Raw genomic sequence first — 144,179 nt, 5'->3', positions numbered from 1 at the left:
TCTCCTTCAGATAACAAGTAGTTTGCTGAGAAATGTAACATATCCTGTTCACTTAAGCCAGTCAGGGCTGCAGGTAAATTGCTTTTCAAAGGCAAATGCATGTGGGGGTCAGCAGAGTAGGCTTGGTTTATAGAATTATTCCCTTAACTTCATGTTCCCACCACTCCTGTTGGACTGTCCCTATTAGCAATATAATGACTTCTATTTTAAGAAACAGCAGCAGGAGTCTAGGCCTTTCTTAGAAAATGATATTATGTAATTTTTTTTTTACACCCTCCAGTACCACTCAGTTGCTGGGGATATAGAAGTGAATAAGGAATTCAGACAGACTTAGTCCTTTGCTTCTAGGTGGCAGACTGATATTAAACAATTATATATAGTTATTCTATAATAATCAGTATTATACAATGGTATGAATGTATTTTAAGAGAGACATACAGGGTATCAAAAAGCAGGGGACAGGGACTGGGAATGTAATTCAGTGGTAAAATACATGCTTAGTATGTGTAAGGCTCTGGGTTCAATCTCTAGTACACATACAAAGTAAGCCAGTCACATAGGAGTACATATTATAAAATTCATTTTATATAAAGTTGCAGTGCAAGCAATATTAACCCATGAACATTACCTTTGGAAAAGGATCATTATTTTATTTCTTGCTTAGGGGTATGGTAAGGGTGTTAGCTTAAAAAATCATGAAACTACTTAAGATTTTTGTACTTTCTATATGTTTATATGTTATAGTTCAAAATGTTTACTTCAGACCATCTAAATCTCTTGCTCTTTTTCCTTAGAGCACATTTGTGGTTACAACCTGAATAGCAACCTACTAAAATTAATAGTAGAAAATTCTAGAGTTAAATTTGTTTTATTAAAAAGTATTTTTAAAATGTATCTTTTATGTGATTTAGTTTTACATGATTACTTTGATTCTAAATTCCCAAATGGAGGATATTGAGATATAATAGAGGAAAAATGACTTGGAGTATTAATTAAGGTAGGCAAAGTTATGATGTAGTAACAAAGTTTTCTCCTCCCCTCCACACATACTTCAGCCCTGCTCCCAAATTTCAGTGGATTAAAATAATAAAAATTTATTTCTAACACTTATCACAGTCTAATTAGGTATTTGACAGGTGGCCTTCCACATTCAAGGATCTAGCCTCCTTCTATCTAATGACTCAGATTTCCTCTAGCACCTCCAGTACCTCCTGGATCCTACAAAAAAGAATGGAGAAAGCATACTTGGCCCCAAGATGACATATACCTTTTAGTCATGTAATAAGAATTAGTAACCTGGTCCAGTAAAACACAATGGGGCTGGGAAATGTAGTAAGTTATACTGAAGAAGAGCAAACATGTTTTGTGAGCTGCCAGATATCTGACACATATGGAACTAGAGTCAGATCATTGAGGTGTTTAGCAAGGAAATAGAAATTTGAACACAAAGAGTTACCCAGTGGCATCTTAATCAGGAATCCTATTGCTTTAAAAAGTACGAGGAAGAAATGTCCTTTCATGATTTGAGAGGAGATTTTTTTTGAGAGGGAGATATCATTAAAAGAAAAAAAATGATCTGGGTGCTGTGGCATGTGCATGTATTCCCAATAACTTGGGAAACTGAGGCAGGAGAGTCATAAGTTCAAGTCCAGACTCAGCAATTTAGTGTGCCTCAGCAGGGAGATCCTATCTGAACGTCAAAAATAAAAAGGGCTCAGGATGTAAGTCAGTGGCAAAGCTCCCCTGGATTCAAACCCAGAAAAAGAGAGAGAGAGAGAGAGAGAGAGAGAGAGAGAGAGAGAGAGAGAGCGCAAAGGAGGGAGGGAAGAAAGGAAGGAAGGATTTAGTTTCACATGATTACTTCAATTCTAAATTCCCAAATGGAAGATATTGAGATATAATAGAGGAAAGGATGAAAAGAGGAAAGACAGAAAGAAAGAGAGAGAAAGAAAAAGGAAAAAAAGAGCCTAGTGACTCTGGAAGGTTGAGGCTTGAGGACAATCAATTCCAGGTCAGCCTGGACAGCTAAGCAAGATCTAGTCTTGGGGGGAAAAAAGAAAAGGACTGGGGTGTGGCTCAGTGGTAAAACACCCCTGGTGCAAAAAGAGAGAAGGCCTCATCCCACCAGAGCACGCACGCGCAGTGAGATGAAAACTCTATGAATGGAGGAAGAGATATATCAAGATTAAATATTTGAAGCAGACTATGGAAAGTTGGCAAATTCAGGAGATATTGTATAGGTGAGTCAAAACAGGGAGATGAAGCAGGTAGGACTGTGGAATATTTAGCATTCTTTTGCCCTTAAGAATAAAGTAAGTCAAGAACATTGCACATATTTCACCAAAAAGAATTAAATTCTCACAGAAAATGCTGAAACTTATAGCCACCTCTCAATGTCCTTGGCGATGGGACCTGTACTTAATAGCAATGATATAATAGAGAAAAACATGTAGGAAACATTAATTATACTCTAAAGTAAGGCACCTCCTGCAATTGTTCAAAATGGCTCCTGTGCCTCTCAGTCTCTCTTTGGGAGAGACTGGGAAGAAAAAGGTAAGTGGGGTTTGTGCCAAAGAATGAGGTTAGGAGTTGAAGAATGTGAATTATTTTAAGATGTTTACTTTCAATCCTTTCATTTCAGAGAGCCTCTGGGAATGAAGCATATATGTTATTTCTTATGTTGACCTTGGTCAAAGTTACTGCAGATGATAACTTGTATTTACATTGTCCCACTGCCTAATCAACTGACAGCTGCCTGGGGAAGGGATGTTCTACTTGGAGTGGCAGATGTTCACTCTTTGGGTGCCCTGTGTGAAAGGACATGAGGCAGTTGTAGAATCTGCTGCTTAGGCTGTTCTTCCCACCTTTACTGTCGCCTAAGAGTTTAGATGTTAGTATTAGTAAGGAAAAGGCTAGCCTGCTAAATCAAAGACATCTAACATTCATCCAGTTTTTTTAAAAAAAAGGTAAAGTTTTATTCCTCTTTCATGTAGTAGCCTGTTATGAATATTACAGGTTGGCAGGCAGCTTTCTAAGTGTGTTCATTTAGGGACCATTTTCTGTTCCTCATGTGGCACTGTCATCCCTGGGGCATTCTTGTCATCTGCTTAGTTAAACTGGATCATTGTGGGCTTAGTTGATGGGAAAGAAAATGCATCTTAATGTTTTAGTCAGAAGTGACACACTCTACTTTCATCATATTTTATTGCCAGAAAGCCCAGCCATGTGGCTACACTTAACTGCAAGGGAAGTTATAAACACTGTCCCTTGCAAGATAAGCCCAGTTATAACTTTGTTTGTATGGAAAATGGGAAGATGTATTTGGGTGAATGTCTGGTAGTACCCATCCAAATAATACAAGGAGTAAAACAGAATTATTAAAATTGTTTTACATGAATTGGCTGGGGGTATAGTTCAGTAGTTAGAGCACTTGCCTGGCTTAGCAAGGCCCTGGGTTCCATCCTTAGCACTGACAAATAGAATAAAATAAAATAAAAGTAATATATAGGTGAACATTATTGTTATTAGAATTGTATATACCATTTGTTATAAAATATTTTTAAATTCTGAAAATTATAATTTTTGAAACTACTAATGTATATTAAAGATTCAGAGAATTTTCACTCCCAATTCTGACTTAAATAGTCAAGATTTCTAAATCCATATCTTCTTTTGGGAGAAGGGGATACTGGAGATTGAACACAGGGGCCCTCAATCACTGAGCCATATTCCCAGTCCTGTTTTGTATTTTATTTAGAGACGGGATCTCACTGAATTTCTTAGCACTTCACCTGTTACTGACACTGGCTTCCTACTTGCAATTCCCCTGCCTCAGCCTCCCAAGCCACTGGGTTTACAGGCGTATGCCACCGTGCCTGGCTCTAAATCCATATCTTTAAGATTTTTCTGTCCCTTCCTTTCTTAAGTCATTAGTGATAAATGAGCAAATACTTTCAATGTTGAGAGAGACCTGCTGCAGTTACAATAAAGGCAGGTGGCATGTGGCAACCAACATTTCCCTAGAAAGTTACCCAGTTTCTGGCTGGAGGACTCAGGTGAAGGATACTGGGGCAACCAGGGCTGCAGAAGACAAAGGGGGAGTCACCACTATGAGGCTGCAGCTTCACAGATAAATTGCTACATCTTGCATTCAGTTAACTGTTTCTAAGGGCATTTCACCCTGGATTCAGAATTACCACCTTATAGTTCTTTCCTTTAGTGGTTTAAAAATATTAGCCCACTTATTTCTGGCTTTCATATTTTTCATGAGAAATGCTGTTATTTAAATTGCTTTTCAACTACAGATTATGTGTCATTTTTCTCTGGATGCTCAACGTTTTTTGTTTTTTGTTTTGCTTTGTTTCAGAAGTTTGATGATGATGTGTTTTGGTGTGAATTTCTTTGGATTTATCTGTCTGGGGTTTGCTTGGTTTCTTGAATATATAACTTATGTCTTTTCTAAATATGAGAAATTTCCATCCATTATCTTTGATTACTTTTTCAACTCTGTCCCTTTTTACTTCTTGTAGTATTCTGATTATCAACCTGATTCTTTGGCTGGAGAAAGCAGGCTTTTGTTGGTATTTTGTTTTGTATGTGCCCTTGGTGTTTCTGGTTTGCTGGCTTCATCAGCTCCATGTTTGGGATAAATGAGACAAAAAGAAAACCAGAAATTCATCACTATGTGATTCCTCATGCCCCAAAGTTCCTAAGTGGTCTGCCTTCTTCTCTCTACTTTTCAGAATCTCCTTATGTTTATTCCAAACATAATGTCCAGGGTCTTAGTTATACTAAGTGGAAGAAATAAAGAATAGTATAGCCATCTTGCCAGAAATGGACATCTCCAAAATGGAAATTTTACAAATGAAAACTATAAGCCCCAGAGACAGAAGATGGTGGAATATAAGAAACTGCATTCCAAGCTGTACTGTGGCATGGGCCAAAGCAGAGGGTATACAGATTCTCAGTGAGGTGTGTGAAAGAGGGATTTCACTAAAAATTAATGTTGGACACTCAAAGCAGCTTAGGGGACTCAGAAATTTAAGTATAATAAACAAGAAAGAATACATTGGAGCTGGCCCACTGACCCAGCCCACTGACCCCACTGCAGGTGCAGATTCACCACAGGGGAGGGGGAACATAGTCTTGGTATGGAAAAACCTGAAGTAAAAAAAAAAATGCTGCCTAATCTTAACTGATACAGAGACTGCACCGATGGAGGTGCTTGAAAAGCATGCTTTTGACCCAGGAGATCAGAAAAGCAAAGCAAAAAAAGACATACAGCCACAGTATCCCAGCAGGTACCTATTAACACAGTGTGGACTGTACGCAGGGAGATTCCAGTCAGAAGGGCAGGGGAGACTGACTGGCTTCTCCCTTGTGTCTGGTGGTTCAAATGACCAGCTAAAATGCACCAGGAGTCTGAGCAGTTGGGGGTGAATATACTCCATGACTAAGCCGGGGAAGACGCTTGGGCAGCAGTGACTGAAGGATCAATCCCCCTTCCCCATTATTGGATTTCTTGGGAGGTTCCTGAGAACCAAACCTGCATCAGAGATCTGCTACTATCTAGCCATATGGGCAGATCAATCTAGTCTCTCCAAAGAAGGCATCATCAAACAAAGCCTCTGGGGTCCAATTCCATGTGAGCTCTATCTGCTGAAACTCCCCTCACAGAATGCTGCAGAAGTGATGTCCTGGGCAATTGTCCACAGAAAAACATTAATCATTCCTTTGGATGCACCAAACTGGTCTGAATGGACAAATCACCAACTTACAATACAGTTTAACCCATCCCATCTCATACTGCTGAGAAGGAAAGCTAAGTCTTATATTAAATTGCAGCTCAGAGAGCAACAAGAAAATAGGAAGGGGTTAACAACCTCCACTGTTTACTCTCTGTATCACTATACTCAAGAAGAACTGGAAAGAAAAGATTATTGGACATAGACAGAGACCACCCAGCTAGTCAACTATTTTGACAATCTCAGTAGAAGTTTCCTTCATTCTTCATCCTTTTTTATTATTTTATTATTATTTTGTGTGTGTGTGTGTGTGTGTGTGTGAATGCTTATTAGGGACATTTATACATACATATATACATACACTTATGTTTTTTCTCTCATTTTTAGCATTCTTTAAATGTAATTATCTTTTTTTTTACTTTGTTTTATTTTTTTATTTATTTTTTATTTTTTTATTGTTGGTTGTTCAAAACATTACATAGTTCTTGATATATCATATTTCACACTTTGATTCAAGTGGGTTATGAACTCCCATTTTTACCCCATATACAGATTGCAGAATCACATCAGTTACACATCCATTGATTTACATATTGCCATACTAGTGTCTGTTGTGTTCTGCTGCCTTTCCCATCCTCTACTATCCCCCCTCCCCTCCCCTCCCCTCCCCTCTTCTCTCTCTACCCCCTCTACTGTCATTCATTTATCCCCCTTGTATTATTTTTCCCTTTCCCCTCACTTCCTCTTGTATGTACGTTTGTATAACCCTGAGGGTCTCCTTCCATTTCCATGCAATTTCCCTTCTCTCTCCCTTTCCCTCCCACCTCTCATCCCTGTTTAATGTTAATCTTCTTCTCATGCTCTTCGACCCTACTCTGTTCTTAGTTACTCTCCTTATATCAAAGAAGACAGTTGGCATTTGTTTTTTAGGGATTGGCTAGCTTCACTTAGCAAAATCTGCTCTAATGCCATCCATTTCCCTGCAAATTCTATGATTTTGTCATTTTTTAATGCAGAGTAATACTCCATTGTGTATAAATGCCACTTTTTTTTTATTCATTCATCTATTGAAGGGCATCTAGGTTGGTTCCACAGTCTTGCTATTGTGAATTGTGCTGCTATGAACATCGATGTAGCAGTGTCCCTGTAGCATGCTCTTTTTAGGTCTTTAGGGAATAGACCAAGAAGGGGAATAGCTGGGTCAAATGGTGGCTCCATTCCCAGCTTTCCAAGAAATCTCCATACTGCTTTCCAAATTGGCTGCACCAATTTGCAGTCCCACCAGCAATGTACAAGTGTACCCTTTTCCCCACATCCTCGCCAGCACTTGTTGTTGTTTGACTTCATAATGGCTGCCAATCTTACTGGAGTGAGATGGTATCTTAGGGTGGTTTTGATTTGCATTTCTCTGACTGCTAGAGATGGGGAGCATTTTTTCATGTACTTGTTGATTGATTGTATGTCCTCCTCTGAGAAGTGTCTGTTCAGGTCCTTGGCCCATTTGTTGATTGGGTTGTTCGTTATCTTATTGTCTAATTTTTTGAGTTCTTTGTATACTCTGGATATTAGGGCTCTATCTGAAGTGTGAGGAGTAAAGATTTGTTCCCAGGATGTAGGCTCCCTATTTACCTCTCTTATTGTTTCTTTTGCTGAGAAAAAACTTTTTAGTTTGAGTAAGTCCCATTTGTTGATTCTAGTTATTAACTTTTGTGCTATGGGTGTCCTATTAAGGAATTTGGAGCCCAACCCCACAGTATGTAGATCGTAGCCAACTTTTTCTTCTATCAGACGGCGTGTCTCTGACTTGATATCAAGCTCCTTGATCCATTTTGAATTAACTTTTGTGCATGGTGAGAGAAAGGGATTCAGTTTCATTTTGTTGCATATGGATTTCCAGTTTTCCCAGCACCATTTGTTGAAGATGCTATCCTTCCTCCATTGCATGCTTTTAGCCCCTTTATCAAATATAAGATAGTTGTAATTTTGTGGATTGGTTTCTGTGTCCTCTATTCTGTACCATTGGTCCACCTGCCTGTTTTGGTACCAGTACCATGCTGTTTTTGTTACTATTGCTCTGTAGTATAGTTTGAAGTCTGGTATCGCTATACCGCCTGATTCACACTTCCTGCTTAGCATTGTTTTTGCTATTCTGGGTCTTTTATTTTTCCATATGAATTTCATGATTGCTTTCTCTATTTCTACAAGAAATGCCGTTGGGATTTTGATTGGCATTGCATTAAACCTATAGAGAACTTTTGGTAATATCGCCATTTTGATGATGTTAGTTCTGCCTATCGATGAACAGGGTATATTTTTCCATCTTCTAAGATCTTCTTCTATTTCTCTCTTTAGGGTTCTGTAGTTTTCATTGTATAAGTCTTTCACCTCTTTTGTTAGGTTGATTCCCAAGTATTTTATTTTTTTTGAAGATATTGTGAATGGAGTGGTTGTCCTCATTTCCATTTCAGAGGATTTGTCGCTGATATACAGGAATGCCTTTGATTTATGCGTGTTGATTTTATATCCTGCCACTTTGCTGAATTCATTTATTAGCTCTAATAGTTTCTTTGTAGACCCTTTTGGGTCTGCTAGGTATAGAATCATGTCACCTGCAAATAGTGATAATTTAAGTTCTTCTTTTCCTATTTTTATGCCTTTAATTTCTTTCGTCTGTCTAATTGCTCTGGCCAGTGTTTCGAGAACTATGTTGAACAGAAGTGGTGAGAGAGGGCATCCCTGTCTTGTTCCAGATTTTAGAGGGAATGCCTTCAATTTTTCTCCATTCAGAATGATGCTAGCCTGAGGCTTAGCATAGATTGCTTTTACAATATTGAGGTATGTTCCTGTTATCCCTAGTTTTTCTAGAGTTTTGAACATAAAGGGATGCTGTACTTTGTCGAATGCTTTTTCCGCATCTATCGAGATGATCATATGGTTCTTATTTTTAAGTCTATTGATGTGGTGAATAACATTTATTGATTTCCGTATATTGAACCAGCCTTGCATCCCAGGGATGAATCCTACTTGATCATGGTGCACAATTTTTTTGATATGTTTTTGTATCCGAGTCACCAGAATTTTATTGAGGATTTTTGCATCTAGGTTCATTAGAGATATTGGTCTGTAGTTTTCTTTCTTTGAAGTGTCTTTGTCTGGTTTAGGTATCAGGGTGATGTTGGCCTCGTAGAATGAATTTGGAAGTTCTCCCTCTTTTTCTATTTCCCAAAGTAGCTTGAAAAGTATTGGTATTAGTTCCTCTTTAAAGGTTTTGTAAAACTCTGCTGTATACCCATCCGGTCCTGGGCTTTTCTTAGTTGGTAGTCTTTTGATGGTTTCTTCTATTTCCTCAATTGATATTGGTCTGTTTAGGTTGTCTATATCCTCCTGACTCAATCTGGGCAGATCATATGACTTAAGAAATTTATCTATGCCTTCACTATCTTCTAATTTATTGGAGTATAAGGATTCAAAATAATTTTTGATTATCTTCTGTATTTCTGAAGTGTGTAATTATCTTTTCATAGCATTGGTTTTTGAAGATTTGGGTTTTTTAGGTTGTATATTTTTGTTTGGTTTATATTATTTTCACTTAACTATGTCTCGTGTTTCTCTTTCTCTTCTATCTTCTGCTAGTGGTCAAATTTTATTGTTCTATCACCCTCTTTCCCAATACCTTGCTTCTTCTAATTTTTCCCCCTCCTTTCATATGAATGTCACCTGCTACATCTCTTCTGCATCGTCTCTGTTCATTTTTTTGAAATGGTAAAGTCTTTTCCAACTTCTTAATACATTTCCTCTTTCCCCTAAATAACTGTATTTTTAACATATTTCAGAACTAATTAGTTTACATAGCTCCTACCCCACCATTAATGATAATATGATAATTACTGTTGTGGATGATATTGTTGACACTTGCTGTCTGCTTTAAAGCCAGATCTAGTTGATGATTATTGTTTTTCTGTTGACAATTGCTGAACCCACTGTTCCTTTATTGGTGACAATTAATGTTGATGTCATCATAGTAGGAACTAGGTTTACTTTAACATTCTTAATTGTTCATTGTTTGCAACTGTTGTAACTATTGTTTTGCCTTATTCTGTGAAGTGCTGACAACCTACAGGGACACAACAGTTCACAAATTTGAGACTCTGCTTCTGAACTTAACATTCCCTGACATTATTTCAACTCAAAAAGTGAGGAGACAAAAGCCTCAAACCAACAACAAGAACCAAAGGAGGAACAATCAGAGCCCTTGGTCCCACCATTTGCATCTACATATACATCAAAAACAGAGAGAAGTCAGTCCCACAATTTAGTGAGATAATCACACACAAAAGGACACACATAAAAAAAGATATAGGGGGATCCACCTCCTACACAAGCCCAAGACCTCTGAAAATATGAGAAAACAGGCAATCTCCCCTCCCCCAAATCCACAATTTCCCAACAAAGGATCCCACTGATAGGCAAGGTGGATGAAAACCCAGAGAAAGTTTATTAAAAACTGATTTTTACAATGTTCAATGAACTAAAAGAAGATCTAAGGAAGGAATTAAGAGAGCAATTATAGGAGATAAAAGACCACTTTAATAAAGAAATACAAATAGTAAAAAGAAACCAAGCAGAACTTCTATAAATGAAAGACATAATCACTCAAATTTAAAACTCACTTGAAGTCATCACTAACATATTAGATTGTATAGAAAATAAAACCGCAGCCCTTGAAGACAGAACTTCAAGCAAGGAAGACAGGATATGTGATCTTAAGAACATAGAAGGCAACAAAGGAAAAATAATTATAGAGTATTACCGGAATATACAAGACCACTTTAAAAGACCAAACACAAGAATTATTGGGATAGAAGAGAATGTGGAGACACAAACTAAAGGCATAAAGAGCATTTTCAATGATATATTTATAGAAAACTTTTCCCATATTAGAAACAAGATAAACATCCACATATAGGAGGTTTACAGGACCCCAAACAGACCTAGGCAAATAAGAAGCTCACCTAGACATATAATGAAAATGCCCAACATAGAAAATAAGGAAAAAATATTAAAAGCTTCAAGAGAGAAACATCAGGTCACATTTAGAGGCAAACCAATAAGGCTCAATTCTGATTTCTCAGTTCAGATCTTAAAATCAAGAAGAGCCTGGAATGAGATACACCAAGCCATTAAAAAATACAACTTCCAACCAAATTTATGCCCAGTAAAGTTCAGTATCAAATTTGAGGGGGAAATAAAAATTTTCCATAACAAGAATAAACTAAAAAAATTCATGAGCACCAAGCCAGCACTACAAATAATATTCAAAAATAAAATGCACACAGAGAAACTAAAAAACAATTACCCAAACTCCCAAACAAAGGAAGTTCAATAGAATAATTCATTAAGTGAGAATCAAGATAGGTTACACATAGCAAAAAACCAAATTGGCAGGAAATCACAAATATATGTTTATAACAGACTCATCTTATAGGCAAAGACACCGATAGGCTGAAGGTAAAAGGATGCAAAAAAATATTTGATAAATACAGTCCAAGAAAACAAGCTAGAGTAGGTATTCTCATATCCGACAAAGCAGATTTTAAGCTGAAATTAATCAGAAGAGATGAAGAAAATCACTACATTCTAGTAAAAGGGAATAATCCAACATGAATATGAAGATATAATAATAGTAAACATTTATGCACCAAATGTCAACACACCCAATTTTGTGGAAAAAATACTCCATGACATTAAATCCCACATAGACCCCAACACAATAATATTGGGTGATTTCAATACAACCTTATCACTAATAGTCAAGTCATAAAAACATAAAATCAATAAAGATATCTCCAACCTAAATAACAGTATAAATCAAATGGGCCTAATGGACATCTTCAGAATATTCCACCCAGAAACAGATGAATTTATCTTCTTTTTAGCTGTGCACAGAACTTTTTTCCAAAAAAGAAACACACAAAAAAAACAATGTAATCCCAAGTATCCTATCAGATCAATAGAATGAAGCTAGAAATCAACAGCAAGAAAAAGAATAGAAACCATTCAAAAGAATAGAAACACAAGGAAATTGAACAATACTTTTTTAAATGAAGAACAGACCAAAGAATAAATGAGAACAGAAATCAAGAGATTCTTAGAAACAAACGAGAATGGTAAACAACATAGCAAAATCTCTGTGACAGTATGAGAGCAGTTCTAAGAGGTAAATTTATAGCAGTGTGTGCCCCTACATTAAATAATTAGAGAGATCCCAAGCAAATACACTTATGCTGCATCTCAAGGCCTACGAAAAAGAAAAACAAACTAACTCCCAAACTAGTAGAAAACAGGAAATAATTAACATCAGAGTAAAAATCAATAAAGTTGAGGCTAAGAAAATAATACACAGGATTAATGTAATAAAGAGTTGGTTCTTTGAAAAGATAAATAAGATTGATAAACCCTTAGCCAAACTAACCAAAAGAAAGAGCTAGAAGAAGCAAATACACAAGATCAGAGATGAAAAAGGAGATATCACCATGGATACTTCTGAAATCCAGAGGATTATCAGAACCTATTTTTAAAATCTACACTCCAATAAACTGAAAAATCTGGAAGACATTGACAAACTAAGAATCACATATGACCTGCCCAAATCGAATCAGGAAAATATAGAAAACCTAAAAAGACCAATATTAAGTAATGAAATTGAAACAGCGATTAAAAGCCTTCCAAAAAAGAAAAGCCCAAGACCTGATGGAGTCTCAGCTGAGTTCTATCAGACTTTTACTAGAAGAATTAACACCAGTCTTTCTCAAATTATTCTATGAAATTGAAAGAGAGGAAGCATCCTCAAATACATTTTATGAAGCCAGTATAACTCTGATACCAAAACCAGACAAAGATGCTGTTTTAGTCAGCTTTTTTTGCTGCTGTGACTGAAAGATCCAACCAGAGCAATTGTAAAGGAAGTTTCAGAGATCTCAGTCTACAAACTGCCATCTCCATTCCTCATGGCTTCAGATGAGGCAGAACAACCTGGCAAAAGAGTATGGCGGAGGGAAGCGGCTCACATAATGATCAGAAAGCAGAGAGAGAGACTCCATTTGCTAGATACAAATATATACCCCAAAGCCCCACCCCCAATGCCACACCTTCTCCAGCCACACCCTACCTACTTTCTGTTTCCAGTCAATTGATCCCATCAGGTGATTAATTTGCTGATTGGGCTAGGCTCTAGTAACCCGGGTAATCAGTTCTTCTCTTAACCTTAATCATTTCTTCTCTTAACCTTCTTGCATTGTCTTACACAATTGTCACATTGTCTTACACAATTTTGAGGGACACCTTATATCCAAACCATAACAGATGCATCAAGGAAAGAACACTGAAAACCAATTTCCCTGATGAACATAGATGAAAACATCCTTAATTAAATATTAGCAAACTGTATTAAAAACATATCAAAAAGATAATACATCATGATAAAGTGGATTTATTCCAGGGATGCAAGATTGGTTCAACATATGCAAATCAATGAATGCAATTCTTCACTTAAATAGAATTAAGGACAAAAACCACATGATCATCTCAATAGATGTAGAAGAGGCCTTTGATAAAATCCAATACCAATTGATGTTAAAAACACTGGATTGAAGGAATTTTCCTCAACATTGTAAAGGCCATCATGACAAACCTAAAGCCAACATCATAGTAAATGGAGAAAAATTAAAAACATTTTCTCTGAAATTAGAACAAAACCAGACTGTCTACTCTCACCACTTCTATTCAATATAGTCATCAAAACATTATCCAGAGCAATCAGGGAAGAAAAGGAAATTAAAGGGATACAAGTACGTAAAGAAGTCAAACTATATTTGCTGACAATATGATCCTATATCTAAAATACCCAAAAAACTCCACCAAAAGACCTCTAGAGCTTATAAATGAATTTAGCAAAGTAGCAGGTTATAATATCAACACCCATAAATCAATAGCTTTTCTATATTCCAACAGTAATCCAGCCAGGGAAGAAGTCAGTAAAACTGTCTTATTCACAATAACCTAAAACAACAACAACAACCACAACAACAACATCAAATACTTGGGAATCAATCTAACAAAAGAGATGAAAGACCTCTACAATTAAAACTATAGAACACTTGAGAAAGAGATTGAAGAAGACCTTAGAAGATGGAAAGATATCCTATAATCTTGGATAGGCAGAATCAATATTATCAAAATGGCCATACTACAACCAAAAACAATATGCAGATTCAATGCAATCCCCATCAAAATACCAATGACATTCTTCACAGAATTAGAAAATGCAATTCTTAAATTAATTTGGAAGAATAAGAGAAACCAAAAGACAAAGCAAGACTAAGCAAAAAAGCAAAGCAAGAGGTACCATAATACCTGTTCTAAAATTATAGTATAGAGCTTCAGTAACAAAACAGCATGGTATTGGCATCAAAATAGACACAGAAATCAAAGGTACAGAATAGAAGACACAGAAACAATCCACATCGCTATAGCAATCTAATATTTGACAATGGTGCCAATAAAATATTTTGGAGAGAAGACAGTCTTTTAAACAAATGGTGCTGGTAAAACTGGATAGATGAATGTATAAAAATGAAATTAGACCCCTCTCTCTCACCCTGAATAAAAATTAAATTTTAAATGAATCAAAGATTTAGGAATTAGACTAGAGACCTTGCAACTGCTAGAAGAAAACATAAGTTCAACACTCTATCTGGCTCTGACTTCCTTAACAAGACTCCCAAAGCACAAGAAATAAAACCAAGAATCAATAAATAAGTGGGATGCCTTCAAAATAAAAAGCTTCTATACAGCAAAGGAAATAATTGTGAAGAGAAAGCCTATAGAATGGGAGAAGATCTTGGCCATTTACTCCTCCGATGGGGAATTAATATTCATAATATACAAAAAACTTAACATCAAAACACACACACACATACACACACACACACACACACACGAATAACCCAATTAAAAAAAATGGGGAAAAATGACTAAACAGAAACTTCTCCAAAGAAGAAACACAAATGGCTAACAAATATACGAAAAAAAATGTTCAACATTTCTAGCAATCATGGAAATGGAAATCAAAACAACACTAAGGTTTCATCTCACTCCAGCCAGAATGGCAATGATCAAGAATACAAACATCAATAAATGTTGTCAAGGTTGTAGGAGAAAAAGGTACACTTGTACATTGCTGGTGAAACTGTAGACTAGTACAATCACTCTGGAAATAAGTATGAAAATTACTCAAAAACTAGACATGAAACCACCATACAAGCCAGCTCTATTTCATTCCTTGGTTTTTCCCCAAAAGATATAATATCAGCATACTATAGAGAAATGCCATATCAACCTTTATAGCAGCAAAATTCAAAATAGCTAAATCATGGAATCAACCCAGATGTCCATCAATAGAAGAATGGATTAAGAATTGTGAAATCACACACACACACACACACACACACACACAGAGAGAGAGAGAGAGAGAGAGAGAGAGAGAGAGAGTGTTATACTAGTCCAGCCATAGAAAAGAATGAAATTAAGGCATTTGCTGGTAAATGGATGGAAATGGACAACATCATGCTAAGTGAAATTAGCCAAACTCAGAAACTCAGAAGTCGAATGTTTTCTCTCACATGAGGAAGCTGGAGTAAAATAAAGGAAAGGGGTAGGAGAGGATAGGATAATATAAAGAGCCAATAAAAGATAAATTAATAGATGAGCAAAATAAAGCCCAGTAGAATAGAGGAAGGAGAATGGAAGAGGGGAATGAGGGGGGAAGGGGAAAAGAGAGGGTCATGAAATGAAATCATTTTCCATGCCTGTATGAGTTTGTTGGAACGAACCCAGTTACTATTGTAACTATAAAGCTCTAATAAAAAAATAAAATTATAATCCCTGAAATATAATTTCTATGAATATATCAAAGTGGAGATGACAAATCAGTCAGTAAACTAGAAGATAGCTAAATAGAAATGATTAACACTAAAGAAGCAGTGTGGAAAAAAAGATTGAAAAAATAATTAACTGAATCTCAGAAACTCGTGGGACAAAAATGTAATGTCTAACATGAATTTATTAGAGCTGAAACAGAAAAGAAAAAAAGGGGGGCAGCAAAATATATTTGAAGAAATGACACAAAACTCCCCAAATTTGAAGTAAGACATAAATTTTTAGAATCAAGAAGTTTGATGGACTCCAAATGACAAATCTGGAGAAACAGAGCCTAAGCACATCACAGTCAAACTACTGGAAACTAAAGAGAAAACCTTACATCAGAGTATAATGACACAAGTGACATAGTTCAGATGATTACAGACTTTGATAGAATCAGAAACCATGGTGGCCATAATACAATGGAGTAATATACTAAAAAAAAAAAATTCAACCCAAAATTCTTGATCCAGGGGAAAAAAAATTTTTTTTTTGAGAAATAAAGCCAGATTAAAGACATTCCACATTAAAAAGAAAAGAAAAGAAAAAAGAAAGCCTAAGAGGATTTATCCCCATGGCCCTATGGTACAAGAAATGCTAAAAGAATTTCTTCAAATTGAAAGGAAATTATACTAGATGGAAGCCTGGCTCTTCAGAAGAAGAAAGAGGATGAAAAAGGCTAAATATATGGGTTAAGGTAGAAAACTAATTTTTCTCATAATTTCTTTAAAATATATACAAATTTAAGAAGCAAAAACGAGAACATTTTCTTAATGGGTTTAAAACATATGTGTAATACAGGGTGCACACATGCCTGTAATCCCAGCAACGAGGAAAGCTGAGGCACGAGAATGGCAAATTCAAAGCCTGCCTAGGCACTTTAGTGATACTCTGTCTCACACACAATAAACAATTAAAAAGACTGGGGATGTAGCTCAGTGGCAGAGCGCCCCTGAGTTCTATCCCCAGTACTACAAAGCAAAGCAAAAGTATGTAGAAGTCATACTTAGAACAGCCATAACATAAAGCATAGTGAAAATGGGGGTAAATAGACCTAAATTGCTTGGAGATACTGTATTAACATTTGTGAAAAATTTAAGCACGTATATATGTGATACCTAAAGCAATTACTAAAATTTAGGAAGAGGTATGGTTGAAAAGCTACCATAAATTAAAATGAAAATCTAAAAACTATTTAAATTATTTGAAAAAACCTAGGAAAGGAAGAACAGAGAAAGAGAAAAACTGAGATGACTAATGGAAAAATTAATAAAGTGGTAGCCATGAATCCAACCATATCAATAACTACAGTAAGTGTAAATAGACCACAGATTCCAATGGGAAAAAAATAATGATAATCAGAACAAGCTAAATAGCAGAATTAACCATCAACTGATTATAAGAAATGTTCTTTAAATATGAAGCTGTACTTTAAATATAAAGCTAAGGTTACATACACACAAACACTAATGGAATCAGTGTCAAAAAATTGAATCTCAAATATATGTCAATTTATTTTCAATGAAATTGCAATAGCAGTTCAATGGGGAAAGGAAAATCCACAAACACTGATGGACAAACTGGATATCCATATGGAAACAACAGCAGCAAAAGAACATCTAAACTTTTGCTTCACATAATACATAAAATTAAATAAAATGCATGAGGGACCTAAAAATAAGCCTAAAGCTCTAAAACTACTAGAAAATAAAATAGAAAAAAAAAACTTTTGCCAATTTGAGGTAGGCAGAGATTTGTCAGAACACAAAACGTATTAGAAAAAAATAAGAGAAAAACTTTTGTGAATTGGACTTCATCAAAATGAAATATTTGCTTTTTGGAAGACACTATTGAAGAAAGTGAAAGGCAAGGCACGGAGTAGGAGAAAATATTTTCTATCATATATCTGATATATGACTGAGTGGTATTCAGAATAAATACTCAACAATGAGAAGACAACTCAATAACAGCTCACAAAAGTTATCTTAAGTAAATGATAAGATGCTTAATTTATCATCAGAGAAATGCAAATAAAACCATGACAAGATACCACAATAACTATTATAAATGGTGCAGTGAAAAAGACTGGCAATAGCAAGTGTTGGCATGGTGGAAAATTAACTGGGACTTTTAAACATTGGAGACAGGAATGGAGAATGGTACAGCCATTTTGGAAAATACAGAATTTTCTTTAAAATGCAGTCATTCACAATCATATAGTCTATTCATCCTATTCCAAGGTACAAACACAAGAAAAATATATATACAATTGTCATAACTCTTTGAATTGTATATTTTAAATATATGTAGTTTGTTATCATAAGTTTACTTATCAATACAATTTATGAGAAAAAATAGAAAGGCCTTTTTCATATACATCTTCTTAGTTGAAATTCATTTTTCACTGAGTAGTAACTTTAATCCAGAGGTTCTGGTTCTGCCTTCTGAAATCATGCCTACAAAAGCACAAAGAAAAATATTTATTCCATTACAAGAGTCCCTCAAATATCGGAAAAGAGCCAGTTATTTACTGAGTCTTTTCTTGTCCAAATTATATACTGTTCCTCTCTAGTCTCCTAGCCTATTTCATTAGGGGATATTCTTAAGTCCTAGGTTCCTTAACCTTCCTATTTTCTCATCTTTGAACATGCTTTAGTTTGTCATCATTCCTTGTAAAATGAATCATCCAAAACTGAATGCAATGCTCTAATGTTATTTGCTAAGTCTTATTCAGTGGAAATAGTGTTGTTTGTAGAAAGAGCAGGGGACCAGTCAGGTGCAGTGACACGTGCATATAATTTAAGCAGATAGGCTGAGGCAGGATGATCACAGTTCAAGGCAAGTAAGGGAGACCCTGTCTCAAAAACGAAAAAGGAAAAGGACTGTGAATTAGCTCAGTTGTAAAATTCCCTGGGTTCATTCCCCAGTGCCAAACAAACAGACAGACAGACCAGGTATAGTGCAATTTGAGTTCTCTGTCTCTGCCTTTGACTAATTTTTTTTTTTAAACAAAGCAATCATTCCAGATTTCTCAGAATTATAAGAGTTGAAATTATTTGTTTGAACTAAGATTATTTTATTCATTTTTCCCATCCAGAAATGAAAGTATAGATAAGAAACATCTGAGAAACTTTCTCAATTAGGAAACAAAATCAACTGAGATATGTTTACAAGTGACTGAGGCTTAAAAATTCTTTTTGTGACTTGAAAAGAATTATTTAGCTTTGTATTAGATTTGCTCGGAGTGATATACATTTTTCCATTTGCATGTGGATCAATACCACTAACTTCTGCTGTTAGAGATTTTTCCAGTTATGAGAGTGCTTAAGACTATAAGAACAGACACTGCATGCTTGGTCTTGGCTAAAAGGCTGAGAAATGGTCCAATCATGTGCTTTAGACCATGCAGATTTGTGACTTGCTATGCAGCATCTGTGAGTTGGAAAAATTCAAAACATATGGGAGCTCAGATGTTAGGTTGGGAGAGATAAAATATTTAAAAATTTCAGAGCTATTTAGAGTATGCTATGCTATATATATTTTTATGTGATTTGTGTATATGAATATATTGGGAAGGATGCCACTTGGAAGTTAAGTCAAAAGGAAAAAATATATTTTATACTTTAGTTCTACTCCAGATAACAATAGGTGTTCCAAATAAAGTGTGAATTTGTTCAGAGCCAGAGATTTTAAAAATAACCTTTTTCTAATTGCAACATTTAAACAACAACAAAAATCAATGTCCACATCTGTTCAACGGAAATGTTATAATTTGTAGAAGGAGCTGGGGATCAAGTCTAGGGAAGTTTAGACACAAAGTCATTATATTAGATATCAAATATTTATGTCTAGGATATTTCCCAATTTGGGGAATATTTCAGTTAAATCTTAAAAATGGTATTTTTACATTGGGAAAAATGTTTAAACTCACTTTTCCTATAGGCTATAAGCCAAAACTTCCCCCAAATAGCTTGTGATACAAAGCATTCTGCTGGAAAAAGAGGTTTCCTATTAGTTACTTGCTCATTCCTATATGTGTTGAATCAACAGAAAGTGTCGACACAGGTTGTGGAAATTTTCAGGACTTCTTTTTAGAGATACTGCTGTAATTTTTTTCCAGGACAGCATGTTTTAAATGTACTGTTAAGTAAGAAACATAAAAAATACCTAAATAAAGTTCCTACTTTTTAATGACACCTTATAATTTGATACTTATTCATGAGTATCTGAAATTTTTCTAATAATACATATTAAATTATTTCATTAATGTATTAATAACTCTCTTACTTGTTTTCTGGACTTACAGGGATTTTATTTCAGATCAAGTCTCCTTGTATTTTTTTAAATTCTAAGCCTTCACTTTTTGGGATGTGTTCCTAGCCCGAACACTTTCACCTGGACTTACTTTAGCCCACACTGTTCTAGGTACTAATGGAAGGACAATATTCCTTCTGCTTGAATATATAATCCATTCTCTACCAGTTGTCTACTGCATTCTTCCCTCATAACACACATATAATATATATATATAACATATATATAATATATATAATCTCTCATTCATTCACTCAGGCATTCACACCCATACACCATTCATATGAATTCTCAGGCATGTGAATTTTCCCACATCCAGTAAATGAGCAAATGCTTACAAACGGTTGAATGACATCTCAATTTTTTGTGACAGTGGTGTTTCCTAGGCTGCTAATCTGATATACACAACATAAGATAACAATATAAAGAACTCTTTCCCCACCAAAGACAAATTATTACTCTGAGACCATTTTGTTGGAATCCTAGTTTCTCTGACACACCCCATTGACAAGAGGACAGACCCTCTTGTCTCCTAGCTGACAACTGGGGGAATGGACTTGATGAACTGTCACCTTTAGTAATATGCCCTATTAACCACTGAAAATAGCATATGCCTTTTATAAGCCAGGTTCACCTTCCAAAGATGATTTCATATCCTATTTGTTGTCTACAATTCTAGAGCTGTATGTTAGCTTTTCATAGTTGTGACCTACATACCTGATAAGAAAAACTCAGAAGAGGGCAGATTTATTGTGGTTCATGGTCTCAGAGGATTCAGTCCATGGTTGGCCACCTTCATTTCTCTGGGCCTGAAGTACAGAATACTATGGTAGAAGGGTGTGGCAAAGAATATCTGCTTAGCTCATCTCATGGCAACCAGGAAATAAGGAGAGGGGCTAGGGACAAGATTAACCCTTCCAGGGCACACCCCTAGTGACTTACTTCCTTCAAGTAGGCTCTACATCCTAGTATCCAGTTGTCAATGGATTGATTAATCAACAGATGAGGTCATGATTCAGTCATTGCCCCGAAACCCACCTCTGAATCTATTTGCATTGGGAAGATGCTTTCATACATGAGCTTTTGGGAGACGTTCCAGATCCATACTATAAGAAGCTATCCTTTAACCTTGGTGACACTTCATCTGCCTGTTTGAGCTATGTGCTTTCTAAGGGTAGTGGATCTCTCCTAAGCAAGATGCTTGACTTTGGAAGCCTTAAGGGTAGGCCCAGGGAATGTCTGTGAGCATGGCTTAAATGCTTCTGCTCCACTGCTTCACATTCAACTCTTTGCTTCCTGGATGTCAGTGCCTCTTCCTTAGGTTGCCTACAACTTTTAGGTGCCTAACTTAAGCACTGAGATGTTTTTATTCCTTCTAAAATTTCCCTCAAGAAAGATATCTCCTGTTCTTAGGACTGGCAGGAGCCATGAACAGCCATAATTTTTAAAGTAAATATTCAAATTTTGCCCCCTTCCTTCTCTGGTGATAATCAATAGTGGAGGCTGTTGTGAGAAATCCGATGTGTCTGTTTTCTTTGGCTTTAGACTCAGGGCAGATATGGACACAACACTCTCAACATTGTTTCAAGGATCATCCAAAATGTTAAAATATATGCTATTATATGTACTGTGCTTTCTCAATGCTTTGACAAAATTAAACATAAGATAACCCATGGTTAAAAGCATTGTAAGTCAACATAGATCACAAATGAATAATGATCTGCCAGTTGCAATAATATCTCTCACTACCCTCTCCCCCTTCCTGGAAAGGATTCTAGGCAAATGTATTATTCCTGCTTCTTCGTGACATTTCTCATTTTTTATTCTGTTCACATCTTAATCTGTCCAATATCATAACTGGTTATTTATAACACAACAAGATCTCTTAATATAATCTCTAGAAACTATCTTATTTCTAAACAATATGTGGACAATATTAAATAACCCTTGATCATATTATTTCAAGATCCTGCCAATTATTTTTTTGCCTTAAGATAAAGACAGAACAAAAATGCCAGTTTAAAAAATCTGATTCCTGACATTTAAATATCTTTAAAATGTCTTTTAGTGGCTTTTGAAAGTTGTTTCAAGTAATCTTTTTACAGATATAATGTGTTCCATGTTTCATTTTGACAATCTTATATAAGATCAGAAGATTCTGAATGTCAGAATCTTTTAAGAGTCAGCTGAGGTCTATTCCATTCAGGTTCTAACCATCTGAAGGAATGTGTTAATTCTTTTTTTTTTCTTTTTTTTTTAATTTTTTATTGTTGGTTGTTCAAAACATTACAAATTTCTTGACATATCATATTCCACACTTTGATTCAAGTGGGTTATGAACGCCCACCTTCACCCCATACACAGATTGCAGAATCACATCAGTTACACATCCATTGATTTACATATTGCCATACTAGTGTCTGTTGTGCTCCGCTGCCTTTCCCATCCTCCACCATCCCCCCTCCCCTCCTCTCCCCTCGTGTTAATTCTTATTTATCTTAGGACTTTAAAATGGTAATGAAAGAATTTATTAAGAATGGCTAAACCTAGTGTATTCTGCAATGAGAAGTGTGTACATACTACACAGACTTCAATACAACTAACCATAGAAGACATTCACTGGTTACCACTCTCCACTTACCCCTCCTGAAGAAACTGGTATTATTTTTAACTAGAAAATGATTTTATTTCCCAAGTTTGACTTTTATCTCCTGGGATATATGTTTCTTACTTCAGGATTTTGTGTTACCACATTTTGGACTCTATTTATATAATCAAGTACAAATAACAATGATTGAATACTACCTGAATCTTTATCAACTGACTTATAATACATTTTTTGCTGTCTGGGAACCCTGTCTGGAAGTCCTATTAGAACGAACATGCTTGGCTTTGAAGAAGAGAGATATTTTAAATTCATTTTGCAGGAGTAATAAATTTGTTTTATCTGAAAAACATTTCTCTAAAGTAATTGTTTCACCTTTTGGTGATGCTCATAACTCAAAAGTTAAGAAATGTCAAATTTTCTTTTTTAATACTTTTATTAGTGCATTATGGTTGTACATAATAGTTGGGTTCATTGTGACATACTCATGCATGTACAAAGTTTAATTTGGTCCATTTTAGTCCTCATGACTCTTTTTTCCATTCCTCCCCTTATACCCTTTCCTCTTTTCTAGTAGTCTTCCTTATATTTATTTATTTTTAATTGGTGCTTTATAGATATACATAAAGGTGAAATTCACTGCAGTATATTTATACATGCATATAGTGTAATTTTGACAAATTAATTCCACATATCTTCTCCCTTCCCTATCTTTATAGCTCCCCGGCAGTCTCCTTTTTCTATTCCACTGGTCTTCCCTCTATTCAATGAGATCCGATTACTCTACCATCTTAATTTCCCTCTTACTTTGCTATAGCTTCCACATATTAGACAAAATATTTGACCCTTGATTTTCAGAGTATGGTTTATTTCACTTAGCATGATTCTCTCCATTTCCATCCATTTACCAGCAAATGCCATAATTTCATTTTCCTTATGGCTGAGTAAAACTCCTTTGTGTACATAACCCCATTTTCTTAATCCATTTACCAATTGAAGGCAATCTGGGATGGTTCTATAACTTGGCCATTTTAAATTGTGCTGCTGTAAAAATTGATGTGTCTGTATCACTATAGTATGCTGATTTTAGTTCTATTGGATAGATATTGAGGAGTTGAATATCTGGGTCATATGGTGGTGCCATTCCTAGTTTTTTTTTTTTAAACAATTTTCTTAATTTTTTAATAATTTTGTTTTATTTATTTTTATTACTTTTATGTGGTACTGAGGATCAAGCCCTGTGCCTCATCCTTGCTAAGCAAATGCTCTACCACTGAGTTACAACCCCAGCCCCCATTCCTAGTTTTTTTTTTTTTTTTTTAGGAATCTCCATACTGTTTTCCAGAGTGGTTGTACTAATTTGCAGTCCCACCTGCAATGTATGCATGTACCATTTCCCCCAAATCTTTTTGTTCTTGATAATTGCCTTTCTGACTGGAGTAAGATGAAATTTCTTTTTTTTTTTTTTTGAATTTTTTAATATTTATTTTTTTTTAGTTTTCGGTGGACACAACATCTTTGTTTGTATGTGGTGCTGAGGATCGAACCCGGGCAGCACGCATGCCAGGCGAGCGCGCTACTGCTTGAGCCACATCCCCAGCCCCAAGATGAAATTTCACTGTAGTTTTTATTTGTATTTCTGTGATTGCTAGAGATGTTGAATGTTTTTTCATGTTTACTGGCCATCTATATTTCTTCTTTAGAGAAATGTGTATTTAGTTCTTTAACTCTTTTATTGATTGGGTTATTTGGTTTATGGCATTAAGCTTTTTGAGTTCTTTCTATATTCTGGATATTGATCCCCTGTGAGAGCAATAGCTGGCAAAGATTTTCTCCTGTTCTATAGGCTCTCTCTTCACACTCTCTTTTCCTTTGCTGTGCTGAAGCTTTTCAATTGATGCTGTCCCACTTGTTGATTTTTGGTTTTATTTCTTGAGCTTTAGGAGTCTTTTTAAGGAAGTCACATCTGTGCCATGTATTGACCCTATGTTTTCATCGAAACATTCAAAGTTTCTAGTCTAATTCCTAAGTCTTTGATTGACTTTGATTTGACTTTTGTGCAAGGTGAGAAATAGGGAGCTAGTTTCATTCTTCTACATATTGGATATCCAGTTTTCTTTCCTTGATGTGTCTTTGTTAAAAAGGCTGTCTTTTCTCCAACATATATTTTTATCACCTTTGTCAAGTATCAGATAATTGAAATTATATGTATTCGTCTCTGTGTCTTCTGTTCCACTGGTCTTCATGTCTTTTTGATGCCAATACCATGCTGTTTTTGTTACTATGGCTTTAATATAATTGGAGGTCAGGTATTTTAAAAAAATATTTATTTTTTAGTTTTAGGTGGACACAATATCCTCATTCCGTCCTTACGTGGTGCCAAGAATCGAACCCAGTGCCTCACGCATGCTAGGCAAGTGCACCACCATTTGAGCCACATCTCCAGCCCCAGGAGATCAGGTATTTTAATGTCTGCATCATTGCCTTTCTTGCTCAAGGTTACTTTGGCTATTGGGGGTCTTTCATTCTTCTGAATGAATTTTATGATTTTTTTTCTGGTTCTGTGAAGAATATTATTGGTATTTTGATAGGGATTGCACTGAATCTGTATAATGCTTCTTTTAGTATGGCCATTATCATAATATTAATTCTGCCATCCAAGAACATGAGAGGTCTTTCCATCTTCTAAGATCTTCAGTTTCTCTCTTCAGTGTTCTATAGTTTTCATTGTAAAGGTATTTCACTTCCTTGGTTAGATTAATTCACACATATTTTAATTTTCTGATGTTATTGTGAATGGGATAGTTTTCCTGATCCTTTTTCAGCAGAATCACTATTGGAGTGAAGGAAAGTTATTGCTTAATGAATGTTGATCTTGTATCTGCTGCTTTGCTGAATTTATAAGCTCTAGAAAGTGTTCTTGTGAAGTCTTTTGGGTCTCCTAGATATAGAATCATGTCATCAACAAAAAGAGATTAATTTGACTTCTTCTTTTCCTATTTGTATGACTTTAACTTTCTTCTCTTGCCAGATTGCTCTGGCTAGAATTTCAAGAAGTATATTGAATAGGAGTGGTGAGAATGGACAGCCTTGTCTTGTTCCTGATTTTAGAGGAAATGCTTTCAGTTTTTCTCCATCCAGTAAGATGTTGGCTTTGGGTTTGTCATGTATAACCTTTATAATATTGAGGAAAGTTTCTTCTAGCCTTAGTTTCTCCAGTGTTTTTAAACATGAATGGGTGCTGGATTTTGTCAAAGATCTTTTCTGTAACTATTGAGATGATCATATGATTTTTTCCTTAATTACATTTATGTAGGATGAATTATTTTATTGATTTGCATATGTTTAATTAACCTTGTATCCCTGGGATGATACTCACTTGATCATGATGTATCATCTTCTTAATGTGTTTGTAAATGCTATTTGCTAGTATTTTATTAAGGATTTTTGCATTTATGCTCATCAGGGATATTGGTCTATAGTATTCTTTCCTGGATGTGTCTTTGTCTGTTTTGGTATCACAGTTACACTGGCTTCATAGAAGGTATTTGAAAGTGTTCCCTCCCTTTCAGTTTCATGGAATAATATGAGGAAGACTGGTACTAGTTCTTCTTTAAAGGTCTGGTAGAACTCAGCTGAGAATCCATCCAGTCATTTTTTTTTTTTGGGGGGGGGGCATTTAATTGATGTTTCAATTTCATTGCTTGATATTAGTCAGTTTAGATTTTCTCTATCTTCCTGGTTCCATCTGGCCAGATCATAGGTGTATAGAAATTTGTCAATAGCTTCTAGATTTATAAATTTTCAAAATAGTTTCTAATGATCCTCTGGATTTCAGAAGTGTCTATGGGGTTATCTCCTTTTTCATCTCTAATATTGTAAATTTGGGTCTTCTTTCTCTTTCAAATTATTTGGCTAATGGTTTATCAATCTTGTTTATCTTTTCAAAGAACCAGCTCTTTGTTGCTTCAATCCTGTATATTGTTTTTCTTTTTTATCCTCAGAGCCATTTTTTTTAAAATTTTTGTTCTCATCTTAATTATTTCCTGTCTTCTGCTGACTTGGGCATTAGTTTGTCGTTTATTTTCTAAAGCCTTGTTATGTAGTATTAGATTATTTACTTGGGATCTCTTTATTTTTTTAATGTAGAGATTCAGTGCTATAAACTTTCCTCTTATAATATCTCATTACAGGCCATCCTTAATTTTAAGATTTGATTTGATAAGTTAGAAGTAAGCCTTATTGGTTTGCCTGTAAATGCAATCTGACATTTTTTATCACAACTTTTAATGTTCTTTCCTTATATTCTGTATTAGGCATTTTGATTATAATGTGTCTTGAAGAAAATCCTTTTTGATCTTGTCTTTTTGGGGTTCTTTTTACACAGGAGGAGAAAATATTTTTCCTGAAGAAAAAAATTAAAATGAGATTTCCTGAAATATAGGTATGAGGTCTTGTGCAACACCATTAAACATTCTCTTTAATAGCTGAAAGTTAAGAAGTTGTTTTATAATCAATGCATGTCTGTTATTTATTTATTTATTTATTTTTTGGTTACATAGCTGCTTATTGAATTTTTCCCTAAAGACCAATTATCCCTGGATTTGTGCTTCATTCCGTCATCCTTTTGCTATTTGGGCATCTACTAAATGCATAGATAGAATTGGACTCTTCCACACAGAATTGTGTATAACTCTCCCTAAACTTCTTTTTCCTTCCAAGAATTCCATCCTCAAAAGAACTACCATTATTTCCTTTATTCTTTAATTTTCTCAGGTATTAGTGGTACAGTTTTCAGTTTCTTCTCAAATAATTGCCTAACCTTTTCTTATCCAAGTCTGATAATATATAAAGCAACACATTTTGGCTCTCACCTGCAAAAATAGTTCTACGTCTTCAACATTTCATAGTTCCTGCTTCTCTAGAGTTACCAGCTTTAATGCTTCCATATCAACTCCTCCTAAAAGTTGGAGTTTAAAAGAAGATTACAGAGAAACATTTGGTGATGTTGGACATACGTTCTAGAAATCATGGCATCAATTGCATTAGCCAAAAACTGTCTTTCTTGGTGTCATTAACACCTATTATTTGTCTTTTAAACTCCTCTAGTCTAGCAATTAAAGAAATGCAAATTAAATTTACACTGAGATTTTATCTCACTCCAGTCAGAATGGCAATTATCAAGAATACAAGTGAGAATCTTTTCTCCAATGTATGTTTTTGGTACCTTTGTCTAGTATGAGATAACTGTATTTATGTAGGTTTGTCTCTGTGTCTTCTATTCTGTATCATTGATCTATATGCCCATTTAGGGGCCAATACTATACCATTTTTGTTACTATAGCTTTGTAGTATAGTTTAAGGTCTGGTATTTTGATGCCTCCTGCTTCACTCTTTTTGCTAAGGATTGCTTTGATTATTCTGGTAAATGGACTAAGGAACTGAACAGACACTTCTCAGTAGAAGATATGTAATTGATCGACAAATACATAAAAAAAGTGTTCAACATCTCTAGTAATTAGAGATATTCAAGTTAAAACTACTCTAAGATTTCATCTCACACCAGTCAGAATGGCTGTTATCAAGAATACAACCAACATGGGGCTGGAGATGTGACTCAAGTGGTAGCGCGCTCACCTGGCATGCGTGCGGCCTGGGTTTGATCCTCAGCACCACATACAAACAAAGATGTTGTGTCCGCTGAAAACTAAAAAATAAATATTAAAAAAAGTTCTCTCTCTCTCTCTCTTTAAAAAAAAAGAATACAACCAACAATAAGTGTTGGCAAGAATGTAGGGGAAAAGGCACACTCATACATTGCTGGTGTGACTGCAAATTTTTGGTGCAACCAATCTGGAAAGCAGTATGAAGATTCCTTGGAACACTTGGAATGGAACCACCATTTGACCCAGCTATCCCACTCCTCAGTCCATACCCAAAGGACTTAAAAACAGCATATTATAGTAATGCAGCCACATCAATGTTTATAGCAGCTCAATTCACAATAGCTAAACTGTGGAAGCAAACTAGATGCCCTTCAGAAGATGAATGGATATCAAGAAACTGTGGTATATATACACAATGAAATATTACTCAGCATTAAAAGAGAATAAAATTATGGCATTTGCAGGTAAATAGATGGAGCTGGAGAATATAATGCTAAGTGAAATTAGCCAATCCCCAAAAACCAAAGACTGAATGTTCTCTCTGATAAGTGGCTGCTGATCCATAAGGTGGGGTGGGGGGGGCGGTATATGGGAAAAATGGAGGAACTGTGATTGGGCAAAGGGGAGGGAAGGGAATGGAGGGGGCATGGGGGCAGGAAAGATGATGAAATGAGATGGAGCTCATTACGCTAGGTAAATGCGTGACTGCACACATGGTGTGATGCTACATCATGTACAACCAGAGAAATGAAAAGTTGTGCTGCAATTATGCATAATTAATCAAAATGCATTCTGCTGTTATATATACCTAATTAGAATAAATTAATTAATTAAAAAAGAATACAAGTGACAATAAATGTTGGCATGCATGTGGGGAAAAGATATAATCATAAATTGCTGGTGGGAATGACAATTGGTGCAACCACTGTGGAAGCAGTATGGAGAATCCTTAGAAAACTTGTAATGGAACTACCATTTTACCCAGTTATCCCACTCCTCAGCATATACCCAAAAGATTTAAAATCAGCACACTACAGTGATACAGCCACATCAATGTTTATAGCAGCTCAATTCACAATAGCTAAGCTATGGAACCAAACTAGGTGCCCTTCAACAGATGAATGGATAAACAAAATGTGGTACACATACACAATGGAATACTAAGCCATAAAGAATGAAATAGTGTCACTTGCTGGTAAATGGATGGAACTGGAGACTGTCATTTTAAATGAAATAAGCCAATTCCAAAAAAACAAAGGCCTAATGTTCTCTCTGATATGAGGATGCAGACTCAAAATGTGGGGAGGAAGGAGGATTGGAGTGGAGGTTCACCAGATTGGACGGTGGGGAGGTGGGAGTAAGGGAGTGTGGATGAGAATGGCAAAGACAGAATGAATCAGACATAACTTTCCTATGTTCATATACATATACACAACCAGTGTAACTCCACATCATGTACAACCACAAAAATGGGAAGTTATACTCCATGTATGTATGTCAAAAATACATCGTACTGTCTTATAGAACTAAAAAGAACAAATACAAAATTTAAAAAATAAACTAATCTTTCTGGAAATTATATATTGCCCTCCATTTTTATTTGAAATGGGGTCCTCCCTTAACCCTAGTCCACATGGATCTACCTTGTTGATCCATGATGATCCTACTTCCCCTTGCATTGATCAAATATCTAAACATAAGAGCTTAACCTATAAAACTCTTGAGAATAAAACCCTGGATAAATCTTTTTTAATTTTGGACTTCACAACAACTTCATGAATATAACACTAAAATCAGGGCAACAATAGAAAAACAGATAAATTTGACTTCATCAGAATTAAGAACTTTAATGCACCAAAGTATACTATTATAAAAGTAAACATAAAAGACAGTCTATTGAATAGGAGAAAAGATTGCAAACACACACACACACACACACACAGGTTCCCTGAGGGCAGACTTTACAGTGCACTGCAGTGATGGACCCCACCCCACTGTCTGGCAGAGGTCCTCCCAACCGGCAGCACATCTCTATCCCACCAGGAGCCCCCACAACCCTCACATCCAGCAGTCCACTCCCCACCTAGTGGGACTCATGGCCTGATGATTCCTCTTGTGTGAGGAATTTAGAATATCCAAGCTCAAAGACATGCAAAGTAGAATACAGGTTGCTAGGAGTTGAAGGGGAGGAAAGGAAAAAGGAGTTATTGTTTAATGAGTACTAAGTTCTTGTGGAGGATGATGAAAAACTTTAGGTATAGATAATGGCGATGGTTATACATCAGTATGAATGTATTCAAAGTCACTGAATTATACACTTATGAATGGTTGAAATTATAAATACTATGCATATTTTACCACACTTTAAAAAGGAAGGAAAGGAGGGAGGGAGGGAGAGGAGGTGGGAGGAAGGAAGGAAGGAAAGAAGGGGAAAGAAAGCTCTCTAAGTGAAAGCTGAGGCAGAAGGAGCCCTGTGTTCTTGACCATAAGAGTCTAGAAATAGTCGGACTCTCTGTCTTGCTAAGCTGCAAGGCAAAAGGAGGAATCAGTCTTGGTTAAAATACCAGACTCTTGCCTTTTCTGCTGAACTTTCATAGATTTTTTTTTTCCTTGAACAGACCGATTTTTTTTTTTGTTCCTATGACCATTTCCAGAGGACATGACTAGTTGTATCTATAATTTTCACCAGTTTCACTGGGGAATGAATTAGCAGAGCTCCTCACTCAGAAGTTGATATGGATGACTTTTTATTTCAAATGTTAAGTTATGCTATTTAATTTGGAGAATTGTTATAGCATTGATTGTAAAATTAAATCTTTAGGATTAAAATGTTCTCTTGAGAAATGTGGCAACATGGCTAAAAAACAAGACAATATCCCCAAAATGGGATTTTTAGTAATCAATGTTCTGATGTTTCCTTTTAAAAACTAAACCTTTCATATTTATATGAAGTTATTTTAGGGGAAAGGCAAGGCTCTGTAGCATTCCTAGTATATTCTTGAATAAATGATTGGATTTGTTTATGAACATGGTACCATTTGCTACTGTGTGCTTTGTTTCTCTGTACTAGCCTGTTGCTGAATCCCTTAATTTATCACAGATGCTGTTTTAGTTTGGGTTGCTACAACAAAATACCATAGACTAGGTGGCTTAAATAATTTATTTCTCACAGTTCTGAAGACTGGAAAGTGCAAGATGACAGTGTGGGCAGATCTGGTGTCTGCTGAGGGTTTCCTTTCTGACTCTCTTTACATTCTCATAAAGTGGGAAAAGAACTAGTTAGGTCTCTGGCCTCTTCTTTTATAAGGGCAATAATGTTATTCATGAATGCTCTACCTCTTGAACTAATTGTCTCCGAAAGGTCCAAATACCATCACATTGGGAATTAAATTTCAACATATGAATTTTAACAGATTGGAGGATTCACAAGCATTCAGTTCCTAACATATGTATCTTATTTTGCTAAGACAGTTTCTTATATATAGGTCCAGTACCTTTGAGAGAAATGGTAATTCAACTTTTCTAGTATGAATAGTTTATGAGGTCATTAGATTATTAGTTATTTTGCCCAAAATACTTAGTGAGTTTATTAGTTTATCATTATTAAAGTATTTGGTTTACCAAAGTCCTGGAATGATTTTATGTTCCAGGGAAGATGAAAAAACATTATTGAGCATTTATCATGTGCTAGGACTGTTACCACTATTATTTTATTTATCCCTTGCAAGAATATTTTAGTTAGGAATCATTAGTGTCATTGGGGATAATGAACTAAGACTTAAAGTTTGTGTTTTTCCAAGGCTATATAGCTAATAAACAGAGATGCAGAGAGAAGAGCCAACAGGAATCAAGCAGACAGTAGCATATGGACTCTAGATGTCAGATGTGGGGGGTGTCAAAGAAAGGATAAATATCCCTGAAAGACATCATTGATTAGTTGCTATTTTTCCATCTACAAAAGTTTTCAGCAAAAGTAACCCCTGTCAATCTTCAGAGAACAATTTTGTTAAAGAAATTTAAAAGGTTAACTTATAGTTTGTTCACATTTATAGCATGAGTACACACACTGTTTCTGTAAACCCTTGATGGTTAAACATTTTTAAGTGTCATTGTACTTTTAAAAATATTTATTTTTGAAATTTAATTTTATCTCTGAAATAAATTCATCAAGGTCATATTGACCTCATGGGTGTCATTATGGTATTTTGATAAATAATATACCTAAAGTATTTTTTAGGTAATAATAAAATGGAGGTCTCAGAGCTGAGGCCTAACTTCCCTGAGAAAGGCAGCTTGAAGTGTGTTTGGGAGTGGGTGCTGTTGGGGCAGTGGGAGAAGCAGGCTGTTCGGGAAGAGCTATCACTTGGGAGACTCTTAACACCTAAAATCAAGATATTTATTTAATGAGAGTTGATACAGTACACTGCAAATAATGTATTCAAAGTCAATCATAAATACTGGAGAAACCAGGCACAGTGGAAAAGGAGAAGTCGAGTCCCAGCGATCCATTGCTTGGAGCTCGGCTAAGACCCCTTGAGGGGAGTCCTCTGAGGGTCTAGAGAATCGGCGCTCCGCCTCGAGCTGCGGGCCGGGAGGTGAAGACTGGGAGCGCAGGCAGGAAATGTGGGGACAGGCTTGGAGGTCCGCAGGGAGGTAGGGACCCAGCCCAGGCGGGGCGCGGTGTTGGCCAGCGGTCCCCAAGCATCAGGCTCGCGTCTGGGCCGGTGCTAGGCTCCTCAGCGTGTTCCCGTCAGAAGACGGGGCCACCTGACTCGCGCACGTTAAGGGACCCGCCCGCCACGGGGCTGGTCGTGTGGTGTTTTGTCCGGTTAGCTGTGGCCGCCCCCTTGGGTGTGTGTCCGGGGTTTCTCTCCTGAGCTAGAGCTGGGCGGGCCTCCGCATCTGTTTAGGTGCCTCGTTTTACGGCGGCGGGAAGGAGGCCGCGGTGGAGTGCGTGGCCCCAGAGCTCCGGGCGTGGGCCGCGCGGGCGCCCTGAGGCTCCTGCGCGGCCCGGGGAGTTCTAGTGGGCGATCTGGGAGCTAGCGCCCCGCCGGCCACCACGTGGGAGGGGGATCCTCGGGCTGGGGCTGCGACTGGGGTGCTTTTCGCTGCCTGAGACCTGGAGACTGCGGGAATGTGCTCCCTTACTGTGTCAAACTCCCTGCAGTTGCTGAATGTTGGTCTCGGTTTCTTCACTAACGATTTCTAGCAAGTCAGTAATTTATTTGTATATGAGTTTCTGCACTTTTGAAATTGTATTTTTAACATTAAAAATGATAAAGTCATAGGAACGAAAATTTTATCAATAAGGGTTATAAAAGATAAAAAGTGCTATGATATTATCAATGTAATTAGAGAAGGCAGCCTCAGCCTCCAAAGCCGCTGGGATTACAGGTGCCAGAGCGCCCGGCTATAATAGTTTAAATTTGTAGTTTTATTGTCTTATTTGTAGTTTTATTGTCTTATTTGCAGCTTATTTTACTCAAGCTGGGCGTGGTGGCGCACACTTGCAATCCCAGCAGCTAGGGAGGCTTAGGAGAATCCAGTTCAAAGCCAGCTTCAGCAACTTAGCGAGGCCCTAAGCAACTCTTCAGTGAGACCCTGTCTCTAAAGTATAAAAAAGGGCTGGAGGGGCTGGGGTTGTGGCTCAGTGGTAGAGCGCTTGCCTTGCATATGTGAGGCAATGGGTTCCATTCTCAGCACCAAATAAAAATAAATAAATAAAATAAAGGTATTATGTTCACTTACAACTAAAAAAATAAATAAAATAAAATAATAAGGGAGCTGGGAATGTGACTCAGTGATCAAGCGCCCCTGGGTGCAATCTCTGATACCAAAAAAAAAAAAAAAAAAAGAAGAAGAAAAAGAAACACAAGCATATAAACGATGTTAGCCTTCAGATTTTCTTAAATTCTGAGGTATTATTTTAAAGCCAAGAAACATTTGTTATTTTTTGGGCAGTATAAAAATGACTAGCATTTTTATTTATTCTTTTTCATATAATTGTTTTCAAGTTTTAACATTGGTTATCTAATAACGATGTTAACAGATTGTCCGAGATATATATATAAAACCATATTAATTTATTTTTTTACTATATCTTTTTGTTGATGACTGAGTGATTAGTAAATTGAGAAAAATAAAGAGGCCAGTTAAACATATTAGAGGACAGAAAACCCAGCAACTAAAACAGTGAAAAACTCCACAACGGTCTAGATCAGTAAGAACAGTCTTAAAGCCATTTGCAGGTTTAGCCCTCTTATCAGTAGTATTTCTCCAGAGATGGACTTGGAAATATTCCTTTCTTCCCCACATCAGTCCTACTTGTATCTTTTTTCCATATCAGGGAATTCTCAAAATTGGTAATGAGGATTTCTCCTCAAGATGGTACTCATATAATTTCTTTGATTTTAATTTCTATCTTGCGGATGAGTTTGTAATGTATTAACTATCACAGAGTAAGTGAAATATAATTCACGTTTATGATTTGTGCATCTTATTTCATGTTTTGACCTATAGAATGTTCTGTCTTGTTTCAGAATTTAGAGAAAAAAATTGGAAGGTAGGTTTAGTGTGCACAGGGAAGTAATTGGAATAAGAAAGAAGCAATGTGAACCTGTAGAAATGGTGCTATGGTTTCCTTTCACATTTGAGTCTTTTTTCAGCCCTTTTTTCATTCCTGGTGGCCAGAGGTGAATATTTTTAACCTTTACATCTCTGAATATCTTAAAGCAAAAAAAAAAAAAAAAAAAAAAAGAATGTGTATATGTCTATCTACAGATAGACATATACATGTTATACACCATGAGTGTAAAAATATGTATGTGTTAAATTTGTCTATTTTGTAAAAGTTCAAACACATGAAAAATAAACTATTATTATGAATCCACACATACACGTTGCATAGTTTTAGCAGTTACCAACTTGTCACCAATAATGTTTTATCAGTACATTTCTACCATTCCACCTTTATTTTGAAGCAAATTCCTGCATAGGTACATAGTTGTATTAGAGGTACACACATTCACAATAAATTTTAATATCTTAACTCAAAAATAATACTATAAACAAAGTATTAACCCAAAAGGAGCAGTTAATTTTGTGTTATTGAAGAGGACAAATTTAGAGAAGTCTTTGAAGAAGAAATGACATTTAACCTATACTTTGAAGAATGGACAAGAATTTGCCAGGAAGAAAATATTCTAAATATTGGTGCAGTATGAAGAAAGGGGTTCAAAATGTGAAAATATATGAATGAGTAGAGAATACAGTATGTTGATATTGAAATGCTTTGAAAGTCACAGAAGGAGAAACTGTAAGACTCATCTGTGGTTATATTTTAAAGGATGTTCTGAGAAACTAATGATTATAGTTTACTTATCCATAAATATTTTCTCCATCTTTGTAAATAAAATATAAACTACCTTTTCTATATCTTGTAGATTTATGACAAAGTCCAGTTTTCAAAGATGTCAAAACTAAATGACTGCTTGTTTTCTGTGGATAGTTTGTTTTTTGAAAACCCAGATGAAATTGAAAAGTAAGTCTATCTCAAGGGCTAATAATATAGTATATTATTTTAGAGTTTAAAAAAATTAGGGAGTTTATTTTCTTTCTGATAAATACACAATTAAAAATGGCAGATCAACAGAATGTATATTTAGAAACATGGAATTCAGATTCACTGGTAAGTAAGGTTCAGCATCTTAAATGTTATAGTTTTAAAAATTCAATTAATTCCTGCCAGTTTTATGTTCATTTGCTTTAAATTTCTAATTTGTTAAGTTGTTCTTGACTAAGGTAAAGACTGGAAATAATGTCAAAGAGTAGCTGAGAACAAGAAGTGATGACACGTTTTGAAAACAGAATGAGCATGTACCAAAGACTAACTATGATAAGCGTATTTAGCACAGGCAATGTGTAGGGATGGAAATAAAGATGTGAGACCATGTAGATTGCTCTCAATTCTGAATTTTATATGTATTTGTTATAATAACCTATTTTAATGAAACCCCCTTATTGCTTTCACTCATTCATTCTAATAGTAATTCAAATATTGATTGAATGCTGAAAGGATATAAAAAGAAAGAAACTCACTTCTAAAAGTTAAAATCTAATTGAGTTTAAACACACATATGGGAAGTCATTAATAAATAATCTGACTATGTAAATCATGATCCAGACTGGAATACTTTTTTTAACCACATATTTCAATATTCTGTATTTAAACTCATTACATAGTATGATATAACATATCCATGACTCATATTCGGGTTTTTTTGGACACAGAATCAGTATTTGAAATAGTCTATGGTGAGTTATAAAGGAAATACTTTTAAATATTAAAAACTTATGATGGTGGTGGTGGCAATGATGATGAAGGACAATAGTTTGTTCTTGTTTGAGAATTGTGGTTAGCTCCTTTTAAGAGTATGAGAAAGTATAAATATGTCACTTGGGAATTATTTTTAATTAATTTTTTATTTATATATGACAGCAGAATGCATTATAATTCTTATTACACATATAGAGCACCATTTTTCATATCTCTGGTTGTATACAAAGTGTATTCACACCAATTTGTGTCTTCATACATGTACTTTGGATAATAATGTCCATCACATTCCACTATCATTTCTAACTCCATGCCCTGTCCCTTCCCTTCTCACCCCTCTGCCCTATCTAGAGTTGTCTATTCTTCCCATGTTCCCTCTCCCTACCCCACTACCAGCCTCCTTATATCAGAGAAAACATTCGGCATTTGGTTTTTTGGGATTGGCTAACTTCACTTAGTATTGTCTTCTCTAACTCCATCCATTTACCTGCAAATGCCATGATTTTATTCTCTTTTATTGCTGAGTAATATTCCATTGTGTATATATGTACAGACTGGAAAACTTTTGAGAGTAAAAAAGTACATCCTGCTGGAGCAGCAGGAGTAAATCAGGACTGTAAGTCAGTGTATTAGGATTAGGGTTAGGCAAATTTTGGAACATATGATTGTTCTAACAATAAAAAATTAAAAATGTATGCAAAATGATTAATATTTATGCAATAAAATTTCAGATTTGGAAGAAAGTAACCTTTAGCCAGATGATCAGGTCAGGCTTTATGGTAGTGGGGAGAGGCTTCAGGAGTCTTTGAAATATCTGATAATTCTTTGGACACAGAGGAAGTAGGCATTGAAGGCCTACTGTTAAAGGGGAAAAAAAAAAAAAGGAATGAAGATGGGACAAGTCACAGTACTTGAGGGGATAGTATATAGAAGTTTTTTAGAGTAGATGGTTCATAAAGGAGACAAATGGTGCATAGAGTTCTAAAGTTGAGCATAGATTGTGGTGGGTGTTAAATGCTGTATAATTCTCTATGTGTTAAAAGCTGTGGAATTAAATCAACAAACATTTCCTGAATAGCACACCTAATTATATAAAGCACTGTGCTAAGTACTGCTTATATAAAAGGAAATAAAAGCAAAGCCCTTGGATATTTACAATCTAGAAACAGTATCAGACTAATTAGCTATTTCTATCTATTATCTGTATACATACATACACACACAATACAATGAGAAGTATGAGAAATATTGTGGATTCAGTGTATAAAAAGATGGGGAGAAAATCTTTGAGAACCTATGGAAATTTCTTGGAAAAGGTAGAATTTGAAGTGGGTTTTAAATGAACTTAAACTCTAGTGCCTAGAAAAGCACCTGGCATGTGCTAAACAGTTGTTGAATGGATTAATGAATGAATAATAGTAGAATTTCTATAGGTGGATATGGGTATGAGGCTGAGTACAAGGTCAGGAAGAGTACAGAGTTTATCTTTTAAATTTTTTTTTTAGGGGGGGAAGGTGGCACTGGTGATTGAACTATTTAGTTACATCCCCAGTCCTTTTAAATTTTATTTTGTAAGACAGAGTCTTGCTAAGTTGTGAGGCTGGCCTCAAACTTGGAATCTTCCTGCCTTAGTCTCCTGAGTCATTGGGATTACAGGTGTGTACCCAGGCCCAGCAGTAAAGGATGTATCTTTGAATAAAGATGAGGAGGCACAGAATGTGTTATCTGTTTGGTATTGTACTAGCTTTCCATCACTGTGACAAAATACTTAAACAAAGCAAAAGTTTATTTTATCTCGTAGTTTTGAGGAGTTTGGTCCATGGTCATTTGGTTTGTTGCTTTTGGGCCTATTGTGAGGCAATACATCATGGTGGGAGCACCTGGTGGAAAAAGCCCTCACCTCATGGCAGCTGGGAATCAAAGAGAAGTGAAAGGGTCAGAGTCACACTCTCTCTCAAGGGCATCCCTCTGATGAGATAAATTCCTCCCCCTGGGCTCCATCTCTTAAGTGTTTCACCACCTCCCAATAGTGTCACAAGCTGGTAAGCTAGCCTTTTAACATATGGGCCTTTGGAGGACACTTATCCAAACCTTAACAGGTAGTTCAGTTTACCCTAAACCTAAAGGTATGTGTAGGAGAATTAAAACTGTACGGTACTCTAAGTCCCTTGGGAAGTTTGTCATTATCTGAAAGCCACTGAAGAATTTTGAATAGAGTACTATGATGAAAATGATTCTAAATTAATGTAAGAATGTGTAAGGTGTATTAGAGAGAAAGCCTGGAGGCAGTGAATTCAGTTAAGACACTATTGTTCTCAATCAGATGTAAGTTGATTAGGATCTTAATTACAATAGTGACAATGGAAATACAAAGAAAATGATGAATTTCAGAAGCATTAAAAGGAATATGTATCTATATATTATGAATAAAAAAAGATTATGCTATGGTTTGGAGTTGGTGACTGGGAGAATGATGGCACCTCTAGAAAAAAAGAGGGAAATCATAAAGAAGATTTAATTTTATGAGGAGACTGAATAGTAGAGCTATATGTATACTTCTTATATCCCATTATTCTCTTTCTTGGATTTTCTGGAATGGTCTCTATATAGAAAAGAGTTAACATAACAGGCCTAAATGACTATCCTTGCAAAGCCTGTTTGCAAGGTTGCCCTTTGGTGGGAATCTGAGAACAGATTTCAGGAAGGTTCCCACCATTAACTGATAACAGTGGCTCACTGTGCATAAACTGTTTATACAAATAATGTGGTTTATGTGAACACCTGCTTTTCTTCTGGGATTCTGGAATTTATATGTCAGACAGGGAATGCTTGGGGGTGATTAGTCCCCAATAAACCCTGACCATTGAGTTCCAAATGAACTTTCCTCATTGGTAACATTTCATGCATGTTGTCACAATTGGTTATTTAATGTGACCCTTGTGTGGAGAGGACTCTTGGAAACTTGTGCCTGGTTTCCCTAGGACTTTGCCCAATTGCTAGGAGTAGGACTCAGCTAGGAAATCGTTGAACTGGGTGTGATCTTAGGAACCCTCTGTCATAGTCCTGAATTTCAAATGCTCTGGTATTTGCTCAGTCTCTCAGACATTGTCAAATAATGTTGTGGATTTTTTATTTGAAAAATATAGTCATAGTAGCTATGTGCTAGGTACTAAGAGGGACAGAAAATTCAAAGATTAAGTCTCTTACTTGGGAAACTTAGTACAATAAATGAAAATAAATTAATCTTAAAATGCTTGGTATTCAGTGTAGGCAGTATATATGTTTTTTTTCCTCAAGTTTTTCCTGTCACCTAGCACTTACTTTTTATCTTAATGAAAGCAAGTCAACTTTGATTGGTAAAGATATGTTAAAGCAATATCAGTTAATAAGGTCACAGCTGAAATGTGTGGACAGGTAAAGATGCCAATAGGGTGGCAAAAATCTCATCAATTACCATTGGCTTATAAAGAAATTTCCAGTTTCAACCAATTTCTTAGAGATTTTGTGGTTGCATATGGTTCTGAACCAAGTATTTGGGTTAGGACATTAATTTTCACTCAAGTTGTAGGAATACTCAAGAATACTAATAATGGAGTGATTTACCCAGTAAAGACCCATGATTATAGGTAAGATATATCATAAGTAATTTGTTACATGTAATAGTTAAAGTGCAGAGTTTGAGAATGATTTAGTACTTTTTAAAAAGTTGGAATAGGTTTAAAATTCCTATCACTGGCATTTCAATTAGAGACAATGAAGTGGAACTATTGCCATTCCTATTTAGGTAGCATATCTTACATGCAGTATTATTAATTTTTAAAAATATTTTTATAGTGGATGGACACAATACCTTGATTTTATTTTTATATGGTGCTGAGGATTGGATCCAGTGCCTCACTAGGCAAGTACTCTACCAACTGAGTTCCAATCCCAACTCCAGTCCCCGTATTATTAATTCTGTGACACACAAGGGAAAAAAGGTTGAGAACATTGCTGTATTAGAGATAAATCATAGTGGTAATAGAAATTGAGTAAAGTTTAATAAATACATGTTTCTGATTGTAGATCTTTTTAAGCATATATTCACATTTTTTATATTTTATATAGCTATCCAGACAATGAAAAATCATTGGATTGGTTTCTCCCTCCTCCTCCATTGATTTCAGAAATTCCAGATACTCAGGAATTAGAGGAGGAAATAGAAAGTCATAAACTGCAAGGTAAGTTTTCATATATTTGTTGTGAAACCAAATGCATGCAGTTAATGTCAATATAAAAAACCTAGTAACACATGAAAATATTAATTCCTTAATTTTAATGGAATAAAATGAGAGTCAAAGACTTCTCTTATTCAAAATAATGCTCACCAAACCTTATGATCTAACACATTTACCTTCTCCATACATACATACACATATGTGTGCATAGTACATAATATCCTATCACATACTTGTTCTGACTATTGTTCAGTGAATATTTGTTTCTCTTTAACCATTAAAACTCCTGTCACTGCTCTTCAGTTTTGCTCTTTTCTAATTGGTAAGATCTTCTGGGAGACAGATCTTTATGTGAAAGAACAAGATAACAGAAGATTATACATGTTGAGACCATTTTTTTAAATCTTGAGGAATGCTTAAACAATATGTTATCTAATATGATGTTACTGGTAAAATTTTAATCTTAAATTGGTAATTTCATGCATAAATATTTTAATATTAAGCTTATAAGTTACATGATTTATATATAAATAGATATATGTATACTCTTGAATGTATCAAATACTATACTTCATGTATGGTATACATCTGGTGTAATATTTATAAATAGATGGTAAAGCAAATTTAAGCTCTAATAAGACTTCTGAACTTCCTCTAAACATCTCATAGATTCTGGGGAAAAAAAAAACTCTAAAGAAATGTTTAAAATTCTATCACTCTGATGAAGGTATTTCTTTATCTTGATTTTAGAAGCAGGATTACAAATTTAAAAAAAGCACTGTGTCCTATATTTTAATACTGGATCATATTCATTAAGATTTTATATGATTGACCATTGTATTTCTGTGTGTAAATTATTTATATAAAATTTTACATCCTCATAATTACTTGTATAAGTATGCCATTTGTAGTAGCCAAAATAGTTAAATATTAAAATTATTACTACTTATGTCATCAGGATTTAAACCTATTTTATAACATAGATGCTGTATAAATTTTGAATTTAATCTTAATAATTCTGAAGTAATTTCTAAGTTGCTTTCAGAAACAACCTGGTATTTCAAAGCCATATATGGTATTATAGAGTATCTTGTTATTATACTTTTCTTGACTTTCATATTTAACAAAAAAAATTTTAACTAGTAAACTTTTAAAAATTAATTAAATTTTTCATTATTATATTGAAAATGTGTTTTAATGAATAATATATAATAACCAATATATTCCTCTTTTGTAGGTCAAGAAAATAATCCAAAAATGTTAATGTCAAATTTAAAGATTACTAATGAAGACATAAATTATATTTCACCAACACAAAAATTCCAGTTTCCCTCTTATAAATATGAATATGATTATCTAAATTTAGGAGTAGCAGGTATTAATGACTCATCACATGTTGCTGGCAAGCTGACATATGGTTCTTCTCAGAAATATACAAACCACATGGGCACCAAGATAGCACCTGAGGAAACTGTTCCTGATGATGCAAAATTAGGTAACGTTATAGAGGAAAAGGGAGAGAGCACACCAGCATTTCGAAAAAGGTAATTAATTAAATGTAATAAATAACATTCAGTGAATAAAGTGGAATATTAATGTGTTCATCCAAAAATATTAAACATGATAGATTCTGAATGAGAAAAACAGTAATAACAAAGTATTATACATTAAACATTCTGTTATATTTGAGATTCTAGATTTTTACCTTTAAGGACCTTACAATTTAGTGGGAAGCATAGATACATAACTAAAAATAATTGACTAAATACTTCATAGTATGACAGTTATTTTCATGAAGTAGTTATATTGTTAGAGCAGAGATTGTTAAACTTTTTATCATAAGTACCCCATTGCATTTTAAAAGTATTGAAGATTCCCAAAGAGTTTTTATTAAGGTAGGTTATATATATCAGTATTTAATCATATTAGAAATTAAAACCAAAAAATTAAAAAGTACTTATTTACTAATTCATCTTAAACTCATACTAAACCTACTACCGATTAATCTAATTAATGAATTTTCAGTTAAAAAGACTTTTCCTACATGAAATGTAGGAAATAATGTGTTAAAAATACGTTAGAGGAACATATTAAAAATAATGTATTGTATACTAATGGTCCCTGACATAGTGATGGTTTGACATAGGACTTTTTGACCTTATGGTGGTGTGAAAGCAATGTGCATTCAGTTGAAACTGTACTTCAAATTTTGGACTCTGATCTTTTTCCATGTTAGCAATATATGGTACCATACTTTCTCACTGAAACTATGTGGGCAACAGCAGAGAGCCATAGCTCTCTGTCAGCCACTCAGTAACCAGGGTAAACAACAGATAATCTACAGTGTACTGTGTTACTAAGCTGCAATGTTCAGTAAGTTAGATATAGTAAGTGCATTTTTGATTTATGATTTTCAGCTTATGATAAGTTTATTGGTACATAACCCCACTTTAAGTCCAGGAGCATCTATGTATATAATAGAATACTATTGAGCCATAAAAAAACCTAGGAGGGGCTGGGATTGTGGCTTAGTGGTAGAGTGTTTGCCTAGTATGTGTGAGGCCCTGAGTTTGATTCTCAGCACCACATATAAATAAAATAAAGGTACATTTATAACTAAAATAAATATATATTTTTTAAAAACCTAGGAAATTTTGTCATTTGTGGCAACACGAATGAATGTAGAAGACATTATGTTAAGTAAACTAAGCCAGGCACAGAGAATCAAATAACACGATCTCCCTTGTATGTGGAATCTAAAGAAGTCAAACATAGGGCTGGGTATGTAGGTCAGGAAGAGAGTACTTGCCTAGCATATGTGAAGTTCTGGGTTTGATCCCCAGCACTGCAAAAAAGAAAAGAGGTTGGTTGAACTCTGAAATGGAGAGTAGAATTGCAGTTATCAGAGTCTGGGGGAGATGTGAAGGAGGAATGCAGAGGTATTGATGAACAAAGTTGCAGTTATATAGAAGTTCTGGTGTTCTGTTGTGTAGTAGCTGCAGTTAATAGTAATGTATTGTATAATCCAAAATAGCTAGAAGAGAATGGTCTCATTCCAAAGAAATGATTAATGTTTGAGGTGACAGATTTAATAATTACCTTGATTTGGTTACTACAACTGTATATTTGTATCAAAATATCACTTTGTACCCCATAATTATATATAATTACCAGTTATCTATTAAAATTAAAAAATTAAGTTCTATTTTCTAAAACAAAAAAATAGTTTAGTGAGAAAAGTGGCATTGTTTTATATTTTTGCAATATAGTTGGATTCTCATTTATGTCTTTTAAGTCTGTCGTGATGTCTTGTGACTTGGCTTAGTAATATTGTGAAAATAATTTTGATTTAATGGACTCCCTGAAAGAGTGCAGACTGTTCTTTGAAAACAGGTGTCCTGGAACATTTAACATGAGGACATGATCTACCCCAATCAGGGAAAACTTTCTTGAGTAAGTGGTGTTTACACTTAACCTTAAAGAAAAATAGAAGTAAACTAGGTGAAAATAAAGAGGGAGAGTGTTAATAGGTAGAAAGAATAGAATGTACAGAAGTCCTGAGATAGCACAGAGTTAAGCAATTCTTTGCAAAAAGTTCCTTTAGTTTGAAGTAAGAGAATGCTGAGAGGTAAGGTATGAAGGAACTAAGCCATTCAGAATCTTATAGACCATGATCAACATCTTGTACTTTAAGGCCATGTTTCTTAAATTATAGCCCCTAGACACACTGTATTGAGGCACCTAGAATGGTTTTTAAAATTTTAGATTTCTGGGTCCTACCTTAGACCTATTAAATCATAATTTTAGTAAAGATGAGAATGGGATCTAGAAACTAATTTTAAACAAATTTTCCAGATGATCATATTGTATACTAAAGTTTGAGAATCATTTTCCTAAAAGTCCATGCAAAGGAGTGAAATTAGATTTTCTTTTCCTTTAAAATTGATTTTGGCCCCAGTATGGTGGACAAACAAGAAAGGAGTTAGAATATATTGTGAAGAGTCAATTAAAAGGTTATTATATTGGTGTAGGTGGGAGAGAAGTCTTGACCTAGGACTTTGATAGCAGAAATGAAGAGAGTCCAAAGTTATTTAGGAGGTAGAATCCCATGGGACTTAAATGATTACTATTTGTGAGATCTTAAACCTACATTTCTAGTTTGAACCAGAATAATGAAGAATGGTGGGCCCTTAAGTAATATTAAAAAAAAAACCTTAAAGAAAGATTAGATTTAGGGGAACGTGATGAATAGATTTGGACATGTTGATTTTAGGTATTTATAAATTATGCAGACAGACAATTGAATATATAGGTTCAAGATTCAGAAGAGATCTAGTTTATAGTTTTTGTTCTCTCTATGACATAGATGAGGTTATCTGTCATTTTGAGAGAATAAGTAGGGCATTATGAAAGATTGGGAAGAATAGGAAAAATTATGGAGATTAGGAAAGCAATCTAATTAGACTAATGCTGGATACTATAAATGATGCTGGATATTATAAAAAGAACAGTTGAGGTAACTATGATTTCTTATATCAGATTTAATAAGTTATAATTCAGATAACATGAAATTCACCCTTTTGAATGCACAAACTCATTGGTGTTTAGAATACATATAGTTGTACAGCCATCATTATTTAATTTTAAGACATATTCATTACCCCCCACCCAAAGAAACTTAATATTAATAAAGTTCTACAAAATTATTCCTATTAAAGAATGCCAACCAGGAAAGCAGGGTGCCCAGACTCCTTACCTCTCTATGTGCCTGAAAAACTCAGGTGTTTCTACAACCCAGTCTCTATAGGTTCATTTGCCAGAATGACTTAAATCTCAGGAAAACACATTTCTTGCATTTACTGGTTTATTATAAAGGATACAACTCCAAATAAAGAAATTCATAGGGCTGACTATTGGGGATGGGGTGGAGTAAGCCTCTGTGAGTGTGCCACCCTGTCGGCACCTTGATATGTTCACCAACTCAAAAGCTCTCTGAGCACCATTGTTTGTTTTAACAGAGGTCCCATTATATGAGCATGATTGATGAAATGATTTGTCAGTGGCAATGAACTTAATCTCCAGCCCATCCTGAAGGTCAAAGGGGAAAGAGTAGGGAGACCAAAAGTTTCAACCAGCTAAGCACATGGTTGGATGGGAGAGAGAGAAGAGAAAAAAGGGAGAGAGAGAAAGGAGATCAGAGTCCTTCTGGGGCACACCTCCAATGACTAGAACACCTCCCACTGAGCTAAAAGTCTCCATTATGTCCCAGTAGCTGGGGATTTGACCTTTAACACTTGGGCTTTTGACCCAAACGACAGCATTTCTGACCCAAACTACAGCATTTCTGAACTCTTTATTTTACTCCATGGACTAATATATGCTATTTTTATGCTAATCCTACAATGGAGCTTTGTAGTTTAAATTAAGAAGTGTGAGTCTTCCAATTTTGATCTTTTTTTTCAAGATTGTTTTGGCTATTCTGTGTTCTTTGCATTTTCATATGAATTTTAGTATAAGAAGCCAGCTGGTATTTTGATAGAGATTGTGTTGAATCTGTAGATCAACTTGAGGAATCTTACCATCTAACAATTTAAAATCTTCCAATCTAGGAACATGAGTTGTCCTTCCATTTTTAAAAGTTTTCTTTAATTCTCTCAATTATGTTTTAGTTTTTCAGTGGATAGTTTTATACTTATGTTGTTAAATTTATTCTTAAGTATTTTATTTTTTTGCTGTTATTTTACATGGACTCTTTTTTTTCCTTAATTTTTTTCTTCAGATTTTCCATTGCTAGTTTATGAAAATATAATTGTTTTTTGTATATTGACATTATATCCTGCAAGCTTGTTGATGATGACTCTGAATTTTAATACTAATCACCTGCTCCAAAGTAGTACTTTTTACCCATTCTTATTCCACTGCCTTGCTGTAATTATTTAAAAAAAATCATTCAGGAGTGAGGTTTTGTGATGTAAGTATGATAAAAATAAAAGTGGATAAAAGTTGTCAGAATCAAAATGGAGTCACTTGTGTCAAACCCTAACAAAAAGGGAATAGAGAGGTCATAAAGAAGGGGATCTCTCACACAGTGGCCTATGATAAAAACTGTTATGAGTACTCTGAAAACCACAACCTTGCATAAAGGCATTAAGATACCACATCCTTACACAAAGAATACTTTTGCAATGACATTTGCCCAACAATTTGTCAGCCTTGAGCTGACACTGCTCTTCTTATTAATCCTTGCTGAGGACAGTTGTTTCAGTGCAACTTATTAACCTTATTTTACCTTTCAAAAGCCTTGCCATTCTTTTCCTCTCTGGTATGCATATGGTTTGCCATTACTCCAAGTAAATTCATTTCTTTGTAGAGCCTCTTGCTCTGTTTTTTTTTTTTTTTTTTTTTTACTATTTTAAAGTTTTATTTTATTTTTGACTGACACAATTGTTGTAGATATTTATGGGATACCATGTGATATTTTGATACATATATACAACTGTGTAATGATCAAATTAGGGTAATTAGCATATCCATCACTTTAAACATTTAATCATTTCTTTGTGATGAGAGAAATTAAAAATTAAAATCCTCTCTTCTAGCTATTTTCAAATAGATGATATATTATCATTAACTATAATCACCCTATTATGCAATAACACATCAGAACTTGTTCTGTAACATTGTATCCATTGACCAATCTCTTCCCATCCTACTCCTATACCCTCCCCAGCCTTTAATAACCAATATTCTATTCTCAATTTCTATGAGATGAATGTTTTTATTTCACATGAGCTCATGCTGCATTTGTCTTTCTGTTCTTGGCTTATTTCTTTTAACACATTGTCTTCCAGGTTCATCCATGTTGAAATTGACAGCATATCATTATTTTTATAGATGAATAGCATTCCATTATAAAGTCCATTTTCTCATCCTCTGGAAATGCAGTCTATCTTCTTTATCCATTGATCCATTGAATAAATGTGAAATGCTTCATGAATTTGTGTGTCACCTATTCTTCTCTGTACCATTCCAATTTTAGTATGCATGTGTTCCTCTGCGAATATTAACATCCCAGACTAAGGGGTTGCAGTCTTTCCCTCTGCAGATGTCTGGCATTCTCCTTTGAATGTGAATTCTTTGCTTCACCTCCAAAGACATCTCACCCTGGGCCTTTCTCTTCAGCATTTCTCCAGTGTTTAAGCTCCATATTGCAGAAAGCTCAGTCCTTATCCCCGGTGCCAATACAATAACGAGGACATGGTTTTGAGAAAAAGGAAAAAGGTTTATTGCTTTGCTAGCAAAGGAGAAACACAGGGGACTCCTGTCCCAAAAGCTGTGATTCTTGCTCTGTTTTTTTAAATTAGTATTTTTGGGTTTATTTTTGTTTGTTTGTTTTTGTATCAGGGATTGAACCCAGGGGTGCTTAACCACTGAGCCACATCCCCAGCCCTTTTTATTTTTTTTATATAGGTACAGAATATTGCTAAGTTGCTTAGGGTCTTGCTAAGTTGCTAAGGCTGGCTTTGAACTTGTGATCCTCCTTCCTCAACCTCCCAAGTGGCTGGGATTACAGACATGTACCACTGTGCCCAGCTTCTGTTGTTATTTTTATATTAACAGGAGAAGCAGAGTTTAGAATATTGGTAAGAAAGTGGCCATGGAATTTAAGTCCACAAAAGGTAGACAAGAAAAGAAAAAGGGAAGATAGCTTAGGAAAAAATAGATTAATTACAGTTAACTTGTTCTTTGAACTCACTGGTTCCTTGAGCAAATAAACTAACAGAATAAAAGTTTGAAGTTAGAAAATAATATATCAGAATCATTATTCATCAGATTATTGAGAGGAAGGGCAGTTTGGGATAATGACAGACTCTGGTGAGACAGTAGATGACTGAGGTCATGTGAAGGAGAATGCCTTTGGAAATGAATTTTCTGAGGAATTGAGAGAGAAGGATTTTGAATGGGTTGTCTCCATTAATGTTGCAGTAGCACAGAATATTGGCAAAATTCTGAAAGCAAGAGGAAAGTATTCTAAAGTGACCAGAAGGTTGATAAGTGATATATGCTATTAGGAAGTGGCATAGATGAATAGTGTAGATTACTATTGTGAGAGTGGAAAAATGATCTAGATTTGGAATAGAGAGGAAAACACTCTCAATCTTCAAATACATTGAATGTGAGAGAATTCGGAGTTTCCACTTAGGGGTTTTCTTAAGAAGCAATAGTTTTCTAGGGCAGAGCCACATTGTTTGTTTGTTTTTAAGGCCAGGGATAATAAATAATCAATGAGGAAGTGAAGGACCTAGGAGAGTTTATTAAGTGGGAGTTCCAGAGGATTTAGGAAGATTCTGAGGTCCAGAGAATTTTGGTAACTAGAATGTAGATAATGTCTTTACAGTTTGTAAAACTTATTTCAAACTCTTACTAACTTTAAAATCACACAGCTACAAAGCAGAGGAGCTTTAAACTTAAACCTAGGTCTGTCTGATTCTAACCAATATCACAGCATATTGCAGGGAATCATACTATAGCTTGAATATCCTTGTTCCCAGTACAATATATATTATCTAAGATTATCTGCTTTTGAATTTTCCATCTTCAAAGATAAAACATTAGAGGATGCTAAAATACATTTTTCAAGTTTTTTCAAAGACTTGTTCTTATACAAAAGCATATCATTATGACAGAGTAATTTGCAAATTATTTCATGTTTGCATAGTATTTAAGTATCATTTCTTATAGAATTCTGTAAGTCTGATACCTTATATTATCCCCATTACTTATTCTATAAGATGTAAGTGTTATATTGGAAACCTTAATGATTACTACATCTCTTGAGGCTATTTTGAACAAATTACTGTGGTAGATTTTCTTTTGATCAAATATAATACAGTCATAAAGATGATGTCTCCTTGTTTTTCAGAACTTTGCCAAGAAATATTTTTTACACTAGGGTTATTATTAGATAGTGTTTGGGATGATTTGATCTGCTAATACACTTAGTTTACTACTTTTCCTCTTTGGGGGGATGATGTAGGCTAGGGTATGCAACCTTGAATTGACTGGCAAGTAAAACTGAATGAACTGATACTTTCTGTGAAGCTAAATGTTATTGATAACAACTTTTAATTCCTGACAAGTATGTTGATTTATTCCTATAAATTTAATACATGTGTTAATATATTGTTATATCGAATCACTTTAGTAAAATATAACTACTATTAGGTGAATTACCTTTTTGTGACTATATTGTGTGGCCTTTTTCCCTCCCTTTAGCACTTTTCTGACTTATTCAGCAGTCATTAATTATCTTGTTGTGTACAGCTTATCCCCAAACTTAGTGGCTTAAAAACAACAATAAATGCTTTTCTCATTGTTTCTGTAAGTTAGGAACTTAGGAACAATTTAATTGGATGTTTTGGCCTGGGGTCTCTCATGAGAATGCATAAGATTGGGAACCTCTGAAAGGGCTATAATCAGAATTTTAGCATAGTCTGTGGTCATCTGACACTTGACAGGGGATCTGCTTTCATGGTGGCTCATTCACCTTGGCTGACAAGTTGGTGCTGGCTCTTGACAGGAAGCTTCAGTACCTATCCACATGGGCCTTCTTCATAAGGTTGTTTGAGAGTTCTTAGGATATGGTGTTATTGATAGAGTTCCTTCACAGAGTGAGCCATCTAAGAGACTATGTGAAAAGGACAATGTCTGATGTCTTTGTCTTTTTGACCTAGCTTTGGAAGTCACACACTTGGACGTGCAGTACTCTACTAGTTACAAAGGCCAGTTCTGATTAAATGATTCAATTTGTTGCAGACTGAAAGAGTGTGAAAAAAAAAGGAGGCAAGGATCATTGAGGCCATCTTAGACACTGGCTACCACAAATGGATTTATCTGAGTTTTAGGAAAATGAAAATATGTATATCCATAGTAAATTTAAAAAGTCACATTTTAGGAGATTGATTGGATTTTTTATTTTTATGGGCATGTTTAAAGAGATAATTTAATGCTATCTTTAATATTCTAAGCAACTGTTACAGGTAAAAAACATGTGGTTCTTTTTCAGATTATTTAAAATATGTGACAGTATGCATGGAGGTACTTATTCTAATAACAGTGCAAACTTGGACTCTGGAGTTAACTCAGTGAAAATTATTCAAACAGAAATGAACAAGGAGAAATCATGGAACTGTAGCAATAATAAGCAAAAACCTCAATCAAACATGTTTATAGCAAATGAAGCTTTTTCATCTTCTGAAATTGGAGATGACATACTAAAAGTACCATCATTTTCACTTGCATCCCAACCTCATAATATTCAAGGTGATTTCTTGCTTTTTCATTTGGTTTTATAAAAATACAAATTAATCTACATTTTGTAGCATAGAGAAAATACAAAATTATAGTATATTTAAGTGGGTTATCTATGTGCAATTTCTGCCTTTCTTTATTATGTTGCATTATTTTTTGGCTGTGTTCTAATATTTTTGCCTATGTTCTCAAAAAAAAGTTGTGTAAGTTTTATTGAAGCAATTTTTTTTGTAGAAAAAATTTAAAAATATTCATCTATGATTTTTTTTAGGGGTAACCAGAAGTGGTATAGGTTCCTTGAAGGCTGTCACAGAAATTCGTATCCTTTAAATTATTTTACAACATATTTGATATTGTGAAATCACATTATTAAAATATTGTTTCATTGTGTTCCTGTGCATTTGTTTTGGTTACAAAGAAAAAATGAAAAGTGTATCTTTTGAGTCATGTAAGAGATATATGTGTATGATAGTGCTATTCCAAGAGTGGTCTGTGTTCTGGTGCCAGCTTGAATTGTATGTACCAGTAGAAGACAAGGTAAATACAGAAATCAGATTTGTATTGTTGGCAGAACTCTGGTCAGCTTTACTTACACATAGATACAGATAATATCTTATGTTTTGGATAAGATCAACCATAGTGGATTAAACTGAGTAGGGGAAATGGAAAGAAATGGACTTTTTGTTAATTGGGTACATTTTTACAAATCTAACATTTTTGAAAGAACCTAGTTTATACATATAATCCAACTTCATGTTTGGCCATTTCTAGTGCAAATATTTTGGGTGTATTCTGATGGCAATATCTTCTTTGCCTCTTAATACCCTGTGCATGTCAATTTTATTACAACTTACCAGCTGTTTATGTGTTTCCTCAAGACTTAAGACTTAAGAACTCCTTGAAAGCAAGGGTTGTGCTTTATCTACTTTCCCATCTCCAGATACATTTAAAGGCAGATAAAGTAAAGCACATAAGTAAGAAACCTTGTAGGCAGAAAAGTAGCCATGAGCAAGGGGGAGGGTAAAAAATTGTTTGGAAATAACAAGCATTCCAGTTTGATTAAAGATATAAAAGAAATAGGAAATAATCCTGGATAGGTATCTTAGGATCAGATCATTTAATGCCATAAATACCAACGTAAAGAATATTTTATGTTTTTGTTTTTAAACTCCTCCTTAACTCTATTGTTATATAATTAACAGGTAAAAACTGTATATATTTGAAGTATGCAATGATGTTTTATTATTATTTTACAGTCTGAAAATGATTACCATAATCAATATTTCTGTCACCTTATGTATTTGCCTTTTGGTATATGGGGTAAGAATACTTAGGATCTGTTCTCTTAGCATTTTGTTTTTATTTTTTTATTTAAAAAAATTTTTTTGGAGATAAAGTCTTGCTATGTTACCCATGCTGGTCTTGAACCCCTAGGCTCAAGCAGTCCTCCTGCCTTAGCCTTTCAAGTATCTGGGACTATAGCTACATGCCATCATGATCTTGTTTTGTTTTTTAATATTTATTTTTTAGTTGAAGTTGGACACAATACCTTTACTTCATTTATTTATTTTTGTGTGGTGCTGAGGATTGAACCCAGGGCCTCACACGTGCTAGGTGAGCGCTCTACTGCTGAGCCACAATCCTAGCCCCATGCCCTTGTTTTTATTTTTAATAAATTTATTAAACAATGAGGATAAACCATGTAAGATTTTTGAGCAGTCAAGCTAACTCATCTAAACTATGCTTTATGGAATTAGTGACTCACAGCTGAGGAATGTTGTAGAATTCACAAAAGTTATGGTTTGGTTAGCAAAACAAAAAGTGAATTCCAGATATTGGGAAATCTAGGCAATAGTGACTCTAGTCCCAAGTACTCAGAAGATCATTTGAGGCAATTCTGAAGTATGATTAGAAAATATTTTCCTGAATACTTATGAAAAGTTGTATCCAATGCAGATAACTAAATTGGGTTAAAATGGGGGAAGGCCGACATGATATTAAACTTCAGACGTAGTCAGTCTTTAGCACTGCTCTTCAGCACCATGTCTCAATCCTGCTGCACTTCTCTCTTGTGATCTAAATAAAATGGAACATAGGAAATAGATTAGTAAAAAGCATGTTTAAAGATAGTTAAACAAATAACTATTTGTATAACTGGACTTTCCATAGTATGGCACTACCTTCTTAAGACTTTTAGAGATTTTCATGCTATATATTAGCTTAAGTGGTTCTGTAGTTTAGGTATCTTTGTTAGTTAAGACTACTATGTATACTTCTGTTCATTGATTTATTGTCAAAAAATTTCATTTGCTATAAAACTGAAGTACTATGGTTTATTGTTTCTGAGTGTGTACAGTAGAAGACTGAAGGCTATTCCTGATAATTTGAGTTTGTGGATTACTTGGACACAATATATTTGCTGATTCTTTTCCAATATTTTACAGTATTTGAATACTCAGGACAGTAAGTTTTGTCAGATTGATCCTGTCACAGTACTCTTGTCATTTTCAGTTCTAGAGACAGTTTTACCCTTTATAACATATAATTATAGTGCCGCTACTTAGTTTGTTAAAAATTTTTTTTGAGTGTTGATAATGATGATAAATGATGTTAGTGATTGAGTTTTTTCATGAGCTGGGAAACTGATTCTGCACCTACTCTGAATCAAAGATTCATTTTTGTTAATATAAATTGATGTATAACTATCTAATGAGAGAAAAACAGTATGATACCTACTTCTGGGCTTGTTATGAATAAATATTTTAGGAGAAAAGACATATCTTGAAGGAAAAATGAGATTCCTTCAAAATCTGATGGATTGACAAATTCAAAATTTCATTTTTATTTTGGAATATATATTCTAACATGCATAACAGAAAGTAAAATGAAAATTTCTAAATTAATGGCTTGACTTAATGCAATCATATATTAACTGAGTTACTGTGTGTCAGGCATTGTTCTAGGTATTTGGGATATATCAGTTAAGAAAATAGACAGTAAATCCTTGTCTTTGGAGAGTTAACCTTGGGATAAGGGTGGGGAAGAAGATAGATCTGAACAATTATAATAGTATATAAATAAGTCATATAGTATTTTAAAAGGCAATGAGTACTATGGAAAAAGAAAAATGTAGAGCAGGGTAAAGGAGGGTTTAATTGGGACTGCTGGATTTGAGGATTCAGGATGTAGAATTAAATAGAATAGTTAGGATAGGGCATCATGAGAAGGTACAATTTAAGCAATTAAAGGAGGTGAAATAGCCAAAGAAATTTGGAAGGAAGAATAATCTAGGCAGGGGGAAGGCTTCATGGAAGGTATATGACTGATGTTTTCAAAGAACGTCAGTATAGGTGGAGGAGAGGAATGGGAGTGGGGGCCAGTAGTAGAACATGGAATCAGAGAAATAAAGGCTAAATCAGGTGCAGGAAGGAGCAGTAGTAGGGTGACAAGACTACATAGCTGTCCACATCAAGAGAAAGATGGGTTTTTAGCAGAGTCATATAATCTGAGCTTTAAAAGGATCACTAGAACAATCCATGAATTCTTATGTATCTTCTTAAAAACATACTGCTTACATAATTTTATGTTTGAGTTTTCAGATATATTATCTGTCATATCATCTATTAGAGTATAAAGTCTCTATGGTAGGAACTCATTTTCTTCTTTATTTACAGTTTTCTAAATTGAATAATGCATCATGCTTATAGTGTTTAATAAATGTAGTTAACTAATAGTGATTCAGAATAAGAAGAGTGCTGTAAAATCTCTTTCAAGCTTGCAATAGATTCTCGCCTTGGAGAGATGTTTATTCTTTAATCTATTAATTTTAAAAACATTTTCATGGGCTGGGCGCAGTGGCACATGCCTGTAATCCCAGCAATTTAGGAGGCTGAGGCAGGAGGATCATGAGTTCAAAGCCAGCCTCAGCAAAAGTGAGGAGCTAAGCAATTCAGTAAGACCCTGTCTCTAAATAAAATACAAAAATAGGGATGGGGATGTGGTTCAGTGGTCAAGTGACCCTGAGTTCAATCCCTAGTACCAACAAGAAAAAAACTTTTTCAGGGGATGATTTAAAGAATGATTTAAATTCTTCCTGAGGAGCCAGCATGCTGATAATTCAGTTATAATTATCAGAAACAAAGGGTTTCATTTCAGGGTTAGGTGACCAGAAATAAGACATTATCTAATGAAGCATAATCAACAATCAATAATTAGTGAAATTTGAAATATTAAAGAAGTAAAAATAAAGTAGCCTCGTCAAAGTGTACTGTGGAAAAGATAAACTAGAAGCAAAGTTCTGATAGACTTAATCTCTGTATATTTGCATCTCTTCCATCATATTTAACTTTCAAGTTATAAGCCTTATGTAATCTCTTATTTCCCCATAGGGACTTCATAAGTTCTTTGTAAAACAGAGTGGGAGTGGAGACTCTAATAAAAATTGTTAATTTCTTTCTTAAGAAAATAGAAATGTGAAAGCCTCATTATTAAATGCTGTTGGAGTCAATATCAGTTTAACTGAAGTTTAAAATCAAATCAGATGTAACCTGTTTTTAAATTTCTGAAATATTTGACTCCTTAATGTTATTCAAAGCGGCAAAATTTAGAAGTATTTTCAAAGAATTCCCATATTTCAACTATATACAGTCCAAAGCCTTTGATGATGTAAGTATCTTATAATTATTTACTTATCTTCCTCTTCTCATCAGGTTATATGCTCTCTAAGGAGAGAGACTAGATCACATTTTGGTTCCCAGTGCCACATTCAGTGACTAGTACATTATAGAAGCTCAGAAAATGTTTGTTAGATACATATATACAATTCTCACAGGTAGATTAATTTGTAATTGTTAGATTTATGAGAATTTCTCTAGAAGATAAAGGAATGATTTTTTTCTATGTCTAGCATATCACTTTGACAAATAAAAGAGATTAAATATTAATAGTATTATTTTTGATGGTGGAGGTTCTGGAGCAAGGTTACAGTTTTAATAATTGAATGTTTATATTATTATTCCTTAGCGTCTTCCTAAGACATATTTTCTAACAAGTTGAGAATGTGTGTGAAAATTTTGATGTTACATAATTGATTAAATTTTATTTTTTAGCTTCTTTATACAGATAGAAATTTTGTAATTTGTGCTCCAACTGGTTCTGGAAAAACTGTAATGTTCGAACTAGCTATAACAAGATTGTTAATGGAAGTACCATTGCCATGGTTGAACATTAAAATTGTTTACAGTAAGTATATATTGTAAGAATAGTGATTAATTATAATAAAAGCTCAGTAAAGCAAAAATGAAGTAAATTCAGCTCAGTCATAGGCATTATTATTTGGTTTCCCATACATTTTTAAAGAAACTGATTTTATTTATTTATTTGTGTTGCTGGCGGTCAAACCCAGGGCTGTATGTATGCCAGGCAAGCATTCTATCACTGAGCTATGCTCCCAGCTCTAATAAATTCTCCTTCTAGGTTTTTTTTTTTTTGGTGGTGCTGGGTATTGAACCTGAAGTCTTGTACTGCTAAACAAACACTACCATTGACCTATACATCCAGCCCTCCATATATTTTTAATAGGTATATTACAATTGGTTTTGTCTGTTCCATTAAATTCAAAACACATTTTCTCAGAGTTATAAATAAAAAGTAATATTTGAATTGAGGATTTTAACTTCACATGCTTGTTTTTTAAAGGTCAGTTAAAATGAACAAAATAAACATTTATAATTCTAGAAATTTACATAGATGCCTCTGCTCTCCTGTTCTGGGTATGTATTTTTTAAAATTTCCTCAAAGTAGTATATATACATGGTTTAAAAACACAAATATTACAAAAAGCCTTATAATGAAAAGCACTAATGTTCTGCACTCAGCACCCCCCCACCTCTCTCTCCACTCTTGGCTATAAGTTCCTGAGTAATTATATTTATTTATCTTTAGTTCTTTTTGGTGATTACCTTTTTATCTCTAAATGATATACCTAAATTACTAACTTTTAATTCGTCAATATTAGTACCTAGATATATACTTTTGTCCTAATTTTCTTAACTAAAATTTGCGAAAATAATTTTAAAATTGCATTTATATTAAAAAATGTATCATTATAGTGGCACCAATAAAATCCCTATGTAGTCAGCGTTTTGATGACTGGAAAGAAAAATTTGGACCAATTGGATTGAATTGTAAAGAACTCACTGGAGATACAGCTATAGATGACCTATTTGAGATTCAGCATGCCCATATTATTATGACAACTCCAGTAGGTATTATTTATCCTTTATTATTTCCTTGGTTTATTAGAAAATGTCTGTTTCTTTTCATAAGAAGTTCAAAGAAAATACAAAGTAGAAGCATATATTTGCAAAGTAAAAAAGTAATAGTATTCAAGGTACAAAAAAATTACCTACAAAAACATAAGTAAAAGACAAATGGCCAATAGGAAAAATGGACAAAGAATATCCAATTTGTTATTGTTGATAATTTATAATCATATTTATTCCTCTTATTTTTTTGCCCAAGTATTATGTATTATAGAGGGAGTACCTTGGTAGAGTTTAAAAGTATGTAATCAGACAGTGAATTTAAATGTTGTGTGGTTAAATTTAATAAAAGAATTGAAGGCCTAGTTTTAAAACACTGACCAAACTATCAAAATTCAAATTTTTAATCTTTAAATCTTTTTCAGAATACTTTTAATGTATCAATCAAACCTTTACCTGTCATTTGTATTATGTCATGGTAAAATTTTTGTTGATGTCCTAAACACTACTTATTATAATTCCTTATCACATTAAACTACTTGCACTTTTTCTGTAGGAGAAATGGGATAGCTTGACTAGGAAATGGAGAGACAACTCTTTGGTTCAACTGGTGCGACTATTTCTCATTGATGAGGTATTGAACACATTATTCACTTTCAGAGATAGCATAAAAAGATGTTTAGAAAGAAGACAACTTCAATGTTTGTTTAATTGCTTCTAGGGGAAATTGCTGGAAAGTGCCCATTTTCTCAAGGAAAAATTTTAATTTCATTGTACATTTTAGTTTATTAAATAGATTGTAGTCTTACAGCTAATGATTCTTTCTTGATTTCTTGTATAGGTACATGTTGTAAAAGATGAATATCGTGGTCCAACTCTTGAAGTTGTAGTCAGCAGAATGAAAACTATACAGTCTTTATCTCAGCCTTTAGAAAATACTAGCACTTTTATCCCAATGAGATTTGTAGCTGTGTCTGCAACAATTCCAAATGCTGAGGATGTAAGTTAGAATTTCAATATACCATCAGGGTTTTTGTTTTATGACTGGTGAAATGTTTAGTTATTTTGATCTTAGAGAACAGTGAGGGTTTTTTTTTTTTACCAGTCACTTATGTTGTAGAAATTTATGGTTAGATTTCTCAGATACAAAAATATGGTCGTTCAAGTTTAATATTTTTAATAGAAGGCTGTTGTTAGCTAGTATCTAAAAGTCTTAATTTTATGGATTTCATCCACCTGTCATAACTTGACTAATAACATGGTCATTATAGCCAGCTGTCTCTAATTGTATAGAAAAGTATAGTAGAAATAAAAATAATTGCTGAGATGATTATCACTCTCCTCCCAATTCTATATGCCTAGCATTGCAGTAAGCCAAAATGATTGATGCAAAAGTGAGAACATATGGAACTTGTCCTTGAGGAGGATCTCATGGTTAATGGTAGAATGACATGTAAAGAAATAGTTACATGGAGTATTATACTTCCTATAATGAATATACAACTTAATTTGTATGTGGAGGGGTACTAGAGCTTGAACTCCCGGGGCTCTACCACTGAACTACATTTTGACATGCTGAAATTTGTGTATCCTTTTAAAATTTATTATTTGAGACAGGATCTCCATAGGTTGCTGTGGCTGTCCTTGAATTTGTAGTTCTATTACTTCAGCCCCCTGAATGGCTGGGATTACAGGTGTGTACCACTGTGTCCAGCCTTTTTCTTTAATTTTTAGGCAAACTTCTTGAGAAATGATAGTTTCACTCTACTTTCTTACTCCTGTTTACTTGTCAGCCTACTATAATGTAGCTTTTTTTCTCCAACACTTCTTAGAAAAAATACCTCCTGTATTTGCTCTTCCAATGGAAAATTTTGTCTTTATCCTTAAATTGACACAGTTAATAATTTTCTTATTCATGAAATGAAAACTTGATTTGTTCATATTCAAAAATAATATATAAAAATTTAAAGTTTATAAAAACAGTAAAACTAATACCCAGACTTTGTCCTTTCAAACGTTTACATGTGCATCAGTCTGTTTTCCATTGTTATAACAAAATACCTGAGGCTTGGTAATATGTTTTTTTTTAAGGAGGTTTATTTAGTTTACAGTTTTGGAGTCTGAAAGTCCAAGATTGGGTGACCTCATCTGTTCATCCTGGTGAGGGCCCTACTGGCTACGTCATAACATGGTGGACAGTATCATGGCAGGAGTATGCCTGAGAGGGAAAAATCCCATGCAATCCAGAGAGATTCTAGAGTCAGACTCACTCTTTTTTTAACGACCCACTCTCATGAGAACTTGCTTACTTTGGGAAATCAGCATTAATTCCTTCCAAGAACGTTGGCCCCAGTAACCTAACCACCTTTTACTAGGTCCCACCTCTTAAAAGATTCCATCACCTCAGTACTATACTACACTGGGGAACAGGCATTCCAACAAAGGAAATTTTGAGACACACTCTCTAACCATATTCAGACTATAGTAACATGAAATTATAATATTATAGTTTTTTGATCTACATTTTCATTTTACCTACAAATATTTCCATGTTTATTTATCTAACATCATAATAATGGAAGATTAAATTATTTCCATTTTTCTATTATAAACAATCCTGCAATTTGAAAACATCCATAATTATTTTTAGGATGAATTCTAGAGTTAAATAATTGAGTCAAAGGATGCAGAACTTTTAAGGATACACTGCCTTCCGTGTTACGTTCATTTATTTTAGCTGCCATTTCTCTGAATCCTGCCAGCTGTCATTTTCCTATATCCTAACAGTGTGTAATATAATAATAAAATTGTTATTTTTATTTAATTTTGAATATTAAATATTTCTCAAATTTATTATTTAATATATCTTATTTTAAGTTTTTTTCTTCTTTGATTTTTACTGTAGTAAATATTTAAAATACATTTATCAACAACTTTTAAACTTTTGTTTTTTGTTACTTGCCAGGTCATGCCCTTTATCCTTTTTTCACACTGGGAAACTTTTACTTATTGATTTGTAAGCAATAATTATATAAATATAAATACCCTCTAATTCTTGAAACTTTCTTCTATTTTGTGGTAGTTACCAATTCTGATTGCTATTTCTCTGTCCCTTTCTTCTGGTCCTCTTCCTCAATTTCCCCATATGTTAAAGTCTTTATCCTTGATCCTCTGCTCCTCTCAGAATGTAAATTCTTGTGTGATCTTATTCCTACTCATGATAACCTTGAGAATATTTCAGTATTCCTTCCTGTGCAACAAGAAACTTTCTCCTGTCAAAGTAGTGGTCAGTTTCATAGCAGGGCATGGAGCCTGATTACTAACCAGATTAAGCAAAGATAAGGATAGCTTAACACAGCTCTGTAAACTAATTACTGATTCTTGCATTGAGCCTGAAATATGCTTTTGGCTCTGCTTTCTCTCAAGTGTTTATGTTTTGATTAAAAATTATCAACTCTTGCCAAAGCAATTTTAATTTTACTTTAGATTCTCATGAAGGAAAATAAAATAATTAGAAAATTACCTGCCAGGCGCAGTGGCGCATGCCTATAATCCCAGTGGCTCTGGAGGCTGAGGCAGGAGTATCCAGAGTTCAATGCCAGCCTCAGCAAAATCAAGGAGTTAAGCAACTCTGTAAGACCCTGTCTCTAAATAAAATACAAAATAGGGCTTGGGACATGACTCAGTTGTTGAGTGCCTCTGAGTTCAATCCCTGGTTACCCCCCACCAAAAAAAAAAAAAAAAAAAAAAACCAGAAATACTGCTATTAGCAATATTTACCAATAGCATTTACCAGTTTATCAACAGAGTAATATCAATGGAATATGTAATACTGAAAAAGACTATCTGATTCAGTACTTTTATACCTTGACTTTAAAGTAATCTAAAATTGGGGGGTTTAGGCCATAAAACTTGACTAGAAAAAATGCTTAATGTACATTTTTTTGTTTTTTCAAGATTGCAGAATGGATTTCAGATGGTGAAAGACCTGCTGTATGTCTGAAAATGGATGAAAGCCATAGACCTGTGAAACTTCGGAAAGTGGTCCTGGGATTTCCCTGCAGTAGTAACCAAACTGAATTTAAGTTTGATTTAACCCTCAACTACAAAATTCCCAGTGTTATACAAACATACTCTGATCAGAAGCCCACACTTGTGGTATGGATTGTTGGTTGATTATCTTTTAGTGTGATGTTCGCTTTTAACATGATTAATATAGAAATTATTAATGTATTTTCAGTTTTGTGCAACTAGGAAAGGTGTGCAACAGGCTGCTTCTGTTCTTGTGAAAGATGCTAAATTTATTATGACTGTGGAACAGAAACAAAGGTAAATTTTTTTGGTTTTTTCCTTGGAAGTAGAAGGACTTTTAGGATCACTTAGATGAAATGAGAAAAGTGGGTTTATCCCTTACCTTGATCAAGTTACTTGACAAAGCCTCAGGTTTCTCATCTGTATCATAAGAATAATAGTAATTTTGAGGATTGCGATAACAACTCTTTAGTGTAGATGTGATTCTATCTTTATTTCATAACTGAATTTGTTGAAAGATAAGGTTATCCATATTGCTGTCTTCATTTTTTCATCCACTTTGAATCCAGTATCTTTTGTTATCTTTCACTAAAAACCTTGCCAAGTAATTTCTCATGAATCTCTTAACATATTTGATCTACCTTATTTTAACACACTGGATTCTGCTCTTCCATGATCATCTTCTACCAGTTTTCTTCTTGCTTTACCGGCCACTGATTCTCAATCAATTCAATTCTCAGTCAATTCAATTACTTTACCTCTTAACATTCCTGCGTTAACATAGGATCTTTGGGGGGACATCTTATATCCAAACCATAATACTACCCAGTTCTTAAATTTTGACATTGTAGAGGGGTCTGACTGAGGCTCATTTTTTCCCCCCAATCTTTATCATTTATTATTTTTATTTGGACAGCATATATACATAAGTACAAAAGATCTACTGATAGAATCCTCTTTGATAATTTCATTTGATTTACAAAAATGGGATAGCAAAATAACTTAGGTCATTAATACTGTACAAAAATAAAACTGTTTAAACAATTGTAGAAATCAACATTTTACAGTGTTACATACATTCATCTGTTTGGAAAGAACATCTCTTTCTACCCAAAGTGATGAGTACTATGCCAAATCTGTCTGCAAACCAGCAAAGCTAATTTGTTTCTGCAGTTATAACTACCAGATATGATTCTCAAAAGATGCATGATATGGAGCTTAAAACTCCATATCATGTCAGTCTCCCATCAAAAATCTTTATAATAGCTCTGTCTTGTTATTAATATAAAATCCTAAATCCTTAATATGGTTTGCAGTACTCTATATAATGTGATGCCTAACTATTTTTCAGACTCATCTTGACCCATGTTTTTTTTCTATACTCATATCAAGCCATATAAGACTCTCTATTCTGTGAATATATTAAACTGCTATAGCCAGGGCTGTCAGGCATCATGTTTTCTTTTCTTGGTATTGTTTTACCTAACTCCTACTTATTCTTTAGGTCATATCATTAATATCAGTTTTCTATAATCTTCAGTTTCCCTTTATTCACTTTTATAAGTACCCTGTACTTTTTTCATAGCACTTATTATAATTGTAATAAATATCCTTTTATTCAATTGTTATTAAAACATTTGTTTAACTTAGATTATAACCTTCTTGAGGAAAGGGGGACTTTATGTTCAACATATTTACCCCTGAATCTTGGCAGGTCTTAGTGGAGTACTAGCACTTGATTACTACTTAATGAATATTAGCTTCTTATTATTAATTATGGATTTTGGGTCAGATCAGCTTCCAAATTACCAGTCTATTCCTTTGCCACTACATTCCATCCTTTCTATTTTTCCCTAATCCCTGCACAGATTATTAGTTTTGTTTCAGGTAATCATTTTCTTAAACAGAAGCATATGCAGTATCTAAATTCCTTTATCATTTCCCACTTTTGCCTAGCTACTCAAGGAAAATTTCTCTTTCAACTCTTGTTTTTCTTCATTCTTTGTCCCTCATTTTTTTTTCTTTCTTTATCTCTTTTTAAATTCTTGTGGTTTTTTTGTCAATAAAATACTGGTATTAGAACTAGCATGAAGGTAGAAACGCAGATTTGAATAACAGTACCACTTTTTCTAGTTGTTAGAAATTAGGCTACAGAAATTAGGTTACAGAAATTAGATTCAATTTATTCCTTCCTTCCTTCTTTTTCTTTCTTCTTCTTTTTTTTTTTTTTTTTTTTCTGTTGGTGCTGTGAATCAAACCCAGGGCCTCACTTTATGCTAGGCAAATGCACTACCACCAAGCTCAATCCTCAGCCTATCAGCTTCAATTTCTTAATTAAGTTTCAACATATGGGAATCAATTTTCTTATCATTTTACTCTGATAATTAAATTAAGCAACATTTCTGTAATACCTGTGTATTATAGAAAAATAGTTTAGGTTTAATAGTATATTGCCCTTTCCACTTGACTTCTCTTCAGTCCATTGTGAATTCTTTTGAAAAAATCACAAGTATTATAAAATAATGTTTCTTTCTTTCTTTTTTTTTTTTTCACTTTTGGGAGCACTTTTTTATTCTCAAAATGCTCATTCTATCTAACCGAGTTTATTTTTATTTTTTTTTAATTTTTATTGTTGGTTGTTCAAAACATTACATATTTCTTGACATATCATATTTCACACTTTGATTCAAGTGGGTTATGAACTCCCATTTTTACCCCATATACAGATTGCAGAATCACATCGGTTACACATCCACTGATTTACATACTGCCATACTAGTGTCTGTTGTATTCTGCTGCCTTTCCTATCCTCTACTATCCCCCCTCCCCTCTCCTCCCCTCCCATCTTCTCTCTCTACCCCATCTACTGTAATTCATTTCTCCCCCCCCTTTTTTTTCCCTTTCCCCTCACTTCCTCTTGTATGTAATTTTGTATAACCCTGAGGGTCTCCTTCCATTTCCATGCAATTTCCCTTCTCTCTCCCTTTCCCTCCCACCTCTCATCCCTGTTTAATGTTAATTTCTTACTTTCATGTCTGCAACAAGGAAATGGAAAAACACCAGTTTGGGGGAATCTTAGACATGTTCAAAAATCAAGCCTACCAACCTCCAGAATCTTTGAAAGTACAAGAATTGCTTTTTAAATTATTAAGAAACTTTATTAACTTCTGTTTTAATGTTTTCCTGGTTTTCTTTACATGACATATCTCAGAGCACAATAAAAAACAATTTTTTTATTTCAGTCTTTTTGGTTTACTTATTGGTAATATAGCAGAATTTTAAAACTTGTTATTTCTTACAAATATATTTTAGGCAAATTATGAATATAGACTTTCATATTCTGATCCATGAATATAATAAATATTTATAATGTTCCCCCCCCCCCGTGGGTTTGAAAGGGAACTGTAGTGTTTTAGCTAATAAATTAGGGACTTCTAAATATGAATGTTATGTAGTCTATTCTGTTTAAAGATAGTTTTTAGATAATATTATGAAAACTCTTTTATATTTGTAAGTTTCAAAATATTTAAGAAACTTTTAGAATTTTCTGATGTTAATAGGAATAACTCAACAATTTTATGATATTTTAAAATAGGTTACAGAAGTATGCATATTCCATAAGAGATTCAAAACTGAGAGGTAGGTTTAGAGATAATTTTTGAATAACATTTTCAAATATAGATAAAATGAGTCAATTGATGAAATATTAACAGTAACTGACAGGTGTCATATTTTTATTATAGATATCCTAATACATGGTGTTGCTTATCATCATGCTGGCATGGAACTGTCAGATAGAAAAGTAGTTGAAAGAGCTTTTACTACTGGAGATCTACCAGTTCTTTGTAAGTAGAATGTGTTTCTTACCCATATTATAAATTATTTTGAAAAATTATTTTTAAGAGAAAAAGGTAAAATCTTAAATATTATGATTTATTTCTGCTTTTCTTTTAAGAAGCTAAAATTATGTAACTACCTATGTTTGTGCATGCTGTGGTAACAATGTTTTTAGTTTTTTTATCATGTTATTGAATGAAGTACAATTTGAGAAGTAAAAGCTTAATAATTTTTTGGTTTTAGCATGTGTTATTAGTTTAGATTAAAATTTTATTATTTTCTTCCTCTTTGAAATTTTTTTGTGAATGAGTCTTATTGCATTTATAGCGATGTCTTTTATAAGAAAATGTCTTCCTGGAGTGAAAAAAATTGTAAGGCTTGAGATTAATAATCCTTAATCTGATGCAGTTACTACCAGTACTTTAGCTATGGGAGTAAACTTGCCTGCTCACCTAGTAGTTATAAAATCTACAATGCATTATGCTGGAGGGATGTTTGAAGAATACAGTGAAACAGATATTCTACAAATGATCGGTAGAGCTGGTCGTCCTCAAGTAAGTAACAGTAATTTTACTTTTCATAACTTGTATTAGAGACATGGCAAAATAAAAACTGTTTTGTGTATTTTTTAGTAGCTTTTCATAATTAAAGTTGAAAGTTATGTAACTCAGAAAATCTACTTTAATGAAGGAATAGAATTAAAACAACCCTCACTAACTGGGATATATCAGACCTCTCCTCAAACTCCCACGGTTTCTCAGTTTCCATTGGTTAATGAAGGGATGGATGTATGAATGAATATACTGTTGAAGGATTTTTGGTTTTGAGTTTTGGGGGTTCTGTTTTGTTTTATTCTGAATCTAGGGATGTTTTTAGCATTTGGGATGAGTAAGTTTTTCATTGTATAGGGTTGTCATGTGCATTATAGAACATTCCTGGGTTCTGACACTAAATTCCAGTAGTGTCCCCAGGTGTTGTAACAATTAAAAGTCAGCTTATATACATTTCAGAACTTACCCTATTCTGACAAATACTTGATTGAAGAAGTCATTCATATAGGTTACTAAGGCAACATTCAGGAAGAATATCTTTTCAAAGAATGTAAAAATATTAAGTTATACATATTTATAATTATGTAGGATAAATTAGATCATGTGTAAACTACATCAAATCTTAAAACTTTTACCTAGCTGGGCACGGTGGCGCACACCTGTAAACCCAGCAGCTCGGGAGGCTGAGGCAGGAGGATCCAGCCTCAGCAAAAGCAAGGTGCTAAGTAACTCAGTGAGACTCTTTTTCTCTAAATAAAGTACAAAATAGGACTGGGAATATGGCTCAGTGGTTGAGTGCCCTGAGTTTAATCCTTGGTACCCCGCCACAAAAAACAAAAAAAAACAAACTTTTACCTAGTTACTGAAGTTTGCTTTGATTTTAACATTGCCAAAATTTTGTTACATTGAAACTAAAGTGGCATTTACATTCATACTCTTGGAAGGTTTTAAAATTAAATTTAACATTTAAATTCAGAAGCATTTTTTAGGCCTTTTGACTTGTTATTTAAGACAAAGGGGTAAGAAACTCTTTAATATAAAATTTAAAGTCTTGAAGTATTAAAATGACTGGTGCAGGTCTGAGGCTTTGGCTCAATGGTAGAGTGCTTGCTTAACACGGTGCGTGCAGCACTGGGTTCAATCCTCAGCACTGCATAAAGAAATAAAAGCATTCTTGTCCATCTACAACTACAAAGAGAGAGAGAGAGAGAGAGAGAGAGAGAGAGAGAGAGAAAATAAAAGGACTGGTGCCACAATATGTCCTTCTTTACTGAATTTACCTATGTGATGTTTGTTTATTTCTAGTTTGACTCTACAGCTACAGCAGTTATTATGACTCGGTTAAATACAAGAGAGAAGTACATTCAAATGTTAGCTTGTAGTGACACTGTAGAAAGCAGGTAATACAGAAAAATTCCAAAAAAGATAATAATACTAATACAAGTATTTTCTTTTAATATATTAAAAGGAAATTTTTAGTTTTAAGGCTATTTTTCAGAAAATTTTTAATAATTTAATTAGAATGTTTGTGTTATTTTAAGAAATTTAATAGTTTTTTTAAAAAAGATAATAGAATAATTTTACTCATTGATGTTTATTAAAAGCATATGGTAACATGTATCCTTGTTATAAAAGGCCTACCTTGTAGTAAGTTCTTACTAATTATCGTTATAATTTACATACTAAATTATATACATTTATAATTACTAATTTGTAGTAAGTGGAAATATTTTTATATCTTTAAAATTTTAATTTATAATAATAATAAGAGAGATAATCTGGGACTTTCTAGTAGAGTATTTGATATATTTTTTTCTTGGGGAAAATAGAATATTTTCTCCCCCCACCACCACACATATACACTTTCTTAAGTAATAGTTTGCCTTCTAGACCAATGAAGTAAAGAGAAATGTAAAAATTTTTAAGAGTTGAACTGACTTAAGGTTTTCTTACAGTTTTTGAAATTAAATTGTCTTTCATGAATTATTAATGTAGCAATGAGTATATTATATATTATTAAAGTTTAAAAAGTAAGAGTTATAGTACTGAAATAAATATTAGTAATGCAGAGGTGTTTTTTCCCCCCATTAGTTTGCACAGACATCTTATTGAACATTTAAATGCAGAGATAGTATTGCATACCATCACAGATGTGAATGTTGCTTTGGAATGGATACGATCAACTTTGCTTTATATCAGAGCCTTGAAAAACCCATCTCATTATGGTTTGTTACTTTGACCTAGAAAAGTAGTACTTTTTAAAATCCTGCTGTGACTCTGTTTAGACTAATAAGTTACTGAATAGACTCCAGAAACTAAAAGGTAATAAAAGGTAACAGCATCATAAATATGTTTAGAAGCAAAAGTAGAAAAAAGTGAGAAAACTTTTATCTGTTTTACTTCTAGTCTTTTAATAAGCTTTGAAATCAATGCCTTTAAAAACAGATATAGTAGAAAAATTCAATTCTAGTAGAAATAGCAAAAATGCCTAAAGTAATTTAAAATAAGTTACAGGTTTTTTTTCTGTACTTAGTGTTTAGCTATTTTCTTATTCTGAATTTGTGACTGGTTTTCAATTTTCATAGCTATAGCAGTGTTTGAGAATGCCATATTCCTTCTATTTCTTCAGCCTTACCTTAAGGGTGTATAGTTGTATATTTTTAAAAATATTATGTGTGAATAATGATATGCTTTAATTTGTATTTTTTCCTTCTCATGATCACTTTATTTTTGTAGTTATTTTTTAAATTTAAATACATATATATTGCAGTTCCTTTTTATATTGAGTTATTACTAATATACAATAAAATGTACAAATCTTTAATATCAATGTCAGTGAAATTTTACATGTGTACACACACACACACAAAACCACTGCCCAGATCAAGATACAAAGAATTTCCCAGAGGTTCCCTCATGCTGATTTGGTTAGTATCTACACACCCAGAAGTAAATACTGTTCTTTCACCATAGGTTAGTTAGTTTTGTCTATTCTTGAACTTCATATCAATGTAGGCATATGTGTGTATACGTATGTATGGTATTTACTCTTTTTAGCTCTAGTTTCTTTTGCTCAACATATTGTTATGAAATTTATTCGTATTATTGGATTTTTAGTAGTAATTTGCACTTTGTTGTTATTAAATATCCAGTTGTATGAATATACCACAATTTAAGCATCCATTTTCTTTTTGAAGGACATGTGGGTCATTTTCAATTTTTTACTGTAATGAATAAAACTACTATGAATATTCTGCATGTCTTTTGATGGATAAGACATTCATTTTTCTCAAGTATATACTTGGGAGTAAATCAGGTAGACTTATTAACCATGTTTAGCTTTAGTAGATACCCTCAAATGCAGTAATTTTCCAAAGCAGTTGAGTTAATTTACACTTTCAGCAACAATGTGTAAGAATTCTAAGTCTAGCAAGGTAAAGCGATCTGTAGTTCCAGTTACATGAGAGGCTAATGTATGAGTATCACTTGAGCCTTGCACAAGTTCTGGGCCAGCTGGGGCAACATAGTGATATCCCATCCACCTGAAAAGAACCTGGATGGGTACTTCAGTGGTAGAGCAGTTGTCTAGCATGCAGAAGGCCCTGGAGGCCCTGGGTTGAATCCCTAGCACTACCAAAAAAAAAAAAAAATCTAGTTGCTGAATTCTAGTTGCTTTACATCCTGGTTTACGTTCTTGTCAATGGTTGGTTTTATTTCAGCCATTCTTTTGTGTGTGTGTGTGTGTGTGTGTGTGTGTAGTGGTTTCTTTGTGATTTTATTTTGTATTTCTAAGACAAATATTAGCATGAGGATCTTTTCATACGCTTATTGGGCATTTAGATATGCTATTTTGTGAAATGTCCTTTCAAGTCTTTCATCTATTTTTACTTCAATTGTTTGTATATTTATGATTAATACAGAGGAGTTCTTGACATACTCTGGATGAGTTATTTGCCAAATATATGTATTAAATGTCTTCTCACAATCAGGCTTGACTTTTCACTTTCTTAAGGAATCTTTTGATAAAAGAAAATTCTTAGTTAAATAATGCCATTATAAGGCTGCGGATATGGCTCAAGAGGTAGCCGCGTTTGCCTGGCATGGGCGGTGCGCTGGGTTCCATCCTCAACACAACATTTAAAAAAAAAAAGTGAAGATATTGTGTCCACCTAAAACTAAAAAATAAATATAAAAAATTTTAAGTAATGCCTCTATCAACTTTGTTATATGTCGTTTGATACCCTTGTATACATAATGCCTAAGAGTGAAATTACTATTATCGAGTATGTGTAGTTTCAACTTCAGTATATAGCAGTTTTCTAAAGTGATAGTATTATCAAACATTTTTTCATAGGCACATCTATTTTATAATGAAAGTCCACTAGAAAATATTCATCACTTGACAGAAATTTATTATTCATAAACATTAGAAGTCTGTTCTCATCATTCCTTTTAAAATATAATATTCCTGATCACTTTTACATAATATAATAAGCAAAAGAGAGCCAATTGTATGAAAGGATTTCAAAATAGTGGTTGTGTTCTATAGATATTTAAGCCTTGCTTGAACTTACCAAGCTGTTTTCTTTTTTCCTATATAAGATTTAATTAGATGCTCTTTTCTAGTTAAGTGGAATATAAATTGAGACTATAAAGATGAATTAAACTCATTTTATTTTTTATATATTTTCATGACTTATACAGGTTTTACATCTGGATTGAACAAAGATGGAATTGAAGCAAAATTACAAGGTTAGCTGTAATTCCTTCTATAAAATATATATTCTGTATATTTTAATGAAAAACATCAGTTATTATTACAGTTAAGGATTTTTTTATAATTTTTAAAAAAAATAAACTTGTCTAGAAAAATAATACTTTTTTCACACAAATAAAGCTTGGCAAAGATACTTTTTCCTTCTTATTTATTATAAAAATTAACTCATTAATTGTACAGATTAATGGATTTTACTGTGACATTTCCATATATGCATAGATCATGTTTTAATCATATCCATCCTTCCTACTGCCCTCTTTTACCCTCCCCCGCCTCCTCCTCTTTCCCCTAATAGTTCTTCTTCTCCTTTCAGGATTTTTTTTTAAGGTTTTCACGTGTAAGAGAAAACATGTGATACTTATGTTTCTGTGTCTGCTTTATTTCACTTAACATAGTGACATAATTTCATTTTTTATGGCTGAATACTATTCTGGTTTTTCTGCCGAACCTTGCCAGCGTTTGTTATATTTTGTTTGTTTTTGTATTGATGACAGTCATTCTGACTGAGGTAAGATGTTATTGAAGGGAATTTTTATTTGCATTTCCCTGATGACTAAAGTTGTTGAACATTTTTCATGTATTTATTGTATTCCTTTTTGTACTACTTTTGAGAAATGTCTATTTAAATAGTTTGCTCATTTTAATTGGATTACTTGTTCTTTTGTCTTTTAAGTTCTTTATATATTCTGGATAACTGTTCTCTGCCATTAGTAGCTAGCAAAATTTTTCTCTCGTTAGGTAGATTGTCTCTTTACTATATTGTTTCTTTTGCTGTGCCAGAAGCCTTTTAATTTGATGTAATCTCATTTGTCAGTTCTTGCTTTTATTTCCTGAGTTACGTGAGTTCTATTCAGGAAGTTATTGCCTGTGTCAATATCTTGAAGTATTTCTCCTAATAGATTAAAAAGTCAAAGGTTTCAGGCCTTTTATTAAGGTCTTTGATCCACTTTGAGTTGATTTTTTTATATATATAAGGTGAGAGATAAGAATCTATTTCAGTAGAGGATAGGAAAGGCAGCAGAACACAACAGACACTAGTATGGCAATATGTAAATCAATGGATGTGTAACTGATGTGATTCTGCAATCTGTATATGGGGTAAAAATGGGAGTTCATAACCCACTTGAATCAAAGTGTGAAATATGATATATCAAGAACTATGTAATGTTTTGAACAACCAACAATAAAAAAAAAAAAGAATCTATTTCAGTTCTCTGCAGATGGATAACCTGTTTTCCCAACACCATTTGTTTGATAGGCTATCTTTTCCCCAACATGTTTTTGGCACCTTTGTCAAGAGTCAGAAGACTATATATACACATGAATTTATTTCTGGGTTCTCTATTCTATTCCATTGGTCTGTGTGTCTGTTTTTATATCTGTATTATGCTGTTTTTGTTACTGTGACTCTGTAGTATATTTTGAAATCAGGTTTTGTGGTACCCCTTTTGTCTCTAATTTTATTTATTTGGGTCTTTTTTCTTTCTTTCTTTTAGTTAGTTTGGCTAAGAGTTGTCAATCTTATTTATCTTTTCAAAGAACCAGTGCCTCCAGCATTGCTCTTTTTGCTCAGTTCTGCTTTGGTTATTTGGGTTTTTTTGTGTTCTCTTATGAATTTTTAGGACTTTTTTTTTTAGTTCTCTGAAAAATATCATGGTATTTTGATGGGGATATCAATAAATCAGTAAGTTGCTTTTGGTGGTACAGCCATTTTAACACTGAGAATTCTCAATCCATAAACATAAGAGGTTTTCCCCCCATCTTTTAGTGTCTTCTTTGATTTCTTTCATTAGTTTTACATAATTTTTTATTGTAGAGGTCTTTCACTTTCTTGGTTAGGTTTATTCCTAATTTTGTTTTTTTGTTAATTGTTTTCTTGATTTCTTTCTTAGTGAGTTTGTTATTGGTATATGGAAAAGCTAAAAATATTTTAATGTTAATTTTGTATCCTATTCCTTTGCTGAATTCATTTATCAGTTCTAACAGTCTTTTGGTCTTCTAAGGATAGAATCATATCATCTGCAAAGGACTTCTTCCTTTCCTACCTGTATGCTTCTCATTTTTTTTCTCTTGCCTTATTGCTCTGGCTAAAATTTCAATAGGATTAATGACAGTAGATGGATTCTTGTCTTATTCCTGTTTTAGAGGAAATGCTTTTAGTTTTCCCCATTCAGTATGACATTTGCTATACATTTGTTATATATAGTCTTTAAAATGTTGAGATGTGATCCTTCTATAACTAGTTTCTTTATATGTCTTTTTTCTCGTATGTTGAATTTTATCAAGGGCTTTTTCAGCCTCTATTGAGATGATCATTTGATTTTGTTCATGATTTTTTCTGGTGTTATATTCATTAATTGTATATGTTAAACTGTCTTTGCATCCTGGGAATCAAATCAACTTGATTGTGGTATATGATCTTTTTAATGTGTTCTTGACTTTGATTTGCAAGTATTTTATTCAGAATTTTTGCATCTATGATCATCAAGAATATTGGTCTACAATTTTCTTTTTTGTTGTTGTGCCCTTTTTAGTTTTTGGTAGCAGGGTAATATTACTTTATAGTAGGAGTTTGGAAGAGTTCTTTCCCTTTCTGTCTCATGGAATAGTTTCAGGAGCACTGGTGTCAGTTCTTCATTAAAAGTTTGGTGAATTTTAGCAGTGAATCTATCCATTCCTGGGCTTTTCTTTGTTGGGAAGTTCAATCTCATTGTTTGTAATTGATCTGTTTAGGTTTTTAACATTCAATTTTGCTAGACATTTGTCCATTCTATAGTTTCCATTTTATCAGAATGTGATTTTTTAAAATAGTCTTTAACGAGAGTATGGATTTCAGTAGTATCTGATGTAATATCCCTCTTTTGTCACTAATTTTATTTATTTGGGTCTTCTTTCTTTCTTTTGGTTAGTTTGGCTAAGAGTTGTCAATCTTGTTTATCAAAGAACCAATTTTTTCTTTCAATGATCTGTTGTATTGTTCTTTCTGTCTCTATTTCATTAATTTCTGCTCTGATTTTTATTTTCTCTTTCCTTCCACTGATTTAAGATTTTCTAGGATCTTAAGATGCATCATTAGGTTATTTATCTGTGATCTTTCAGTTTTTTTTCTTTTTTTAATGTATGCACTTATAATGTGTTGTGTGCAAGGATAGGAGTGCCTAGGGTGCGATCCCTCATAGTTACAGTGTCTACAACAGTTATGTTATTTCTCTCTGCCCCTGCTATGGGGCCAGGGGATCTAGTATCCAGGAAAGAACTTAGAGCCCCCATAGCACTATATGTCTACTTGGGACTGGGTCATCAGCTGGGGGTATTTATCTCCCCTGTTCTCAAAGTTCAAGTATCTGCCAAAGTTTAGGTGGGACTAGGTTGTGACTAGAATAAAGTGCTTTTCTTCTCAACTGTGCTAAGGTTGTACAGAGCACTCACCCAACCTGCTTGAAGCAGTAGGCTTGATATCCTGCTCCACTCAGAAGGAAGAAAACTAGTAACAGTAATACACATAAAACAAAACAGATGTATAAAAACAGTAGGCATCAACAATAACACCAATAACTACACAAAAAAATGTAGCAAACAATTATACAATAAACTAAAAAGGGAAAATGAGACAATGGAAGAGTAAAGAGGGAAATCCTATTAAATTATAATTAAAGTTTAAAATAATAAAAGTAAAGAAATAAAAAGTAATAAAATAAAAATAATAGAAGGTAGAATAGTGAAAAAAAGAAAAAATATATATCAGTTAAAAATTCCCCTAAAGCTTCATGTTAAAGCTGAATTTAGAAAGTCAAAAGGTCATATATTTTTATTCATATGCAGAAGCTAGAGAGCAAAAAGGAGAGGAAAAAAAAGAGAACTCATGAAAACAGAAGGGAAACTGGTATGGTAGAGAAAGGGGTTTCAGGGGAAGGAGGAGGGAAAGGCAAGGGAAGGTACGGGGGAATGAAACTGACCAAATTATGTTAAGTGCATGTATGAATATGTCACAATGAATCCCACTATTATGTGTAATTATTATGTACTTGCTTTTTTTTTTTTTTTAAAGAGAGAATTAAATTAAGATTTCTCCTAGCTGAGATGTTTGGATTGGAGACACTTCTTTCTGAGCATGTGCACACTCATGCCAGAGACCCTTAGTCTGAATGCTTGGTGAGATGGTCACTGTGGCCTGGCAAATGTCAAAGCTGAACCAGTCAATCAGGATACCTCATGTGAGTCAAGCCAGCAAGTTCCTCACCAGAGGGCGAGTCATGAGAACCAAGCATTTTGCCACCCACAGTCCCAGCACTCTCAGACCTGGATTCTTGCCATGATACCCACATCTTTTCTCTTTCCTCACAGAGGGAGAGACCATTGACCTCTGTGTCTTCCATCCTCTGTCCCAACCCATGATCTCTGCTGCTTAAACTACTTATCAGACTCATTCTATATTTCTCACCACCTACAGCTGTCTTGAATGGCCATCTCCCACATAGCCAATGTGGTGCATGTCCACTGAGACCCCTAATTGTGATTACTCTTTGAGTTTTCTGCTCCCCAGAGCTGTTTGGTCTCTATCAGTAGGACCCTCTCAAGATGGTTTCTTGTTGTAGCTCTGTGAGGGTTTGCTGAATAATGTATTGACTTTTTTATGATTGAACAGGTTGTCATATTCACTCTGCTCTGAACTACCTCACTTCTGGGCTGTAGCATGGGGTAGAGTAAGAAATGTAAGCACCAGACTGCAATTAGCATTGGTCTAGTAATCTCTGTCAATTAACATGAAATAGTATTGCTTCCTGTTCAGAGGTTCCTTCCAGGTAGCAATGGTGGAATATACAGAGAAATGGAAGTAAATACTAAAAGCATCAGGTGAGACAGATTTAAGAAGGTGCCTCAAGAAAGTGGCAAATGGGGATGTGGGGAAAGTAACAAACTTTTAGAAGTATTTAACTATCTTTAATTTATGCATATATATCTTTGATTAAAGAAGAGACAAAAGAAATAGAAAACTACTGCTATAATGGAAGACAGCTAACAAAGCAGTTACTTAACATCTGGAACAAGTTACTTAGATTCTATTCTTAAGTCTCCTAACCTGTATATGGAAATAATATTGATGAATACCTTACTGTGTTATTATGAGAATTAAATAAGGTAGCACATGTATATCGTTTTAAATGCTCCAAATGGCAAATGCTATTTTACCACTTATTGAATGTTATTTTTATTATTTGTATTACTGTTACTATTAGAAAATCTTTTTAACATGTTATTTGGCTTCTTAATTTTGTTTTTTCTCACTCTTTAAATAGGGAATACAGTTGTTCCCAGAACAATTACACTAAAACATAACTTTAGCATATTTAATAATAACTTCTATTTTGTCTTGCTTCCTTATTTTACTAAAATTAAAATGTATTTTCTATAATTGAACAGAATTATGTTTGAAGAATCTGAATGATTTGTCATCTCTTGACTTGATAAAGATGGATGAAGATGTTAATTTCAAACCAACAGGTAATTTTCCTTTGAAAGTTGTTAGTGTATTTAATAATTGCTTACTTAAGACTAAACTTAAAAATTTTTGTATTAAAATTTAGATGATGGTAAATTGAATTGTAATAGCCATTCCCAATGGAGTATCATTATTATTAGCTGAAGGGCATAATAAATTTACATGAGTACTCTTTATAAAAGTCTAGGGCATCTTTTTAATAGAGAGAATTTATCTTCACTGATTCTGGTGACTTTTCGCAGAAGATTTGAAATGCTTGAATCTTTGGTTGCTTCATACCTTATATAACTATTGTAGATATTTTGCCAGTTCTTCTTTATGCAAGCATTAATTATCTGGATCATTAGGCTCTTGAAGGGCAGAAAAGTATCTTTTCCTTCTACTCATCATAAGTTCATTGGCTAGGGCCCGTGTAATGAAAGAGATTAACAAAAGAGAAACATACAGATTTATCTAATGTAAGTTTCACAGGACATGGAAGCCATCATAAGAAAAGAAAGACCCAAAGAACCCAAAGAAGAGGTTAAACCTGAGTGTTTTTATGCTAAGTTTGATGAAGAATGGAAAGTCATAGAGAAATATAATAGGACAAAGGGAATATGAACTAAGTATAATAAACTGGGGGAAACTTAACAAGGCCTGTACATTCAGATTCCTTTCTCTGTCCTTTGTCTTCAGAGATGGGATCCTGTTTTCCTCCAAATATAGGGAGGGAAAATCTCAAATGAGAGGTTCATGCTTTGTGGGAAGATTAGAAAATCCTCCTTGCACATACTGCTTCTCAAATTCCTTTAGTTTAAAATACTTAATATGTCATGATGTCATATTTTGGGGGAGAGTGTCCTAAGCCCTGCCAATTCTGTTCCCTCTTTTTTTCATTTAGTTTTGTTTATAGTGTAATAGAAGAAGGAAAAAAAAATGTTTCATGGTTTTTAGCCCTCATGATTAGAAGCATTTGAGGGAAAATATCAACTTCATTATTCTAATTAATCCTTTTAAGAAAAGATATTTAACTATAAAAGTTGGTAAGTATAGAAAAATTTTTGTTTTAAAATCTTTTAACATTTGGCACATATCCTTCCATTTTTTACATTTTTATAACCATATTATAGAAGTTAATTATTTTATGTTATGTTTTATTTGTATTTAATATAAAGTTGAGTTTTAAAAATAATTTACTGCCCTACTCAGGCCTAAATTAATAACATTTCCCCTTGTTTTCTGGTCCTTATTTTGACAAGTCTAATTTTGTTTGTGAGCATTGGTTTCTGTGTATTCTAGGGTATCTCATTAGAAGGAGCATGAGAATTACTAATTAACTTCTTCATTTATTCTCAGATATTTCACCCTCATAAAGAATATTATTCCCACTATCAATTTTTCCTGTGATACTTCTTGAATCTGATATAATACCTTCTGTCTTTTAATATATATAATAAGCATGTCTTCTTTCTCAGTCATCAGTGAATACTACCTGATTAATTTTTTTCTTCTTAAAATTCTATTTTGGTTCTCCTTTTGCTTTTTCAGTCTCTCTTTGTTTACCTTTCTGCTTACTGTGGGCTTAAAGTTTCAGGCCGTGGATCTTTATTCCCAGTTTATGTTCCTTTCTTTGAAAATATAATTTACCTTCACAGCTGTAGCTATAATCATTATGTAAATTAATTTAAAATTATATTTTTGATCCTAGTTTCTCAACTGCGCTGCAAAAACTGATCCTCAGTTTCAAGTAAAATAAAGTAAATCTTCACTTACATATATGACTTGAAAATTGACTTTGGCATTTAATGATATTGGCCAAATTGTACTATTAAATCATGAAAATTGAGAAAAAAAGAATTCATTTGACCTAGAATATTGTGAAGTGGGGTGAACATAGATTTGGGGTTTTAAATACCTGGATTTCAGTCCCAGTTCTACTGCTTGCTAGCTGTGACTTTATGCTAAATGAGCCTTAGTTATTTATCTGAAAAACAGAAATCTATTATATGTCCTATTTACCTTATTGGGTTGTTGTGATGATCAAATGGAATAATGAATATAAAAACATTTTACTGTAACAGGAATTGTTCATAGCTGGGAAAATATTACTTGCCTATTATTAGCATTTTTGATAAACCTAAGATAAAATATTGAATACCTTTGGTTTCTCTTTCATTCCTCAGTTACTCCATATTCAGTTAATTATTAAACATTGAAAGCACAATCTAGACTTAGAACTGAAAATATTCTTGTCACACACTAAGGTAATGTTTCTTTAAGTGTGATTAGGTTTACTACTTACAGTCAAAATCGACTAAGTGTGCTGTTATGTTAAAAATGAAATTAATTAACTACCCCCAAGATATACAATCTTCAATTTTTAGGACTGAAACCTAGGAATTTTTATTTTACCTGTTTGATTTAAGCCCCCTCCCCCCCCCCCCGCACTGTGTGTGTGTGTGCATTGTTAGTTCCTTGATGCTTTCTAGAAGATACTTGTATTTCATTTAACTATTGTAGTTACCTTTATCAGGAGGGTTGTTACATAATTATTTAGCCTGACATTAATATAGGTGGAAATTTCTTATGTAGTATTTATTTCTTCTTTCTTTTTTTTTTTGGTACCAAGAACTGAACTTGGGGGTGCTTAACCAGTGAGCCACATCCCTAACCCCAGTAGTATTTCTAGTTTTTTTTTTATGAGTTCTTGTTCCTTCGTATTACTAATATTTTTTGTCCTTTTGGGCTTCTTTTTTGTATATCAATTATTAATTTATATGTTTCATTAATTCTGTTTCTTAAAGTTTTTGCTTTTGAGTTTGTGATTATAATATTCAAATATCTAGGTATTTTTATTTGTTAACTTGTGCTCAGACCCAGGGTTTTGCCTATTTTAAGAAGGATTAACCCTTTAAAATAGTAACTTAAAGAGGCTTGAGAGTCATTAAATTGGAATGTAGATCTTTCTTTTATGAAGGAAATGATGGAGAAAGGGAGAGTCTTAGCCCCCATTAAATACTAAGTACATTTGGCAAAGCTGGTGGAGAATCTTCAAGCTAAAGGTCCATCAGGGAAATTTCTTCTCTCATAGATCTTCCTTAGTCTTTCTGCCATGCTCAGTTATTGAGAGGATCTCACAAAAACATGAGCTTGGTGTGGATTCCATGGTGATGAATTCAGAACACAGCAATCATCAGTCAGTGATACTTCTTGCAACAGGAGATCTGTATTAGGGTTCTCTAGAGGAACAGAATCAACAGGAAGTGTGATTATAAAGAAGGGATTTATAGGTTGGCTTACACAACCAGAAGCTGGATAGTCCACAGTGGCTATCTGCAAGCTGGAAAGTTAGAAGAACCAATAGCTGCACAGTTCAAAAGGCTGAAGCTCCAGAACAAGAGGGATCAACAGTGCTACCCTAGTCTGAGACCACAGGCTTCTGGAAACTCCCTGGAGAAACACTGGCAGAGTCCACTTTGGAAGAGTGAAGAAGCAAGAGTCTGATATCCTCAGGTGATCGCTGCAGCAATCAAGAACCCATTCAAGAAGAATGGAGCTTGCATCTACTGCTGCTTCCTTGTTCTTTCAAATTTATTCTATCCAAGCTGCCATCCTATTGGATGGTGCTGTCCATGCTTAGGGAGAGTCTCCACTTCAGTTGGCTATCCCACATGCCAATCCTAAACACACCCTCATTGACACACCCAGAAGCCTCCTAATCATCAGCATCTCTTAATCCAATCAAGTTGACAATTCAGATTAACCATTGCAAGGTCTGAGAGTTACAATCTCATGGCCTCCATGTCCTCCCTGAAAACTCTATGGTCTTTAAATTGAATCAATCTGAATTTGTTACTGTGAAACTGACTATTCAATACTGTGAGAGCTTTTGTTGGCTATCCTGATAGCAAATTGCCTGTATTTCCTGTTTACTTTCAGATCTTTCTCATTTCTTTCCATTCCTTCAACTTTGACTCCTTTTCTTCATGGTTTTCATTCAAGGTTATTTTTTCTGTCTTATCTAAGAGCTTCATCCCTGCTAATAAGCCAGCAAGTATCAACTTTTTTCTTAAAACTTTTCATTTTCTCTAGCAGGGAGATACTTACATTAATTTTAAAACATCAAGAATGAAAGGACCATGTTTAAATATAAAATAAAGATTAATATACTAGTTCCCTTGATAATCCTACTCATGATTCCTAACATACTTCTCTTAGAAGCTCCTTTCCTTGACTCACTGCATCACCCACATTTTGGCTGACATATTCACCAAGCTCCTAATTGAGAAAATGGCTCTTAAATTGGGTTGGCTACTTCCCTATCTCTGATTGATAATTCTCTCTGCTGTACCATGTCTTCCATGCCTATAACTCTGTTGAAATACCAAAAATATTCTCTTTCTCAGCAAAACCAGTAGTTCCTACATAAATGTTGACCCTTTCCTTGAGAAGCAGCATGTTACTTTCATCTTCCCAGCTGTTTTCTGTGTATGTTCACAATGCTTGAAATTCTTTGAAATGCTTTTAGACAACTTAAAATTGAATCTAGTATCTTCCTTTTTTTATTTTATTGGTTGTTCAAAACATTACAAAGCTCTTGATATATCATATTTCATACATTTGATTCAAGTGGGTTATGAACTCCCATTTTTACCCCGTATACAGATTGCAGAATCACATCGGTTACACATCCACGTTTTTACATATTGCCATACTAGTGACTATTGTATTCTGCTATCTTTCCTATCCTCTACTATCCCCCCTCCCCTCCCCTCTCATCTTCTCTCTCTACCCCATCTACTGTAATTCATTTCTCTCCCTTGATTTTTTTCCCTTTCCCCTCACATCCTCTTATATGTAATTTTGTATAACAATGAGGGTCTCCTTCCATTTCCATGCAATTTCCCTTCTCTCTCCCTTTCCCTCCCACCTCTCGTCCCTGTTTAATGTTAATCTTTTTCTCATGCTCTTCCTCCCTGCTCTGTTTTTAGTTGCTCTCCTTATATCAAAGAAGACATTTGGCATTTGTTTTTTAGGGATTGGCTAGCTTCACTTAGCATAATCTGCTCTAATGCCATCCACTTCCCTGCAAATTCCATGATTTTGTCATTTTTTAGTGCTGAGTAATACTCCATTGTGTATAAATGCCACATTTTTTTAATCCATTCATCTATTGAAGGGCATCTAAGTTGGTTTCACAGTCTAGCTATTGTGAATCGTGCTGCTATGAACATCGATGTAGCAGTATCCCTATAGTACGCTCTTTTAAGGTCTTCCGGGAATAGTCCAAGAAGGGCAATAGCTGGGTCAAATGGTGGTTCCATTCCCAGCTTTCCCAGGAATCTCCATACTGCTTTCCAAATAGGCCGCACCAATTTGCAGTCCCACCAGCAATGTACAAGTGTACCCTTTTCCCCACATCCTCGCCAGCACTTGTTGTTGTTTGACTTCATAATGGCTGCCAATCTTACTGGAGTAAGATGGTATCTTAGGGTAGTTTTGATTTGCATTTCTCTGACTGCTAGAGATGGTGAGCATCTTTTCATGTACTTGTTGATTGATTGTATGTCCTCCTCTGAGAAGTGTCTGTTCAGGTCCTTGGCCCATTTGTTGATTGGGTTATTTGTTTTCTTATTGCTTAATTTTTTGAGTTCATTGTATACTCTGGATATTAGGGCTCTATCTGAAGTGTGAGGAGTAAAGATTTGTTCCCAGGATGTAGGCTCCCTATTTACCTCTCTTATTGTTTCTCTTGCTGAGAAAAAACTTTTTAGTTTGAGTAAGTCCCATTTGTTGATTCTTGTTTTTAACTCTTGTGCTATGGGTGTCCTATTAAGGAATTTGGAGCCCAACCCCACAATATGTAGATCGGAGCCAACTTTTCTTCTATCACACGCAGAGTCTCTGATTTGATATCAAGCTCCTTGATCCATTTTGAGTTAACTTTTGTGCATGGCGAGAGAAAGGGATTCAGTTTCATTTTGTTGCATATGGATTTCCAGTTTTCCCAGCACCATTTGTTGAAGATGCTATCCTTCCTCCATTGCATGCTTTTAGCCCCTTTATCGAATATAAGATAGTTGTAATTTTGTGGATTGGTTACTGTGTCCTCTATTCTGTACCATTGGTCCACCCGCCTGTTTTGGTACCAGTACCATGCTGTTTTTGTTACTATTGCTCTGTAGTACAGTTTGAAATCTGGTATCGCTATACCTCCTGATTCACACTTCCTGCTTAGAATTGCTTTTGCTATTCTGGGTCTTTTATTTTTCCATATGAATTTCATGATTGCTTTATCTATTTCTACAAGAAATGCTGTTGGGATTTTGATTGGCATTGCATTGAACCTATAGAGAACTTTTAGTAATATTGCCATTTTGATGATGTTAGTTCTGCCTATCCATGAACAGGGTATATTTTTCCATCTTCTAAGATCTTCCTCTATTTCTCTCTTTAGGGTTTTGTAGTTTTCATTGTATAAATCTTTCACCTCTTTTGTTAGGTTGATTCCCAAGTATTTTTTTTTTTTTTTTGAGGATATTGTGAATGGGATGGTTTTCCTCATTTCCAGTTCAGAAGATTTGTTGCTGATATACAGGAATGCCTTTGATTTATGCGTGTTGATTTTATATCCTGCCACTTTGCTGAATTCATTTATTAGCTCTAGTAATTTCTTTGTAGACCCATTGTGTCTTCTAGGTATAGGATCATATCATCTGCAAATAGTGATAACTTAAGTTCTTCTTTTCCTATCTTAATGCCTTTAATTTCTTTTGTCTGTCTAATTTCTCTGGCCAGTATTTCGAGAACTATATTGAATAGAAGTGGTGAGAGAGGCATCCCTGTCTTGTTCCAGATTTTAGACGGAATGCCTTCAGTTTTTCTCCGTATAGATGATGCTAGCCTGAGGCTTAGCATATATAGCTTTTATAATGTTGAGGTAAGTTCATGTTATCCCTAGTTTTTCTAGTGTTTTGAACATAAAGGGATGCTGTACTTTGTCAAATGCTTTTTCTGCGTCTATCGAGATGATCATATGGTTCTTATCTTTAAGTCTATTGATGTGGTGAATAACGTTTATTGATTTCCGTATATTGAACCAGCCTTGCATCCCAGGGATGAATCTTACTTGATCATGGTGCACGATCTTTTTGATATGTTTTTGTATCTGATTTGCCAAAATTTTATTGAGGATTTTTGCATCTAAATTCATTAGGGATATTGGTCTGTAGTTTTCTTTCTTTGAGGTGTCTTTATCTGGTTTGGGAATCAGGGTGATATTGGCCTCATAGAATGAATTTGGAAGTTCTCCCTCTTTTTCTATCTCCTGAAATAGATTGTAGAGTATTGGTATTAGTTCTTCTTTAAAGTTCTTGTAAAACTCTGCTGCATATCCATCCAGTCCTGGGCTTTTCTTGGTTGGTAGTCTTTTCATGGCTTCTTCTATTTCCTCACTTGATATTGGTCTATTTAGGTTGTTTATATCATCCTGACTCAATCTGGGTAGTTCATATGTCTTAAGGAATTTATCGATGCCTTCACTATCTTCTATTTTATTAGAGTATAGTGTTTCAAAATAATTTCTAATTATCTTCTGTTTTTCTGAATTGTCTGTTGTGATGTTGCCTTTTTCATCCCGTAAGCTAGTAATTTGGGTTCTGTCTCTTCTTCTCTTTGTTAGCGTGACTAGTGGTCTATCAATCTTATTTATTTTTTCAAAGAACCAACTTTTAGTTTTGTCAATTTTTTCGATTGTTTCTTTTGTTTTGATTTCATTGATTTCAGCTCTAATTTTAATTATCTTTTGCCTTCTACTGTATTTGCTGCTGATTTGTTCTTCTTTTTCTAAGGCTTCGAGGTGTAGTGTGAGGTCATTTATTTGTTGGCTTTTCCTTCTTTTAAGGAATGAACTCCATGAAATGAATTTTCCTCTTAGTGCTGCTTTCATAGTGTCCCAGAGATTTCGATATGTTGTGTCTGAGTTTTCATTCACCTCTAAGAATTTTTTAATTTCCTCTTTGATGTCTTCTGTAACCCTTTGTTCATTCAGTAGCATATTGTTTAATCTCCATGTGATGTAGGATTTTTTCTTTCTCATTTTGTTATTGATTTCCAATTTCATTCCATTATGATCAGATAAAATGCATGGTAGTATTTCTACTCTTTTGTAATTGCTATGATTTGCCCTGTGACATAGTATATGGTCTATTTTTGAGAAGGATCCATGTGCTGCTGATAAGAAAGTGCATCTGCTTCATGTTGGGTGGTATATTCTGTATATATCAATTAAGTCTAAATTATTAATTGTATTATTGAGCTCTATGGTTTCTTTATTCAACTTCTGTTTGGAGGATATGTCCAGTGGTGAGAGAGGTGTGTTAAAATCTCCCATGATTATTGTGTTGTGGTCTATTTGACTCTTGAACTTGAGAAGAGTTTGTTTGATGAATGTAGCTGCACCATTGTTTGGGGCATATATATTAATGATCGTCAAGTCTTGTTGGTGTATGGTTCCCTTGAGCAGTATGTAGTGTCCTTGTTTATCACTTTTGATTAACTTTGGCTTGAAGTCTATTTTATTTGATACAAGTATGGACACCCCTGCTTGCTTCCGGGGTCCATATGAGTGATATGATTATTCCCAACCTTTCACCTTCAGTCTGTGTATGTCTTTTCCTATCAGATGAGTCTCCTGTAGGCAGCATATTGTTGGATCTTTTTTTTTAATCCATTCTACTAGCCTATGTCTTTTGATTGGTGCATTTAAGCCATTAACATTTAGGGTTACTATTGAGATATGGTTTGTATTTCCAGCCATATTTGATTATGTATGTTACTTAACATGATTTGTTTTTCCTCTATGATTAGTTTTTCCTTTACTGTACTACCTCCCGCTGTTGGTTTTCATTGTTATTTTTCATTTCCTCTTCCAGTAATGTTTTGCCAAGGATGTTTTGAAGAGCTGGTTTTCTAGCTGCAAATTCTTTTAACTTTTTTTTATCGTGGAAGATTTTTATTTCATCTTCAATCCTGAAGCTTAATTTCACTGGGTACATGATTCTTGGTTGGAACCCTTTTTCTTTCAGCATTTGAAATATGTTGTTCCAGGATCTTCTAGCTTTCAGAGTCTGTGTTGAAAGATCAGCAGTTATCCTGATTGGTTTATCCCTAAATGTAATCTGCTTCCTCTCTCTTGTGGCTTTTAAGATTCTCTCCCTATTCTGTATGTTGGGCATCTTCATTATTATGTGTCTTGGTGTGGATCTCTTATGATTTTGTACATTTGGTGTCCTGTAGGCTTCTAGTATTTGGATTTCTTTTTCATTCTTTAAGTCTGGGAAGTTTTCTAGAATTATTTCATTGAATAGATTTCTCATTCCCTTGGTTTGGACCTCTATACCCTCTTGTATCCCAATAACTCTTAGGTTTGGTTTCTTTATGTTATCCCATAATTCTTGGATGTTCTGCTCATGATTTCTTAACATTCTCGCTGAGCTGTCTATGTTCTTTTCAAGTTGAAAAACTTTGTCTTCGTTGTCTGAAGTTCTATCTTCTAAGTGTTCTACTCTGATGGTAATACTCTCATTTGAGTTTTTAATTTGGTTTATTGTTTCCTGCATTTCCAGGATTTCTGTTTGTTTTTTATATCCTCTATCTCCCTATAGAAATGATCTTTTGCTTCTTGGATTTGTTTATGTAATTCATTGTCAAAGTGATTTTTCATTGTCTGAATTTGCTGTATAATGTCTTCCTTGAGACTCCAGATCATCTGAAGCATGTATATCCTGAACTCTTTGTCTGACATTCCATCAGCTGCAGATATTACCTCATCTAATGTTGAATTGACCTGTATTGTTTGTGGTCCTTTCTTTCCTTGTCTTTTCATACTGCTCATCATTCTTTCTAGCTTTGTGAAACTGTTGTGTTAATGTTTTTCCCCTTATATATTTGTATTGTTCTTGTATAGCTCCAAAATCCCTCTTTTGTGGAGAAAGACAATGTTAACAGTTCCCAATATCAACAGTACATTATCTAAGCACAAGTTTTCATTATTAATACATTTATAGTTAGATTCTAAGTCTATAGATATTGGTTTTAATTATTACTTAAGAATGTATTCATTAGTTTCATAAAAGGCATACCATATCTGGTGGCATATAGAAAACTTAATTTTAGACGAAGGATGTTATACTTAGAGGGAAAGGAGTGAGGGTATGAGGTTAAACTAACTTAGCACCTTTGGAGAACTCTAACCAATAGACTGGTAATTTATGGAAGAATGTATAGATTCAACCTCCTATCTGTATTTAGATAGTTACCCTATGTATAGATAGCAATAGTTAGGAGATTGAAAGTGGGATAGAGAGAATACGAATGAAAAAAAAGGAAAAAAATAATAAGGAAGAAAAGAGAAATAAGAGAAGGAAAAGGAAAGTAAGATAGAAATTTTAAAAATTGTGGGAAGGTGGGGTATATGCAATTCCTCTATATTATATCACTTTGGTAATTCGGTTGTTCATGCACAGTTCTTGGTTTCACATATGTTGAAGTTGTGGAAGAGAGAAAGAAAGAGAAAAAAGAAAAAAAAAAGTCTCTCAGAACACTGTTTTCCTTGCTTCCAGTGGGTGGCGTTGTCTATTCCTAGCTTGAGCCTCTGTATTCAGGGTGGTGAGTATAGCCAGTGTGAAAGGAAATGAGCTTCCACCTGTATCTTCCCTACTCTAGTCTCTGAGGTATAAACCAGGTGCCTGTACAGTTGTTGTTTTTTGTTGATAGCTACAACCCCCAAAAGCTTGTGGGAAATATTTTGAGTTATCGCAGCTAAGGGTGGGGGAGTTGGAAACCGGGTACCTGGATCAGCCGCAGAACCGTGCTGGTAGCCACACTCCCTTTGATGGGTTTTAAGGGTTGATGGGCTTCCTCCGGACTAGCATACGGGGCGGGGCCGGGCTTCCTCTTCCCATCTGGCTTGGCACGCTCCAGGCGGCTTCCTCCTCCGGTCCTCTAGTATCTTCTTATGTGTATATCTTTCATCAGTTACCTACCCCTACGGCGTTCACCCCCTATTCCCAACTGACCTGCTTTTCTATTTTTTGTACAGTTTATTTTGAAACTCCAGTTCAATTAAACTACTTCTTGATACTTTTAAGTGGCCCTCTGTTATTTTCCAAATCAAATCAAAAATGTAAACTCCTTTAAATAGCATTTCAATGCTCTTTATGGGCCTCTCTAGTCTATCATCATTTCTTAATAACAAAAGTAGGTAACATTTATTAAGGTTAATCACTATGCCAGGTACTGTATATGTAGTTTTTTAAATTGCACTTAATTTTCTTCACAAATTTCCAAGAGGCATACATTTATTATCCCACAGTACATTAAGAAACTGGTACGAAAGTTGCATATGATTATCTATCTACCTCATAAGTGGAGAAAACAAGGATTCTAACTCAGTTGACCTGAACTTATAATCACTATTAAGCCATACCTTTCATTACAGTATTCTAAAGCTAGTCTTTTTAATTTTACTCTTTCAATAAACAATCCTTGCTTTTTCCCAAACTCATTGGTTTTATTTCCTTGCTGCCAAAGCACATTAGTCACTTTTAAAATCCTGCTCAAGACCCATTTTCTGTACTAAGCCATTCTATACTGACCATTCTCCGAGGTTTAATTTCCTCTTAAGTTTATATTTAAATATTATCATTCTCTGGATTTTGTCCTCTAGCTACTTAACATGTAATCATCTCCCTAGGCAATCTACAAGTTCCAGAGATGTGTGTTGTACAGTTTTTGGTACATCTTTTGTGCCAGGTATCACTGTAGACACAGAGTAGATATTAAGGAGATATTTATTAAACTGGTGAAAAGGTAAGGTGTTTCAGCTAATGTGGGATATGTTTATTTTTCCATCTTTTCTCACAGAGGCAGGAAGACTGATGGCTTGGTATTATATTACATTTGAAACAGTGAAGAAATTTTGTACAATCAGTGGAAAAGAATCTTTATCAGATCTGGTAAATTAATTTTCACTAGAAAATAAATAGATAATGATAGAGTACAGAATGATATTGAAGAAACTACTGATTTATATCTCGTATAATTTAAGAATGAATGATCATTTCTAATGATGCTTATGCCTCAGTGTATCTCTGATCATGTGATATGGAATATTCCTCCTTAGAATATATTGTATTTCTTATTGGAACTTAGAAAGTATATATACATAAAGTAGGTGTGGCGACTGTCAATGATGATTACCTTGGTAGTGCCTACCAAATGTAATATGCAAGAATTACCCAATTTGCCTGTCAATGATGATTACCTTGGTAGTGCCTACCAAATGTAATATGCAGGAATCCAAGATAATATAGCATCACATATTAGGTGAGTCTGCCATGTATGATGACGAGTTGCAACATGGTGCAGTGGTGCCTTGTACTTGCAGTCCCTTACTAAGTCTTTTGTATCAGAATAGCAATAACAGTGAAAATAGAGGAAAACTGGTGATACCCCAGAAAAAGTGATTGTTGAGAAAAATACTAAAATATCAACTAGTGGGGGAAAATTTGCAGTTGCAGGAATTAACAGAACATGGGTATATTGTTGGAGTATGGTAATTACATTGGTCCTTTCTTCCTTTACTGAAGATATGAACAGGAAATAAGAGATTTGCAAAAGAAAATATTTATTCTCAAATTTAAGCCATTCATTTCTATTTTAAATATTTGACTGATAAGATTATACTAAAAATTGAACAATAAAAGTCTATTATTAAGGAGTCACATGAACAAAAATGTTAAAAGGTGAAAGGTTTATATTTTCTTTTTGTTTCTTTTTTTAAATTTTTTTATTAGTTGCTCAAAACATTACAATGATCTTGACATATCATACATTTGATTCAAATGGGGTACGTAATCTTATTTTTCCACGTGTACAGATTTCAAGATCACCTTGGAAGATTTATATTTTCATGTATATATTATTCTTACTAAGAAGAAATCAGGAATAGAAAATGCCCAGTATTGATAGCAACTCATTTTATCTTGAGTTCAGCAAATATGTAGGAAAATTAGAGTTAGTTTCATTTTGCAGATGTGGGAAAACAAAGCACAGAGAGTTCTTGCCCAGTTATCTGGCAGAACTGGGCTATATTATCCAAATTCTTAATATATAAAGCATTCTTTCCAATACTGAATACTTGGGATAATGAGTTGCAAACTATAGAAAAGCAGATAATAGTAGTAATTGTAGTAGTAACAAAATCAACATTTTTTGAGTGCCTGCTACTATGTGGTGGGCATTGAATTGTAAATTTTATCTTGTTAATCTTTACAATTTTATTGGTATAGTTCTAATGTCTAACAACATTATAGGCCTCATCATCATGACATATAACAGATGTATGTACGTACATAAGATGTAGTAAATAAGTAAATCCTTAAAAAAGCAAAATGTATAAGGCAGGTTTTTAACTGTTATATTAACTAATAAAACTATGATGGCCCAAGACAACATAAAAAAATAAATAAATTTAGAGAAAGAAGATGAAAGAAAGGAAATAAAAAAGTGTACTTAATTAAATTGACAAATGCTTAAATTTTATAGGTTGCAATGATAGCTAGCTGCAATGAATTTCTAGATGTGCAGTTAAGGATAAATGAAAAGAAAACACTGAATACTTTGAACAAAGATCCAAATCGGGTAACCATCAGGTACAGAAATTACATATCTTTTAAATAATTTTAAGTGGTTTATTTAGTGGAAACAAATAATAAAATTTTTGCCTTGGGTTTTTATTTATAGATTTCCAATGGAAGGAAGAATTAAAACAAGGGAAATGAAAGTAAATTGGTAATAATATTATTTTTAAATGTCTTAACATTCATATTTATGAAATTTTTTAAAGTTTTAAAACATTTTAAATTTGCTTTTCTTAATAAGAACATGTAAATAAAAGTAAGTAGTCAAAATATAGATATAGAATTAATTTCCAAGAACTCTGAGGTGTTAATTAAAATGAACTGTGGATATTTTTAATCAACAAATATTTGTTGAGAATGTGTTCTGTTGAGGCAAGATAGACAACAGAATATGCTTCTCATAATCAGGAGCTTTCTATTTAGCTTGAGTGAAAACTATGCATATAAAAATAATGGGCAGAGCTGGGTTGTGGCTCAGTGTTAGAATGCTTGCCTAGATATGTGAGGTACTCGGTTCGATCCTGAGCACCACATAAAAATAAATAAAATAGAATAAATGTATTGTGTCCATATACAACTAAATTTTTTTTAAATAATGGGCACATTAAAATACATATAATCAATGTCTTTTGAATGGTAGTGGCATTTGGGGAGAAAAAACCTGAGTAAAAGCATGCATATATGCCTGTGGATAACTTTTGCTAAAAATGAGGATTTTGTATGGAGGAGTAGTAACTGGAAGAGTAAATTAAGATTATACTGCTATGTCTGCTATGCTGGTTAGGGGCACAGGGACCATCACACCTGAGAGTGTGAGGACAATCATAGGAAATTAAGATCACAGTACATCACGGCTTGCTTTATCTGGTGGAAAGCAATAGTTAGCCCTGTGTCTTGGTTCTATACCTAGTGGAATCCCTGTTCTTTCTCCCATTCCTGTTTTATTACTACTTGTAATAAGACTTCCAACAGGGAGGTTTGATATTGAAAAGTGTCCTATTTATTAATGGAAATACTTATATTAAATAAAGTATTTTTACTTCAGATGTAATGAATATATCCCGCATTTGTGTATCTCAAGACATCTTAAAGAGTTTTACTTATCTGTATTTAAAAGCACCTCATCCACATTTTTACATCAGTTCCTTCTTTGTTAAATAAAAGGTTTTTGAGAGAAAGGGATATTGAGTGAGTATAGAAGAGTTAAAAAATTAAAAATAATAATAAGGACTGAATATTTAAGGGTTGGGAAAAGTAAGTCAATAATGACCTGCAATAATAATAATGCAAGATACAGAATCATGCAGTACGTGGAAATCAAGCATAGATAATTCTAAGAAGAAATACTTGAGTCAATAATGTCAAATACTGCCAGGCGCAATAGCACATGACTGTAATCCCAGCAGCTTGGAAGACTTAGGCAGGAGGATTACCAAGTTCAAAGCCAGCCTCAGCAACTGTGAGGTGCTAAGCAACTCAGTGAAACCCTGTCTCTAAATAAAATACAAGATAGGGCTGGGGATGTGGCTCAATGGTTGAGTGCCCCTGAGATCAATCCCCAGAACCCCAAAATAAATAAATAAAAATAAAAATGTCAAATACTGTGAGATTCTAGGTTTTACAATAAAATAATGAAATTTCTTCTTTCTTCAAGTCTTATACAGGCTCAATTAGGATGTATTCCAATACAAGATTTTGCTTTGACACAAGACACCTCAAAGATTTTCAGAAATGGCTCACGAATTACAAGATGTATGTTACAGGATTAGTGGGTTTTCAATATTTTTCCAATAAATTAGTACTGGGTTTAATATTTAAAAAATGTTTTTCAGGGTTGTCAGATTTTGTGGCTGCTCAGGAAAAGAAGTTTGCCGTACTGTTGAATAGTTTGATTTTAGCTAAATGTTTTAGATGCAAGCTATGGGAAAACTCTCTGCATGTATCCAAACAGCTAGAAAAAATTGGTAGGTACTGCGTACAGGAAGCCAGTTTGGTAATGTCAGCAATTTATTTCATATTTCACCATTAAGCAAATTATTCTGTTTATAAACCATTTAGGAAAATATGTGTTTATAGATATAAATAAGGTACTGTACTGTACTTTGAAAATCTGGTTTTCATTTGCTCCTGCTTAAATGATTCCTTTTGAAAGTAGCTGAATAGTACATAAGAAATCTAATAAAAATACTCTTATTTTAAAATTTGTTTTCATACCAAGAGTAAACTTTTCTTTTAGTAATTAGGTAACTAACTATATGGTGCTGTTTCTTTCACTTCTGTGACTAATATTTTGCTGTGATCTCAATGCCAAGGTACAAAGGTAACAATCTTGGATATTCTCAATTACCAGAAAATTATATCAGTCATTTGTATTTGAACTTTTTACCTGTTTTCAATAATAGTAAATAAAGTAATAAAAATAAAATAATAGTAAACAAAGTTTCTCCCACTCAGTACTGCCACACTTAGGATCAAGCATGGAGCACACAAACCTTAAGGGAACACTCAAACCATATCCAAACCATAGCAGTTAGATATTTGACTGAATCTTTTTTTAAAAGTTCTATCTTTAAAAATGTTCTTACTAATATGTTATTAAATAATTAAAGTATAGATTTCATTTTAAATGGATTATTTAAAAATTGTCCTTTGATTACTTTTCCATAGGTATAACATTGTCAAATACCATGGTAAATGCAGGTTTGACCTCCTTTAAAAAAATAGAAGATACAGATGCAAGGGAACTTGAACTGGTATTCAGTATTTACTTATTCCTAATGTTACCTTAATTCTATTTAAATTTTAGAACCTAATTTTGATATCTTCTTTTGAATTATTTTCTTTTTTATATTCATAAGTATTATAACTTCATTATCATTAATAAAACCTTATCCTAAAAACATTTTACTAAAAAAGTTTCAAGTGTTGTGGTAAGAATATAATGATGTAAATATGTTTAGATTTTAAATAGACACCCCCCTTTTGGAACCCAAATAAAAGAAGCTGTGTTATATCTGCCAAAATATGAACTTGAAGTGGAACAGGTAAATATTTTGTTTATTAAATATTTTGGTTCTTTTCAGGAATAAAGCTCCCATTACTAGACTTAGAACTGAGTGTGAGTAATAATGTTATATTTTAACATTTCTTATGCCTATCCTTTTTTGAAGATTACAAGATATAGTGATACTGTGGCTGAAATATTAGTGACCATTATATTAAGGAACTTTGAACAGCTACAAAATAAAAGAACAGCACCAGATTCTCACTATGTTACCTTAATCATAGGTGATGCAGATAATCAAGTGGTTTTTAAGCACAGAGTTATGTAAGTAATTATGACATTTATTTGATTTTATTTCTAAGCATATACTGTAAATAAAAAATTTTTACCGAAAAATAGAGTAAAAATAACACTGTGGAATCAACTTAATTACATTTTCCTAAGACAATAATGGGGTAGTTTTTAATTTGTCTATTAAGGACAGTATTTACATTAGGTCTGTTTAGATTTTTATATTTAGTATTCAAATGAACAAAGCGTAAAATCTGAAACAAGTAAATAGATGAACTTTAGGAGATCTTTCTTATTTTGGGGCTTTTCTCCAGTCATTTATGGCCTTCCTACTTTTTTGATAGTTTTCCTCCTACTCATCTCAAAATTTATCTTCTATTTCCAGATTAAAATCTAACAAACTACTGTGCTTAGTTGTAGGATCCAGGCCACCAGATCACATGTATAAATGGAGGTACCCTTCCTATGCTTAGTTCTCTAGCATGCCATGGTATAATTTTTCCAGAAACTATTATTTTCTTCCAGGATATCATAGCAAACTGTTAAGGATTTTCATTCCAGCTATATAGCTACTACTTGGATGGTTCCAAATATTTAATTGTTTAATATTTATATGAGACAGGAGCTATCATCATCTACATTTTGTAGAGGAGTAAATTGAGAAAAAGAATAGTAATTTCTGCCAAGGTCATATATAGTTCATAGCAAAGTCTAGATTTGAACCTAAGCATTCCTATTCCAGAACCTATGCTCCTAATTATGTTACTGTATTTGTAAGCACAGGAATGACAGTGAATCTAAGATGGGAATCTCCTAATGGTTGACAGTATAAAGGATACCTTCCCAAAAGGTCATATACAAGGTTACTAAAGAGACTGCAGAAATAATAAGATAATTCTTTCATTGGTAACTGCTCTCTGCAATTAACCATGGTACACTTAGAATATGCTGTTGTACAAATCTTTGTTTTCTGTGAATCTTAAATCTAATGATAGCCCTGACTGTCTGAGACTAAACTAAATTTAATTATAAAATTGGTGGCTGGTTTGTTTGTGATATTATTAGATACAAACTATTTCAGAACAATTTTAAAGATATTATTGGAGGTCTGGGGCTTTGGTTCATGATAGAGCATTTGTCTTGCATGTGTGAGGCACTGGGTTCGATTCTCAGCACTGCATATAAATAAATGAATAAAGTAAAGGTCCATCAGCAACCCGAAAAAAAAGGGTATTTCTTTTTAAAAAAGAGATATTAATTAAGTTTTTCTTACAAATAAATGTAACTATGTATAGCCACTTTAATATGGTAGTGACTTAGGGACAAGCTCATGTGTTATTGGTAGCAGCTATATATTCCAGATGGGCCTCAAATGAATCAATGAAAATTGGAGACAGTTATAGTTAAGAAAATTATGGTCACCATAACTCCTCTGATACTTTATTCTCCCTCCTCAGAATTTGGGTAAAGTAGTTTTTAGTAATCAATTTCACTCTACTACTACAGAGTACCTATGTTAGAGACAGTCAGCCATTAGGATTTAATGCTATTTCATTTAGTATTTGGATCACTATTTAAATTATGCATTACTATTTTCAGGGATTCTGCTTTGATCAAAACTGGAAATTGGACTAAAAAAATTGATGTGAAGAGAGCTCTTATATCTGAAGATCTTAGCATAAATCTAATTAGTTCTGATTTTGGTATGTTAATTAAAGTAATGAAGATATAAATGTAAAAAAATACAATAATATTTAAACATTATTTCCTTTATGTTGATACAGAAAAAAATAAAGCTATTATGTAAAAATAATATATTTAAATAATATGAATAAACTTTAAGGGAAGTTTCACGTATTAGATATGGAATACGTAACATGGACAAGATAATATAATTCATATTTTGTTCATTTATAAACATTTTCTTTCTAGATAGTTGAATTTCAATTATTATGGGAATATTGACTTATTTTTATTAAGATGAATGTTTGAATTTTCATTGGTTATATTTTTTAACCTTTTTGAATTATTTTCATTTCCTGGACTTCTCGACTCTAGAGTTACAATAATATAAGAGATATAAAAAGAAATAAATGGTCTCATTTTTGGACTTATATGACTTAAATGAGCACTTATTTACTTTTTTCTCTTCAGTTGGACTTGATATTCAGCAGAAATTTACAGTCTTTTACTTAGGACCCAAGAGGTTTGGAAATCAAATAATTATACAAAGAAAATCAGAAATGGAGATTTCCCATTCTAAATATTCAGCTGGATCTACTGTAGCAGGCCCCAATAAAGGTAAATAGCTCTAGCCAGATTATGGATACTCTAGAACTAGATATTTAGACGTTATAATATTTACATTAGTAATATATAGTAGAAATGTTTTCTTGTAGTTAATATTTGTCATTGTTTGATGTTTAGAACACATGCTATTTTATTAGTCTTTTTATATACATTTCCCCTTTCTCATACCAACTTCATTCTTATGGCTATTATCAGAGGGAGAGCAAGTGATGTACAAGAATCTACAGATTTGATGAGGCAAACTAGAATGAAAATAAATTAAATTTTTTTTGTGATGGGAATTTCCAATGTACATAAAAGTAGACAGAAATGTATAATGAACTCTCAGATATTCATTAGCTACCTTAAATAGTGATCAACTTGGGGCTGGGGATATGGCTGAAGCAGTAGCGCACTCGCCTGGCATGCGTGCGGCCCAGGTTTGATCCTTAGCACCACATACAAACAAAGATATTGTGTCCGCTGAAAACTAAAAAATAAATAAATAAATATTTAAAAATTCTCTCTCTCTTTAAGAAAAAAAATAGTGATTAACTCATGGCTAATATTGTTTTAGCTATACCTCATTTCAGTTTTTCCTTTCATATGTTAAAGCAAATGAGATATATTATTCACTATGTGAATATTTCATTGTATATTTGTAAATGGTAAGGATGTTTTCACCAAAACATAACTGCTTTACTTTATTATATAAAAATTAATGCCATCCAATATTGAATCAATGTTCAAGTTACTAATTGTCTCATAAATGTGGTAGATATTGACCCCTGAGTCCCTGGTAGTTTTGACAGCTTCCTTCTGTCCAGGCTGATATGCTATTCCAGGTTCAGCTTGAATATTTCTAGCTTCATCCCTTTAATAACCCTTTTCTCCAAGGAGCCTTGGTTTCTTTTAATAATAGTAGTTTTCTGACATCACAATCTGTGTCCTAGAGGAATTCCTTGCCATTGAGTGATCACTTGGATTTTTCCATGCAGAGTTAGGAAATATGTAATTTTGTTTTGTTTTGTTTTAAAAGATAAAATTCATCATACTCATATGCATAACTCATTCTTACAAGTCCAAATCAAATTCAGGAATATAGGCTTTATCCTTAACTCAAATATCTATATCTCTTTTATATCATGCTGAGAAATATGGTTTTAGTGACTCAAAAAATGATAAAATGTTGCTAATTTTCAATCATTCATACACAATATACTCACAATGAACAATATAAAGGATAGCAATACCAAGCTATTCCACTTAATGTGATTATTAAAATTTAAGAATATTTTGCAGATATTTTTGTTCTCAGAATATATCTATTTATATACAGTCAAATTAATGGGTTTTAAAATCACTTGGAATAGTTCTTCTACATGGTAGACTATCTATGCCTCCAAGTACTAACAGTTGTTAGTGTTTGTTTTGTAGATTGGACTATGAAACATGTAGCTGTTCCTCACTCACTTGCTTCTATTGTCACTGTTTTCACTCTGTAAAGGGAGCTGTTAACAGATACTAGAGAATATGAGAGCTGTAGCTTATACCAAATTGCCTGAATAGTCGTTTACTCTGAATGGTATTGGTAGTTATAATAGGTAGAAACTGCATTGAGTAGTGGCAGAAAGAGTATATTTACAAATTATCTGTGAACCACTGAGTACTCAACTCATTCCTCTTTAGAGAACACAAAAGAGCTTTCATTTTGGAACAGGATATAGTAGTTTGTAGCAGGCTGGTGCTCCTACAGCAGCAACTATGAAAAGCTACCTAGTTAAACCTGCATGCTAAAGTTTGGGTCTTGAATGTCCTCTAAAGGCCCATGTCTTAAAGGCCTTGTTTCCAGGGTGGTGGTATGAGGAGGTGGTAAAACCACTTACCATAACATCAAAAATATATACTTAATAATGCTATAATAAAAGATGTTCAAGACCAATACATGAAAACTAAAAATTACTATTAAGAGGAAATTAAGGAAAACATAAATTAATCAAGTGATATGCTATTTCAAGGACTGAAAGATTTCATGTTGTAAAAGATGTCAGTTCTCAAATTAATCTTTAGGTTCAATATAATCCTGATCCCAAACCCCAGTGGGTTTTTTGTTGTTATTGTTGTTTGCTTTTTTCTGAAACAACAGGTAACTATAAGATTCATGTGAAAGTTCAAAATAACAAGAATATTCAGGACAGTCTTGAAGAAAGATATATCTGGGAGACTATACTAGATATAAGGACCTCTTAATCAATAGATACTAAGAGATTTTGATGTATGCATAAGGATAGACACATTAACTAATAGAATAGATTAAGATTCAGAAACAGACCTGTAGTTATATAAGCAATGATTTATGACAAAGCACAGTAGAGAAAAAATAGTCTTTCAATAAATGAGACTAGATTAATTGAATGTTCATATTGGAAAACAAAATTGTGCTGGATATGGTTTGAATGTGTTCCCCAGAGATTCATATCCTGAAAGATTGATCTACAGTCTTGTGGTTTTGAGATAGAACTTTTAAAAGGTGGGGCATAATGGAAGGTGATTGGGTCATGCCTACCCTTGGAAAGGATTCATGCTGGTCTCCTAGAGTAAGTGAGTTCTTCCAAGAGCAGCAGGTTTTTATAAAGTGCGTCCATTCCACATGCTTGCCCCCTTCTTTTTGCAGGTAGTTTTCACTTCTCCTCTACATTGTGATATAGTGAAATGGTCCCTAACCAGAGGCTAAACCACTGTATTCCTCTGAGCTTCAATATACTCCAAAACTGAACTAAATAAATTTCTTTTTAATGTACCAAGCCTCCAGTATTTTGTTAAAGCAACAGAAAATAGACTAATATAGATCATATCTTGGTCCCAAACTCATACTCTGAACAATACTTCCTTCTAAATAGATTACTGATTTAAATGTAAAAGAGAAACAATAAAACTTTTAGAGGAAAAACAGATTTTTCAGGCCTTGGAATATATAGATTTAATAGCACACAAAAAGTTCTAATTATAAAGCATTTGGTAAATTTGACTGTGTTAAAATTAAGAACTGTTCATCAACATACACCAATAAGAGAGTAAAGGCAACTCATGGAGTATGAGAAAAAAATTTCAATACATATTCCTGGGTATTGTAGGCTGAATTCATATGTTGAAGTCCTCATAATGTGACTGTATTTGTAGAGAGGGTCTATAAAAAGGTAATTAAATTAAAATCATTAAGGACTCTAATCCAAAATGACTGGTCTTCTTATGGAAAGAGGAAATTAGGACACTGACACACATGGAGGGAAGACTACATGAAGACACAGGGAAGGGCAGCCATTCACAAGCTCTCTCCTGTGTTTGCATATTTTTTTCTACTCACCAACAGTTATTTCTTTAAAAATGGCTTGAATTGTTTCTTTGATTGTTTCTCTTACTTGCACCTGTAGTGAAAGCTGGAATGTCTGCTATACTTTCTACTATCACGAGCCTTTTTTATAGGCAGAAGTTCCCCTTATACTCAGGAAAATCCTGTGGAAAGCAGACAGATCATGCACGCTATCAGACAAGTAATGTTTTATTACATTCACACACACAAATATACACCTTTTGCATATATATATCTATACACCCATCCCAAATCTTGTGAATTTACATACATCCTGATTGTACAGTTCAGTTTTTTCATGAAAATTCATATATTCTCAAATAAAAAAATATTTTTATACCTTTAAACATAACATATATTCACTGTCTACATTCTCTTTCTTAGTAACAAACACAAAGAAGAGACCATAGTTTTACCCTACTACAGTTGTAACACAATCCAAATTTCAGCTGTTCTGATCTCTTGTCAGATCATGTTATTAAATTATACAAACTAATGTTGATGCTTTTTGACTTATGATGATGAGGTTATATCCTGATAAGCCCATATCATGAATCAAAAATGCACCTTAATACTAAATTACTGAACATCATAGCTTAGCAACATAGTACACTGTAGACAATCTATTGTTTACCCTCATAATTATGTGGCTGATAAAGCTATATCTCACTGCCACTGCCTAGCATCACAAGAGAGAATATTGTGTACATATTGTGTACATAGTGCTACCCCTGGAATAATTCAAAAATTGAAGTATGGTTTCTACTGAAACATCATTTTCTAACCATCATAAAATTGAAAAAACATTAAGTTGAACCACTATATTATTGGAAAGTGTCTTATATTTATTTCAGAGCATATAATTCAATACATTTCTAGTTAGTATCATTAATAAATTTGCTTGACTTAGAACTGGGGGCTGTAAAAACATGTTAATTAAAATTTCATGTGTTATAACTATGAAACTTTATGCATCTCAGATTGTGATAATATAGGATCTGCTATCTTGAAAGTATACTGAAAAGTATGGTTTAGATTAATATTCTCTGAGAGCCTTATTTTTTTAAATTATCAATCTCCATATTTGTTAATAAGACAAATTCAGATTATTCTCAGAATGTAGGGTGGGTGAAGAAGCACTTATATACTACATGGCATTGAACCCAGGGCTGTTCTATCACTGAGCTACTTCTTTAGTTTCCCAGGCTGGCCTTGAACATGTGATCCTTCTGTCTCAGCCTCATAAGTAGTGGGAATTACAGGCATGCCCTACTGCCTAGGTCTAAGTACCATTTCTAACAAAAATACAGGGAAAAAATTTTTTGACATTTAGATAAAATCCATGTGCTAGCATTCTTAATGGACTTGTATACAATTCTTATTCCTGACAAGATGTGCCAACTCTGCTTTGAAATATTGGGGAGCTTTTAGAAACTGATAGACATCCATATCCTGGGTCAGTTTTTGCTGCGGGCAGCAAATGTTTGTGCATAGTCATTGTACACCATCTTGTGGCGATATTTAAAAATGCAGTTGTGTGTGAAGTCCTTGGATTAAGAGACAAAGCAACTCTATCCCTTATTGGAAAAAAAAACTTGCAAGGCATTTCTTCTTAATTTTCCCATTCCCAAAATAATAAATTCCTTCTCTAAATACATTAAATGAATCCTTTGAGTAGCTCTAAAACAATTAGTATTATCAGAGAGGCAAAATTGTTGAGAGATTAGACTCTGGAATTAGACTACAGGAATTAGAATGCCAAATTTGCTCATTATTAAGAGTATGGTCTTGACCATGTTATTTAACCTCTGCATTAATTACTTTTCTCTTATTGAAATGAAAATGTAACAGAAATACCTTATAGGCAAACAACCAAGGATGACCAGATATGTGAGGAAAATTATAGAACAATATAAATAAATAGTAGATGAAACATCAACAGAATAATTCAGAAATGTAATAAAACAATATAAAACTTCAAATATTAACTTCAGAGAAATTAAAGATTAAATTGCAACCATAAAACTAAATAGGATTCCTAAGGGGAAAAAAGGACAAGAGCAAGTACAGGGAAGTAAACTATAATTATAAAAACAAAAACACTAAATGAAAGAAAAAGAAAGGGAGAGAGTGAATTTAAGAGACAAAGGAGGCAATCTAGGAGCCTACTATCTGACTAACAAATATTCCAGAAAAATGAGAATTAGAAGAAAAATATTGAGAAAATTTTCTAGATCTAAAATAAGCTACAAATCTGCACCTCAAAAAGGCTCACTTAATACTAATTAGGGTGAATGAAAGATAAGGCATAATTACAACATTTCAGAACATCATGACAAACAGAAAATCATAAATGTTTCCAAGAAAAAAACTAAGGTCTTTTATGAGCAAATTGGATATTAGAAGATAATGGACATAAATTCCAAAGAATAAATGATTTTCAATCCTGTGTTCTTTATATCCAATCACATTCTTAATTAAGTGCAAAAGTAAAATAAAGACTCAGTACATTCAAAGGTTCTTAAGTTTCACTCTTATACATTCATTCTTAGGTAGTTGCTTCAGGATGAGCACCAATAAAACAAGAGAGTTACCAGGAAAGAAAAAGTCAAAAGAATTCAGGTATAGTGAATTCAGCTTATTTAGCTTAATGAAAGGAAGTTCCAGGGTGACAGCTATAAGGCAGGCTTCCATTGTATTAAGAAGAGGATGTAGGGCTCAAGAAAGGAGGTATCTGTGAAGGGGAAATAAACAGGCAAGGTGTTTCCTTATATTTTTCTATATAACCCTGAAGTAAACTTTAAAAAATTTAAGGTAGATATTGCTAAACTAAAAAAAAGCAATAAAACTTCAGAGGAGGCAGTGTGCTGCTTAAGAAAGAAAAACACTTCACTTGATTCTTCATTAAAAATATTTTTACTTTCTATGTCTCTCAAATCAGCCTATTTTTCTGGTTTTACTACTACCATTACTATAGACTGAGTTAACATCATTTTTTTTTTTTTTGCCTAGACTCCTATAGTAGCTTCTTAACTAGTTTTGTTGCATCCATTTTGTTCTATCTCAAATCTCTTCTCCATATTACTTTTCATAGAGTAATGTTTTTCACAATACAAATCTGAGATGTCTCTTGTTTGGTTAAAAACACTTCAGTGACTTCCTATAGCTCTTAAAATTTAAATCATTAGCATGCCCTACAGGGTTCCACACAGTCGAATGGTCAACCTGTGCCTAAGCAACAATGTGATGGCAGCTTATACATGATCTTGCCTCATTTCTGAAGAGTTGGCTGGAAATGACATAAGAGACTCAGTTTAATACTTATACAAACAGCAAAGCACAATCAGCATGGTATCAGCTACTCAACACCCTTCATCCCACAGGATGACATTGGACCTTAGGGGCCAAACATGAATGGTGGATTGCTTTTTTTGAGGTATGAACTCTATCCTGCAGCTATGTCTGAAGTGGGAAAAATGGAAAGTCTCATGCCTTATTGGAATCAGGAAAGCAGATGAGAAACTGCTTCATGGCAGCCTCATGCAAGATAGGGAGCCTCCTACAAGCTAAGGAGTCAAATGAGAAAGAGCTCCTCATAAGACTGCCTATCTTCCAAGGAGGATGGTAGGCCATTCTGCCAGTAGTTGAGCCTTATCAACATGGTCTATGTGAAAACATGCAATTGCCAGGGTGCCTATGGTAGAGCTGTTCCCCTACACAATAAGCTATCTTTTCTACCAGTAGTCTCATGTACTCTCTCTTATTTGCTTGCATCAGCCAAACTAATATTTTGATTTCTCCAGTGGGCTATGCTTTTCCTTTCATAGAGCTTTAGTATGTGCTGTGCCTTCTGCCTAAAACTCTTTCTCCTATTTCTTTGCCTTTTTAACTCCCACTCTTTCTTCAATCCTCTGCCCAACATTCCTGACTAGGACAACACCTCATCATCACATAGCATGGTGATATGTATAGTGTGTTCCTCTTCTTCATGATATTCAGAGGGTTATTATTTTAATATTTTTTTATTTGTAGATGAACACAATACCTTTATTTTATTTATTTTTATGTGGTGCTGAGACTCAAACCCACTGACTCACACATGCTGGGCAAGCTTTCTTTCTGTGAGTCACAACCCCAGATATCAGAGGTTTTAATTTTATGATTATTTGTATAATCTTGAATTAATGTAAGATTATAGATGATACACACATTAATATATTATTTTTTCACTTAATTTAAAAATACTTTTTTATACTTAAGTTTATTTTCTCTTTTTACCTTTCTGACGTTAGAGAGACCAGGTATTTTTTTTAAGACTTTTATTAGTCCATTGTAATTATACATAATAGTGGGATTTGTTGCTACACATTCATACCTGCACACAATATAAGAAGATAATTTAATTAATTTTTTTCCTCAGTACCTCCCTTTTATCTCCTAACCTGCCTCCTGTGGTCCCCTTCCTCTATTCTGTTGGTCTTCCTTCTATTTTCACTGCCTTTTCCCCTTTTTTTCTATCTACTTTCCACATATGAAAGAAAATATGACTCTTGACTTTTTGAGTTTGGCTTTTTTTTACTTAACATAATGCTCTCAAGATACATCCATTTTTCTGCAAATGACGTAATTTCATTCTTCTTTATGGTGAATAAAATTATCTCATATATACACATATATAATTTTCTTTATTTATTCATCCATTGATGGTCACCTAGGCTGCTTCCATAATTTGGCTACTGTGTAGCTATAAACATGGATTTTCACGTATTGCTATAGTATGCTGACTTTAAATACCAACGAGGGGTATAGCTGGGTCATATGGTGGTTGCATTCCTAGTCTTGAGTAATCTTCATACTAATTTTCACAGTGGTTAATTTACAGTCCCACCAACAGCATAAAAGTATTCCTTTTCCCCAGCATCCATTTGAGCTTTATTATTTGTATTCTTGATTGCTGCCATTCTAGCTGTAATGAGATGAACTATCAGTATAGTTTTGATTTGTATTTCCCTAATTGCTAAAAAGGGTGGACATTTTCATGTTTGTTGTCCATTTGTAATTTTTCTTTTGAGAAATGTCTGTTTAATCAATTTGCTCATTTAATAATTGGGTTATTTATTCATTTATTTTGGGGGTGTTATTTTTTGAGTTATTTATATATTCTGTATATTAATTTTATTTATTTATTTTTATGTGGTGCTGAGGATTGAACCCAGTGCCTCATACGTGCTAAGCTAGTGCTCAACCACTGAGCTACAACACCAACCCCCTGTATATTAATTCTGACATAAAAATAGCTAACAAAGATTTTCTCCCATTCTGTAGGTACTCTCTTCACACTTGTTTCCTTTGCTATGCGGAGGCTTTTTAATTTGATACCATTTCATTAGTTAATTTCTTGAGCATTAGGAGTCCTAGTGAAGAAGTTATTGCCTACACTTATATGTTGAATGTTGACCCTTGGTTTTCTTCTAGTATTTACAAAGTTTCTGGTCTAATTCCTAGGTCTTTGATCCATTTTGAATCGACTTTTGTGCAGGGTGAGCTATAGGATAGAGTTTTATTCTTCTCCATATGGATATTTAGTTTTCCCAGCACAATTTGTTACAACTTATATTTTGGGCACCTTTGTCAAAGATAAGATAATATCTGTGTGGGTTTGTCTGTGTCTTCTATTCTGTACCATTGATTTTGTGTCTGTTTTTATGCTAGTGACAGGTATTATTTTGTTTAATTTTTTTAAGATATTGGTGGACTTTCATTTTATTTATTTATTTATATGCGGTGCTGAGAATTGAACCCAGTGCCTCACACATGCTAGGCAAGTGCTCTACCACTGAGCCACAACTCCAGCCCCAACAGGTATTATTTTTAATTCTTGTTTTATATTGTTTTTCAGATAAAAGTTCACATTAGAACTCATGTTTTTTTTTACTCTAATGTGCCCTGTACTTTACCTATATAAATATAAGGTAGCATATAGTAAGCGAAATGTACAAGGAATAAGCCACAAGGACTCAAAGGAGAAAGAAATTACTTCAGATGAAGTGATCACAATAGATTTGTGGTAGAGGTGCCATATGAGTTGCTTTAAAAGTTGATAAGCTTCTGATAGACAAGAAATTGAGGGTCTTCTAAGATGAGGTAATATCAAAGATACAGTCAGAAAAAGGCATGGGATTATTTGAAGAATGGCAGTTGAACGTGTTTTGATGGTTGTAGGATTAATATTGATGCTATAAAGGGAATTTCAGATTATGCAGGACCTTGGATGTGGAATTAATTTTGTCAGTGCGAAGTAACTAATGTTGATAAGTGGGCAAATTATCTAATCAGAGTTGAGCTTTATGAGGATTAATTAAGCAACAGTATATGGAATATATGAAGCATGAAGAATTGACTTCAAAGAAACCAGATACCATCTAAGTTATAGGTAATGAGACCATGACTCTGGGGCACAACTTCCAAACAAGTAAGTCTTGGCACTCCTTACAGAGTATAATGCCAACAAGCCTTTCAACCAAAGACCCCTAGGAATACACCTGCCTTTGAAGAAAGTTAGCTTTATCTAACATTCTTCAGCAAACAAGAATATAATACCAGCTGAACTATCGATCATCTCAGGAAGTTGGGAGAAACTGACAGGATTTCATCTTATGTTGGGTGATTCTTAGAAGGGTGTAGGGAAAGCAGAGATTAGTTCTAAATTGGATACTTTTGGGAAGTGAAAAATGGGTTATTTTGGTCTTTTTATCTTGGAGGTGGATTTTAAAAATAGTAGTCATCTGTGTTAGCCAGAAGAGGGGGATATTTCATTATTTTTGTGGTTCTTGAGTGTTCTTATCTAGTTTCAGAAATAATTGCATAGAAATCTTCATCTTCCACTATGATAACATTGTATATTGTTTATATTCTCCAAGTTGTTTATGTTTAGTTGGGAACACTGTGGTTTACCTGTCAGTTTTCAGCTTCCAGGGATTTTTTAAAAATTACTTTATCAGTACTTAATTCCTTGATAAGGTACTGATTAAGGCCACAAAAGAAAACAGCCCCTGGCTGGATTTATACCTCAATGGTAGAACATTTGCCTGGCACTAGTGAGATACTGGGTTTAAACCTCAGCACCACATACATACATACATACATACAGGTGTTGTGTCCATATACAACTAAAAATAGATATTTTTTTAAAAAACAGAGAAACCAGCCTCATCTGGGGAGCAGCCTCATCCATTTATCCCACACTGCTAGACATATATTATCATTGTCTAGGTGTATCATGACTTGACTGAAAGTTGATTGAAGAGTGACTCTGAAAATGAAGAATAAAAAATCTAAGAAAGGTTGTAGAAGTCTTTAAAAACTCTCTACTATCTCCAACATTTCTACTTCACTTAAAATCTGTGTTCTAGCAAAAATAAGCTGATGTTGGTTCCTATAATATAAATAATATGTCATCTATCTGGAATATCTTCTCTTTTTCCCCTTTTTATATCCTAATCCTGTCTATCCTTCAAGGACCAATTTAAATATCTCTCTTCTTATCCATGTTACTAGAATTAAGATCAAGAAAAAGCCTATTCAAAGTACAATAAATGAGGAATAAATTATATATATGGGTATGTTAATTCTAGCTTAGAGAAGTCAAGCTGGAAGCAATCTTTCCTTTCTTTGAATTCAAATATCAAATTTTTTATATCCCTAATGCATTTATTTTTAACACTTATGAAATATGAATGGTGTCCTATCTACTAATGAGTCAGTAGTGCCATCAAAATGCCATGAGGTTTGCTTCTTTCCAGATTCTCAAGCATAAGGATAAAGCAAAGCAATGTTTAAATCTCTATCCTCATTCTCACTTCATTAAAGACAAAGTTTGTTACTTATATTTCACTGTATTTGATTCTGTTTATACCAGAGAGATTGTGATAAATTTATAGATGGCTAGATATTCTTTGTGAAAATGGGTTAGGGCTATTAATGGGACAGGAACTGTTATTAAAAATACTTTTTTAATTGTATGGGTTAACACTTGAGGAAATGTGAAGTCAAAATCCTTTTGTCTGTCTGAGAGAAAAGAAACTAGATAAAAATTAATTATATTAAGTTAATTATAATAGCTATCCTAACAAATAGGTCTTTTTTTATATTGATTTAGGAATAACTCTCTGCAAAAAACCTGGGAACCGAGAATGTAATCATCACTGTAAAAATAAACATACATGTGGACATGACTGCTGTGAGTTCCATAAAACAAGTTCATTTTAGGCATTAAAAATTGAAAGTCTTTGATAAATAGTAATGACATCCTAATTATCTGTCTGTGATATTGATATCATGCAACTTATAACTCTCATATAATATTCAGTCTTCTGTGGGCAACATGAAATAAATATTAGATTTGAAATTTTGAAGAAATTTGGCTTTATATGAACAATGCGTAAAGTTTAACCTAAAGTATCTGAAATTTATTTTTATAGGTAAAACTGGAGTTGCACAGAAGTCAGATATTAAAGAACCAACAATTTCTTCATATTTATCTGATTTAAGAAACAGGAATGCTGTTTCATCTCTTCCTCCAGTTAAACGTCTCAAGGTTAGTACTAATAACATTTATCCTTTGTTCTGCAATTAAATGAATAAATATCACTTATTTTGTATCTCAATTAGATAGGTATTCACAGTGTACTTTAGAATTACTTGTGGACTTGAATAGAAATATGACCATTATAGTCAATCTGTAAACCTACTTTCCCTTTAGCCTTTTTTTTAAACCTTTTTTTTTTTTAGTGTAGAGAGAAATGAAGATGAAGAAAGAAAATGAGAAGAATATGAGTTTAGCTTAATTCAGCAACAACTGAACTAGACATTCTTGCCCTTTTCTTGCTCTTCCTCTATACTGGGGGATTGAATTCAGGGGCACTCTACCTCTGAGCTACACCCCCAGTCCTTTTTATTTTTTATTTTGAGACAGGGTCTCCCTAATTTGCCAAGCCTGGCCTCAAACTTGCAATCATCCTGTCTCAGCCTTTCAAGTCACTGTGATTATAGGCCTGCGCCATTAAACCCTACCCCAAGAAAACATCTGGGTGCGCTCCACAGGAGCCCATTTGCAGCATGTCCCTGGGTGGGCAGGAATCCTTGCTCCTTCTGTGCTGGATTGGATTGGAAATTCTGAAGTTGATTTGGATTCTTGAATCTAGAAGAACAAGAGCCTTCCTTCCAAGAGATAAAAAAAAATGAAAGTCTAATGGTTTCTAGGCTAGTCACTAAGTGACTATTCTTAAACCTAAGTTATATCGTAGAAAAGTCCTATTCTGGGCTCTTATAAGAATAAATATTTTAAGGCATGAGTCTAAACAAGAAGAATGTCTGAAAACAGGGAGAGGAATGACGCAGGAAATAGTCACCATCTTCTCTGAGAAGATAATTTTTATTGACATGTTTTCCCTCCTATTCTCCCTTCTTCCCCTTTTCTTCTCCCTTTCCCTTCCTTTCTTTCTCTTTTCCTTCTGTAATCATTGAATATTAAGAATATTCCCAGGCTAAAATACAGTGATAAATAAGACAGTTTTATTTCCAGTCCTCATAGAATTTATAGTTGAACGAAGGATACAAATAAGTAAAACAGGCCCTTTTAATATAGTGTGATGAGTGCTTCTATGACAGAAGTATAAAAATGCTTCAGTTTAAAAGGGGAATGAAGGGAAGGGATGGGAGATGGAAATAGGAAATACAGTAGAATGAATTGGACATAACTTTCCTATGTTCATATATGAATACACTACTAGCGAAACTCCATATCATGTACAACCGCAAAAATGGGATCCAAGTTAGAATAAGTTATACTCCATGTAGGCATAATGTGTCAAAATACACTTTACTGTCATGTATATCTAAAAAGAACAAATAAAAAAAAGTTTTTTAAATGCTCAGTTTAGATTTAAACAAAAGTATACAGAAGCCTCATTCGATGGGCCAGGAAAGGATTCTGAGTAGATGTGATTGAGACCCAAAAGATAAGCCAAGTATGGAGGTATCTGAGAACAGAATGGCCAATGGGAGAGATAGAAAAATATATCGAGGTATTAAAAAATACTCAGATATCCCAAGGGAGAGGTAGGGAGAAGAAAGATCTTTAAAGGAACTGAAATAATACAGTATGTCTAGAGTTCAGTTGCAAGTAGTATAGAGGGAGATGAGGCTAAAGAGCTAAGTACAAACTAAATCATACTGACCTTTTCACTATTTAGGGATTTATATTTTATTTTGAAAGTATTGGTAAGGCACTGAGGGCTTTACTCAGTGAAATGATCTGAATTACATTTCATAAAGATCACGCTGGCTGCAATGTAGAGAAGGAATTAGAGAATGAAAAATGGGACTCATTAGTTTGTTTTTGTAATATTTCAAGGAAAATGATGGCCTAAGTTATGGTAGTGCCAGTAGCAATGGGGAGAATTGATAGAGCTTAAAATATTTTCAGAGAAGGGATCAACTACCTTGGTACTTCACTGATCCTAAAGGGGAAGGTTGAAGGAAGTAGTCAAAACTGATGTCCAGCTCTCTGACTTGAACAACTGCGAGAAAAGTTAGGTAGGAGCAGTAAAGGAAAAACAAGTTTGGGGAAACAGAGAAGGATAAATTCAATTTTGGAAATAACCAAATTTAGAGGTCTACAAAAATGTCTAGTATAATTGCCCTACACACAGTTGGATGTAACTGAAAAATCAGGAGGGAGAGCTAAGCTAGAAACAGATTTGAGAGTCATTCACATGAAAAATGATAGTTGACATGGGACTAAATCAATTTTTAAGAACAGATAGAGTGAAAAGAGAAGACCTAGTAAAGAACCATAAAGATTGCAACATTTAAGAAAGACTAACAGGCTGAGGTTGTAGCTCGGTGGTAGAGTACTTGTCTAGCATGTGTGAGGCCCTGGATTTGATCTTCAGCACCACGTAAAGATAAATAAATAAAATAAAGGTATTGTGTCCATCTACAACTACAAAAATATATATATATATATATATATATATATATATATATATATATATATATATATTCATATATATATGAATGATATGAGAAATATTTGAGCTGAGAACTAGTCTGAGTTGTTTCTAGTTCATTGATTTCTGTTTATATACTAGATATGACTGTGATGTGCCATTTGACTCATTTATTAAAAGGTCTTCATGTAAAACTGATAGTTGAACTCATAATTTTTTTTCATTAGGTACAGATGAATAAATCTCAAAGTGTGGACCTTAAAGGGTTTGGTTTTACTCCCAAACCTTCCCTTCCTAGTTTATCAAGGTACAAATATAATGTTAATATCTAAGATAAAATATTCATCTTAAATTCTCTTTTCCTTCAGATAACTACTTGTTCAGAAAAAGGTGATCACTAGTTACTGTTCACAGTAATCACAGTAATCATTTAGTTCTATAATGAAGCAATAATATCATAAGGGTTTCATTATCTTTCATACCCTAAATTTAATTAGAACTCTACATTTACAGAATACTTTAATATTCATTGAATTGTCTCTTTCCTAGGAAACTACTTCAGGTTCTTTGCCTTCTTAATTTAAGTGACAGGAATATACTGTGCTTTAAAAAGATAAACCATATTGGTATACAAAGTCTTATCTTTCTATTCAGGTGCTCATTCTATATTAATATACCTCAAATTTATAAAATATTTTGTAATTTTAAAATTTCACTTTTGTGCATTATCTCTCTTGACCTTAACAACAACCTGGCTTATAAAATAAGGTATTTTTATCTCTTCTTATTGATGAAAAAATCCAAACTTCGTATTCCCAATAAGTAAGCCAAGGACCTCAGGTGATAATTCAGTGTTCCTCTATCATGATGCCTAGAAACCAATAGCACATGTAATTTTCCATTCAGACAAGAGCATTCTAGATATAGGGATGACATTCAATTTATTCAACAATCAGTACAGAACAAGAACTAACCATCAGAATACTAAATTCAGAACTGCTTCTAAAGATTTCAGCTTTTGTTATCTAACTGTAAATAGCATTAGCAATAGATTTGTTTAAAGATTGTACAATGATAGCAATATCTATTGGGAGCATGTAAAGAGGACTAAATGTTGGTCTCTTCCATTGAACATCTGTTTTTACCCTTTGCTACCTAGTCTGAATATATTTTATCATTGAAGTACTGAGTTGATAAACCATGGGTTTTTCCTTTGTTATAAGTAACTAGTTTTTTAAGTCTAGGTTCTTTTTAATATTTACTTTTACATTTTTACTGTTTTTTCTACCTTTATAAAGGTCAGAATATTTAAACATACCTGAATTGCCTGTAATGGAGCAATGTGATCAGCATGAAATCCATGGAAAAGTTCAACAAGAGCCATCTGAATATCAAGACAAAAGTAAATTATTGGTGATGCTGATCTGAGAGGGAATATGATTTGTCATTACTTTAGATTGACAAATAATATTATTGAAAAACCAACACCTACAATTATTTTGACTTTTAACTAAGCAGCATTTTTTTTCCTTGGGTCTTTTAACCAATTTTAAGTTCTTGAGTTTGTTAATTCAGATAGTCATGGATTTAGAAAAGTATATATATATATATATATATATATATATATATATATATATATATATATATTTTATATATGTATATATATATACACATACACATATGTGTGTGTTCATTGATTTCTGAACTTTATGTACTAGATATGACTGTGATGCATATATATATATATATCTTTCCTACATGGTGTTGCCTAATTTAATGATAATCTGAGAGAAAATAGGGGATTCTTGGATAAATATAGGATTAAAATGTTAAATTATTACTTTCATGTGTTTTAGAATTATTTAAAATAACTTTATGTTTAAAAAATTAGTTCAGTTTTACAAAATAGCTGTGACCTTGGGGAAACTACTTAACCTCTTTGGACCTTATTGGTACCTTTAAAATGACAGGATTGAAATGGGCAAACCATTAATACCTCTTCAGTTCTTAACCTATGATTCTTATGGTTTCTATGATAATATGAGATAATGCATATAAATTCTTCAGCACTATGCCTGGCTTATTATTAGTCTGCTTCCTACTATGAAGAGCATTATTTCCTTTGATCATGCCATTAACTATAAAACTATTAAAATGCATGAGAAATAATCCTATCCATTTAGTTGTTTGTTCAAGTGGCTGTATGTTAATGTAAATGAAATGGTAAGCTTGATGTTTTCTGAAAATAATTTCATGTTTAACATTGACTTCTATTCCCACTCTTTTCTTTGTTGCTGTCACTTTATACTTTCTTTAGTCATTTTAGGAGGCCTAAAAATGTAGCTCAGTGATAGAGTGCTTATGTAGCATGTGTGAGGCCCTGGGTTGGACAGAAAGAAGGAAGGAAGGCAGGGAGGGAGGGAGGAAGGAAGACACCTTAGGGAGGCAAAGACTGGAACCTCTTATGACGTGGTGGTAATTAGACCCAATATGGAAGATGAGAGGAAGGGAAGGAAGAAAGAAATAAAGGAGGGAAGGAGGGAGAGAGCCAGATATTATTAGAAAATGGATAGGAGGTTTAAAATTTTCAGCCCTTTTATTTTTATCTTACTTCAATCTATAGCTCTATGACTTATTTCTTCCTGTACTACCACTCTATTCCCTGCCTTTTTCTCTGCAGTTTATCTTATCTTTTCCTCTTTTACTTCCTTTCTTTCTTTTTTTCTTTTTTGGTACTGGGATTGAACCAGGGGTACTTTACCACTGAGCCACATCCCCAGCCCTTTTTTTATTTTTATTTTTTTAACTTTGAGACAAGGTCTTAACCAAGTTCCTCAGGGCCTCGCTAAGTTCTGAGGCTGGCCTCAAAATTGTGATCCTCCTGCCCCAGCCTCCCAAGCTGCTGGGATTACAAGTATATGCTACAATACCCAGGCCCTCTACTTTATTTTATGTTGTATTTACATAGGTTTATTATTTCTTTCCTACCACCATCCCAAATCAAATTTATATCATGATATGAAAGTTCCATCTAAGATACTTTAACCCCCAATAATAACCATTTTCCAGTTTTACTGAGTGGGCCACTTTTCATATTTTCTTTTACTTTTTTTATTTTTCTCTTTGTTTTTAAAGTAAGGAGTCATATAGTATAGAAGTTAAGCTCACAGGATCTGAAACAGTCTGTTTAGGTTCAAGTTCTAATTATGTCATTTACTGTGGCCCCTTATAGTATATTTAACCACTTTGTCTCAGTTCCCTCATCTGAATATGTTTTAGAAATTTTAGAATTAAATGAAATAACTTATATAAAGCTCTTAGAATAATATTTTGAACTATTTAGAATAGTAATTGAGCATGTTTATTATACTTTTGATACATTAGTCTTTGTTAGCAAAACATATTTCAAATATATTCAAATACTACTTTTGAGAATGTTTTAAGAAAAATATGGCAATTTTTACTATCTATATTCCAATTTCAGAAGAGAAAAAAATGTTAGAAATTATATGAGAAACCTGTGTTGAATCATAAAATTTAAATTGGAAAGGACCTTTGTGCAATTTCTCATTTTACAGTGAAAGAAGCCAAGACTGTGAGAGATTAAATGGCTTGCCCAAAATCACATAGCTAATTAATGGCAGGGCCAGAAATACATTCCATATCTCTTGATTCCCAGTCCAGTGCCATTTCTAGAAAACAAAATTGGCTTTTAGATATCAGTGGAGAATTGAAAATTGAACCTATAGTGTATGAACTCTTTCAGCTTTCCGCCATCCTATTCAACTTTCACTCTAACTATGTTATTTCTCTGTCTCTGAACCTATCCTTAATCCTCTGTTTGTCTGGAAAGATGAATTATCTTTTCTTCAATTCAAGGTTTATTTCTCCTCTTGCAAACTTCTTTTATTGTAATTCTCAACACATTAATTGTACAAATTGATGGGTTTCACTGAGGCATTTCCATACATGTGTATATTAAGATTTGATCATGTCCATTCTCCCTTCTCCTATGTAATCCTGCCCCACCATCCACCTCTTTTACTTTCAAGTCATCTCTTTTTTTAGTCTCCTTATATGAGAAAAAATATGTATTACTTGTCTTTATGTGGTCTGGCTTATTTTGCTTAACGTTTTGTCTTAGTTCTATCCATATTTCTGCAAATGGCAACATTTTATTCTTTTTTTAGCTGAATAATATTCCATTATCTATCTATCCATATATGTATATGTATATGTGTGTGTGTGTGTGTGTGTGTGTGTGTGTGGTGTTTTCTTTGTCCACTCATCTGTTGATACATATCCAGGCTGATTTTATATCTGGGCTATTGTGAAAAATGGCAAAATAAACATGGGTGTGCAAGAATCTCTTTTGCATGTTGACTTCATTTCCTTCAGATGTATATACCCAGAATGGTGTAGCTGGATCATATGGTAGCTCTATTTTTAGTTTTTTTGAGGAACTGTCACACTATTTTCTATAGAGACTGAACTAATTTGTTTCCCATCAATAGTTAGGGTTCCTTTTTCTCCACAACCTCACCAACATTTGTTATTTTTTGTTTGTTTATTGTTTTTTGTTTGTTTGTTTTTGATAGTAGCTATTCTGAGTTAAGGTAGAATATCAATGTAGTTGTGATTTGCTTTCCCTGGTGACTAAAGATATTGAACATTTTTTCATATATTTATTGGCTATTTGTACTTTCTCTTTTGTGAAGTGTCTAATCAGTTCAATTGCCCATTTATTAATTAGATTATTTGGCTTTTGTTAAGTTTTTTGAGTTCTTTTTGTATTCTGGAAATCAATCCTCTGTCTGATGAATGGCTGGCAAAGATTCTCTCCCATTAAGTAGATTGTCTCTTCACTGTTTTGTTTCCTTTGCTGTGCAGAAACTTGAATTTTATGTAATCCCAATTGGTAATTCTTGCTTTTGTTTCCTGAGCTAAGGGAGGAAATCATTGCTTGTGCCAATACCTTGAAGTGTTTCTCCTGTATTTTCTTCTAGTAGTTTTAAAGATTTTGGTATTTTATTAAAGTCTTGAGTTGTTGTTTCTTCAGGGTGCGAGATAGGCATCAAATTTCAACCTTCTACATTTGATTATTCAGTTTTCCCAACTTATTGAAGAGACTCTCCATCCAACGCTTGCTTTTGACACCTTTATATAAAGGAGTCAGTTGGTGAAGGTGCATGAATTTATTTCTGGGCTTTCTTTTTTTAATTTTTTTTATTTATATATGACAGTGGAATGCATTATAATTCTTATTACACATATAGAGCATAATTTTTTATATCTCTGATTGTATACAAAGTATATTCACACCAATTCGTGTCTTTATACCTGTACTTTGGATAATAATGACCATCACATTCCACCATCATTAATAACCCCATTCCTCTTTCCTCCCCCTCCAACCCCTCTGCCCTATCTAGAGTTCATCTATTCCTCCCATGCTCCTTCTCCCTATCCCACTATGAATCAGTCACCTTATATCAGAGAAAACATTTGGCATTTGTTTTTTGGGAATTGGTCAACTTCGCTTAGCATTATCTTCTCTAACTCCGTCGATTTACCTGCAAATGCCATGATTTTATTCTCTTCTATTACTGATTAATATTCCATTGTGTATATATGCTACATTTTTTGTATCCATTCACCTATTGAAGGGCATCTAGGTTGATTCCACAGTTTAGCTATTGTTAATTGTGCTGCTATAAACATTGATGGGACTGTGTCCCTGTAGTATGCTGTTTTTAAGTCCTTTGGGTATAGACCAAGAAGAGGGATAGAAAGAGACCCAGAATAGCTAAAGCAATTCTTAGCAGGAAGAGTGAAGCAGGAGGCATCACTATACCAGACCTTAAACTATACTACAGAGCAATAGTAACAAAAACAGCATGGTATTGGCACCAAAGTAGACTGGTAGACCAATGGTACAGAACAGAGGACACAGAGACTAACCCACAAAACTACAACTATCTTATATTAGACAAAGGTGCCAAGAACATACATTGGAGAAAAGATAGCCTCTTCAACAAATGGTGCTGGGAAAACTGGAAATCCATATGCAACAAAATGAAATTAAACCCCTGTCTCTCACCATGCACAAAACTCAACTCTAAATGGATCGAAGACTAAGGAATAAAACCTGAGACCTTGCATCTAATAGAAGAAAAAGTAGGCCCTAATTTCCATCATGTGGGATTAGGCCCCAACTTTTTTAATAAGACTCCTGTGGTGCAAGAATTAAAATCAAGAATTAATAAGTGGGTTGGATTCAAACTTAAAAGTTTCTTCTCAGCAAAAGAAACAAACTGTGAGGTGAATAGAGAGCCTACATCTTAGGAGCAAATCTTTATCCTTCACACATCAGATAGAGCACTAATCTCTAGGGTATATAAAGAACTCAAAAAGCTAAACACCAAAAAAAAAAAAAACAAACAAACAAATAACCCAATCAATAAATGAGCCAAAGACCTAAACAGACACTTCTCAGAAGATGATATATAATCAATCAACAAATGCATGAAAAAATCTTCATCATCACTAGCAATTAGAGAAATGCAAATCAAAACCACTCTAAGATTTCATCTTACTCCAGTCAGAATGACAGCTATTATGAAGACAAACAACAATAAGTGTTGGTGAGGATGTGGGGAAAAAGGCACACTCATACATTGCTGGTGGGACTGCAAATTGGTGCAACCAATATGGAAAGCAGTATGGAGATTTCTTGGAAAATTGAAATGGAACCACCATTTGACCCAGCTATTTCTGAGCTTCCTATCTATCCATTGTCTTTAGGTCTGTTTTATGCCAACACCATGCTATTTTTGTTACTGTTGTTATGTAGTATGTTTTGTGATGCCTCTAGTATTATTGCTGTTTGCTCAGGATTGCTTTGGCTATTCAGGGTCTTTTGCATTTCCTTATGAATTCCAGGGTTGTTTTTTTTTCCTAGTTCTGTGAAAAATGTCACTGGTATTTCAATGGGGATTTCATTGAATCTACAGATCACTTTGGGTAGTATGGCCATTTTAATAATATTAATTCTCCAATCCATGAATATGGGAGGTCTTTCTACCTCCTAGTGCTGTATTCAGTTTCTTTCTTCAGTGTTTTGCAGTTTTCATCCTTACTTAGTTGGGTTTACTCCTGGTATTTTATGTGTAGTGGGTATTGTGAATGTGATTGCTTTCCTCATTTCTTTCTCATAGAGTTCATTATTGATATATAGTAAAGCAACTGATTTTGTATATTTTATGTCCTGCTATCTTACTGAATTTATCAGTTCTAAAAGTCTTTTGATGGAGTTCTAAGTAATTTCTATATGTAGAATCATATCTTTTACAAAGAGGGATAATTTGAATCCTTCTTTTCCTGTTTACATGCCTTCTATTTTTCTCTTGCCTCATTGCTCTGGGTAGAATTTCTAGTACTATATTGACTAAGAGTGATGAGAGCAGACGCCCTTGAAACGTTCCTGATCTTAGAGGAAATGCTTTCAGGTTTTTTTCCGATTAAGTATGATATTGGCTATGGGTTTGTCATATGTAACCTTTATTATGTTGAGTTATGATTCTTCTATACCTAAGTTATTCAGAGATTTTATCATAAAGGAATATTGAATTTTGTCAAGAGTTTTTCTGCACCTATTGCTGTAATCATGTGGTTTTTAATCTTTGACTCTATGTGTTGTGTTACATTTATTAATTTGTATATCTTGAACCATCCTTCCATACCAGCTTGATCATGGTTTATAATGTTTTTTAATGTACTGTTGAATCTTATTTGAAAGAATTTTGTTGAGGATTTTTGCATCTCTGCTCATTCAGGGATTTGGTCTATAATTTTCTTTTGCTATTGTTGTATACTCATCAGATTTTGGTAGCAGGGTAATACTGACTTCCAAGAAAAAGTTTGGAAGGGTTCCTTCCCTTTCTATTTTGTAGATCAGTTTGAAAGACATTGATGTTAGTTTCTCTTTAAAAGTCTGATTAAATTCAGCTGTGAACCCATCCATGTGTGGACTTTTCTTTGTTGGGAAACTTTTTATTTTTCAATTTCATTACTTGTTATTAATCTATTTATATTTTTGTATTATATCCTCTTGGTTCAATTTTGGTAGGTTATATGTGTCCAGAAATTTGTCTATCTCTTCCAAGTTTTCTTAATCTTATCAAATGCTATCCTCTCTGGGACTTTAGAAAACCAATTAATCCTCTCCTCTTTCCTATATTTTAATTCTTCCTTCTCTATTGTCTTTTTTCTCTAACATATGCATAAGCTTAAATTTCTTTCTTCTTCATCTCTAGATCTTCACCTAGCTTGTCATGACCTTTTTGATTATAAGTGATAAAAATTCTATAAAAGTGAGTTAAACACACAAAAAGGTAATTGTCCAAGCATTAATCCAAGCTTTAATCTCCAGTGGTCTCATCATTGCCTCTGGCTTTCTCTCAGTCTTTTAGTTATGCTTGGTTACTGATTGGCTTTATTTGTTGAATGAGCTTTTTCACATGGCAGGTAGTCCCTAATTTAAATCTTCCCAGGTTAGCATATTCAGTAGAAAAAGTTACTCTTCCATGTTAGTTTTGAACTCAGACCTGAATTAATCTTGACTATCCTCCTTTGAGTCCCATGTTTATTCTTCATTAATTCCTATGGCCTGGGGTGGGGAGTCATTTTATCTCTGTGGCCCCAGCGAAAGCAGGCCACCTTGAATGATGGCCTTCCCAGGATCACATGGAATGGTGAAGGCTTGTTTATCCAAAGGAAAATAGAGGTACTTTTATGAAAACAAGCATGCCAGACAAAAGCAGAATCCTAGAGTCTCTATAACCTCTATCTCTTGCTTTTTCATCCAAACAAAAATTCTTGAAATAGCATTTTACTGTTAGCATGCTTATTTTCTTACAGCCTTATCATGTTTCATTCATTAAAATTTGGGTTCTATCATTACTTTGAAATGGCTTTTACTCCCGTCATTTAATGACCTCCTAAGTACTGAATTCAGTGAACTTTTTTTCAACTTATTCTCTTTTGGACCTCAGTCAGGTTTTTTGTTTTTGTTTTTGTTTAGAAACAAAATCTATCTGTGTTCCCAGGCTTATCTCAAACTCCTGAGGTCAAATGATCATCCCACTTCCAACTCCCAAGTGCTGGGACAACAGATGTGTGCCACTATGCCAGGCCTTTTGTAGTATTTGACACTTTTGATTTTCTAGTCTTTCCTTCCTTTCACAAGTTTCTCCTTTGGTTTCAATTAAATCATTCTATTAATTTTTCTCCTACTTCTCAGATCGTTTGAGCTTTTCTTCCTATTGATGTTGCAAAGATTTTTTTTCTTTTTCATTCCTCTCACTTCTCACTTCAAAACTTCTAGACATTATCACCTAAGCCTATGTCTTAAATCACTTAACTATATTCTGATGATTTTTTTAATCTGTATCTCCCATCGAGATATAACTCATTCTATATAATCACCTTCCTGGAGATGTCTGCCTAAAAGTTAACATAGCAGCACCCCAAGTCCTTCCTTCTATCTTCTTTTTGCCTCACTCTCTGTTTTCCTTAACCTTGTGATTTAACCCTCTGCTTATTTAAGCTGCTAAAGACAGAAAATAATTGTCATACATATCTCATCCCACATGTAACTAATCACCAAATCCTAATTATTTTGCCTTCTACACATTTCTCATATCAATTCTTCCCTCTTCTATCTTTTTACTAATACTCTAGCTCAAGCATTCATTGTTTTTCATTTATTTCAATTAACTTTCTCTCTTTTTCTAGTCTATCCTCTAATACATAACCATTTCGAGTGATCAAATAAGCATCTCAATTAAGTAAACCTGTTGCTAAAACATCTTCACATCTCCTTAACGTGACAAATAAACTTCAACATGACCTGGCATTTACCTCCCTGTGCAGTCTCAATTGGGTCTGCCTTCTCCTTGTGCTGTGTGCTCCAAAAATCCTGAAAACTTATAGTTCCCATCTTCTTTGGTCTCTCATCCTATGTCTTTCACATGCTATTGTCCCTTCATATGTATCTTGCCTTTCTTCATAATCACAGCTCTATCAAGCTTAGAATCCTACTACTTTTCTTTCATCTATTTTCACCTTGAGGAGTCTTTTTGACTCTCATTGCTCTTTCTTCTACCTTCCCATTATACTTTGTATCTACTTCCATTTTTAGTACATTGTGTGTATGGATCAACTTATAAAAGTAGAGTAATGTGAACTATAATTGTAGGTATAGTTGAAGAGTAAAGTAGGATTTGAATAGGTGAATAAGAGGGCAGAGATTATTTATTTATTAACTTACTTATTTATTTACAGTACTGGGGATTGAACCCAGTGGTGCACCACCCACGATCATTGAGCTATAGTCCCATCTTTTTTTTTTTTTCTTTTCTCTTTTGACATGGAGTCTTGTTAAGTTGCCCAGGCTGACCTCAAATTTGTGATCCTCCTGCCTCAACCTTTCAAGTCTCTGGGTTACAGATATGCAAAGTGTTCCCAACTAAGGATGGGGGGATATTTAAAGTAAAATGACCCAGTGGTGTACTGGCACAAGCTTATGAAATATGATTGGAATTTTCATTTATTATTATAATTTTAATTATATGAAATTTCAAATAAATTATGTTAAAAACAAAAGCAAAAATGCTCAAAATTCATCACTTCCTCATTATTCTACTACATTTTACTATTATCTGTATTCTTGAGGCTGTTATCTATATGGTGTAAATAATGTATAATGGGGTGCTACTGTACATTTCTTCCCAACTTCTCATCAGTAATATCACAAGTAGCTTAAAATCAGTTATGGTGAGAAAAGTTTTACTATTGGAATAAAAAAATACTGCCTATCAGGATTTGACTTATTGGTTTGTTGTTTAAATTTAAGAGACAATAGTGAAGATTAAACTTAACAGTATGTTGTAGAATCATTACATTGAAAATAACACAAAAAATTAAGGGAATATTCTTTTAGTATTTGAAAACTACTGTTTAATTCAGAAAAAAAAAGTTACTTAATCAATGATGGATGAGTGAAGTCCCAACATATGTCTTTATTTTACTTTTATCTTGCTAAAGTCAACAAAAATATTAAGCAACATTTATGAGAGAACTTTACTGATTTGTCAATTGCAACCATAGGTTGGCTATAGATAGAAGAGTGGCAAAATTGAATGAAAACATTTAGTGAGAATCAAATAATTATATGGGGGCTGGGGATGTGGCTCAAGCGGTAGCACGCTGGCCTGGCATGCGTGCAGCCCGGGTTCGATCCTCAGCACCACATACAAACAAAGATTTGTGTCCGCCGAAAACTAAAAAAAAATAAATATTAAAAAAAGATTCTCTCTCTCTCTCTCTCTCTTTAAAAAAAAAAGAGGGAGCCTACTTCGAACTCGGGTTTAAAATAATAATAATTATTAGTATTATTATTATATGGGATTTACAATTAAGCATACTGTATATAATATTTTTTGTAAATTATGTAATATACATCTATAAAGTTTAGGGTAAAGTTATGTATATATACATGTGCATACTCTTATGAGAGGCAGTTATTAAATATATATTAGTATACATCTATGCAAAAGTGTTTAAGTAAAGGGATTTAGTCTTCACAACAATTTTTTTAAATAGGTGCTATTATTTTTTCCTTTTTCAGGGGAGAAAACTAGGCTCAGGGAATTTGAATTACTTCTCTAAAGTCATACAAATAAAAAAAGTAGAATTTTCACACAGGTAGTCTGTTTCTAAACCCAGGCTATAAACAATGAAAATACTGAGGATTTTTTAGCAGCAGAAAAATATGTATTTTGGACAAATGTATGTCATAACAATATTCAAAATTAATTTGTAAAGAGCTGGAAGCCAATTAGAGTAGAATCATTTTTACCTAGGAATTAAGATGAAAAATTAATTCTGTCTTTTAAAATCTAATGAAAAATATAGTGCAACTATCAGTACTTGTAATACGGTAAATAGAATTGACTGAATATAATATTCAACAATGCTTGACACAATGCTTTTGGAAACTGCTGCTCGAAAACTCTACTTAGTAATTGAAAGATGTGTTTGATATATCAGTATAAAATGATGTTTAATCTTTAAAAGTAATTATACTCTTTTATATATATACATAACAGATTTTTTTAGATGGAACTATTCTACAACTTCAAAGGAGAAAGACCCTCAAACAATGACGTTCAACAGAAATCTTAATATATCTGGAAACCAAAATTTGATAGATACGGATAAAAGTAATTCCCCATTTTCAGAGGTTTTGAATGTGAACTTTGAATTGGGAAATGAAGTTTGGGATGATTTTGATGATGAAAACTTAATAGAAGTTACTAACTTTTCGGTTGATACTAAGAATATAAAGACACCAGGTAAATTTGTATTTTAGCATGAAGTAATTTCATTAGTAATTCTTTTGAATGTTTTTCATTTTAGCTCCAAGGAGTAATTTTCTTCACCTTTTTATGTGTGCCTATTTAATTAGTTTTGATTCAGTAATATAATTTTTAGCAAAACTGAAAAAGTGACCCTTCCATAAAAAGCATTTTACCATTAACCTACTAAGAACAGAGGTCAAGGTTACTTCACAATGGTGATATAGCAAATGAACTTTTTCTATTTTGTTGCTCCCCTCTCTGGTTAAAGACACTATTCAAATTCAGACTGTTGATTCAATTTTTCCTTATAATACAGAGTGTCCTGCTCTCCATTCTAAGATCACACATGGTTTGCTACTTTTTGTGAAGGACAAAAGTATTCTATTTTTGAAAGTATTCATCAGCTTGCAAAAAAAAAAAAACCTTTTATTTCTAATCAAAATATTGACTTTAGATATAAATAAGTACAAAAGAAAGGATTTGTTTCTCCTGTGTGGGCAATTATATTTAAATAATATACAAACCCAAAATAATGAGATGTAGTTCTTTGAGTTACAGGCAGTTACTCCATTTCACTGAAACAGAAATTGAAAGTCATGTCAAGTGTTTGACAAGATAACAAATGGAGATACTCTTACCCATAAGGGTTGACAGAAGGAAATCAGTCCTTCAGCCTTCTGAGTACAGACTCTTATTCCTAAAATTATAGTTTGTTGATTTTTAATATATACCAATGTATGCTCTTTTTAAAAATATACATATATATTTCTAAGAGAAGCAATTAGCCGTGGAAATGTTGTTTTAGGATCCTAAGAATTACCCTAAAAAGTAAACGCTTTTCTCAGAAAGATAAGGATTTGCTCACCTTCACAAAATAGGCCTGAAAATTTTTTATTATATCAGATCAGTATGTATCATTTTCTATGTCAACTAGCAGTCTCTTTCTCACAATTAAATGTTATTGTGTTCTGCAAGTTAATAGGCAACGTGCTAATCCTTTGATGTAGCCTAATTCTATGAAGGCATTAGATTTATCACTGGGAAAATCAATAAATGCTACTTACCCCCATTTGTGGAGCACTTCTAAATGATCACATGAAGACCATTGAAAATATTGAATGAATCTCAACTTGATCATTTATCTGAATTTAAAAAATAAATAAATAAATAGTGGTGGTTTGAAGACCTTTTAACATAGTAACTAATAAGCTAACCTTTGTGTTTTATAATTTTACTCCTTTATCTTTTATGCCCTCACTTTATGCAAATTAAATTTGATATTGTAAAGAATTAGTCATTCCTTTATTAACCAGATCATATCTGTTGGACAGCTCCCTGATAGAACTTGTGAAAAACTTCATTCAGCCCTTTACTGGCATTTTATTTGAAACTATTATCTCTTTATATAGGGTCTGAAAACACTTTGATTTCAAGTATCAGGGGAAGTAAGCTACCTTTCCAACAGTCAAAGAGCAAATTCCAAAGAGAAATGTCAAACAGGCAAGTGTTAAAAAACTTTGATTTGTTATTCTTACAACTTTATATTTTCTTGAGACATAATTGGAGATGAGGATCAAGTCATTAGGTGTCAGAGAAGATATATGGTATTGGTGAATTTAACCCTCTTAATGTTAGAGGTGTGTTTCTCAAAGTGCTGTTGTCAAAACAGAATTTCAGATGATGGACAGTTAAGCATAAGACTAAATTTTTAAAACATTTTTGAACGATTATTTCTATAGCCCCTTAAAAATAGTACTATTATCAAATTTGGAATATATAAATTACGATATGGTCTAAATGAAAGGAAATACACCAAGTTCTCCTTGAGTATAAGAAACAGCATCAATTTTTTGTGATAAATATGATAAATAGTACTCCCCAAAGAATCACTATTAATGCAAATTAAAATGGTTTGTTTTTCCCATTTGCCATATTTTACAAATAATTAATTTTAATTTTTAGTTTTGTTTCGTCACACGAGAAGCCAGCCATTTGTTTGTCAAATTCTGCTATGTCCAAGTTTGATATATCCTCCATGACACAATTATCTCAACAAGCTGGAAATGCAAATATTGTAAGCAAAAGCACTTCTTTGTTTTTCCTATAAATTTTGCCTAAATACTTAAACTTTCATTGATTGCAATTTTTTTACATCGAAATATAGGACCATTTACAGGAAAGAAAAAAGCAATGTTTGTCACCAGAGATTGAGAAACTGTCCTTTACTCACTTCAAAAACATATCAAATTTTTCAAATTTCAAGAAAGTAGATTTTTTTTTTAGAAACAGTGAATCCATAAAGGAAGTTGATTCCAGGTAAGAACTCTTAATATATTCATGATTATGTCAGTAAAGACATCTTACAAAGAAATTCGGCTTTCCTTTTTCCTTGATTCATTTTTAAAGACCAGAACCTAAACATATTAAAGACATTGAAATTTTAGACCTGTAGTGAGCTAAGCTCTTTTAAGATATTTCACAGCATCAAATATTCTAATTTTTGAAACTATATTGAGTTCATAAACTTATTTTTACTGATTCAAATATAGCTTTTTTGTATAAAGTGTAGCATCATTTGAAAAATACAAATGAAATCAGCTAATTTTTAAGAAGTTCAGTTGTATTTGAGCTATACAGTTATTTCACAATTCAACAGGTTCAATGAAAAAAGTCACAGCCAGGGGTGGTGGCATATGCCTATAATCTCAGTAACTCAGAAGTCTGTAAGACAGAAGGATCCCAAGTTGAAGGTCAGCCTCAGCAACTTAGTGAGACACTAAGAACTTAATGAAACCCAGTCTCAAAATAAAAAATAAGTACCCCTGGGGTCAATCCCCAGTACAAAAAAAAGAAAGAGGGAGGGAGGAAGGAAGGGGGGGTAGGGAAGAAAGAAGAAAGGGCGGGAAGAAGGAGGGAGGGTAGAAAGAAGGAGGAAGGGAGGGAGGGGAAATTGTCAGGTTAAATCTTCTGGCCATTTTTTAAAGAGAAACTGCAGGTGTCAAAGTTTACATGTATGTTTATACTTTCATTAAATGACATTACTTTCCAATATATTTAAATAAATTATGTCTGATATTTGGTCCTTTTATAGTTTACAAAGTCTAATTTTTTTTACCGACAAATTTCTTGCAAGGTTATACATACTGAAGTTTATTTGACATATTAACCTCACAGCAATCAAGTTTATATGTTCTGTTAGTATTGTATTATTTATTGTGTATTTTTTTTAAATTGTCTTACAGAAATAGTTATTTTTGCATTTGCTTTTTTTATCCAGTAGATATCATCCTGATGATGAAGCTGAGGAAATGAAGTCTTTTCTGGGAATATTTGATGGCATTTTCTAAAACAAACAAAAAAATAATGCTTCTTATTAATACAGAATAAAGTATAAAGATAGCTAGTCACAAAGCAGGTTTTTTATTTGTATTTTTTGTGCTTTATATTTTTGAAAAGTAGTTCATAATTGTTCAGATTTTTGTATATTAAATGAGATCAATTTTGTTGATTTTTTTTTTTGTGCAATGAAAGATAAAGATTTGACCATTATATTGTAACATCTTGAAAAATGCTTTTTACTGTAGCTTTGTTTTAATAAGCTGATTGAAATTCAAAAATTTATACTTAGAAATAACTGTGTAGTTACCAATTGGATTTTGATTGAATTTTGACAGGACTAATATAAGTTTTCATTTTTAAATTTTTCTTAAGAAGGTTATTCTGTGAAAGGAAAATAATGTCAAGTCAGTGAATCTATTGTATGGTTTATTCACTCATATGGTTTTCATGTGTTTTATTTTATTATTTACTATTTTAGATTTTTAGAAATCCCATGGCTGTTTGAACTGTTATCTAATTTTGAGCAATGATAAATGAAATATTAATCAATATAGATTGTTGGTTTTGTTTAGTTTGTTTTTTCAGTGTCATGAATTCAAAAACCTTGTTTTGTTGACCTTTAGCAAAAGGTATTTATATTATTTTCCAATAAATTATGTCTCAACTTCAACTTTGATTAACTTTATTAATAAGTAGCATATAGGGTACCATAAGCAATGTTTATTTCTAATGTATTTAATACATAGATACCCACTTAAAAATTTTAGAAAATACTTATTTTCTTTAAGCATAAAAACTTTAGAGATGAGAAACTTCCAGATAAGATTGTTATGTTTATTATTAGTAAATATTTATAAGGAATTATATGTATTAAGCTTAGATAAAAAGATTAGAACAAAAGAGATTTTGTCTCATGTTGAAAAGTAAGGGAAACTAGTTCCTTTATTTTTGTCCTCTTTACAATGGGTATGGATCTGTATCTGAATCAATCAAACTACTACTTTTAAAGATTTTTAAACACCATTAAAATGAAAAAAAAATGATGCACTAAAATCTATTTATCTTATGTACACAGACTTTGACACTAAAGAAATAGCAATTTAATTCAACCTAACATTGTGATCTGCTAAGTGAAAAGCACTGTAGTTGATACTGTGCAAAATGAAAACAGTGTTCCTGTTCTTAAGGAGCTTACTTTACATTCTAGTAGAGAAGTTAAGATATACAGTATAGGCATACCTCAGAGAGATTGCAGGTTAGGTTTTGGTCCACAACAATAAAGCAAATATTGCAATAAAGTAAGTCACACAAACTTTTTTTGGTTTCTCTGTGAATATTAAAGCTATGTTTACACTATACTGTAGTCTATTATGTATGCAATAGCATTATATCTTTAAAAATGTATATACCCTAATTTTAAAATACTTTATTGCTAAAAATGCTAACAGTCATCTGAGCTGTTGGAAAAATGGCACCAATAGCTCTGCTACATGCAGAGTTGCCCCCAAGCCTTTAAATAATAAATAATGTGATGTCTGTAAGGTGCAATAAAGTGAAGCACAATAAAACAAAGTATGTCTATAATATAAAATCTAGAATACATTGGAGCAGTGGTTCTTAAACTTAAAGGTGCATGGAATCATCTAGAGGGCTTGTTTGAAACAGATTATCCTGAGTTTATGACTCAGTGTGTCTGGAAAGTTCCTGAGAATTTAAATTTCTAACAGATTCCCAAATGGTGCTGATCCTACTGGTCCATGGACCACACTTTGAGAGAATCACTGCAAAAGAGATTAAAATAGCTGTGGGTGTATATAAGAAAGAATATAATCCTGGCTGGAGGGTCAGGGAATTATTTATAGAAAGTTTAAAATCTGAGTTGAACCTTGAAAGAGAATAAGATTTTGTGGAGGAAAAAAATAGAAAACTGCCTGAACAAAGGTGCAAAGGAGGAAAGTATCTATTTGGGGGGAAATGGATAGATTTTTTTTTTTAAACATAGGTTAATTTTATGGATGTTTGAAATATAAGGCCCGACTAGGAGGGGCTTTAAATGAAACTCAGGTTTATTCAGTGGACTACTGTCTCCCAAACTTGTTTCATCATTTTAAAAAAATGAATAAGATATTAAATATATAGAGTACCTTAACCTCACCTCAGATCTACTGATTCAAAATCTCCAATGGAGGGGACTAGGGATTCTGTAGTTTGTTAACAAAGATTCCAAATGGTATTTATGATCAGGTCAGTTTGAGAAACACATAGATAATAGATTCACCTCCTAAGTGATTACCTGGGAAATTATGTGTATGCTAAATATATGTAACTCAAAACCAACAACAACAATGGTGCTGTTACATATATATTAGCCACTTAAAGGAGTCCAATTGCTGGCTGTTCTTTTCATGAAATAAATAATAGTCTTAAATTTTTCTATTTGTAAGTTATATATTGGATTTATTTATTTATATACAGTGAATCATACAACAGAGCTTTTCACAAAAATCACTGGTGGATTAAAATCTTTAAGGTTTTCTCAATTGAAAATTCCTCAGTAGGCTGTTTTCTTACTTTGTTGGCATAATAGTATGTACCTTGTAAGAATGTAGTGAGAATTTAATAAGTCACTGCATAGAAAACTTAATTTAGGGATGGATTCATAGTTTTGTTCAGTAAGTGATAGCTGTTTGTACCGCTTTAAATGACCAACTGAGAAGGGGGGAATAATACAATATCCAAGTTGCATTGATTTGCATATGGATTTGAGTTTCCATAGATGTAGCATCCATAGGAAAAAAAAATGTTATCCAAGATCTTTCTTCTACATAAACTTTTTCTTTCAGGAAGATATCCCTACCTGTATCTCCTCACCAACTCTATTGGTTGATATGTGATCGGAGCATACAAATCTGTATTATCATTACCTTAAGTAAAACATAATTAGAAAATAAGTCTTCTACAATTTTTATTATTATACATTATAAAGCCAAATAGAAATGATTGTTCAATTACTCATTATTCTAAGTTTTAGCACAATTTACTCATTTACCAGTCTCTTTACTCTGACCCTATTTCTAGAAAACATTTTCATCAGGCACTGTAGGGAACCACTCTTTGAGAACCCCAGTCTATGACTCACATGGATAATATTTGCCTGTGACATCCTAGATAATAACAATTGACTGTATTTAAGAACTTTTACTTTTGTGGGAATAGAGAAGGCACCAATGAGGAGGAAGTTGGGGCAAATAAAAGTAAGCTTAAGCTTAGAATTAAACTAAGTAAATTTCAGTCTGAGTATTGGTTAGTTTGTGGAACAAAACAAAAAGGGAAATTCTGCCATTTCTTTTGTCATTTCAACTCTTGGCTGCCCATAGTTTTAAACCTTGCTACTCAAAGTCTGATCCAAAGACTAGAAATATGGGAACTGCCTGGAAGCTGGCTAAAAACTCAGTGTCTTAGGTTTCACCCTAGGTGGTCTGAGTCAGAATATGCATTTTAACAAAATCCCCAGGTGATTATGTGCACATTAAAGTGTAAGGAACACTTGTATAATGTGGAAAGGAAGGAAGACAATATCAGAATTTTAAGAGGATCTATTCCAGAAGACAAGTATAATAGTAATGATGATTACTTTATTTTCTGTACATATATTTCCTATTTAAAATGTAATAGGATGATATAGCTCTTGTTTAATTGCCTTTTAGAATAGGTTTTTTTCTTCACCAACTGTATAAATTATCTTTATAATTCTCATGCATCAACTGGGTATTTTTTATGCAGCTTGAGAGGTACTTAAACACTCTATAGAGTTTTCAACTAACATAATAAAAGCAGACAATTCAAAAGAGCAATTTTTGTTTCAATTTGGAAACTTTTCCCTAAACTAACACATCTTAAAAATTACTGCATGTTTTGGCAAGACAAAACAGAAACACCCTCATAATATTCTGATACCCTAGGTACGTGTATAATTGCACACATGGTGCAACGCCACATAGTGTACAGAGAAGTGAAAAGTTGTGCTGCAGTTGTGTACAATGAATCAAAGTGCATTCTTCTGTCATATATACCTAATTAAAATAAATAAATTTATAAAAAAAATTTAAATTATATCTTAAAGAATAATACAGTAGAAAAATGTGCATAAACCTACACTTGCATACATATATTACAGCTGTAAAATTTTTATTTTAAAAAAGAATTCTGACTAAGCTAACACTAGCATTTTTCTGAGGACCCCTTTATGACAGCAGATAGTTTCAACCCTTTAAACACTTAACTATAAAGTCATTGTTATTTTAGTTTCTATGTTGATCAGATTGAAAACTTAAACTCTTTACCAGTTAAAAATTATAACCCTTGGGTTGGGACTGTAGCTCAGTGATAGAGCGCCTGCCTCACATGTATGAGGCACTGAGTTTGATCCCTAGCACCACATAAAAATAAATAAATAAAGATATTATGTCCATCTACAACTAAAAAAAAAATATTTTAAAAAAATTATAACCCTCCTCTCCCACACTGAGGCTCAAACCCAGGGCCTTGTGCATGCTAGGCAAGTGCTCTACCACTGAGTTACATCCCTAGTCTGGAAACATTTTTTTAAACTAAAATAATTTTATATTTTTTAAATAACTGCTTTATAATGAGTTTTGTTTTTTAAATTATTTTTATTCTTTCTATTGTTATCTGATATATATATATATATATATATATATATATATATATATATATATGTATATTTTTTTTTTGGTAGTAATAATGGTCTTTAATTTTCAGAAATAAAATGTTTTGCACTAGTCTCACCATTCACTATGCTGTTAAGTCTGTAACGCCCAGTACATAACTGTAATTTGAAATTCAAATAAATCCTCAATACACAGAAACCCACACTGAGTGCTCTACTTTAATATTCTAAGCAATACAGAATTATACACAAGATAAGAAACCTTCCTTTAAATTAAGAGGAGACACACAAAGTGCATGTGTTGCATTTCAATACAAATCTGTTGGTTAAGTATATCTCTGTTCACTGATTAATACATGACCCATCTTCTTTCCCAATTATTTTAAAATCTTATGCTTCTAGTGCCAGGTAATGGATTAAATAGTGCCTATTCACAAATTAATCGCATACACTTTTACAATATGTAAAAGATACTTATAATTTCCTTTCATTGAACCAGTGTACTAGAATAGTCCACTGTAAAACTGAAGGACTAATGTGGCAATCTTTAAGACTTCTTAGATTCAAAAGTTACTTTTAAAAAAGTAATTCAGTAGATTGACTTGTAAATAATCATCTCAGATTTTAAATCTGCAAACATCCGTCACATTACCATTGGGACAGACTGAGATAAGGCTAAAAATTTTTTTTCCAAGTTAATATGTTGAGAAAATAGAACCATAATTCTGCAATAAATTGGTTTTGTATTTTTTTTTAAAGCAAACCAGTGAAGGAAAGGACAAAAACCTTTGGTTCACTTAGGTATTTATGAATGGAAAAAATTTATAATGCAAATTCACTCATTAAAAAACTTAGGTACAAATTACAACATTACAGATAACCCCTTTTGTTTTGTTTCACATATAGACCTTAGAGACCCACCTAGAATAAGTGTACTAGGTAAGTATTACACAAATTGGAAGCATCTTGGAATTTTTAAGTACATTTCAATACATAAATTTTATGCATGCTTTAAACTTTTTAAAAATGAGAATCTAAACAAAAAGTATGACCAGCACCAGCATTTAAGTTTTCTGATTTTAATATTAGTTTGACATATTATTATTAGTAACCATGCTGCACTGAAACATGTAATGGTACAATCTGAATCATGATTTGTTAAATATACCCCGATTCCCCAGAATATTTACGCTGGTCATAAAATTAACAATATGTAAGTAAGTACATAAGCATAATCAATTATAGACAGCCTCTTGTATAAACTGCTGTTTAGCAATACAAAAACTGCCTCAAAGATTTATGCTTACAGGTAGACATTCAAATATACCAATAAAACAGCATGTCCTGAAAATATGGGCACATTTTAAAACATATTAAGACAATTCTGTTAACCATAAGAGTCCCACAGTATGACTGAATAATAAGAACCTACTTTAAAAGAAAAAAAAAAGGAAAAAAGAAATAATTAATCAGCATAGTGCATGATTGATTCAACATAGTTCCCAGGGAAGAGACCAGTCACTCAATTGCAGACTCCTTCATACCAGCCATCATCATTCTTCTTTATAACATAAATGATTGCACCCTCCATAAATGACAGCTCATCATCCTTGTCTTTTGTATAATCATATATTGCAACAACTTTCTCAATATAATTCTTGGGGGCCCAGGCAGGATCCCCATCTGCATATGGATCATTATACTGAACTACTGCAGCTTCTTCGTCTTCATAGTCCACTGGAGGCGGTGGGGGCGGGGGTGGAGAGTCATCAAACATGGGAATGTCATCTGGTGGAGGTGGTGGCGGTGGAGTTGGGCTATCAGCAACTGTATCCCAGAAGCCTGAGAGGGTGAGGTAGGAGGACCACAAGTTCAAAGCCAGCCTCCTGATATATTTTTAAATAAGAGAAATAATTGATACAATGAAAAAACCTAGAGATTCTACTTCAAAATTTCAGTTTGTTTTAGGGAAAATTGAACCCCTCAAAATATTAATTTCCCAAGCTCAAGAAGTAAAATCAAGAATCAATAAATGGGATGGTGTCAAATTAAAAAGCTTCTTCACTGCAAAGGAACAATCAAGAGCATGAATAGAGCACCTACAGAATGGAAGAAAATCCTTGCCACGTGTAACTCAGAGCATTAATCTCCAGGATGTACAAAGAACTTAAAAACTTAACACCAAAAAAGCAATTAACCCAATCAATAAAAGGGCAAAGGACTGGACAGGCACTTCACAGGAGAAATACGAATGGTCAATGGTCAACAAATATATGAAAATATATTCAATACCTTTAGCAATTAGAGATATGCAAATTAAAACCACTGAAATTTCATCTCACTCCAGTAAGAATGGCAATTATCAAGAATACAAGCAACAATAGATGTTGGCAAGGATGTGGGGGGAAAGGTACACTTATGCATTGCTGGTGAAACTGCAGATTGTAACCACTATGGAAAGCAATATGGAGTCTTCAGAAAACTTGGAATGGAACCACCATTTGACCCAGCTATCTCACTCCTCGGTTTATACCCAAAGGACTTAAAATCAACATACTGCAGTGACGCAGCCACATCAATGTTTATAGCAGCTCAATTCACAATAGCAAAATTATGGAACCAACCTAGGTGCACTTCAACAGATGAATGGATAAAGAAATTATGATATATATACACAATGAAATATTACTCAGTCATAAAGAAGAATGAAATCATGGCACTTGCCTGTAAATGGATGAAACTTGAGACTATCATGATAAGTGAAATAAACCAATCTCAAAATCCAAACGCCGAATATTCTCTCTGATGTGGATGCTGACACACATTGGTGGTGGGGATGGTGTGGAAAATAGAAGTCCATTGGATGAGACAAAGGAGGATGAAGGGAAGGGAGGGGAGATAGGAATAGGAAAGACAGTAGAATGAATTGGACATAATATTCCTATGTTCATATGTGAATACATGACTGTGAAACTCCACATCATGTACAACACAAGAATGGGATCCTAATTAGTTATGCTCTATATATGTTAATATGCTAAAATACACTCTACTATCATGTATATCTAAAAGGAACAAATAGAAAATATTAATTGCCCTTAGTTTCTCAGCATATAATTGGTAGAAACAGAACTGGAATCCAAGTTGTATCATGCTTTTTCTACTTCAATATTAAGGGTTGTATCTCCATGCTCACTTTTTTAAACTTTTTGTCTTTTGATCAGAAATGTAAATGTATTTCATTCCACTTTTCTTCCTTAATTGTGTTAATAAATTCTTTTTCTAGCTATGAACTATAATAGTTCTTTTCTTTTTGTACCAGGGATTGAACCTAAGGGCACTTTACCACTGAGCCACAACCCAGCCTGCCACGACCAGCACAGCCAATCTTGTAGCTTCCAGTGAGGGTTAAAGGGGAATAAGAAAAATAAAGACTCAAAGATGGTGGAATGTGATGGACATTATTACCCTAGGTACATGTATGACTACACATATGGTACGGTGATACATTGTGTACAAGTTGTGCTGTAATTGTGTACAATAAATCAAAATTCATTCTACTGTTATATACACCTAATAAAAATAAATAATTTTTTTAAAAAAGAAAAACTCATGGATGCAGATTGTGAAGGTAACAGCTAAGATCAAGTGGAGCACTGCTCTTTGATGGAGAAGCAGGTCTAAAGAATTACACCAGCAATCTTTTTTTTTTTTTTTCCCCACTCATACTGTACTTTTTTTTAGCCAGGGTAGCTAGTTTTTATTTATTTTTATGTGGTGCTGAGGATTGAACCCAGTGCCTCACACATGCTGGGCAAGAACTGTGCCACTGAGCTATTGCCCCAGGCCCAGCAATCTTTATTGATACATCTCATTGTCAGATTAAAGACTATGCAAGCATTATTCTTTCTATTCATGAAAGTTACAGAGTTAGCAACATAATGCAGCTTATTCTACAGTTACATTCTACAGTTGCAATGTAGGCAATGTTAGGAGCTTTGTGTAGCTCTCAAGAAAGTCCATTGTTTAAAGTTACTGTTAAGCAGGCAGCTTCAGAAGTAGTGAAGCTGGTGAACATTGTGGTTGTCTGTCTAGCAGGGCAGAGAAACTATGGGCCTGAGATCAAGGTCAAGGCTGAGAGGACTCTTCTGCAGATGCTTCTCATGTAGGGCATTGCCACAGCAGCTAGGCATCCTGCACCTTTGCACAGAAACATTCCCATGCCACAGCCATGAGGTAATCAGAGTCCCCAATCTCAGACACTGCCCTCCTATTCTCTGTCCCCACCACTCTCCACACCAGCCCCCACCTTTTTTTTTCTTTAGACAGGGTCTTACTAAGTTGCTTAGGAACTCACTAAATTACTAAGGCTGGCTTTAAACTTGCAATCCTCCTACCTCAGCCTCTGAGACTCTGGAATTATAGGCATAGGCCATCATGCCCAGCAATAGCTCATTTCTAAACAAAACTTTACACATAATTGTAGCTGCACTTACCATTTTGAAACATTACAGGCATATACTATATGTTATATGTAGATTATGATGGTCTTGCTACAACATGTTGTTTGGAAACAAATATCTCACTGTTTTTTCATTCTATAGTGTTTGGACACCTACTATATGCTACCTATTGTGTCTTGCAGAAGTCTGGGAAAAACCTTGTGTATGAGAACCAGCTGCCAAACATGGAAACTGCTGAGAGCCCCAATAAAAAGCAGACAAATCCAGGATTGCACAGAGTATAATTTATTAAAGACTTAACAGACAGAAACATGTCTTGGGCAGCTGCAAGATAGGAGGATCCCCACATCCCAAAGCAGGAGTAAGGGGTTTATATGCTCAGCTAGACAAAGGTGGGCATCAGCCAACTGGAACATACCTGGACTTTCTCTAAAACTATTAACATGTCAAACATCAGCTAAGAAACAGTTTGGCTATCTTAATGACTTTGTTTATTTTGTAGGGTTTGGAGTGGGTACCATGGTCCCCTAACAGATAAAATGGCATTTATAACCAAGATGGCTATAGTCATGTCAAGCTATATCCCTGCACATCCTGGAAAGATGAATATGACTAAGTCTTATTTCAAGGGGCCAAAAAATAGATGATTCATTCAAGTTACAGTGATCAAAATGCAATAAAAATATGGGCCTTGAAAGTTTTATTAATAGCTTTAAAAATTAATATTATCTCCATGAAGTTATATTTCCAGATATCTCTTGATTTTTAAAGTTTTTCTAGAGTCTACCTAAATCTATGATGTCTGAACTTCTTAAGGAGGTAACACACAGACAAGTACACATTTTGCAAAAAGCAAAGCTACATATTCTTTTGGATAATGGATTATTCAAATAGGAAAGTTAGAAGATGGAGTAAAGTTAAGAAGGGACAAAAAGTCACTGAGGAACAGATTGATTTAAGGAAAGAGAAGAAGAGGCAATAAAAAGTACTGAAGACAATGAGTCTTCCTCATCTGGAAGACTGATATAAAGATCATATATATGCATTTAATTATGTGATTAATATTTATAATTTGAGCTGAGAGGACATTAAAAAGTCAAGCACTTTTCAATAGAATATAAAGCAATTTATGCTTTTAACTAAAAGAAACTATTTTATTTGGAAGACTACTTACATGTATTTAAAATGAGGTTTTAGATGGAAAGGGAAAAACAGACATGTACTTTGATGTATTTTGCTGAATTAACCAATATTGTTGGTAGTTTATTTTTACTTTTTTTTTCCCTGTTGCTTCCCTTGTTGAGGCAGCTAGATTATGAAGTAGATATTCTTCAAGGAAGAGTTGTGAAATTCTTGATTTTTTTTTTTTTAATTTCAAAAGCCAAGATCCAGACCAACACAAAAGAATTGGAAAGTGCCTAATGGGTCAAAAAGTTTTTTTTCTGTGCCCCAAAGTGGAGATTCTATAGACTTGTGGAAAAGGAGAGACGTCAGAGGAAAAGAAAATCACTAAGATGCTGGGTACCTCAAAGAAGATCCACTTCCAGCTTCCTTCTGGATTTCTTCTAAAGTGGGGTGGGCAGAAGGTTTAAAGTATAATAGAATACTCCCCTCCCCTTAATTTTGGAGACTCAAGAGAAGAAGGAATATCACTTTTTCAATTTAATCTGGGAAGGTGACAAATCCCAGAATTCACCCTGTTAATGACACAGGAGGAATATAAAGAGATAACAGTGGTATGTTAGACTTAGAAGTGGGCCTGAAATAGCCTCATAAAGTACCTTTATTGTGTCGCATGGCATGAAGGAGAAGCAGGATCTTTTTCCATGAGCCAGGGGCTAGTAGAGGGCTGAGAATCCTTTTAGTGTCCCACTACTCATTTTTTCTCTGTCCCAAAAGTCACAGAATCTAGTGTCCAACACAAGGGGGACACAGCTTTAAATTTAGGGGACTCACCAACCAGGACTAGACTGTATGCCTCAGCAGATAGTAGCATAGCCAGATGATGACAACTAACAAAATGTTATTACCTCCTGGAACATATATAATCTAGTGTTATAGGGTATGGGGTCATTTACATCATAATGCCAGAATACACAGTCTTGAATGCCATAATACCAAATGTTGAAATCCAAAATATCAAACTCTCTAAAATCTAAAATCCAGAAAGATCAAAATTCCAAAAAAATTATAACTCTGAAAAAAAAATGATGTAAAACTTCTTTAAGACATTTATTTATATTTTTATGTATTAACATTATAAAGGGGGATTTATATGAGAAACAAAAACATGATAGAACACTTTCTAGAAAACTTTACAAAACAAAATAGGTAATTATAAAATACTTATTTTTGCAAGCATAAACACTCAAGTTGTATAGGAATAACAGTTATGAGCAGATGAACTATATTCATAAAGAAATTGGACAGTGAAGTCTGTAAATACATATCACTACAGTGGGTAATTTGTGGACCCAGCTTTAAAACCATGCTCATCTGAAATACCATAATGGACAACCTAAGTCTTTTTACAAGATCAATCCAAAACCATGATGGCTTACACCACATATTAAGTCATCCTAAGAGTCAAGATCTGAAGAAATTTTATCTTTTACAAATGCAGATGTACAAAAGAGGACATTTCTTCATTAATTGAAGAAGTTTTAATATTTTTACACACACACACAATGATTACACACAAACTCAATATTGTTGTGCAAAGGCACTTTTGTGGAGTCAAATTTGCAAAAAATGCATAAAATGAATTAGAACTCTCTGAGGTACTCAATTTGTACCTCCAGTATTGGAAATGATGCAAAGATGAAATGCAGAGTATAGCACATTGTAAAAAATAATGATGACAATTTAAAATAGTTGGAGAAAAAACTTTAAAAAGGAAAAACAAAAACTAAAATATTTCAACATATGAGTATCTCCAGCTAGCCCAGCTGGTGACCTATGCTGGTTCATAAAATAGGACTACATCAATAACTGAGAAAATGGTGAAGAAAGCATGCAAGCACTCCAAAATACCTTTTCAAAATATGGGATGGCTCTCTACCTTAGGGGTTCATTGGAAAGAGAGCTTGCATCTGGATTCTTTAATTTTATGGGGGGGGGGGGGGCACACATAGGGAGATTTGATGGAATGTTCTTTCCAAATAAGACAAGGGGTCAGGTTTCAGGGGGTTGAGTCTAGCTTTGTGATGTCTTGTGGTCAGTAGATTGATGGACATCTTGGCAAGTTACACAGAGCAAGAGGAAAGCACATACATGTGTTGCACGGCCCAAAGAGCATGCAACACCAGGCCAGTCCTCCCATATGCTCAAATGCGCATAGCTCACACACCCAATCTATGCATGGCCTGAGACACATGAGAGTGTGTTTCAAGGATAGGTTATAGGCAATTGTGGGGAGGGAGTTCTTATAAACTGGCCAACTTTACAATATTTTGAAGTCTCGCATATGATGAATAGTGATTTTTTTTTCCATTTAGGGCATGGCTGTGCTTGAAGAATCCATTCACATTCACTTTTTACATGACACACTCTTTAATGATTCAGTATACACCAACATGAGTGTTCCCTAATACATTTTCCCATCTTCTGTACCATGCTTCTATATTGTATTGGATATGCAGAAATCCTTTCTGTAGGCACTCATGTACAGACCAAAGATTTGGCAGAAACTATACTGGTGATCAAACTTCCTTCTGGCTTCTTCAGGTAAATGCAACTTTACTTCCTTAAAAGTTCCTGTAATTTCATTAGCTGAAAGAAATACCAATGCTGACAAATGGTGTATTATTAAACGGAAGTTTTTGTCATTGCTGTATAGTGTGGCCAGTCCTTTCCCGAGAATTTGGCTTTCTATACCTTATATAGCCTCCCCCAACCCCTGGAGAATTGCAATTTTCTGGATTTCAACTTTCAGGATTTCATCATTTGGGATTTTATTTTTTCAGGATTGTGTCCTTCAGGATTATTATGAGCATGGGTGGGGGAGCCTTGAGTTGACTGAGATTATTTTCTAACATCTTAGTGGAATGGGGACTTTAAAAAGAAATTAAAACAATGTTTCCTGTATACTTGAAATTATGGAGTGAGATTTGTGCCCGCTGTATTATTAGCGATAGATCTGAAAGAAGTTTCATTTCCTAATGTGAGTGGCAAATAATGTCTTCTTCACATTGAATAAGGTCTATCAAAAACATTTCAACATACTAATCTCCCATTGATGTCTCAGGCATATGGATGCACAAATGATAAACATTCACCACTCTTGCTTTTTCTACAAACTACTACAATACCTGCTAAATATATTGAATATGTACTAGGTGCCAGAACTTGTCCTAAGCCCTTTAGAAGATTTATTTAGATTAATCATCTTAATAATCTATGGTATGAATTCTCGTGTGTGTGTATGTGTATAGGTATCTATATCTAGATATGTATATGTAGATATCTGCATCTATCTATCTATATATACACATATATGTATTTTCTTCTTACTCTACAGATGAGGAAAACTAAATTTGCGAAAGTTTTCCAGAGCTTGAACTTTAGGAATTCAAAAATTCCTAGCAGAACCAATAAGCTATTCTGCCTAGAAATGAATGAGATGATGGCTACATCTTTAAAGTTACATCAAATTGTCTGTCAAAACCCATGCTTTTCCTAATCTTTATAGTTTTTTTGGTTGGAGAATCTAAGGCAAATTCAAGCAACCTTTTAGTTAAGACATATTCTATGGTCTTGGTTTCTAATTTAACTCTAGTTCCTAGAGAAGGAAGATAGTTATGACTTCTCTCTAGATCATTTGGTCATTATTCCGGTCACTTTCTGCATTTAGGTCATCTGTCAACAATAGTATACATCCCTTCTTTCCATTTATCCCTGAACCCTCGGACGCCTATTTTGGTTGTTTTCACACTTAAACTTCTGTACTTTAATGTGCTTTTTTGACCTGCCTTTGGGTCTCTGAAGACCATTTATTTATCTTTCCTGGGTAAGTGACTTCATTTTGAAGCCAAATATCTGGACAAGGGGATGTAGGGGGTAGGGGAGCTCTGTTTTCAACAAAACACTCTTAGTAAGAGCTGCTTGGTATTGGCTGCCAGAGATGTGTTATAAAGCTCCTCTGCTCTTAACAGTGAAAATTATTCTAATAGGGGAGAGAAGCACAGTTCTTTCTTAGCTTTTCTGGGATCATAGTACTCCACTGACATCTACTTTGAAATTTGATTACCATTTTTCTATTTTCCTCTCATAATATATAGTCTATGTGATTTCTTTTTTTTTATACCTCTCATATAGGAACATGAGGTTGTTTTGAAGAAAAGTTTGAAAGTTAAACACAAATCTTTATGAAGAGTATTAGATGTCTATCTTATAAAAAATATGACTGAATAAAGTTACTCTTGAAGTTCTATTTTTATCCTTAAATTAAAGTTTAAAGAAAGGAAAGGGATTAGCAGTTATTATTAGATTTTTGTGTTAAAAATTATGAACTTTCAATATATAAATTTCAAGTTTTTCCCAATAGACTTTATTGCTTCCTCTGTCTTTTCATTTTCTTGTGCTGTCCATCAACCGTTTCCTATTCTTTTGGGATTTTCCTTAATTTCTGTTTGCATTACAATGTCATACTTCTTTTATTTTAAATGATATTAATTTCATTTTTAATATATAGTGAGAACACACTGTAATAAGTTCATATCACTACTTTTCACTTTCAAAATAACTTTGTCTTTTGAAATTTTTGCCTACTAAAATAAGTGAAATATTTTAGAGTCTACATAGGAAGAAACATTTGCTTTTCTCTCTGAATTATTTGTATTTATTTTTTAAAAAAGAGTTTCCCGCATCCAAGTGTTTTATTAATGTAGAGGTTCTTAGTAAAACAGAATCTCCAGTATAATAGATATTTTTCCATTTGGATAATTCCATTGACAAAATCATTTACAGTTATTTTGTAACCTATGTCTGCTCTTATGTTAAAAGAAAGGTTGTTTCCCATTTCTTTTTGTCTTCACAATAAAAATAACTTCCTTGAACTTTTTTCTGATTATGAAAGTAGCACATGCTTATTCTTAGAATTTACAATACCTATATTTAAAAAAAATCAACAGTTGTATGCATTAGACTAGATTTACACATAGCTATATAGATCTAAAGGTGTAGTCTAGGTAAAAATGTAAGAAATAGGATGTGAGTGTAAGTAAATTTGAAATACCTGTACAAGAAGGAAAAATATATTGTGTATATATATTAGTCAAGGTTCTCTAGAGGGTCAAACCCTATTAAAATTACACCTAAAATTACCATCACAGTAGAAGTATACATAAAACTAAAAAATTTACATAAAACACATTAAAATAGTTGTCAATGTGTATTCGTGTGGGCAGCCAGTAGAAGGGGTTAGGTGATCTAACTACAAAATGGGAATAAAAGAGAACAGAAAAATTTGCAGATAACACAGAAATGCACAAAGAATGTAAAATTACCCTCAATCCCACTACTTTGTTATAATCACATTTAACATGTTTTGGCATATATCCATCCATACACACACACACACACACACACACACAGAGTTTAAAATGAGATTATGACCTGTTATTAATTTTTTTTACTTAGCAATATAATATAAATGTATTTATATATCTAATCATTTTATGTAGTATCTTTGTGGATGTGCACAGTTTATTTAATGGCTACCTATTGATATATATTGATAGTAGTCTCAGTTTTCTGTTACAACCAGTATTGTAATGAGCATTCTTACAAATGTAACTATTTGTCTTTGCGGGGGGCCGGGGGGGGGGGGGGGGGGGGCGGGTCGCCGGGTACTGGAGATTGAACTCAGGGGCACTCAGCCACTGAGCCACACCCCAGCCCTATTTTGTATTTTATTTAGAGACAGGGTTTCAGGGAGTTGCTTAGCACCTTGTTTTGCTGAGGCTGGCTTTGAACTCAAAATCCTCCTGCCTCAGCCTCCCCAGCCACTGGGATTACAGGTGTGTGCCACCACACCCAGCCACTATTTGCCTTTTGCTGGAAATGCATATTTAAATTTTGAAACAAATTGTCAAATTGCCCTCCAGAAATATATCATTTTACATTCCCAGTATGAAATTTTCTGATTCCTACAAAATTCTTTTTTTTTTTTTTTAATTTTTTATTGTGGGTTGTTCAAAACATTACAAATTTCTTGACATATCATATTCCACACTTTGATTCAAGTGGGTTATGAACTCCCACCTTCACCCCATACACAGATTGCAGAATCACATCAGTTACACATCCATTGATTTACAAATTGCCATACTAGTGTCTGTTGTGCTCCACTGCCTTTCCCATCCTCCACCCTCCCCCCTCCCCACCTCTCCCCTCCCCTCCCCTCCTCTCTCTCTACCTCCTCCACTGTATAACCCTGAGGGTCTCCTTCCATTACCATGCAATTTTCCTTCTCTCTCCCTTTCCCTCCCACCTCTCATCCCTGTTAAATGTTAATCTTCTTCTCCTGTTCTTCGTCCCTACACTGTTCTTAGTTACTCTCCTTATATCAAAGAAGACATTTGGCATTTGTTTTTTAGGGATTGGCTAGCTTCACTTAGCATAATCTGCTCTAATGCCATCCATTTCCCTGTAAATTCTATGATTTTGTCATTTTTTAATGCAGAGTAATACTCCATTGTGTATAAATGCCACATTTTTTTATCCATTCGTCTATTGAAGGGCATCTAGGTTGGTTCCACAGTCTTGCTATTGTGAACTGTGCTGCTATGAACATCGATGTAGCAGTGTCCCTGTAGCATGCTCTTTTTAGGTCTTTAGGGAATAGACCAAGAAGGGGAATAGCTGGGTCAAATGGTGGCTCCATTCCCAGCTTTCCAAGAAATCTCCATACTGCTTTCCAAATTGGCTGCACCAATCTGCAGTCCCACCAGCAATGTACAAGTGTACCCTTTTCCCCACATCCTCGCCAGCACTTGTTGTTGTTTGACTTCCTAATGGCTGCCAATCTTACTGGAGTGAGATGGTATCTTAGGGTGGTTTTGATTTGCATTTCTCTGACAGCTAGAGATGTTGAGCATTTTTTCATGTACTTGTTGATTGACTGGATGTCCTCCTCTGAGAAGTGTCTGTTCAGGTCCTTGGCCCATTTGTTGATTGGGTTGTTTGTTTTCTTATTGTCTAATTTTTTGAGTTCTTTGTATACTCTGGATATTAGGGCTCTATCTGAAGTGTGAGGAGTAAAGATTTGTTCCCAGGGTGTAGGCTCCCTATTTACCTCTCTTATTGTTTCTTTTGCTGAGAAAAAACTTTTTAGTTTGAGTAAGTCCCATTTGTTGATTCTAGTTATTAACTTTTGTGCTATGGGTGTCCTATTGAGGAATTTGGAGCCCGACCCCACCGACTGTAGATCGTAGCCAACTTTTTCTTCTATCAGACGGCGCGTCTCTGATTTGATATCAAGCTCCTTGATCCATTTTGAATTAACTTTTGTGCATGGCGAGAGAAAGGGATTCAGTTTCATTTTGTTGCATATGGATTTCCAGTTTTCCCAGCACCATTTGTTGAAGATGCTATCCTTCCTCCATTGCATGCTTTTAGCCCCTTTATCAAATATAAGATAGTTGTAGTTTTGTGGATTGGTTTCTGTGTCCTCTATTCTGTACCATTGGTCCACCTGCCTGTTTTGGTACCAGTACCATGCTGTTTTTGTTACTATTGCTCTGTAGTATAGTTTGAAGTCTGGTATCGCTATACCGCCTGATTCACACTTCCTGCTTAGCATTGTTTTTGCTATTCTGGGTCTTTTATTTTGCCATATGAATTTCATGATTGCTTTCTCTATTTCTACAAGAAATGCCGTTGGGATTTTGATTGGCATTGCATTAAACCTATAGAGAACTTTTGGTAATATCGCCATTTTGATGATGTTAGTTCTGCCTATCCATGAACAGAGTATATTTTTCCATCTTCTAAGATCTTCTTCTATTTCTCTCTTTAGGGTTCTGTAGTTTTCATTGTATAAGTCTTTCACCTCTTTTGTTAGGTTGATTCCCAAGTATTTTATTTTTTTTGAAGATATTTTGAATGGAGTTGTTGTCCTCATTTCCATTTCAGAGGATTTGTCGCTGATATACAGGAATGCCTTTGATTTATGCGTGTTGATTTTATATCCTGCCACTTTGCTGAATTCATTTATTAGCTCTAATAGTTTCTTTGTAGAGCCTTTTGGGTCTGCTAGGTATAGAATCATATCATCTGCAAATAGTGATAATTTAAGTTCTTCTTTTCCTATTTTTATGCCTTTAATTTCTTTCGTCTGTCTAATTGCTCTGGCCAGTGTTTCGAGAACTATGTTGAACAGAAGTGGAGAGAGAGGGCATCCCTGTCTAGTTCCAGATTTTAGAGGGAATGCCTTCAGTTTTTCTCCATTCAGAATGATGCTAGCCTGAGGCTTAGCATAGAT

The 144,179-nt window shown here is 33.7% G+C and overlaps 1 protein-coding gene across 1 annotated transcript; it reads left to right on the top strand.

Moving 5' to 3' along the window:
• Positions 1-35,776: 35,776 nt before the first annotated feature.
• On the top strand, positions 35,777-125,550 carry Hfm1 (helicase for meiosis 1). Its single transcript, XM_027935208.2, has 38 exons — positions 35,777-35,847; positions 40,750-40,862; positions 42,097-42,403; positions 50,926-51,182; positions 51,442-51,489; positions 55,765-55,835; positions 56,279-56,411; positions 57,281-57,432; positions 57,990-58,067; positions 58,275-58,433; positions 61,391-61,591; positions 61,674-61,762; positions 65,061-65,104; positions 65,209-65,310; positions 65,711-65,856; positions 67,159-67,253; positions 67,945-68,078; positions 70,558-70,605; positions 76,052-76,132; positions 88,038-88,129; positions 89,721-89,827; positions 89,919-89,966; positions 91,470-91,567; positions 91,648-91,779; positions 92,483-92,568; positions 92,776-92,859; positions 92,986-93,143; positions 94,710-94,813; positions 95,265-95,411; positions 106,928-107,008; positions 107,250-107,365; positions 110,009-110,088; positions 111,080-111,183; positions 122,084-122,197; positions 123,613-123,703; positions 124,166-124,277; positions 124,368-124,519; positions 125,481-125,550. The coding sequence occupies exons 1-38, from the start codon at positions 35,777-35,779 to the stop codon at positions 125,548-125,550; spliced, it is 4,305 nt and encodes a 1,434-aa protein (XP_027791009.2).
• The last annotated feature ends 18,629 nt before the right edge of the window (positions 125,551-144,179 follow it).

The sequence above is a fragment of the Marmota flaviventris genome, chromosome 10 (assembly GCF_047511675.1).
Source record: "Marmota flaviventris isolate mMarFla1 chromosome 10, mMarFla1.hap1, whole genome shotgun sequence".
Lineage (NCBI taxonomy): Eukaryota > Metazoa > Chordata > Mammalia > Rodentia > Sciuridae > Marmota > Marmota flaviventris.
The sequence above is the reverse complement of the archived record's forward strand: the minus strand, read 5'-3'. Positions and strand labels throughout refer to the sequence as shown.

Excerpts from the sequence above, each read along its gene's own strand:
- Hfm1 (XM_027935208.2), top strand. The coding sequence starts at position 35,777 with ATGTCAAAACTAAATGACTGCTTGTTTTCTGTGGATAGTTTGTTTTTT. Across the intron at positions 68,079-70,557 it reads GAAAAACCCATCTCATTATG|GTTTTACATCTGGATTGAAC; the intron begins GTTTGTTACTTT and ends TGACTTATACAG. Across the intron at positions 70,606-76,051 it reads AATTGAAGCAAAATTACAAG|AATTATGTTTGAAGAATCTG; the intron begins GTTAGCTGTAAT and ends ATAATTGAACAG.